General features: G+C 57.1%; 2 protein-coding genes across 4 annotated transcripts in view; both read right to left on the bottom strand.

Moving 5' to 3' along the window:
- Positions 1-32,108: 32,108 nt before the first annotated feature.
- On the bottom strand, positions 32,109-106,806 carry FBLN2 (fibulin 2). Of its 2 annotated transcripts, XM_067755619.1 has the most exons (18): positions 106,665-106,806; positions 80,692-82,010; positions 54,836-54,947; positions 53,218-53,347; positions 50,814-50,994; positions 49,811-50,020; positions 49,108-49,221; positions 48,519-48,620; positions 46,521-46,661; positions 42,406-42,540; positions 40,445-40,582; positions 39,804-39,947; positions 39,565-39,693; positions 39,059-39,184; positions 36,831-36,947; positions 36,046-36,174; positions 34,857-34,980; positions 32,109-32,934 (listed from the first exon to the last, which is right to left on the bottom strand). In XM_067755619.1, the coding sequence occupies exons 2-18, from the start codon at positions 81,953-81,955 to the stop codon at positions 32,577-32,579; spliced, it is 3,654 nt and encodes a 1,217-aa protein (XP_067611720.1). In that variant the 5' UTR covers positions 81,956-82,010; positions 106,665-106,806; the 3' UTR covers positions 32,109-32,576. The 2 variants fall into 2 exon arrangements, with proteins under 2 accessions (XP_067611720.1, XP_067611721.1); XM_067755620.1 differs by lacking the exon at positions 46,521-46,661.
- A 31,574-nt stretch (positions 106,807-138,380) lies between these two features.
- The window catches only part of HDAC11 (histone deacetylase 11), a 14,692-nt gene continuing 11,567 nt past the window's right edge, over positions 138,381-141,505 (bottom strand). For both annotated transcript variants that reach the window (XM_067755604.1, XM_067755605.1), the window contains 3 exons: positions 141,250-141,346; positions 140,241-140,419; positions 138,381-140,068 (listed from right to left, as the gene is read on the bottom strand). In XM_067755604.1, coding sequence (XP_067611705.1) covers positions 139,853-140,068; positions 140,241-140,419; positions 141,250-141,346 — 492 coding nt within the window. In that variant the 3' untranslated portion in view covers positions 138,381-139,852. The remainder of the gene's footprint in view (positions 140,069-140,240; positions 140,420-141,249; positions 141,347-141,505) is intronic.

The following is a 141,505-nucleotide window of genomic DNA, read 5'->3' on the forward strand; positions in this document are numbered from 1 at the left end:
CCTACTGGCTTGGAGTGTCCATGGTAGTGCTGAGGTGGAGACAGTGACCTCCCACACCTCATGACCACTGCTTAGTGGGAAGGAGGGAAGGGTGGATGCTGGGGTGGCCGCAGTGAGGACCTTGGCAAGTGTCCAGTCCTATGACAGATGGGTAAGGTACCACCAGCTCCATTAAGAGCACACCCCTGTCTGGGCCTCAGTCTCCCTTGCAATGATAAGAGGGGCTGCCTGCATGGCGTCTCTAGACCTCCACCCCACCCCAACTCCTGGCACTCAGGTCCTGATGAACTAGTCTGCATCTTAGGTGGGAGACTGGAGCCCACTGCCTGCCACTCGTGGGGTGGACTGGACTCCACAAGCAAATGCTCTGAGCAGAACCAGTTCAGGGCCTTGCTTCTCATTCTCCTCAGGGTAAATGATTTCCAGAGCTTATTAGGGTGGGTGAATGATTTCCTCACCCTGCCAAGCCCTTTCCAAGACTATAATTGCATTTCTAGTGACACATTCTCAACCGGAGCCCCCGCGAGGGCCGGGATGTGGCGAACTCCAGTTCACACGTTTTGAGGCCACCTGTCTGTCTGTGGCCCGCCTACCTCCTGTCTGCAGCTGCACTGAAGTTCCAGGCCTGGTTCCAGCACCGCACCATCCTGTGGAGCAGTCGCTAGCCACATGTCTGTTCCAATAAAAAATTCTGTCTTCTGTCGCACTAGCCCTAATTCAAGCTCTCTGCAGCCACGTGGCTAGTGGCTACCATATTGGACAGTGCAGACATGTAACAGCTCCATCACTGCAGAAGGCTCCACTGTCCAGCCTATCTCCAGTAGAGATTCGATGGGAGACCTCAGGCCAGTCCCTCCTCTCCTCTGACCTTCAATGCCTACCTGCCCTTCCCAGCTCCGAGCCTCAGCTTCCTTCTCTGTAAAATGGGGGTAACAGGGCTTATAGAAATAGAGCTTACAGAAATAGATGCATGAGATAAGGGCTAGGAAATACTGAATCCAGGTCCAGTAGTCACTGGAATATGGTCTGGAGTTTAGGCTCTCTCCAACTCCAAGGTTGGGGGCTTGGGGGAAGAAATGTGACAGGGGAGGGGCATCGGAGCAGACTTCACAAGGCAGATTTGGCTGGGGGTCCACACAAGAGTCATTCCTCCTCTCTGTTTAGCAACAAGGCCCTCATTTCTCAGTGGGGCTAAAACACATCGACCCAGAGAACAAAGTCTGATTGCTGCATGCTAATCATGACATTCTTATCATCATTTGCCTGTGATTGGCCAAGGGGTGACCATGTGACACCAGGAGAAGTCTGCTGGAGGCTTCTGGGAAAATGTTTCCTCCCTGATAAGGGACTAGCACATGAGGAGAAAGTCCCTGGGTACCCTGCTCTCTCACTTCCTGCTTCGGGTCTATGGTGCCTGGTTGGTGTCTTGGCAGCCACTTTGGGACCATGAGGCACAACCCTGAAGGGAAAGTGAACGTGCAGAGGAGTCCACTTGGAAGGATGGCAAGAACTAGGGCCCTGATGTCTGTGTTGAACCCCTGAACATACGCACTGCCTCCCTCACCTCCAGAGTCTCTGTAAGGTAAAAATAAATGTCCTTGATGGATAGCTTTCATGCAGTCAGAATCATCCTAACTGACTCTCATTCAAGAGTGAGTCAGAGTTTTCATGTCAGCAAGATGCACAGGTACATTCTGAGCAGAGGGGACGAGGTGTGTGAGGGTGTAGAGGTGTGGGAGGGGATGCCCCCTGCAGGGAAGTGAGAGAATCTCCCGGGGGGTGGGGGGCTATAGCTGATACTGGAGCTGACAAGGGTCGAGGGTCCAGTTCGCACCCAGGGACAAGTGCTGGAGTTTGGTCTCCACCTGCAGGAAGGTCGTGGGGGGCAGGGGAGGCGGAACATAGCAGCGTTTTTAAAGGAACAGTTGGTTTTGAGTTACAGGGTGAACTGTGGGTATGGACAGGCTGGCAGGGAGAGACTGGAGGCAGGGAGGCCAGGGAGGAGGCTGACTGAGAGCTGAGAGTGTGAGAGCCGGCGAGTGACAGGAGGAGGGACAGGGTGACGGGAGGTGAGACGATGGAGAGGGAGGAAGGGAGAAGCAGGCAGTCTTGAGGTGATGCAGGGGAAGGAGGCAGAGGCAGAGGAGAACCGAGGACAGAGCCCTTGAAACCTCGACACCTGAGAGAGGAAGGAAACCAGCCCAAAGGGAACAGAGAGGGGTCAGAGGAAAGGCAGGAGGAAAATGCAAAGAGGGTTTCCAGGAGCAGGCTGGGTGCCTGCCAAAGCCTAAGCCAGGTCACCGCCCTCCCCTGCTCCACACCCTCCCTTGGCTCACAGCCACCTGGGATGTTCCAGAGACACCCACCCCCCACTCCAACCTCATCTTCAACTACTCTCTCCCTCTTGAGCTTCAGCCACTCTGCCTCTGTGCTGGTCCTCAAACCAGCCAAACGTACCTCTGCCTCCGGGCCTTTGCACTTGCTGTGCTCACTAACAGAACACATTTCCTGGAGATCATTCCCTCCCCTCCTTGGGCGAGGTCTTCCCTGGCTACCCTATATTTATACGATCTGTTCCCTCCCGCCGTGCTCTCCACCCTCACCCTGTGCTGTCCTCCTCCTCCGCAGGCACGTGCAGGACACCAGACATGTGCACAGACTTTAAACGCCGCTGTGTCCATCAGCTCGAAGCAGGGGCGGGGATTAGGGTCTGAGATTCTCTTCACCACGGTTACCCCTGGGCTACAGTAAGTGGTCACTGAAAATCTGTAGGATGAATGAATGAATGAGGGTCAAATGTGAGAGGTCTGCAACAGTCCTTTTTGGCCATGAATCCAGAAAGTAGAAGATGGGGAACAGAGACCGGGGTGTAGAGGACTCATTCAGGAAGTGTGGAGAAAGGGAGAAAAGAAACAGCCTGCCAGGGAAGGAAGTGAGCCAGCAGAGAAAGAGGGCTTCAAGACACAGGAGAGGGGTAACTCACAGAGGCTGCCAGAGAATAATGAGAATCATGTCAGTGGCAGTGTTTCCTCCTTTACTTGGCTACTAGGAAGCTCAAGCCAAATTTTAAGGTCAGCTTCTAAAGCTGTGTAGAATTCTGTGGCCCGTATAGCTGCATTCTTACTTTCTTCCCAGACTTGATCTCTAGAAAGGTTTACATTTTGCCTTGTTGGAAGTTCTTGGTTGTCATTGCTTTTGTTTGTGGGGCTGCACTAGATAGAAAATCTAAATAACTGTGGCTTAAAACATGATGCTGATTTGTTTTTCTCTCTTATAACTAAAAACCAGGAGGTATATAGGCCAGGCCTAGGCAGCTACTCCGCACTATCCTCTACCTTCCTTCAGGTATGCCCCTTGTCCTCATGCTCACAAAATAGCTGTAGAGTTCCAGCCATTACATCCAAATCCCAAGCAGAAAGGAAAAGAATTGCCAGAGGATGAGCAGCCAAATGAGTTTCCCAGAAGTCCCTCCCAACAGCACCTGCTTAGAACCCACTGGCTAGGACTGTTTCCCATGACCACTCCTAGCTGCAAGGGAAGCAAGAGAAGTAGCTCTTTGCCTTGGCATAGTGCTGCTCTGAACAAAATCACATTCCTGTTATTGAGAAAAGGGGGATATGGTTATTGGTTAGGTAAATGGCAGTATCTATCATGCTAATCTATATTTTTCTCTTTCATTCTTTACAGAATTAAAATATATACAAAGGTTGGAATGGAGCATTAAAGCCCTACAGTTTTTAGGGTAGCTATAAGCTCTGTGTCTGTAGCTCTGTCTTCAGCTCCATGAAAAGGAACCAAGTTCCCCTTGCATGGAGGTGTCACTATCCCTTCACAGCAGAGGAAACAGCTCTTCTCCAGAACTCAAAGAACATCGAACCACAGAATCACTGGGCTTAAAGTTACTATTCCACAGAGGAGGAGACGTGGCCCAGAGACATTAAGTGACTTGCTCAGGATCACACAGCACAACCATGGCAAAGACTAGAGCCCAGATCTTTGAAGATACATTTCAGATTGAACCTGGTCTGGACAGATCTCAGCCCTGAAGGTTGTCCAAGGCAGGGTTTCTTACTCCCCGAGACGCTGAAATTCCACTATCCACAGTAGCCTTACACGTGGGTCCCAGTGAGGTGGGAGACCAGAGTCGCCTTTGAGTCCTGCAGCTGCTGTAAGGCCAGGGGAATGGGGAAAATAATTAATCAAAACTTTCAACCAAATGCAGGGTGAAACTGCTAAACAATGAACTTGAGAGTTGGAAAAAAATGTTTTCCACTACAAGTCCATTTCCTTGGGTCAAAAGCATTTCAGCAGGATGGGTTTCCAGTAGACCATGAAGACCTGAACATACCCAAAATATGTAATCCCTTAAGAAGCGCTGGAGAAACCCTGTGCCGGCGCCCTAACAAGCTGCCACCCGAATCACAATACAGTTTCAGCCCCCAGAGAGGAATCAAAGTCCCCGTTATTAAAATGCGTTATTTATGGCTTACAGAAAGTCTTCCAGACCCCTGACAGATCAGGAATGACCTCAGAAATTAACTCTTTGATATTATCAGGGTCAATTCATCTCTCTGAATTCTTCACCCTGTGTTCTTCTATTCTTTTCTTTTTCTGAAAGGCACATACGGAAGAGGAATTTCATTCAAGACACACAGGAGTGACGAAGTTGGCTGGGGCGCTGCATTAGTCCCCTCACTGACCAACCCTCTGATTCATCCGTCCTTTCTGTAAAGACAGAAATGACTTTTTGTTTCACTGAAGGTGGCTGTGAGGACCGGAGAGCCCAGGAGGTGGCTAGGGATGCAAAGCACGAGGCTGGAGAGCTCCCAGAGACCACCTGATCCCACGGAGGCTCAGAGAGGGCATGGAGCCTGGCAGACGTCACACAGCAAGCCTGTGGCCCAAGGTTGGGCTGGGGTGGCAGAAAACCAGAGTCTCAGGCCAGTGCCTCCCCCCTGAAGGGCCCTGGCAAAGTTCTGACTCTGCTTGGAGCCTGTTTTTCCATCTGTAAAATGGCTGTGGACATGAGTTCAGCGTCTTTCAAACTTTTTTAGTGGTTGAATTCCTATTTATTTTTCAACTGAAACCATTAAAGAATCCCCAAAACATAAAGCAACAACAAAAAACAAGATGAAAAATGCTGTCATTTTCCTCCTGGCCCATCGACCATGAAGGCCGAGGGACCCCAGAAACTCTGGGCCACACAGAAGCTTGTCTGAGCTTCAGGCATGAGTCGAGACTGAGGCTCTTCCCATGTGGAATCTGGTTCTGTGTGTGGGAAGCTGTTCCTCTGCCCCTGAGCTGAATTCCTCCTGCGCTGGTCCTCGGCAATAGCACAGCAACCGTCCCCAGCTCTAGCTTCATGTCCTGCCCCAGGGCCCCCAGTACAGAGATGGGCCCCTGCTGGGAGGCAAAAGAACTGGCCCACCCACCTTGCCTGATTCTGGGGGCTCCCAGCCCCCTACCAGCTCACCCTCCCAGAGGCCATTCTAAGCAGGGCAAAGAGGCTCGGAGAGGCAGGGCCTTGGGTCAGCTCCCGTGTCAGTTACCAGCTCACTGGGTGACTTTAGGCAAGGTCTCCCTCTCTGGGTCTCCCTCCCTGGTTTCTCTACAAGTACAATGCCAGAGGGTATACTGGGCAGGATTACTTCAGGTGCAAAGGGCAGCCAATGCAAACCGGCTTTTAAAAAAATGGAGAAAAAGGCACCCTTGTGTACTGTTGGTGGGAATGTAAACTGGTGCAGCCACTATGGAAAACAGTAAGGAAGTCCCTCAGAAAACTAGAATTAGAGCTACCATATAACCCAGCAATCCCACTCTTGGGTATTTATCCAAAGGACACGAAAACAGGATCTCAAAGGGATAGCTTCACTCCATGTTCACAGCAGCATTATCTACAACAGCCAATATATAGAAACAAGGTAAGTGTCCAACGAGGGATGAACGGATAAAGGAGATGCGGTTTATATATATACAATGGAATATTACTCAGTCATTAAAATGAAGAAAATCCTACCATTTGCAACACCATGGATGGACCTTAAAGGCATTATGTTAAGTGAAATAGGCCACACAGAGAAAGACAAATATTGTATGATCTCACTTATACGGGGAATCTTTAAAAAAAGAAGTCAAACTCATAGCATCACAGAGTAGACAAGTGGTTGTCTGGGGCTGGGCACGGGGGGATTAGGGAGAGCTTGGTTAAAGGGTACAAACCTTTGGCGATAAGATCGATAAGGACCTAAAGTATAACATAGCGCCTATGTCGACAGCCTGTGTCGTATAATTGAAATTTGCTAAGACGGTAGAATTTAAATGTTCTCACCTCACACACACAGAACACAAACATACACATGTGAGGTGACCATGTGTAAATCGACCAGATGGGAGGCACCATGTATACGTATAGCAAATAATCATGACGTACACTTTAAGTATCTTACAATTTTATTTGCCAGTTATACCTCAATAAAGCTGGAAAAATAAATGAAAAGTGAGAAATGGAGAAGTAGGGAACACTGGCACATGTGAATGAAAAGCTTAGTGGTGGATCAGGACTCAGGCAAGGCTGGACATCTGGCAAAAGGTGTCCCCAGGACTATCTCTTTGCCTATTTCAGCACTGTTTTGACCTGTGTGGCTCGTCCTCAGGCAGGATCTCTCCTGCGGTGGCGAGATGCCGGCCAGCAGCCCCAAGCCCCTAGAAGGTGGCCCCCTGAGGGAGCCAACCTCAGCACCGGCGCTGACTGGCCTGTCATGTGACCTCATGTGTCTCATGTCATGTGACTATCCCTGAGCCACATTCAGTGTGGTCAGGACATGCTCTTCTCTGAATGGCCAGGTGTGAGTCATAGCTCACGTCTTCAGAAGACCACATCCACAGAGGACCCTAGAGAGACGTGGGGTCCAGCTCGTGTAAGCACGAGACCCTGACCTCAACACCCAACGCACGAGAAAGCTCAGGTCGCTTTGGTGGAAGGAACTGGGTGGTCCAAGACCTGCTCACATGCTGCCTTCCCCTCCTCCCTGCATCCCAGCAGGGATGTTCAAAGACCCATCCAGCTCCCTAGAAGAGATGCTTCCATGGCCTCGGGGGCTAGGACTCGCGGTCTGTACCGCCAACAATAGCCTGAGATCAGGACAACCGCGCCAACCTGCGCCTCCCCGCTGACAGACCCCAAGGTCATCCTACCCCACCTCCCATGTGACAGCTAAATCCCTCCCCAGCAAACGGTCTCTCCACCCTCCTTCCCACCTCCAGGGTCAGAGCACCCACTCTCTCTCCTGACTCTCACCCCTCTAGGTGTTGTCGCCTGTTCAGTCTTCACTCCAGACTGTGAGCTTTGCAAGGGCAGAAATAGAGCCTGTTTCCACTGCTGTGACCAGCCTAATGCAAGGAAGACCAATAAATATCGGATGGATGGGTGGATGGATAGATGGATGGACGGATGAATGGATAGATGGATGGACAGATGGATGGATGGGTGGTGGCTGGACAGATGGATGGTCAGATAGACAGAAGGACAGATGGATGGATGAATGGATAGATGGATGGATGGATGGGTGGATAGATAGATGGATGGATGGATGGATAGATGGACAGATGGATGGGTGGTGGCTGGACAGATGGATGGTCAGATAGACAGAAGGACAGATGGATGGATGGATAGATGGATGGATGGATGGGTGGATGGACAGATGGATGGATAGACGGATGGATGGACAGATGGATGGATGGATGGATGGGTGGTGGCTGGACAGATGGATGGTCAGATAGAAGGACAGATGGATGGATGGACGGACGGACAGACAGATGGATGAAAGGAAAACATATCTCTGAAGATAGCCCATCTCTTCCCCAGAAGTTGGGACTGGGAAAAAGCACTCCTCAGACAGAGCTACCAGCCTCCCTCACTGTCACATACACAGAGGGCCCTGACCCTGTGCTCTGACCCACAGACTTGCCTGCTCCCCAGCCCCCACCCCCCTTCATTTCAGGAAAGTCCCTACGGACACCAGAGCAGGCAGTGACTGGGACCCTGGGTTCGCCTCTCTAAGCTGAGTGGCCCACCTCCTCCAACCGTTCCCCGTGAAGTGATGTCTCTGTTGCCTGGCTGCCCCACCAGACACCCCCAGCCTACACCTGTCCTTGTCCCAAGGATCTCAGCTGTAGCATTTAAGGGATTCTGAAGAGTACAAGGGTGAAGGCAGCAACCACCTTCCCCCTTCCAGGCTCTACGCCCTAAGTAATATGGCCTGGGGCACATCTGCTTGTCTATACCACACAGGGACTGAGCTCCTGACCACCAGGGACAGCGCTAAGCCATAGCTTCTGACTCTGGCCACATGCCACTTGCTTTGGGGACCCCAGTGCTGGAATTGACATTTATTGCTAATTAAATTCACTTCGCATCATTCCTGCCAACGTGACAAAACCATTCCAACTCCTGAATCCGTGTGTGGCCTGTCCATGGCTCTGGGCCATCTCCACCTGTGGCCCAGCCACAGGCAGGACATGATGGCATTTTCCCTGGAGGGACCACAGCTGACAGGGAGCTGGAGAGTGGGGAGGGCAGGGCAGTGTCCTCGTGGCGAGTGCAGGAGTTGGACCCTGATCCTCGACCTTCCCCTAAGTGTTTCCTTTTCCCTCCTCTGCTTTTCCTTTATCCCACACTTGCGGCTGCAGTGCCCCATCTGCCAGAAGCTTCCCAAAGACTCAACCCTACTTTTCCCCCCGAGAATCACTGACAAATGTGGGCAGATAGGGAAACTGAGGTCTTTGGAGATGATGCACCTTGCCCAAGGTCTCCCAGAGCTCTGGGAGCCAGACCAGATCCCACCTCTGCTAAGGCATCCCCACCACTTAACACACAGGGCTGTAGAAATGAAAACAAAGATAAACGAATGGCACCTCATCAAACTTACAAGCTTTCGTACAGCAAAGGAAACCACAAACAAAACAAAAACACAACCTACAGAATGGGAGAAAATATTTGCAAATGATGTGACCAACAGGGCTTAATTTCCAAAATATACAAACGGTTCATACAACTCAACAGCAAAAAAACAGACAACCCAATTAAAAAAAGTAGGCAAAGGACCTAAATAGACATTTCTCCAAAGAAGAAATGCAGATGGCCAACAGGCACATGAAAAGATGCTCAGCATCGCTAATTATTAGAGAAATGCAAATCAAACTGCAATGAGGTACCACCTCACACTGGTCAGAATGGCCTTCATTTAAAAGTCTACAAATAAATGCTGGAGAGAAGGGAACCCTCCTACACTGCTGGTGGGAATGTAGATTGGTGCAGCCATTATGGAGAACAGTACGGAGGTTCCTCAAAAAACTAAAAATAGAACTACCATATGATCTAGCAATCCCACTCCTGGGCATATATCCAGACAAAACTATAATCCAAAAAGAACCATGCACCCCTATGTTCACAGCAGCACTATTTACAATAGCCAAGATATGGAAACAACCTAAAGGTCCACCAACAGATGAATGGATAAAGATGTGGTACATACATACGGTGGAATACTACTCGGCCGTAAAAAAGAACAAAATAATGCCATTTGCAGCAATGTGGATGCAACTAGAGATTATCACACTAAGTGAATAAAGTCAGAAGGAGAAAGACAAATACCATATGGTATCACTTATATGTGGAATCTAAAATATGACACAAATGAACCTATTTATGAAATGGAAACAGAATCACGGACATAGAGAACAGACTGATGGTTGCCAAGGGGGAGGAGGTTGGAGGAGGGACGGAGTGGGAGCTTGGGGTTAGCAGATGAAAGCTATTATATATAGCATAGATAAACAACAAGGTCCTACTGTATAGCACAGGGAACTATATCCAATATCCTATGATAAACCGTAATGAAAAAGAATATTAAAAAAAAGAATGTATACATATGTATAACTGAATCTCTTTGCTGTACAGGAGAAGTTGACACAACATTGGAAATCAACTATACTTCAATAAAAATTGTTTAAATAAATAAAAGTAAAATAATGAATTAAAATTTAAAAATTAAACTAGAAAAAACAAACAAACAAAACAGGCAGGGTCACACAGTGGTTATACAAGGGGGTGAGTTTCTGCAGTGGAATCCTAGCTCCAGCCTCCATGACCTTGGCCAATGACCTCTCTGGGCTCAGTCCACCTGGTTGTAAAATAGGGATGTTTATTCTGTTAGGAATGGGGCCGCACAGCAGGAGGTGAGCGGTGGGTGAGTAAGCGAAGCTTCATCTGCCGCTCTCCACCGCTCGCGTTACCGCCTGAACCGTCCCCCTCCTCTGTCCGCAGAAAAATTGTCTTCAGTGAAACCGGTCCCTGATGCCAAAAAGGCTGGGGACCGCCGCTGTATTATAGGATTTACCACATACCGTCCAGGTGCTATGAGGATTAAATGAGGTACCCCATGCAGGTGCAAAGAACAGAGCCCCAGACATGGAAACGGCCAAGATGAAACTCTGCATATTTCCACTACTGGGTACCAGACATGGCACTGGGCACCTGACATACATCATCACCTTTCTTCCTCACAACGCACATTCTAGTTAGAAAGCATTATTCCCATTTTACAGCTGAGGAAACTGAGATTCGGAGAAGGAACCAGGCCTGCTGCCCTCCCTGCCCCTCAAACTGCCCCGTGTATTCTGTTGAACAAGAGGCCAGAGTGTCCACTCTCAGATCACTGCCCACCTGCCTCCCAGCTCATGGTCATTCTCATTCTCATTTCCAGGCACTGGGCTCTCGGGAGACTGCAGGGAAGGGCACAGGGGAGGCCCTGCTTCGTCTGTCGTGCAGAGACCTGGGCTGACCTTCAGCCAATCCACTGCCTTCCTTTGGTGCCCCCAGTACCCCTTATGCAAGTAAGCAAATACCTAAAAAAGACAAATTCCAAAAGTGAAAGTGCTATGATGAGAATAAATAGAAGAATGAAGAGATGAGGGTGGGCACGTATTTATTAGCTAGGACAGCCAAGAAAGACCTCTCAGTAAATACAATTTGAGTTGTTGAGGAAACAACTCAAATTGGCTGTCTGAGGGAAGGATTCCAGAAAGAGGAAACAGCAGGTGCGAAGGCCCCGAGGCAGGCGCGTGTTTGGCAAATTGGAAGAACACTGAGGTGGCCAGCCCGGCTAGAACGAACTAGAAGAGGCAGACCGTGTGAGGCTGACACGGAGGAATGAGGTCTGCCTCTCAGGAGGTATCAATTCTCCCAGAGCAGGGGAGATCGTGTGTGAAGGAGGAAACAAACAAGACACAATCACTTTTCATCCCAGGACATTTTGCATAAAAACTAACACACAGCTGCTGGGAATATGAAACGGGTATCAACAATCAAACATTAAAAATGCACATCCTGGGACTTCCCTGGTGGTCCAGTGGGTCAGACTCTACGCTCCCAATGCAGGCGGCCTGGGTTCGATCCCTGGTCAGGGAACTAGACCCCGCATGCGTGCTGCAACTAAGAGTCCACATGCCACAACTAATAGTTCACATGCCGCAATTAAAGATCCCATGCGCAGCAACGAAGCTCCCGCGTGCCACAACTGAGACCCGGTGCAGCCCAATAATTTTTTTAAACATTTATTTATTTTTAAAAAAATGCACATCCTTTGACCAGGCAATTTTAGCCGCAAGAGTGATCAGATGCATTTAATTACAGCGGGCACGAGGTGGTGGCGGGGGAAGGGTATGGAATCTAGTCAACACTTTGTGTCAGTGGAGGGTTAGGCTGGGTGGATCATTACACTGTATCCAGGCCTCAGCGTTACGTGGTGGCCATGTGAAATGACGCTGCGGAGTAATGATTCCCAGCACAGAAAGACGTGCACTATGTTCCATTAAAAGGAAAAATGGCGTGGTCCCTTTTATCTAAATACAGATACACACAGGCGTAGCAGAAGAGACTGGAAATGCCAACGGCCATCTCTAGGGGAGGAAACTGCAGGCAAGTTTTCTTGTTTTCCTTTTGTTTATCTGGGGGTTTTCCCTCAAAAGTTACTTCAATTCCCCTGAGTTAAAATGGGAACTTCAGGGCTTCCCTGGTGGCGCAGTGGTTGGGAGTCCGCCTGCCGATGCAGGTGACAAGGGTTCGTGCCCCGGTCCGGGAAGATCCCACGTGCCGCGGAGCGGCTGGGCCCGTGAGCCATGGCCGCTGAGCCTGCGCGTCCGGAGCCTGTGCTCCGCAACGGGAGAGGCCACAACAGTGAGAGGCCCGCGTACCGCAAAAAAAAAAAAAAAAAAAAAAAAAGGGAACTTCAAAGAGCTGCATGGCTTTGTGGTTCTATAGCTGGTGGGTGCTGGGCCGTGGCTCTGGGAGATGTGACACATATGGTTGCCACCTCCATGGGTAAGTCTGCCATCCTCAGCCCTGGCTGGTGATGTGCTGACCCCCAGCTGAGTTCTCAAACAGGACACTCTTGGGGGACCCGGGGGGCCTACATGACCCTGGGCCAGCGCAAGGGGAGGGGAGGTGTGGCGGCAGGGCTGGGCCTGCCGGGCAGGCAGGACACCAGTGGTCAGCATCCGTGGGGCGGTGGCCTTGGGTGCCCAGCCCTGTGTCAGAGCTGGCCCCACACAGCCTTCCTTCACGACCCCAGCAACCCAATCTGGGGGATACTGTGGTCCTCACTTTACAGATGGGGAAACGGGGGTTCAGAGGAAGGCACCGAAGTACCCTGGGTCTCACAGCCCAGCAGCACCAAAGCCAGGACCCAAACTCAAGCTGTGAGGACGTGTGATTGGATGAGAGGGTCAACCTACAGCCGGTGTCCACCTGCCCATTCAACATCTCTCAGCTACTGCCACAGCCTCACGATGGGAGACAGGCGCAGAGAGGTTAAGCAACTCACCAGAGGCCACACAGCCTGTAAGTGGCAGAACCTGGGGCTCCAACCCCCACTGCACACTTTGGCTTCCACAATGGGAACAGGCCAGAGGGAGCTGGCAAGACAGCCACCTCCTGTCCCTAAGGACTCGGTGGGGAAACTGAGGCAGTTGTGGGTGGGTCCTGGGAGCTGCTGATGACCCCCTTCTGGGGCATGCCAGCCTCCCTGCCTGACCCTCCAGAGCCTGAGGATCTGATCAAAGTATCCATTGGAGGTGCTCTCAGAGCCATGGGGTGCCAGGAGGAAGCCCAGAGCGGGCAGTGACTTGCCCAAGGTCACAAAGCACAACAGCAAGGTGGGCCCCCTCCCCGGGCACCACAGCCTGGAGTAAGGGGGTTGTCAAGGAGAAGGAAGGAGAGGAGCTGCGTCTTCCAGGCAGAGAGAGATTCCTCACGTCTGGCGATCACGTCATCGGCCGGGACGCCGGCCCCCGGAGTCTCCGTCCCCGTCCTTCATGACCTCATCTCTTGGCTGGGCCCCAGCACAGCGCCTGGTGCCTGGAATCAATACCCCTTGGCAGGGCCCGAGGCCCCCTTGTCTTCCTGCCGGCCTCTCCGGGGCAGCCCTACCCAGAAGCACATCAGCCTTCCGCCCACCTCCTGCTCCCAGGCAGGGAGTCAGGTCGGAGCTGCCACCGCTCACCGCAGGTTGGAGGTGACCCGGAGATCTTCAAGGGGCTCCAACTCATCCTCCTGCCCAGCAGCTCCCCCAGGCTGCACTGTCTGTTCAAATCCAGATCCCTCCCACACTTGCCGCCCCCTCAGGCAGCTCACACGGCCGCCTTGGGGCTCAGTTTCTTCATACGTGAAAGCCGGTGATGAATCCAGCTTACAGAGCGGCTTACAGTGCCTGGCAAACAGCAGGTGCTCAACAAATGCTCCCTTCAGCCTGGAGCTTAATAAAGCGTGTTCAGGGCCATTATCACTCTTGGCAGCAACCATGAGAAGGAGGCAGGGTGGGGACAAAGGACTCCACTTTACAGATGGGAAAGTGGAGGGTCAGGGAGGGACATATGGAAACAGGTTTGGAATCCAGCACTTTCTCACTTCAAACTGCAGCTCAAGGTTGCATTTAAGTGCCCGGGCTGGAAAGCCTCTGAAAGAACACGTCACCAGCCCCCTCCTCGTTCACAGGTGGGAAAACCAACCAAGGCCCAGCAAGGTCAAGGGAGCGCCGAAGGTCACACAGCAAGTCCCAGGTCCGGTCCTGTGCATTCTGGTCAGGGCACACCCCTCACCACACACCTCACTCCCACTAGCCCAGACTCCCCCCGAGGGCCACACCTGGCGGTGGGCAGGGGCCGCATGTTGGCCTTGAGAGGGCATGGCTGCCGCGAGAGGCAGATCGTGCTCCCCACCCCGAGACGTCCACGTCCCAACCCTGGGACCCCGAATGTGTTACCACACACAGCAAAAGAGACTTGCAGATGTGGTTAAGTCAAGGATGTTGAGATGGGGAGACGACCCAGGCTATCCAAGTAGGCCCCACATAACCACAAGGGTCCTTAAAAGGCAGAAAAGAGAGACAGGTCAGAGTCACAGGCACTTGCCTCAACAATTGATCCAGATAACCCGGAACCAGAGCACGGCATCCTCCTGCCCCAGGAACTGGCACAGAAACGACCTAATCCCTGCAAAGGCCAGAGCCTCTGCTGGCCCTGCTAAAAATCCCACATGTGAGGCCTGGAACCTCTGCAGTCACTTTGCCGTCCTGAGGGGGTGAAAAACCAGAGGCAGCAGGAGCAAGAGAATCACAGTGAGAGAAGCTGAGGCCTGAGCTGGAATAGTGGCTGTGGAGAAGGCAGAGGGGCCAGAAGGAGGAAGACTCAGGAGATGGGATGGGAAGCTGGAGCTCCATGCTGCTGGGGCAGGGGACAGCCTGCAGGAAAACAGCCGCCAGCGTCTCAGCTACATTCTGCCCACAGCAGCAAGGGGCACCCCGTGAAGACCTAGGTCAGAGTGTGACCCTCCACTGCTCAGACCGCCGGCTGCCGCCTCACGCCCAGTAAGAGCCAAAGTCCTTACAATGGTTGCAAGCCCCGCATGACCTGGCTCTGTGACCTCCCTGACCTTGCCTCCTGCCGCCTTCCCCTCTGCCCAGCCCACTCCACCCTGGCCCTGCTCTGTAACTCAAATGCACCAGGCACACACCTGCCTCAGGGCCTTTGCTTGGGCTGTGCCCTGTGCTCAGCACACCTTCTGCAGATGCTTACTTGGCTCACTCCCTCCTCTATCTCCAGTCTTTTTGCCCAAGTGTCACCCTCCCAGCAAGTCCTTCCTTGACCACCCAGATCTAAAACTGCAATCCCTGCCATCACCCCAACCCCCTTTCCTGCTTGGTTTTGCTCGCGTTTATTCACTTATATCTTTGGTTAACTGACGGCAGCTCCCCGGGGGCCGGGAGCTTCTCTGCTGAGTGCCCAGTGCCTAGAACAGAATCTTACTCGGAATAGCTGCAAAACATACCTGAATCAAAACCTGGAGGCCCCCAGGTAGAAGCTCTGGCTCTGACCCCACCCCCACCCCACCCAGTGCCTGGAGCCTGCTCTCGGGCGCCCCCCAGCGCCCGAGCCGGCCATGGCGCCAGACCTCCGGAGTCTGCACGGACAACTCTGCCTTAAAAAGAGCAGGCATTCCTGGGCGGCCCCCTCCTGCCGCCCCTGCCCCGGGCCTCCGGTGCACGAGGCACATGTGCAGACAGGCCGGCACGAGGGGATTCCAGGAGCCGAGGGAGCAGCCCGCCGTGGGGCACCACCAGCCCCCGTCCCCAAGCTCCCCGAATCTGCTACCTGGGCCCTGCTCCTCAGCACCTGGGCACGCACACACACAGGCACTCCATTTGGAAATGCTAGAATCTCAGAATTTTGAAAGCCTCTTTCAATTTAGCCCACGTTGTTTTCTTGGAAGTCTGGACATGGCAGACTGCACAATTCCAGACCCTCAGACCCCTCAAGAGTCAAAGCGGAAAGGCCCCACGAGATCACCCTATGGCAGAGTCAGCTGGTGGCCCCCAGCACCACCCTCCCCTCTTTCTCTGATTTTCAGCTGGGCTCCCACTATGAAGACCTCATTCCCAGCCTCTGCACATCTAGGACTGGTCATGTGACTCAGCTCTGACCAGCGGGATGTAAGAAACAGCATCCAGCATCAACTTCCATGAGCCTTTCTTAAAAGACATCTGATACCCACACTTTGCCCCCTTTTCTTCCTTTCTTCTTCCTCCTTTCTGCTGCTTAGAAGTCAGATGTGACAGCTGGAACTCTGGCAGCCATCTTGGACCCCAAGGACCAGATCTCCACCTCTGTTTGGTAGGGCCAGGAGCTAGAGGGAGGCTGGTCCTCACACGACCTGTACCACATACCCCTAGGTTTAGATATGAAAGAGAGAGAAATTTCTCTCTTGTTTAAGCCATTGCTCCTTGGCATTTTCATTTACAGTCCAACCCCCTTACTGCCTAGACGGGGCAAGTGGAATGGAGTTACGCACGGACCTGTGCAAGGCCAGATGATGAGTCAGGGCAGAGCCAGCACGCAACTGAGGCACCTGCCTTGTCTTGTTGTGAGGCTTGGGCCAGCTCCCCTGATTTCTGCTCCAGTGGGTCACAGGACCTTCTTCGCCCAAGGTCACCCAGGCCAGCCCGCTGCCTCATTCTCACCCACGGTGATCCCAAGGTCCCTAGAGGCAGCCCTGTGTGGAGGCACTGGAGGCCTGGGCTCTGCCAGGGCATCTCCATGAGCCCGGGCAAGGCCCTTCCCCTCTCTGGGCCACATCTGTTTTCCCTAGCCTCCCCCAGGACCCAGGATTCCTGGGTTCTGATTTGCCCTTAAATCTTAAGACCAGAGGCCCTCAGGAGTCCTCTGACCCAAACCCTGTCCCTCCCCTGGCATCCCTGGCACATGGTCACTCAGGTCCGGCGGAGACACCTCAGGGGACAGAAAGAACACTTCTTTCCCAACATCCTAGCTCGGCCCTGCCCTGCTGAGCTCTGACGGGGACACCTGAGGCACTCTCTGGGCTCACCTGGGGACGGGGACCAGGGTTCCCTGAGGCGGCTCCTCTCCAAGCTCATGGGTATTTGCTGACCTGCCACTTCTGAAGTCTGCATCCCAGGGAGATGTCCTGCAGGAGATTGGAGGGAGGGAACGCAAACTCATTGGGCTTCTCGAGGACTGGGTTTCTATCTCTGTGGGCAAGGGAGCTGCAGGAGCTGGCCCAGGCCTCGCACAGCATGGCACGGGACCCAGCCCATGCTGAGCCCTGCTGTGCACCGTACAGAGCGCCGCTTCATCACAATCCTCTAAGGCACACTCAAGGATTAACCCCATTTCACAGATAAGGAAACTGAGGCGCGGAGGAAACTGTCCACAGTCACTGCCCTGACAAATCCAGATGCAACCCAGGTGGATCCTATTCCAAGACCCACACTCGTCCTGACCCAGACTCAGCGGTGGGGTCTGGGCACTGGCCCACGGCCTCCCAGGGCCCCTCCCTCGGCCCACGTTGGGACAAGACTCCGACTTGCAGGAGAAATTATGAATAAGGCGAAAGAAAGTTGTCCTGGCCCCTGTGCATGCCTTAAGTATTTAAATTCTTTTTCATAATTATCTCAAATAGTAATTATTGTAGGAGCAGATGCGCTTATCGCAGACAAGAAACCACCTGCCTTCCCATTTTTGTCAAAAGTGGAAACACTGACATTATTTTCGCGATTCGCTTCAATAGCTGTTTTCACTGTAAATACCACCTTAACCACAAGAAAAATACCCTGGGAGACGCTGGAGGTATTCGAGGTTGCGGAGGAATTACTCCAAGAGGGCTGTGGTGTTTCACAAGGACGTGGAGAAAAAGGGGCTCGGAAGACTGCCCACAAAACACCACAGGGAGAGGTGCACCCACTGCGAGAAGAGTTCACCCCACGGGGGTCCACACGCCACTCTCCCAAACCCCCTCCTTCTCTTGTCCCAACTCTCGCCCCCGCCATCACCTCCAGCTGCCCCCCCCACCGACGGCCCACCCTCCAGAAACACCTCCTTCACCCCAAAGGACATCAAAATCAAGGGGCGCTCCCACAGGTTCCATCGGAAATGAGGGGCCCCAGCTCCAAGAGGAAGCTCTAAGAATTCAAAGGCGGGAAGGGACGAGGTTTCCAAGAATGTGGTGTTCCAAGATTTCCAGGTCTCTAGTCCTCCACAGTCTGGCACAGGGGAAGCTGGGGAGAAAAAGGAACCCAGGCGCCATGGCCTGAAAAGTGCCACTCTCGCAAGCGCCTTCCTGGAGTTCTACAGAGGCCCAGCACCGGCTTGTCAGGGAGAGAGGTGACCTCCCTGGGGGTGTGCAAGCAGGGCCCGGACAGCCACCATGGGGAGGAATGTCCAGAGCTGGGTGATAGGCTGGGGACAGGGGCCTTGAAGGCGGAGGCTCTCTGGAAGGGCAGGATAAGCTGTGGCCACATAGAGGGCGTCCTGGATTCCAGTCCTGTGTCAGCTGCAGGATGGCCGTGGCCGGACTTGGAGGGGCTCTCCGCCTCGTTCCTGGCGAGTAAAGTTGGGCAAACCACCCTCCCTTTTCATAAGCTTCAGCTTCTCATCTGAACTGCAGGTCTCTCGGCTCTGCGCCCCCCAGTCATGAATGCGCTTGCGGTGACTGAGTATCACCACGGAGCATTTACTGAGAGCCAGGCTCTGTGCTGGGTCCCTGGTGGGCATGACGCATTTTGTCAGGTTTCTTGCACAAGATTCCCCGCCACTGTTCTGCCATCGTTCCCATTTTACAGTTGGGAGACTGAGGCTCAAAGAGTGTAAGCAGGTGGCCCCAGGCCACACAGCTAACTGGCTGAGGCACACGCGATGGCAAACAGACACTGTTACTGGGACCTACGCAATCCTCGAGATGGAACTCTGTTCCCAGCTCACAGATGCAGATTCCAGTCTCCAGGGGGACCCACCTTACCTCAAGAGCCAGAGCCAGGACTGTAGCATGTGTCCCTGCTAGTTAGAAGGGAGGAGCTTGAGAAGACAGTAGCAGGATGGGTGCAGAGAAGCGGAGAGGGAGGGGTCCAGTATTCAGCCCTGGTTCCCGACGGGGGTCCCGCGAGCCCGCAAGGCGCTCAGATCCAGCCAAGCCTTCCCAGTCCTTCCCAGTGGTGTTCTCTGTTGCCCCCATGTGGCCAAAGGAATCGACACAGCCCCTTAGAGATGGCTTTGGGGTCTTGGAGCCAGCTTGAGCGAGGAAGGGGTGACTGGGCAGGAGGCAAGGGGGCCCCGGGGCACGGGGCACAGCCCTTCTTTGGAGTCTCACCCACCCCACTCCAGCCATACCGGCACATTCTTACTTCCCGGCTTTTGCCCTTGCACATCCCTCTGCCTGGGACCCTTCCGGCCTTTCACATGGCAGCCACCTTCCCATCATCCAGGTGTGTGGTCCTGTGACACCTCTGCTCTCCAACCCGGGCCCCCGTGTTCTATGTGCCCCAGACTCTGCTCTGTTGTCCCTCTTCATACTTTTCACCACCTGCCATCACATTCTAATTTAATTTGTTCACTGTCCCTTTCTCCAGCAAAATAATGTCAGCTCCAGTGTCTGGCATACAGTAGGTGCTCAATAATGACTTTTGGACAAACAGCTGCATGAGCATTCCTGTCAAATGGCCATCCCAACCTGCGAACCCCCATTATGGGGCAGCTGTGAGCAAAATGGGGACACTTCCTCACAGGTTTGGGCCCTATCTTCCCAAGGATGCCAACCCAGAGGCCTCCCAGGCCCTCCTGCCCCAGGACAACCCTGCAGAGAATTAGGGACAGCAGCTGGAACCCCTGAGGCTGTGCTTCTCCTGGCTGAGGCACTCCATCTGTTCACAGGAAGGAGTCTCCAGGAGCTGCTCTCCATCTCAGAGTCCACTGAAGGATCTGGAGCTGAGCACAGGAACCAAGAAGCTCAGAGAAGAGCAAAGCCTAACTGGACATCCCCTCCCTCATTACAAGCATAGACCTTTGGTAATGTGGCCTGACAGACACAGTCATTCACTCAACAAGCAAATCTTCATGTCGAAAGGTCTGCAGAAGTGAACCTGGCCTGGATATTGTTTGCAGGAGAGGCATACGGGCTCAGCCCCGCTTCGTCCCACCCTCCTCCATCTAGCCATGTGACCCTGGGCAAGTCCTTTATCCTCGCTGGCTTTAGCTCCTCTTAGGTACAGTGTGGGGCTAGTGAGATGGTCACGAAGTTCCCTAGGACCCAGGCAGCCCCCATGTCATTGCCAATGATCCTGTCCCCATGCTGAATCTGTGCCTTTCACAAGAACCTGCCCCTGGTGTGCTTTCCTGGTCCTACAGTGACTGCCCATGGTGCCCTGCTGCTCAGGGGATGGCAGCCTCAGCAGGGGGCTGTGCCCAGGCGAGGCGGACAGCCAGTGGAAGTGAGGGCTGCCATCCACCTGCCCAGCACCCTTCCAAGATGGCCCGACAGCAGCTTCCATTGCCCTCTTCCGGGTGAACGGGCTGGCCTGTCCCAGGCCCCCCCATACAAGCCCCTCTCCTGCTGTGTGACGGAACTAGAAGAGGCAGCCACCCACGTTTATTAAGCACCTACTGTGTGCCACGAGGCATCCTGGATGCGCCTCCTCAGCCCTACATGAGAGGTATCCGCATCCCGTTTACGGGGGGTGGGGGGAGACAGGTTTGGAGCACCCCACAATGTGCACACAGCACCCAGCTGGCCGGCGTCTCCCAGGCCACGGTCTGGACCCCACACAGACTTCACCTTCTACGGCTCAACCTCCTAGGGCCTCTGGTCCTTTTCTTCCCAGCAACAGAAAAGTCTGGGCCAAATGTCTCGTGGACGCCCCCAGCCATCAGGGTTCACACAAACTGCGTCTCTCAGCTTCCTGCCTCTGCACCTCCAACTGTGTCTCTGGGTTTCTGAGCCCATGAGTCAAACACGCTGTGATGAGCGATAATAATCCCCACTTCACAGAGATGGTGATGTGTAGCCATCTCTCAGCTGAGAAAACAAGGCACAGAGAAGTTAAGGGCTTGCCCACCGGCACTAGCTGCTTAGTGGCAGAGTGGGGATTTGAAGTCAAGACATCCGGCTTCAGGCTCTGTGCTAAAATTTAGAGCGCATGGAGCCCAGAATTCCGGTGCTGGGATTTGGAAAACGCAGTATTAGACACCGAAGAGACTGCAATTTCCTTCATGGAACGTCTTCGGGAACTCAGCCTTCAGCTCTCCAGGAAAAACATCGGTGCCCAGAGATCTCTGCGCACCCGTGCCCTTCGGAGAAGTGGCCCACGATGCCTTGAAGGAGCGGCTTCCACCACGGGCACCTGTCGATGGGCGCTCAAGCGGGAGCCGCGGCGGTGTCGGGGTCGGAGCCGCCGGCCCGCCTCCCCGGGCAGCGATAAGCAGCCAGACCAAGGGGTGAGGTGGGCGGTCCATCGCCTGGACCTGGGGAGCAGCCGGGAGACCCGCAGCGCCGCAGCGGCCCCTGGCGGCGTCTGGCGGTGCGGCTCCCACCTTCCTGCGGTACCCGGGGAGCCCAGCGTGGAGCCCAGCTGGGAGCCCAACGGGGCGCCAGGTGGCAGGGGAGCGGGGATGGGGCGCGGGGCGGCGGGAGGGAGCGACTCCGCACGGCCGGGCCCTGCCACCTGTGCGAAGGGCGGCCCTTCCAGGGGGCCCGGGCTTCCTACCCCTCCAGACCGGGCAGCAACAGGACGGGGAAGAGAGCGGCCACACCCCAGCCCGGGGTCAGGAACCTTCCGGCCGCGATTGGCCGGGAGGCAGAGCAGGGCTTCCTGCCGCGCCGGCGCCCTGACCTCTCAGGACGCGTCTTTGGTGGAACCTAGCGGGGACCCCCACCCCCCAGCATAACTGCATACTGCCCCGTAGGCCTGGGCACTGAGAGGGGGCCCAGCATCGATCTTGTCAAAGCAGAGCTGTGAGCTGATGGAAATGCCAGGGCTGGGGGTGCAGAGAAGAGCGGGGGACTTGCCTAAACACAGGGTTGGGTCCAGATGCCTTGGTTCCCTGGGCCCCTGATCCTCCACCCTGTCCGGTGACTTCTGCCCTTCCATCAAGTGTCTCACAAACTGATGGAGTGAATGGCAGGCTGGAGGGTGAGGAGGATGGCCGGCCCTGCCCCTCAACAAGCACAGACCTCAGGCAGCATTCTTCCCCGAAACCAGGCAGCGGGGCCCCCAGAAGGCAGCCTTCCCTGGATCTAACAAAGGGAGGTGGATGCTCCCTCCGCTGGAGCCTCAGCCTCTGTTTCCATGGCAACCTCTCTTCCAGGACAAAGCGAAGACTCAGAATTACCCACATCACATTAGCAGGCAGTACCAGAGGGAGGGCCCAGGCCTTAGGGTACAGAGGAGAAACTGAGGCCGAGAGAGGGGCAGCGCCATGCTCCGAGACCACCCCCAGAGCCCCAAGTCGCCCCCATCGTAGCACTCATCACACCACTGGGTCGGTCTAGCAGGGACCCCAGACGGTAATCACACAACTAAATGTACAATATATTATCAGTGCATGTGCTTTAAAGGTAAATAAAAAAGGCTAAGAAGACAGGGAATGCTAGGCAGTGGGTCGGGGGGTTATTGTACATGTGGGGTCAGGGAAGACCTCTGTGGGGAGGTGACAATTGAGGAAAGACCCGCACGAAGGGAGGACAGGAGTCTTAGGAGTACCTGGGAACCAAGCGTTCCAGTCAGAGGAAAGAGCAGTGCAAAGGCCATGATGCACTAGGCGGGACGAGGAACAGCGAGGAGGTGCCGATGGACATGGAAGGGAGCGAAGGATGTGAGGTCAGGTCGCAGGGTACGCAGGAGGCGGAACTAGGACGGTCTCAACAGGCTACGGTAAGGAACTGACATTTATCCTGGGTGTGATGGCAAGCCATGGGGCAGGGAGGGACTGAGAAGAGGCCAGTTACTTAACATAACTGCTCAGGCAGTGAGGAGAAAGGATTGTGCAGACGGGAGGGCTGTGGCTCAGGGATGGGGCTGAAGCCACTGCCAGGACCCAGGTGAGAGACGCTGGCGGCTGGAGCCGGGCTGCTGACAGGACAGGAAGAGGAGCTGGCTGGGTTCTGAAGTGCTCTGAGGGTTAGGGGAGGCGGAGAGGCCGGGGAAGAGGTCGCGTTCTGGAATGTTCTGAGGGTCCAGCGGGCAGGGCTCACTGATGGTTTGCATGTGGGGACTGACAGGAGTCCAGCCACTCCAGATTTCTAACTGAGCAACTGGGTGACCTGAGACGCCACCGTCGTGCACCCCCTGATCCAACTCTGGCTCACCTGCCCCTTCCCCGCAACCCTGTCCACTGTGATTTCTGGAACTCAGTTTGCAGCCAGCAAGCCCCCTAACACCACCTCTCCCTTGACTCCTTGAACATCTGAGCCACGGCCAGTGCCTGAGGACCCCTGCTGAGGAGGCTCCCTCTTCAACCCCGACGCCTGGACAGATGGACGGGAAGGCGTTCGGCGAAGACCACGTGGATGGGGGAGGGGAGCTCCCCAAAAGAACATGGGGTTGGGGTGGCCGGTCCAACACGTAGGGAAGAGCCCCCCAGACAGACACAAACAGCCGGTGTCCCCGCGTTAACCAATGTGGACGCACACTGTCCGCGGGGCCCGAGGGGTGGCTACTAAGAATTAAGCCCATTGACAGTTGAGGAAACTGAAGTCCTGACCAATGTCCTAGCCAGTGTCTCAGCAGGACCAGGCTGGGCTCAGCTCAGGCCCCCTTGCTCAGATGCTACCCCCCACCACGGGAGTTCCCATCCCGCATCAGTGACGGGGGACCTGTGTTCACTCTGGGTCCAATCTGTGAGGGCAGCCGGGATCTCAGAATGCCTCTGCCCCTCTTGCCACCTCCTGGCAAGCTCCCGGCCCACAGGCCTGGCCAGACCCCCTGCAGGGATGGCCCAGCGTCAGCCCAAGGGCGTCAGCCCGGTGACCAGCTCTCAGGGTGGGGGCAGCGAAGCATAAATCCTGACGTGGCTGACAGTGTCCCGGGGCAGGCGCAGAGACCCACTGTCCCCTTCCTGTCCCCGCCCTTCCTGGCGTGTTTCACAGGGTCAGAGTGGCTGGGGTAGGGAGGACAAGCACATAAACCTTGGCCCCAGCTGGGCCGGACCAGCCTTGAGCTTCCGACCTGATAAATGGACAGAGGAGAGGATAAGGTGTGGCCCAGCACTGACCTTTTAGGGCCGAGACTGAAAGAACCACAGAGGGCTGAGCCCATGGGGGACCCTCGGGGGGACTCCCCCAAGGAGCACGCGGCGGGTGTGCAGCTCCCAGACCCCAGCCTGGGACCCCGCCCAACGCTGCCGCCACCACCAGTCAGCCCTGCTCCTACTGCAGCTCTGGGCCCAACCTAGACAGTTGAACCAACTCTGATTACCACCTGAGTAGCCGGAGAGGACCCAGCCTTTCTCTGGAGCAGCTCATAGGTGGGTGCGGGGGTGTGCAAACATGTGTGTTTATTCATTCAATAAACATTTATTAGTGCCTACTTTATGCTCTGCCTGGTGCTAAGTGCTGGGGAAACGGAGATCATGTTTATCTGGGTAAATCCTGAGAAGGGCTGCCCCCAGGGCTGTGTGAAGTCAGTGGTGAGCACAGCGGGACGCACCAACTCTATGTGGAGTGGTCAGAGCAGAGGTCTGCAGGATGAGTGAATCTGCAAGGCACTCCCAGCACAGGGAACAGAATGGGTGGAGGCCTGGAGGTGTGAAGGCGTTCAAGGGAGCCGGGAAGGGCTAGTGCTGGGGTGGCTGGAGCACCGGGATGGACTGGGAGTGATACCAGGCCGTGGAACTTGGACTTGAAGCTGGGAAGGATAAGGAGTCGGGATGGGAATTGCACAGGAGAGGGGCCAACGCTGAGACCCCCCTTCTATCTCGGCCTCAGGCATCTTCCTCTCCTGAAATGAAAGGCAAGGACACCGAGGTTCAGAAACACCAGGAATCCTGCCCCTCGTCATCCATGGCTGCACTCCCTGTGTGGCCTGCGCAAAACACTCAACCTCTCTGGGCCTCAGTTTCTGCATCTGTAAAACGGGGGTGATCACGGGAGGGAGGATGAGTTTGGTGACACAAGAAGGCGACACGGAGCCCACCTGTCTCCCTCAGACGAGGCAGGGCAGACCCCCCCACCAATACCACCTGCCACCCCTGGAAACACCTGAGCAAAATCCCCTGTGAGGGCCAGAATGACCAGGCTGAACACGGGGCTGTAGGTCAGGCCGCTGCCAGAACCCAAACACCAGAGACAGACCCCCTACACACACACACACACGCGCGCGCACACACAGCACCCCCCACATCAGATGCACTCCACTGGTTCCTCCACACTCAAGCTCACCCACCCACAGACACAACCACTGACGCCCCATAGGCCCCCGATGCGAGGGAGAGTCTGTGCACACCTGCTGCCCCTTTTGCACCCAAGCGTGCAGATGCAGACGATAAATCATATGGTCAGCACCTTACAGGGGGCACTCGCTGGTGTCATCATTCCTCCTGGGAGGGGATCGCAAACACTGTGTGTGCGCTTGTGCATGTCTGCGTGTGCATGTGTGTTTGTGTGTGCATATTTGTGTGCACGTGTGTGTGCCAGAGGCACCTTTGACAGTCTGGAGGACACTGTAGGTTTTTAACTGCCAATTAGATTGAAATTATAGTTATCAAAATACTAAAAAGAAGTCTATACTACGGCACAATGTGGGCCTGCTTCCTAACACCATGCTTCCTAACGCGATCCAGAGGCAGGTGGTAATTTCAAAGTACTGACGAGCCGCTGTTTTGAGACTCCTGAGATGTGACGGCAACACAGCTAACGCTACTGCGGTTTGTTGCCTGTGCTCATAATGAAAGGAAACGCTTCATTTCCATGAGAGGTTAGTGACAAACAAAAGATGTCATATTTTGCGCATCTATATTCACGGACCCCCCGATTTCTGCTCCAGGACAGGGCCAGCACTCTGCCCAGCCCAGCCCGCCCAGGCGAGCACAGCTTCTCCCTGGTCTGCGCCTGCGCGGCCGCCCGCAGTTCCGCGCGCTACCGCCAGGTGTCGCCGCGGACCCCACCCACCACCACCACCACCTCCACCTCCACCTTCGCGCCCAGAGGAGCCCGCGCAAACCCAGACCTCGCCTCCAGCCTAGCCCACCTCCTGCGACTCATCTCTGCCCTCGAAACCCCACTCTGCACCTCGAACTTCCGCTGTTCCCCCAGAGCCTCACACCTCCATGCCCTTCTTCGTGCTGGTTCCTCTGCCTGTAATGCCTGCCCTGCTACTCCAGACCTGGGCCGTGAAAGCCCACTGGAGACAACACTTCCTCCAGGGAGCCTTCCCTGATGCCAGTGTAATAGCTCCTCTGAGTGTCCACAGCCCCCGTGGCTTCCTCATCATTGCAGTGACTGTCCAAATGGTTGTACCTGTTTCTGTCCAAACCCCACCAGACTGTGAGTTTCCAGAGGCTGGTTAGGGCAACTCAGTGATTTTTTCTTTTTCTGAGCAGTTTTAGGTTCACAGCAATATTGTGTGGGAAGTGCAGAGTTCCCACACACCCCCTACTTGCACACGTGTACAGTCTGCCTAACCATCGGCATTCCCCATCACAGTGCTGCATTTGTTACAACTGACGAGCCCTGCTGCACTGTTAGTAACAAAAGTCCATCATTTATATGAGGGTTCACTCTTGGTGGTTCACATCTTATGGGTTCAGAAAACGTATAAGGACATCTGTCCACCATTGTAATACCATAAAGAATAGTTTCACTGCCTTAAACAGACTCTGGTCTCCGCCTATTCATCCCTCCCTCCCCCCCAAACTCCTGGCGACTACTCATCTTTTTACTGTCTCCATACTTCTGGCTTTTCTAGAATGTCATAAAAGTTGGAATCGTACAGTTTTCAGCGTTTTCAGATTGGCTTCTTTCACTTAGTAATAGGCATTTATGGTTCCTCCTGTATTTTCATGACGTGTTAGCTCATTTCTTCTTAGTGCTGAATCATATCCCATTGTCTGGAGGTACCGCAGTTTATTCATCCATTCACCTACTGAAGGACATCTTGGTTGCTTCCTAGTTTGGGCGAATATGAATAAAGCTGCTATAAACATCCATGTTCTCGCTTTTGGGTGCACATAAGTTTCAGCTCATTTGGGTAAATAACAACGATGGCAACTGCTGAATTGTATGTTAAAGGGTATTTTTAATTTTGTAAGAAACGCCAAGTATCTTCCAGAGTAGCCGTACAGTTTTGTGTTCTCGCCAGCAGTGAGTGAGATGAGAGGGCCTGCTGATGCACATCCTCACCAGAATTTGGTGTTGTCAGCATTCAAGATTTTGGCCATTCTAATCGGTGTGCGGTGATACTTCCTTGTTTTAATCTATAGTTCCCTAATGACATATGATGTGGAGCATCTTTGCACCTGCTTGTTTGCCATCTGTAGATCTTCTCTGGTGAAGTGTGTGTTCAGATCTTTTGCCCATTTTAAAATTAGGTTATTCATTTTCTTATTGTTGAATTTTGAGTTCTTTGTGTTTTTTAGATAACTGCCCTTTGTCATCTGTGCCTTTTGCAAGTGTTTTGTCCCTTGTCCTCCCATTCCCTTGAGCCATGAGCTTTTGCAGTCAGGCAGATCTGGGTTTGAGTCTCTGTATGACCTTGGGCAAGTCACATGCTCTCTCTGAGCCTCAGTTTCCACTTCTGTAGAATGGGAACAGAAGCCCTCCCTCACAGGTCACAGCAGGATGAAAAGCAATCTTAGCGATGCAGAGCCCCAAGCACAGCGGCTGAACCCCTGTGGTGTCTCCCGGTAGATGCTGGCGGAGCCCAGGCATATCAGTTCTCTGCGTGGCACCATTTACCCCCAGTTCCACCATTAAAGCACCTGGCCGTCAATGGTGGTCCCATCCATGGCAGGGCAGGCCAGGCCAGGTCAGTAAATTCACTTGCCAGGAAGATTCTTATGGGTGGGAATTCTTGGTCCCACAGATAGGGCAGAGGAGCAGAGCCTGGGAGACCTCAGCACCGGGGCCACGGACACACCTGCTGTTCAAGGGAGGGGTGATCACGCTGCCAAAGTCAGGGCGCCACTCACACCCATGTCCCCTCGAGGACCACTCCTCGCTCCGCATCTGGTGCCCTCCCCATCTGGCCTCCCCCAGACCTCCAGCCTCTGCTCCCACTACAGCCTTCCCTCCAGCCACACTGGGCCATGGTCAGGGTCTCTCGTGCGCCGCCATGAGGTACCACGGCCCTCCCTGCCACCAGAAACACCTTCCCCCATCCCACTTGTCCAAATCCATCCCTCTCCATTGGTCATTGGTAGAGCTCCTGGGCTGGGCTGCAGCCACGAGGGGGCGCCGTTGCCCGGCTCATGTGCCTGGAACGTCCAGCCTGTTGGAAAGAACCTCCTCCACCCCACTGGCTTGCAGAAAAGCAGGAGGGGACAACGCCTGCCTCACAAAATCATGGAACGTGGACAAGACAGAAACTCCAGGGCCCCATCCCACGTCCAGCGGACCTTCTGGGCCCAGCTTGCACACCTCCCGTGACGGGACGCTCACCATCTCCAGCCAGGCTGTCACCGCTTTGCCATATGGTCTGTTTCGCAGGGGCCATGAGGTTCTAAGGGGCCACGGGGGCTACCGAATCGACACATTTTAAAAGAGTAGCTTTACCTTGGGAAACCACAGGAAGGAAGAGGCCTGGGGTTTCCAGAAAAGCTGAAAACCTACACGTTTGGGTGAAAATTCTCCATGTTTACATGTTGGCTCAAGACTTTTCTAAACACTGTGCCAGCCATGCAATGGAGCCCATGGGCCCTCAGCTCTCCAGGAGGGACCCTGATGTTGGGGGAGCTCAGTGACTTGGATGAAGCAGGCCTGGGCACCCACGTACAATGCTCAGAACCACCACTACCCCCTCCCCGCACACAGGCCAACGGCCCTGCCCGCTCCTCCTCTTGGCACATGTCAGCAAGTGAGACCACCCATGGGACACAGGGCATGACTGGTGCTGCCTTTCTGGAAGGCAGGCCGGGAGGCATCACAGGGTGTACTGTAGGGGGGCATCCCAAGGAGGGCTCTGCAGCAACAGACCAGACCCACAGTGACAACGATACAAGTTTAAAGCGGTGCAAAGCAATTAAGAGACTGAATGACACCTAAAACAAGACCATTACAGAACGAAAAATACTACCAAAAAAAAAAAAAAAAGCCCCCTACAGGGCTTGCCCTCATGCCCACTATCTACCCTCCAGACTGCAGCCAGAGGGATGTTTATAAACTGCAAAGGTGGCCCCCAGTGCTTCAACAGACCCCCACTGCCCTGAGAATTAATTAGGGTCACATCTGCGTCTGCTGTGACTCCGGCCACCCGCCCCCCACCCTCTAACCACGCCCCTCACTCCTCAAGTCTCCAGCACACCAGCCTTCTTCCCCAGCTCAGAAGCTTTGCACATGCCATTCCCTTTGCCCGGCACACCCTTCCTCACTTGTTACTGCATTCTGTTGGACTTTGCCTGTTGCATTTGACAGAAAACAATCAAGCCAGCTTACATGAAAGGGAAGATAAAGGCAGAAAATTCAAAGGTCGGGTGGCCTCAGGCCTGGTAGGTTTCAGAGCTCAGGCTCTGCGGTTGTGCTGCCCCCTCAGGGGCTCCACCCAGACTTCAGTCTCGGCTTTCACCTGCTGTCACGTGGCGGTGGCCGCTCCAGGCCCGACAGCCCCTTAGGTTCAAGGGCAGGGGGTCAAGAAAACCACCTCCATCTCAGTACCCCCGCAAAGACCTCGGGTACATCCGAGGCCCATCCTGGAACCAATCGGTGTCGGGAAACACGGGTGTCATCGGCTCAGGCATCACACACGAACTCCACTGTGCAGGAGGGAAAATTCCCAAACAGACTGAATCTGTTATCAGCCTGGCAGCCAGTAGAGGAGGCGAGGGCAGCTCCTGCGGGGGCACCTGCTGCCTGGTGGTGGTGAGGGAAGGTGGCTGACAGCAGTCTCTTCAGGCCCAACAGCGCTGGCTCTTACTGAAAGGGCCGGTCTCCTCTGCACCTCCAGAGGGTCTCCTCCATCTTGAGGACCCCAGGTTTCCACACCAGCCCTTAACGTCCCACGGCAGACCTTGGCCGAGCAGTCAAACGCCCCTGGATCTCTGTGACTCTCACACGCAGGTCTTCAGCCTGCCACACGGCTCGGTCTGCCCTTCCACTGCAGGAGCCAGGCGCCTCTTTGGGAGCTGCCGCCGAGGGCCCCTGCCTCTCACCCTTAGCCAATACCTGCTCGTTAACAGCTCCAACTTTCTCACTGTCCCTCTGCAGGGCAATACAGCTTATTCTGCTGTTGTATTTTTCAAATGCTTGCACCGTCGCATCTGTTGCAGCATCCCCTCCACCAGGACATGCCCCCAGGTCACCACTGGTAAAAGCATTAGCAATTGTACTGCTCCCTTGTGTCAGGGAATAGGTGTGCCCCAGCTACCAACCAGCTCCAATAAAAACTCTGGACACCAAAGGCTCAGAGGAGCTTCCCTGGTGGGCAATGCTCATACATGAAGGCTGGGAGGAGGTTATGCCACCTGGGACTCCATGGGGAGGGCATAACCAGAAACTGTGTTAGGACGCCTCCTGGACCCTTACAGATACTGTAAGAGTGTGGGCACGAGAGACAGTGTGCCAGTTGGGACCACCAAATCACATTTCTTCAAACCAAGGATCACACGTTACACCCCACAGTGTCAACAGCAGGCAGAGAGACCTCCTCCTTGGAATGATGTTTAGGCAGAGAGTTAGAACGGCATCTGAGACCCCAGTCGTCTGACATGGGGCGGGGAAGATAAAGACGCGAAGGGCTGGCTTTCAAGCTTTCCTGAGTATACGTTCACCTTCAACACCAGGGAGCCAAGGCAGGTCCCCACTAGAAAGACTCCTCTGCTTTTTAGGTGATCTGGGACAGGGGGTGGGGGTAGAATTCTGTTGTGACCGCACAATTCTTCACACAGGGGGAGGATGCTGGCATGACACCGTCTCAACTTTCTCTTTTTGTATCTGATGCAGCTGTCCCGGGAGCAAGGCTGCCACTGTGCACGCAGGAAGCAGGGCTGATTCCTAAGCAAGAAACCATAACTAGAGTTTTAAACCTTGGTGTCAGAATTCCTAAGGGCCTGATGGGGTGGACGATGCCTTCACCCCATCTGGCAAACTCAGGGCTGCAGCTGTGTGTCGCCCGCTGGTTGAGATGGCCCCCTGGTTAACTCTACCTATAGGAACGGAGTGCGCCGGGGTACGGGGGGGAGGTGCTCGCTGGACGGGCATTGCTGCCTTTCATCTAGACCAGCACGATGGCCAAACCTAATGTCCACGTCCATTCCCAACGTGGAAGAATTGGGGTACAAATGGAGAGAATCGGAATCACAGCTGAGGGGAAAGGATGAATGGGTTACGCAACAACTACGTTTGTCCAGGACATTAGTATCTCATGAGGCTTAGAGAAACAGGCAACGCCATCTCTCAGCTCCATTATACCAGACGGCTGAAAGGGTGAAGCCGAGCTCACTCCTGCCTTTGGAACCTGACGAAGTGAAATGGACGCTGCAAACCTGAAGAGCCTTGTCCTGGAAGACATGTAGTCACACGAGAGACGATTCGCTGGATGAACTGCTAATGACTGGAGGGCACTCCAGTCTCATTTTGCAGGTTACTCCTACCTCCTGTGATATGTCCCCATAGCCCTGGCACCACTGGTGAAGCCAGAATACCGACAATGGCCAAATACACTGGGACACGGAGTTACAGCCTCCGCAGGATGGAACACCAATGGAGAACGGCCGGCCCGAGAGAGAACTGGATTTAGCTAACCATTAGCTCATTTCCACGCTAAACAGTCTCACGCACATTAGGCATTAGGTGCGAAGAGCAGTCGGTCAGGAGGTGACAAAAGTAACACTAAACGTAGATGTCCAGCTTCTGGACAGCGTCCAAAGTGACAAGCCAGGTGCGGCCCACATGTGGAGAAGGAGAGGAGGGAAGAGGGAAACGCAGGCGGAGGAGAAGAAGTAGGATCAGAAGCGAGCACGCTCCCACTGCCGTCCTTTCAGCAACCCAAGGTGAGGCCCGAGGCGGGGGCCCAAGACACGCAGGCACCGCTGGCACACGCAAACGCTGCACAAAAGGAAGCGGGTTTTCTGTTTTCACTTTTTTACTTCATAACCCTTTTGTACTGTTTGAATATATTTATATATTTGCAATATACACGTACTACTTTTATAATTAAACAAGAACACTTAAAAACGATTTTAAAAAAAAGTGAAGAGCTAATCACAGTGGAACATGAAACAGAATATCATCATTGGGGACAGGTCACCCAACGTGGTCGCTGATTCCAGTCTTGGTCATGTCCAGCCTCGGATCCTCCGACCCCATCCACGGGGCACCAGCAGTGGCCTGCGCAAAGCTCCCTCCAGGGGCACAGGAGAGGCCGAAACGCGAGGAACAGGTCAGCAAAATTAAGTTAATTTACAGGGTCAGAGTAAACTGGCCACAGCGCCCGCCCCCCACGCGGCCGGCAGGGAGCACGGAAAGAGGCGTGCGGCCGGGGCGCCGGGCCAGGGAGGACCGGGGGCTCCACGCGCTCGTCCGCGGCCGCGCCTCACAGGGCAAAGGTGGTGAAGAAGATGTGCATCTTGGCCAGGAAGGTGGTGACGGAGCCCTGCCGCCATAGCTTCATCTCCACGTCCAGGGCGAAGTCCCGCGGCTCGCGCACGGACCGCTGCAGGAAGACGACGCCCGTGTAGGCGTTGAGGCGGCGCGTGCCGAAGTAGCCCTCCTCGTTGCCCTTGGTGATGGTCAGCGCGATGGTGTCGCCGGCGAAGGCGGGCACCGGGCTGATGCGGAAGATGTGCGCCGGCACCAGCAGCCCGGTCTGGAAGTTGAGCCGGTAGTACGTGATGCGCGCCGGCGCGTTCTGGCACTCCATGAAGTCGTGGCACAGCGCGCGCTCGCACTTCCTGCGGGGCGCACGGCGGGGGCGTCAGCGGCGGGCTCGCTCCCACCCCTACACTCACCCAGCCCGACCGGGCGCAGGCCTGGGCGCCGGTCCCCAGCCCAGCTCCGCCCTCGGCAGCCTCGCAGCCTCTGTCGGATCACCTGACCTCCCTGGACCTCAGCTTCCTCGTCTAGGACGGGTTAATGGCCTTGCGATTTCACTGGTGGGAAGGGGTGAGGTTATAAACATGCGGGCTCTCAGCACAGCGCCAGGTAGCTCATTCTTACCTCCCTGCCTGCATTCTTTCCCTCGCACACTGCCTACGTGCATGGATTCCCTGGCCTCGGTGTTTTTACTGTTGTGATCTTTTCTCAGATTCCCTTTTCTTCCATGATTGACTCTCCTTCGTAGCCATTTCCTCTTCTGACTTGGGATGGCCTGCCCTTTCCCCTCTCCGAGGATCAGAGAGCTCTGAGTCACACCTGCTCCAGAGGACGCCGGGAACTCGGCCACGCTACAGGACCATGATGACAGAACCTGCACCAAACCCCACGGGGCCCAAGGCTTCGATTTCTAAGCTCAGCAACAATCTGGTCTCTTCTGGGTGCAATGAGACACTGTCACCTCCATCACCAAATCCCTGTCTCAAAGCTCAGTGCTTCCACCAGGGCTCAGCAGGTCTAGTGGATGTTCTGAGCAGAGCTCCCCAACTGGGGGGCCACAGTGCCCAGCCACGCAGGGTTGGGATATGACGTCACCAACGCATGGCACTAATGCAGGACCAGGCCATGCCATACACTCTGTAAACTCATGACGTGTTTTCACTCATGCCGTGCTGACACCCACCCTGGGGCTGGCACTACCATCACCCACGTTGCAGGCGGAGCAGCTGAGACCCAGGGGAGGGAGGTCACCTGCCCAGGGTCACCCAGACACAGTCACCCAAGCGTCCCAACACACCTGCACGTAGACACTCCCCAGCACTGTGTGTATTAGCAAGCATGTCACGGGGTCAGCAGGACAGCCGGCAAGTAAATCACGAGCGCATACATGCTCAGAAGCGCCACCCCAGGCGGGCCGCACGCACAGATGCAAAAGACGGCGACCAAGCAGAGAAAGCACGCTTCGAACAACCGAGCACATCCACATGACAGCACCGCGCAGAGAAAACAAGATGGGCGCTCCAGCAAGTCCTCTATGGAAATGTATGTTCAGTAAGGAAAGGACAGGAAATACGGCGAAACACCAGGAGGCATCACTAGGGAGTGTGGTCACCAGCCTGCGAGATGGCCCCGGTGTGTCCCCTCCCGTCACTCACACTTTGAATGTTGCCTCCCAGGGTACCCCATGCAGTGCTGGACTGTGTGGCCAGGGGCAGAAGTGACGATATGTCACTTTTAGGATTAGGACCTTCACTTGCCTTCTTCATGACCCGTGCTGGGAGAGCTCCGGCCCCATGGGGAGGCCACATGGTGAGGCGCTGAGGCCTCCTGCCCAGAGCCATGAGTGGGCAGCGGGATCCTGCAGCCCCAGTCAAGCCTTCAGAGGACCCAGCCCTACGCGACCCTTAGCCAGGACCACCCAGCTAAGCAGCTCCTTGGCTCGTGACCCTCCAAAACTGTGTGAGATGATAACTACTTGTCATGTTAAGATGCGAAGTGCTGGAAAGAACTTGTTACACGGCAAAAGATAACGTGTGTGTGTGTGTGTGTGTGTGTGTGTGTGTGTGTTTGAAAGAGAAGATTTTTTTGTGTGAGTTTTCCTCCTTTCACGCTCTATGCTCCAAGCTTTCTGCAAGGTGCTCTCTTGTACCATTTATAGTCATCAGACCACAGACGTGGCAGTGGGGCCTGTGAAGAGCAGGAGGTGGTGAAGGCATGCGCCGGTCACCTGGCCTCCGCCCCGGGCAGTGGGGATTGGCCGAGGCCGGGTGGGGGCACTCACGTTTCAGAGACCCGGACGTAGTTTGGGGGACACTCGAAACGCAGGCAGCGGAAGCCACCCTGGATGTTATGGCAGGTCTCAGCCTCAGAGCAGTTGTGGGTGCCCAGTGCACACTCGTCCAGGTCTGGGGGGAGCAGAGGAGGGCGATGGGAGGGATGCCCAGAGCTGGAGACCCTCGTCCGAGCCACCCCAGCCCGCCCCAGGGGCCTGGGTCTCAGAGCAGCTCGGCCTGTGGGCGTACAGCTCACATGCCACCCGAGCGTCTCTTCCACTCTGTACAGTAGCCAAGGGCCTGGGAGCCTCTGTGCTGCCAGCACAGGCCATTCCCCAGCCCCCGCGCCAGGAAGGCCAGGGAGGAGGGGTCGGGGGAGATGTCCTGAACGCGAACAGGTTTCCGGCCTGAAGCGCCTTCAAGGGCCAGAATCATGGCAGTGTCTGAGCCGGCCAAGAAGCCCGTGCTGTGCTCCCACCATCAAGCAGAACAGGGCCTCAGGTTCAAAACTGAAATTACGCTCTAGGCTCATAGAGCCATCGTTCCCGCACAGCTGTTTACGGCAGGTAAGACCCTCACCTTTTACAGAGTCCAGACTGAATTTTTTTTTTTTTTTTTTTTTTTTTGCGCTACGCGGGCCTCTCACCATTGTGGCCTCTCCCATTGTGGAGCACGGGCTCCGGACGCGCAGGCTCAGCGGCCATGGCTCACGGGCCCAGCCGCTCCGCGGCATGTGGGATCTTCCCGGACCGGGGCACGAACCCGTGTCCCCTGCATCAGCAGGCGGGCTCTCAACCACTGCGCCACCAGGGAAGCCCCAGACAGATTATTTTTTAAATTAAAAAGCAGATAGCTCTGCAGCCACGAAGGCTTGGCCAGCTTCTGGGACCCCTGAGGCTTCTCTTGAATAGGCTGGGTAGGTCTCCTGTCTTTAGAACCATCCCACAGGACCCCCGTCCCGCTCGCAGGGCAGGGCCCAGAGCAGAGTCCAAGCCTCTAAGCTGGGTCAAGCAGCAGAAAGACTGCCACCTGCCTCGTCCCAGGCGTAGACCTCGGTGAACACGGCCACCAGTGGCATCGGCCATTCTCTGCCTATGCACTTGGTGTCAGAGCTCTGGGAGCACAGCCAGCTGCGTGAGGCTTCTGGGCCTGCTTGGAGGCTGCCTGAGGCCCCGGTGGGACGGACCCCGCACTCACCTTTGCAGGACCTCCCGTTGGCCGTCATGGTGTAGCCGCGCTCTGGGCACACGCACTGGTAGCTTCCTGGCACGTTGACGCAGCGGAAGGTGCAGAGGATGCCGGCGCCCTGAGCGCACTCGTCAATGTCTGCCAGAGAGAGTTTCAGCCCCTCGTGAACCCTGGGTCATCCTGCCACAGCAGTGGAGCCTAGGGGCCCATTTTACAGATGAGGACGACAGGGCTGAGAGAGGAAGAGAGCTGCCTGAGGCCACAGAGCTCACAGGACCCGCATTCCGGGGCTTGCCTCGCGGGGCCGCCCCATACTTGCTACTGCCAGCTGAGGGCCAGTCAGGTACCAGACAGGGTGTGGAGAAGGTACAGCTGACCCCTGAACAACACAGGTTTGAACCGCACAGGTCCACTTACACGAAGACTTTTTCCAATAAATACTACAGTACTACGCCATCTGTCCTCGGTTCAACCACAGATGCGGAACCGCAGATACAAAGGGCCGACTGTAAAGTTATATGAGGATTTCTGACTATCGGGGAGGGGAGGCCCTAAACCCTGTGTCATTCAAGGATCAACTGTAATTAACTTAATCCTTCATCCCACTGACGTCAGATGTGGGAAGCATTTGTCCAAGGTGGCACAGCCAGGAAACGCCCGGCTGGGACTCAAACTCTGATACGACGCTAAGGCCTCCGTGTGCCCTGTGTCCCCGGCCCGGTGGGGACTCGAGGAGCCTGGCACACGGGAAGTGGTGTCTCTCAGGAAGGGGGCCCTGGGCAGAGGAGAGGTACCTGTGCAGGTATGCCCGTCCTCGGCCAGCTGGTAGCCCTGGCGGCAGTAGCACTGGTAGGAGCCATAGATGTTGGCGCACTCCTGGCTGCAGCGCTGGGCCTCACACTCATTCACGTCTGCAGACAGACCAGCCGGAGGTCACTGAGGTGTCCTTCCCGCCCAGAGGGCCAAGGTCGGCTCACCTGGAGCCTTACCTTGAGAGACCATCAGTTCCAGCCTCCCCTTCGGGCCGATGGGGAACCAGAGGCCCAGAAAAAGGCAAGGAGCCTGCCTGAGACATGCAGTGAGGCAGGGGCAGTAATGTATTATAGCTTGCTGGTGCAGTCCCGGCCTACTGCCTAGAGGAAGCAGCCACAGGTGGGGCTCAGATCCCCGCACGGGGAGCTAGATGCTGCCCTACTGAGGGTCCACAGCACTGGGTAGAGATGGCTCTGGGAGATGTCACCTAGGTGCTAACAAGGACCTGCCCTTGACCCCCAGGGCCGGCCTGCATGGGGGTGGGGGAGCGGTGAGAGCCGGCCTGCGAGGCAGCGGGTGAGCTGTGTGAGTGGAGGACGGGTGAGATGGGGCATCTGCTGGACTCTGAGTTCCTTGTGGGCAGGGACTTGTCTCTCATTCATCCAACCAAGACCTGCCGGGCTCCGACAAGCGCCAGGCCTGGGCTGAGCGTGGGGACAGGGCCACGAGCAAGACGGACAACCACCCCCGTCATAGAGCTGATGTTCACGTGTGTGCTGGGGAAGAAGCGGGGGGATTAAAGGGGCGGAACACCTAGTAAGGCAGAAGGTGGCGCGCGCCATGGGAAGAGAGCAGAGAAGGGGCAGGGGTGCGTCTGGGAGGGCTGCAGTGTTAGGGTCGTGCGGGCATCTGGGGAAGCGTTCCAGGCAGAAGGCGCACTGAGAGCACAGGCCCCGAGGTGAGGGTGCGCCCTGTGCACGCACAGAAGAGCGAGGAGGCCGGTGTGGTCAGAGCAGAGTGCGGGGGACGGGGTCAGCTCACACATGGCCTTGAGGCCACTGTCTGACGCATGATCCTCGGGACCTCACAACATACACAGCTTTCACACAAAATGATGGAAGCCGTGAATGAATGAATGAGTGGCTTCTCTCCTCTACCAGGCTCTGAGCTCCCGGGGGCCAGGGGCCACGCTGGTTCCACCTCTGAGTCTCTACCGTCCAGCCACAGATGGAGCTGGAGAGAAGTGGCCTGAAGTAGGGGCGGCGGGGGAGGCAGAAGGGCCAAGAAGTGAACGAATGAACTACAATTAGGGTGGGAACGATGCTCCACCCCCACGGCTGTCTGCACCCAGCCTGGCCCGGGGGAGGGCTCACAGGTGGCTGTAACCCCCGTGAGTGAAAGGGAGTGACAGGGTCTGTTTTGGGAGCCCATCCAAGTGCCGTCTGACACAGCCAGGCCTGGGGTCGCTCCCCTGTCCCTGGGCTGGTCCCGTCCCACAAGAGGCCAGCTCTTTGGCCAGGCCAGGCAATCAGAGAGAGGTGCATGGCCTTCCCAGGGGTCTCAGCAGACTCACCTCCCCAGGAGGGAAATGAGGAACGCGCCTCCAGGGGAGTGCTGGGAAAGGCGGCACCAGCAAACGGGGCCAGAGACCCCACGCCCCCTTACTCACGGGACCCCTCCCCACTTCACTGAGCAGCCTGGGACCCCTGCACCCCTCCACACCAACCCCCCCAGACCTGGCCCAACCACACCATGAACACAGGTGGGAACAGCGTGACGGTCCCTCACGCGTCCCCTCCGTCAGCCCCAGGCGCACCCCACATGGGTGAGTTCACGTGCTCGGTTTAACACACAGTGTGTTTAAGTTTAGATCCACCAGCGACATGTACAAACCAGCAGACTTCGCATAAATATCTAGATTTCTGGGATCTGGAAAACCAAGATGGGGTGACTCTGGAGGACACTGCCAGGTGCTGTGTGGCCGCCGGGCCGTCCGCGTGGCCACGGGCCTACCTCTCATCTCACTCACTCTGCCCCCCGCCTGAAGCCCAGGGCACCGCGGTCATGACCAGGGTCAGCACCTACCAAGGGGCAGAGGCTGGGCCGCCCCCCCTGCCTGCCGGGAGCTCCCGCCCAGGGGTGCACACAACACACACACCCAGCCCTTGGGTCTGAGATGGCAGTGGGGGGCCCTGGCAGGAAACAGCGTGCAGCTAAGGCCTGGGGCCCTGCACGGGGCGCCACGGGTCAGAGGCTGGGTCGGCCGTACCTTCGCAACGCTTGCCGTCGGCCGCCAGCCGGAAGCCGGAGGCGCAGGAGCAGCGGTAGGAGCCAAGCGTGTTCTCGCACGCGTGCTGGCACAGGCGGGTGGGCGAGCTCCAGCACTCGTTCACGTCTGCGGGGCGGGCGGCAGGTGCAGGGCCTCAGGGAGGGCGGAGGGGGCCTGGACGCCAGCCGCCTCCAGCCCCGGGGAGGAGAGGGACCCAGGAGCCCAGAAGGAACGCGGGGGAAGAGGGAGCAGGGGAAGACGGCAGAGGAGGTGTTGGACAGAGACCAGAGGCAGACATGGAGAGACAGACGGCACAGCAAAGGGCAAGAAAAGAGCGCGATGGGGACCGAGAGCAGAGCCGCAGCTGGACAGGACGGCAGGAAGGCTGTCCAGCCCAGAGAGGGCCGGCCATGTGGTCAGGGCAAGGCTGGCCAGGGGGAGGGCCTGGGGCAGGCGGGCACCTCTCAGGGCAGCCGGACGGGGTCCCGGCCACCAGTCCCACCTACCGACGCAGGCGCGGCCGAAGGCGTCCCGCTGGAAGCCAGGCTTGCAGTCACAGCGGTAGGAGCCGGGGAGGTTGTGGCATACCTGCCCCTCGCCGCAGCGGTGCACGCCTGCCTCACACTCGTTCACGTCTGCAGGGGGAGGCAAGCAGGGCACCCTGAGGCCCGGACTCTCCCCCTGCACCAGCCGCCCCGGCCCAGGGCACCCGGGAAGCCAGAAGCTAGGGGGAGGCGGGCCTTACCCACACACTTGGTCCCGTCCTGGCTGGCGTGGTAGCCACGCCCGCAGATCACAGGGTTCCTCTGGCACGTGTAGGAGCCCACCGTGTTGATGCAGCTGAAGCCTGGCCGACACGGCTCAGACAGTGACGTGCACTCATTGATGTCTGCGGAGGGGGGTGCGGGTGACAGGGCGCCTGCTGGAGCCCCTCCTGGAGCCCCAGCATCTGAGTCCAGGGCTGCACTGGGAGGCGGCCAGTCCCGGGCCCCAGACCAGTCCAGGTCGGGCTGGCAGGTCAGACTATCCAGTCCCTGAGTCCCAGGACCCGTGGGCTTTCCCTCCCAGAACCCAAGCGCTGTTGGGTAGGTTAAAAAAACGTGATACACCTTCATCCAGTCCAATCCCACAGATGGGTAAACTGAGGCCACAAGAGAAGTAACTCAGCCGCGAGCAGACAGTTCAGGATAATAAGAGCTTCCATTCTGCAAGTGCCTCGCGGGGCCCAGGCACTGACACATCCATTCACAGAGGGACACTGAGGCCGGGAGGGGGCAAGTGCAGCAAGCCAGGCCTCCCTCTTCCGTAAAGCCCTCAGAGCCTATCCCCCCAGCGACCTCTCCTAAAGACCCCCAGGGCCAGGCAGCCCCTCCAGGCCCCACTCACCCACGCAGTTGCCCTCGGGGTCCTGCAGGAAGCCCTCCATGCAGCGCTGCCGCGCCTGGCAGTAGAAGGAGCCCTTGGTGTTATGGCACACGGAGCCCGCCTGGCAGTTGTGTGTGCCCAGCTCACACTCGTCCACGTCTGCCACACAGACCAGGCCGGGGGTCAGGGGCCGGCGGGCCGGCGGGCCGGCGGGCCCCTGCCCGCACATCCCCACAGTGACCTTGACGGTTACAAAGGTCTTCTGCGTCACAGGGAGCTGCCGTGGCCCATGCCAGCAGTAACAACAACGTCACCCCCTCACTGAACTCTGCCGTGCTACCAGGCGTTGTCCCAAGGGCTCTGAGACGTACTTATTTACTCAGTGCTTACATGTACCCAGAAGCAGCTATGACGAGCCCCCTCCTTCACAGGGGAACCTGAGGCACAGGCAGGGCTCCATAGCTGGGGCACTGCTTCTGGGCAGCCAGGCCTGGAGCCTCCAACGATGGAACCGCCAGACCCGGACAGCACCGCTGTCCCCGCCTGCGGTGTGGCACCAGCAGGTCACAGGTGGCCCTCCCCGCTGTGTAGCACCCAGTTTACAAAGTGCAGGCCCCATGCTTCCCCTGTGCTTCCCGCACAGCAGGCATGCCGGGCTCTTTCCAGACGAGGAAACCGAGGCACGGAGCAGAAAGGGGACACAGAGGGCTAGTGGCACAGCCGAGACCGCCTCGGCCTCCCGACGGCCTGACCAACCTTGTGGGTCTGTCCGTGTGTTGTTCATCCATCCACCCCCTCCAGTTTCCAAGGTTTCCACCACTTTCCCGAAGGAGCCCAGCCTCTAGGCAACCCCGTGCTGGGTTCTGGAACCCCCTCCAAGGACCCCCGGGAGGCTGAGAACACAGCCCCTGCCCAGCCACTCTGGTCTAAGAAGGAGGCCCTGGGATGAGAGGGGCGGGGGTGCTGGGGCGTCCAGGGAGACGGCCCCCCTCCCCACGTGTCAGGGTTCTCTAAAGGGGGCTCACCGTGGATCTGTGTGAGCCCTGTGGGCATGTGTGGGTGTGCACAGGTGTGCGCCGAGGGGCCTGGGCTCATCTCCTGCCAGCTCACCCCACCCCTGCTCCGCGCCCAGCTCAGGGCCCGGCATGGAGTGCGTTCAGCACCTGCCTGAGCTCCCGCCAACCTCAGAGCCGCTTCCCACCGCCATTTTCCGGGCTTGCAACAATGGAGCACTGCTCTGGGTCTCACCTCCTGGGTGACTTTCTTCTAGACGTTTTCAGTTAAAATAAAACGCTTCCCGTCACGGGTGAAACAAACTCCCAACTGCTCGCCTATCTGGGCCTGCCTTCCACCGGCAGCGTGCTCTCACCCGAGACGCCCTTTCTGCCCTTTGTGCCACGACTCCTCCCCTCCCTAAAGGCATGACACCTGCTGCTCCCTCTGCCTGGAACACCCTTCCCAGGGGCCTCTCATCCTGCAGGTCTGTGCCCAGACATCACCGCCACAAGGGGCTGGCCTCTTTGGACCCCACCTAAAGCAACACCCAGCCCCGCGTGCCTGTGGGCCCGCCAGTCCCCCCATCAGGAGGCCAGAGACAAGAACACACCCCCACCGGTACCCCTGCCACCCAGAACCCTGTCAGGCCCACAAACGACACTGGGGAAGCATCTGCTGAAACGGTTCAATGGAACCTCTCTCTCTTCTGAGGCTGCTAGAATTTTCTGGTAAAAAGGACAGAAGTGACCCTTCTGTGGGAACTGAGGCATAGGGAGGGGAATAACTGACCCAGACACACTTACCTCGGGGCCACCCCCCGCCCCAGCCTCTGCCCCTAAACCATCGCAGGAAACCCCAGGGCTGGGAACTTGCCAGAAGGGAGAAGGCTCTGGGCGGGCCAGGTGGGCTGCAGGCGGGCTGGGGGCGGATCAGAAGGTGGGGCGGGGGTGGGGAGGTGGGCGGGGCCTCCAGCCAGCTCGCCTCACCTGTGCACTCGCCATCCTTGAGCATGTAGCCGGACTCACAGGTGAGAGCCTTGTAGCAGCGGAAGGAGCCCACTGTGTTCATGCAGTGCTCGCCCCGGCTGCACGTGTGCAGGTCCGTCACGCACTCGTTGATGTCTGCGGGGAGGGTGAGGCCGTCAGAGGCTGCGGGGCGCTCCCGGTACGGCGCACGCGCTGCCGGCCAGCCGGCCCTGCCCTCAAGGTACTCACTTCCCAGAGAGCAGCACGGTCTGTGCAACCACCCGTTCAACAAAGATTTATGGAGCGTGTGCCATGGCCCCAGGGGTACGTGGTGAACGAGACAGACAGAAAGTCTGCCATGGCGCGGGACACTCAGAGCGGGGGGACCAGCGGACAGACAAACCTAAGAGGGAGGGTGGTCCTGAGTCTTGTGCAAGAGAGAGTGGAGACCAGGAGTGGGAGGTGCAGGGGGCGGAGGCACGAAGGATGCTCAGGGCAGAGGACACTTGAGCAAAGCATTTGAGGAGGTGCCAGGATGAGCCGAGCACGTATCTTAGGCAGAGGGGACAGGCCGCCAGGCAGGCCCAGGCTCTGGCCCAGAGGGGTGTGACTGGGGCGGGAGAGGAGAGTGTTAGGAGATGCGGGGGAGGTGGGAGCCATCGAGGGCTCCAGCAGAGGAGGGAAGTGGGCTGACTTATTGGTAACAGGGTCCCCTGGCTGAGTGCAAATACCCCAGGGGTGAGGGTCTGTTAGACTAGGAGATGATGGGGCTTAGGCTGCCGCCCACGGAGGCGAGGAGAAGCAGTCGGGTCCTGGAAGTGCTGTGAAGGTCAAACCGACAGGATCTACGGTGGATGCGACGAAGGAGAGAGAAAAAGAGGAGCCCATTGGTCTTGGCAAAGCTTTCTGGACGAGCAGCTCTGCAGATGGGGGCCCCGCACCCGGGCTGGGGCCAGCTGGGAGGAGCAGGCTCACAGCGGAAGGCTGGGAGCCCTTGACGTCACACTGGGCTTGAGGATCAAGCGGCAGCCAGAGGCCTGCCTCGGAGCTCATGGAAGGGGTCTGAGGCGAGACATTGACGTGGGAGTGGTCACTGCTGAGGTCACCCGGGGGCCGAGTACTGATGCCTGGGCTGCGCAGGGGGGGAGGGGAGAAGCCAACAAAGGAGGGAAAGAAGTAGCATCAGGGAGGGCAGAGGAGACCCAGAGAGGTGGCCAAGTCAGACGTCCCTGCAGGTGGGCAGAGGACACCCCGTGTCTCTGCCACGCTCCACCTGGCAGGGGAGGTACAGCAGTCGTGCGGATTCGTTCATTCACTGGACACACCTTAACGAGCAGCTATTCTGTGCTAAGCCCAGGTGGCCTAGAGGTGTGTCACAGCCTCTGCCCCCAAGGAACTGCCAGTCGGCAGGCAGGGAGAGAGGACAGGTCAGGCGGAGACGCTGGGGAGGTAAGCCGCACAGCCCCGGGCTCAGGCCAGAGCACTGCCCGCTGTGGGCGCTGCGCTCTCAGAGCTGCTCTCAGGGACAGTCATGTCTGAGCTGAGCCTACCAGGACGACAAGGACCACGTGGAGAGGAGGGGTACAGGGCTGTGGGGCAAGAGACTGTCCCAAACTCACAGGTGAGCCAACTGGTGTACAGGCCTGGCCAAGGCTGGTTGGGTGGGGAAGAGGAGGAGGAAAAGGGAGAGTTCTGGCCCGTGGTTTCCAAGGAAGGGTTGGCTGGGCCAGACAGAGACTTCTGATTTATAAGCTGGATTGACAGCGAGAGACACATTCTCAGGAGCCCAGAAACATCACGGGCCAGGAGCCCGCCCTAGCCTGGGAGGAATCATGGTGAGAGGTGACAGCAGACACCACTGACTGTATGGCTCACTTAGGGATCGGGCGGCTTACAGGAACTGCCCTCGATCCCCCAGAGATACTGCTTCACAGATAAGGAACTAGGTCTCACAGAGGGGATGTGACTGAAGTCTCCCAGCCTGCACGGGACAACAGCAAGAACAGAACCCAGAGCGCCCAGCCCTTTCCCCACTGCTGCAGAGTGGGCCCCAGAGACGGGGCTCCCATCGTCTCAAAGCCAAGCCCACCTGAAACACTATTCCCAGGGCCCAAGATGTTCCTCAAAGGACAGGGCACAAAAGGCCAACAGCAAAGCACAGGGAATTCCCCACAGAGGTCACCTGTCTGTTAGAAGTACTGTGGACTTGGCACCGCCCAATACTGTCCCACTTCAGCTTACATACCTCCAGTGATGGGGGGCTCACTACCTCTGTAGGCTGCCTCAGTATAACACATTTGTTGAATCACAATTATGGCATCAAACACTAGCAAGTTCTTTACATGGATTTATGTAACCGCCACAGTGACCCTCTGAGGTAGACATTAGTCCTCTCTTTTCACAGGTGAGGAAACTGAGGCTCAGAGAGATCAAATGACTGGTCTCAGGTCCTGCAACTAGAAAGCGGCAGAGCCAGGATTTGAACCCAGCCAGTCTGGCTGCAGAGGCCACACTCTTAACCCGGGCACCCGTCTCCCACGTCACCAGCCAGGGTTAACAGAACATGCCTGGAGCTCACAAACGCACCGCAGAAGACACGTCTGTGGATGAGCAAGTGATGGAAAGAACGAGTGCTCACAGGTGAGATGAACACGTAAGTGGAACACAAGGACGAAGAGGAGACTGGGGTCCGTGCCAGATGATAAGGAAGGAAAGGCTGAAAGAATGACCATAAACTTTGCTGAATGGAATGCACCTCTGCTCTTTCATCCCAGAACCCGTTTTCCAGCTGCCCGGCGACCCCTTTCAGGACAAGGTCTTCTCTCCAGGCCGCCAGGGAACCCTGCACACCCGCGTCCTGGGAGGGTGCTCACAGGGTGGACCGCCTTTTCCCAGACACACACAGACACGAGCCGGACGGGAGGAGCTGCCCCGCCACTGACAAGCAGGCTCCAGAGGGCACATGTTGGGCCGGGGGCTGGAGGCCAGGGGCACACATGTCTGCAGCGGCCACTCCGCTGCCCGGCGGCGGAGGGTGAGGAAGAGGACATGTCCAGATGGGCATGGTCCCCAAGCACAAGGACGACACACGGGGGTCTGGGCACGTGCAGTGCAGTTCCCAACTCCACATGTTTGCTGCAGCCGTTCCTTCCTCCCTCACGCCCCTCCCAACTCCCAAATCCCCATCGTCTTTGGAGACACATGCACACGCCACCTTCTCCAGGGAGTGTGTCCAGACGCTGCCAGCTGGAATGGCCTCTCCCTTGGCCTCTCGTGTCCCTGCCACAGCATTTCCCAGTCTGCCCCAAGCCCCTGCTACCCTGGGTCTATCTCTGTTCAGGTCCATGATGTTTCCTAAACGAAAACACCAGACCCCCAGCCATGGGAGAACAGCAAGTCCTTGCTGCCCACAGAGCAGGCCTAGAGCCCCAGCCCTGGCCCACAAGGGCACCGAGAGGCAGGAGGGCAGGCGCAAGACTGAGCACCAGCCCATCCGTGCACAGGCCGGGACCTGGGTACCAGCCCATGCCAGGTCTCCGAGCCCCGAGGTTAGAGGTGAGGAAACAGGCTCAGAGACGCAAGCACTACTGCTCCGGGTCACACAGCAAATGGACGCCTACCTGGGGTATTTGCCTCTGAAGGGGCTCTGGCCGCATCTAAGGACAATCTCAGCAGCTGAGGTCCCATGCACACCATGCCCTGGGCTCTGGCTACGCGATACACGTGTCACATAACCTCCAAACGGGGAGCAGTGCCCTCAGTGCTCCCTTTTCAGATGATAAAACGGAGGCTTGGGAGGAAGTTCAAGCCCACAGAGATACTAGGGGGTCCTGCTTCGAACCCAGGCCTCCCTATCCTGCTGCCCACATGTCTCAATGACCTCATTTCAATGACCAGCCAGGTCACACCTCAGACAAAGTTCTGACTCAGGCACGTCCCTGGGGAAAGCAGCTTCCCGGTGGCGTCGGTGGAGAAGCAGGACACAAGGGGCACGACATGGAGCATGGGGTGGCGGGCCGTGCTGAGAGCTCATATGCAAAGGGCAGGCCCTTTAGCATGTGGCTGCAGTGTGGCGGGCTTGGCGTGGAGCGGGGCAGGGAGCCGTGACGGTGGCGGCAAGCGGGGCTCTGGCTTACCCACGCACTTCCTGTGTGCATTGAGGATAAAGCCCTCCGCACAGAGCACTGTGTGGTTGACACAGTAGAAGGATCCCAGGGTGTTCACACAGAACTGTCGCCAGCTACAATCGTGAGTGCCCAGCAGGCACTCGTCTTGGTCTAGTGACGGCCGCGGGAGGAAAAACAGAAGGGCCGTTAGAGAAGCGTGGCCCCCAGTGACATGGAGCCTCCAGTGACAGATGGGGAAACTGAGACCCAGACGGGCAGGGACCTGCCCAGGACCTCCCAGCCCATCAGTGGTCCCTCTGGGCTTTGGGCCCAAGTCTGAGTTTGTCCAGTTGAAAGATGTCAGAGCAGGAGCCCTAGCAGAGACAGATGGCAAAGTGAAGCTCAGAGAGGGTAGACAGCCTGTCCGGGGTCACACAGCGGGTGGGACCAGAGGCCATCTCCCACCCATGCTCTGGAGACCCTCTACCTCCACGGGCAGCCACAGGAGCCACACAATGGCAGGAGTTGCAAACCTAAGTGCTTAGGGGGCCAGGCTGGAGACATAAACAGGAGAAGGGGCCAAGGGGGCTCTAGGGCACTGCGGAGCCTGTGCTCTGTCGAAAGGGAGACCAAGGCTGTGGGCTCCTTGTGGACAGATGTTACAAAGTTTCAAGAAAATCCTGAAATTTGGACATTAAAAAAAAATTCTTGAGCTGCCACTGCTGGTAACTTGTTTGATTATTTTAAACAGATGATAAAATGTCATCTGCAGGACTCCCCTGCGGGGCAGGCGACACCCACAAAACGCCCTCTGCATCCTCTGGCCTGGACCCCACAGCCTCTACCACTGGGGGCGCTGCAGAGAGAAAGGGAGGCCTGGAGGGATAGGGACACGGGCCCATGGCCTGAAGGAGTCCCAACCCAGAAGAGATACAGTCCTCATGTCTTCAGGCCCTGGGAGATGAGAAGCAAAGCCAGATCTGCCCCCAACATCTGAGAGGAAGGCCTGTCAGTCACCACCATGCTGTGTGCTCTGGGCAAGTGTCCTGTCCTCTCTGGGCATGAGGATGGTTTTCATCCACACCAGAACAGTCCTGGGCAATCGGCTAGAGGTGGGTTTCGGCTTCTGACAGGGATGTGGATCTCTTCCCAGGCAGACTTAACCCTGTTACCCATGGACCCAAACCAGGTTCATGTCTCCTGAACTTGAACCTGAAACTAAAGCATTTCCTAGACCATCTGCACGCTGTCTGACTGCCCTGTCTCCACACACGAGGAGGTGCGCAAGGTGTCATTCACTGTGGGAACCACCCCAGCAGGTGTCGGATCCGATGCCCCCCAGTTCACAGGGGGAGGTCCCAGCCCGCAGAGACCCCATCGGGACAAGACCCAGACTGAGCGGGTTCGTAAGTAAGGGAGGCCTGTGCTTTTAAACCCTCTTCGGCCCTTCTGTGAAGGCAGAGTCACCAACATCCACCATCCCTCCTTGGTTTCAGAACTGAGAATGTGCCCTCAGCTGGGGCTGCCTCTCCCCAGCCTTGTTCCCCATGGAGGCCAGCCGGAGCGATGTCCTGCCGCAGGACGACAGGGCAGGCACTGCCCTCTGTCGGTTCCACCCGTGGCTGGGACGGGAGCAAGGCGGTCACAAACCCAGTCAGGCCACTCAGATGGGGTGACCCTCGAGGACAGAGCTAGTCAGAGCGTGACCCAGGAGTCTCGGGCCTCCCCGGCTCCAAGACCTACTAGGTCAGACCCCTGGGGCCATGTGGACTTCTCAGGATCCTGTGTTGCACGCTGAAGTTTGCGGAGGCCTGCTCCAGGGAGTGGCGGGGCCGCGGCCAGCCCGTGTGCCCACCTGGGCTGCACGCACACCTGGCACGTGATGTGGGCGGACGCAGCTGTTTCAGCTGGTCGTCATGGCAGCCACACCTGCTCCCCGCTCACCAGCACAGCGAGGTTTGGCCCTGGAACACCTCCCCCGCTCCGGGCCCACTCAGGTGTGCGGGGCCCACGGCAGGGGGGACTCACCTTCACAGGACACGCCGTCCGCCATGATGGCATAGCCGGGGAAGCAGGAGCACATGGCGGTGTCCCCGACCACGCTGCACACCTGCTTGCAGGGCCCGTTGTCTGCGAGGAAACCGCACGGAAGTCAGAGACCACGCGGCTCCGGCCTACAGGGCACCCCACTCCTGCCCCTTTCACGAGGTCACCCCTTCAACCCGCTCACACACCGGCTGGTGTCTGGGACCTGCCCCAACACACCCCTCCCTCAAGTAACAGGGATGCGGGTGAGGAGGAGGCAGGAGGACGGAGGGGAGGACGGGAAGGTCGCAGAGAACGCCCGCACGTATCTGAACGCGGGCTCCATAATGCCTGGGCGAGCAAGGATGGTACTCTCTGCTTTACAGAAAGCGAGGCTGAAAGCGGCTGATGGGCCATGCTGGGGTCACCCACGCCTGCCCCAGGCTGCGCCCCCCATTCTCACCTCTCACAGCTCCTCACCCAACCTCTGACGGCGAGGCCAACCGACCCCCCGAGCCCGAGAAGCAGCACACCTCGGTGGGGCCACCCCGCACACGCCCAGCCCCGAGGGCTCCCCGCCTGCCCAGCTTACCTTTGCAGGTGTTGGGCTGCGGCACGGGCAGCGCGATGGTGTTGGGGACCACCTGGGAGGATTCGGGCCTCAGCGCTGACTCCTCGGCGGCCTCCGGCTTGGGGCGGTCACCGTCTGTCACGGACAGAGCAGACAGGAGGGGGGTCTCGCGTCTTCAGGCAGCCTCGGGCCCTAACAGGCGCCATGCCGGGCTCTCGAGGTCGGGGGGCGGCTCATTTTACCCACCCCCATCCACCCCACGGGAGAGGAAACTGAGGTTCAGGGAAGGACGCACCTCAGGCCAGATCCGTCTCACAGCTAATCGGGTCAGGGAGGGTGGAGGAGGACCCGTCTGTGGCCTCAAATGAATCTACCCCGGGAAGCTGGCAGGGAGAGTCCTCCCAGACCAGGTGCCGGAGCCTGACCACCGCGGGCCCGGTACTGGGGACGCGGCTAGGTAGGCGGGGGCCTCGGTGGCCCAGGTCCTGGCCCTGCACTTGAATCCAGGGTGGGCCGCTGGGGCTGCCCTGCAGACGGAGTCCCAGGAGGGAGCCCGTCTGCCTGGCCTCACAAACCCATCGCTGGGGACCCTCGGCGCCGGCGGGTTCCACAGTGTGGGGTGGCGGGAGGCGAAGTCCCCCACGGTCCCCACCCGAGGAACACCACGCTCTGCGGTCAAGATCAGCCCCGCCCCCGCACCTGCCCCGACCGTCCGGGCCCTCACCTGGGCGGCAGGTGCGGCCATCGTCCTGCAGCGAGAAGCCAGGAAAGCAGGCACAGTGGTAGGAGCCCACGGTGTTGATACACAGGTGTTGGCACAGCTCCCCCGGGAGGAGCAGGCACTCATCCTGGTCGTCACCGGGCAGGCTGTTGGGCAGCTCAGTCTCTGTGCCCAGCGACAGGGCCTCCCGGCTTGTCAACTCCGCCTCTGAAACTGGGGCAGGGGTCCATGCTCATGATGAGACCCAGGCTGGCCCCAGCAAGTGGCTGGGATCACAGGCCCTCAGGAAACCAGATCAGGTCTTCACCAGAACCTTCTGTGTGCTCAGCTGAGACAGCACGATGCAGGACGGATGGGTGGGTGGATGGGTGGATGGATGGGTAAGTGGATGGGTGGGTAGACAGAAGGAAGAATAGATGGGTGGATGGTGGGTGGATGGAGGGTGGATAGAGAGGTGGATAGAGGGGTGGGTGGACGGAGGGGTGGATAGAGGGGCGTGCGTGGGTAGGCGGACGGATGGACGGGACGGAGGGGTGGGGGGGTGGATGGAGGGTTGGGTGTGGAGGTGGATGGAGGGGTGGACGGATGTGTGAATAGATGGATGAGAGGATGGGGGAATGAGTGGTGCAGTGATGGACCAGAGGATGGGAGGGGGATGTGTGAAATGGATGGGTGGATGGGGAGGAAGAAGTATGGATGTGTAGGTGAACAAAGAAACAGGAGGGTGGGTGGGTGGAGAGTGGAGGGAGGTGGGTGGTACTAGCTGGGCAGAGCAGATGATAAGTAGAAAACTGAATGAGACCACCATCTCGAAAATAACAGGAGCCCATCATGGGAGGCCACAGAAGAACTCTGTCCAGAGCGGAACTCGTGCCTTGAACCACAGATGAAGGTGACCAAGGTCCCCACAGAAGGCCGGAGGACCCCCAGCCTTGCCTAGAAGCCCCAGCAGTTCTCCCCCGTCGGCCAGCTGGCCCATATGCCTGGCCTGGGGAGCAGCACGCACCTCTCCGTGGTACAGCCTCAGGCTCCGGAGGCCGGCGGACCTCGGGCACGATGAGGGGGTCTTCGCCCTCACAGCAGGAGAGCATGACGTGGTTGCAGGGGTAGCCGAGGTTGGGGTTGGACTCACACGACTGGCCCTCGGCCCGCACGCGGAGCCCCAGGCCGCAGCAGTCACAGCATTGCTGGAGAGAGAAGAGCCGTCACTGCCCAGCCCGGCCGCTCAGGGCCTTCCGCATGGCCTGTGAGCCTGTGGGACTCACGCTGGAGCCCCAGGCTCTGGGGAGGGGCTGACAAATGGGAGCAAATTCACCCTCGTCTCCACATTGTGCCCGGGATGTGCTCTCCGGGGGCAAAGGTGTCATCTGTCCCCATTTCCCATGTCTGGCTCAGCTAGTGCAAGTTTTTTGCAATAATTCATAAATGGCCTCTTATGAAAAGAACTACAAGTTAACACACAGCCACACCAATTAACTGCTCCCATATTTACCAGCAGACTGCAAATCTATTCAGGCCACCTAAAAGGCAGCACTTCCCTTGAAGTTACAGATAAGAGACACTGGGTGAAGCTTTCAGGAGAGCTTTTAACCAGGGCTGACTCAACTTGAAAGTACATCTTTTTTGCTCTCCCCCTTCCTCCTTTTTGGAACAGATGTGATGGCTGGAGCTCTAGCAGCTATTTGGGGTCATGAGGTGACCTTAAAGATGGAAACTACAAGCTAAAGATGATCGAGCAGAAATACAGAAGCCTGGGTGCCTGAAGATATTACACAGATTCACCCCTGTCCCAGACTGCATGCCTCCAAAAATAAAGTCTTTGATTCGTTTAAACTACTGTGGTAGACTGATTACAATAACAGCCCCAGTTGTTCACTCTTCACTGTGTCCTCTGTCTCTGCAGTCCTGTCGAAAGACAGGGTGCATTTCCCAACCTCTTGACTGTGCCTCATGACTTGCTTCGGCCAACAGGAGGAGACAGAAGTGACAGTGCGCCTCTTCTGAGCCCAGGCCTCAAAGGGCCTTGCACACATCTATTCCCCATGTTGGAACCCTGCTCAGCCACTACCTAAACAAGCCCAGGCTAGCCTGCTGGAGGTTCAGACCACATGGAACAGGGAAGTGTCATCCCAGCTACAGCCATCCTAGATCTAGTGCCAGCAGAACCATTAGCTGGTGGCAGCCAAGGTCAGCTGGGCGTGGCCCCGGTCAGCACAACTACCCTGACTCGTGACCTGAGCCGGTCATCAGCCACTAGGTTTGGGATGGTCTGTTACACAGCAGTAGCTCACTGATACTCCAGACCGCATCTCCCAGTGGTGAACATTCCACTTAGTGAACATATCCACATACTTGGTAAACAGTTTGCACTACCTCTGATCCTCACAAACACCCCGAAAGACATGAACTATTATCCCCATTTTATAGATGGAGAAGCTGACGATGAGGAAAAAGGACTGGTCCAGGGTCAAACATATAAACACAAATGGAATTCTAAACTCGCCAGTCACCAAGGTCCTTTCGCTAATATCAGTTATTTTTTAGGAAAAATTGACCCCAATGAGACAAAATTCGATGTCAAAAGACTCTGCCAGATGGTGCCCTCCTCCAGAGGTCCCTCAACCGTCATCCAGGCTTGTGGTTTCTTCAACTCCGTCCCTTTCTCTCCCCCAAACACAACATCCTTCTGTGATACTTCCTGAAACTGTTCCAAGTTTGCCCTCATCCTCTACAGCACAGACAGCCAGCTGTTAGCCCCCAAAGTCCGTTTTCCCTCCTTCCACATTTGCAGTGGGCACACGACCTCTCCAGAATAAGGACTAAATTTCCCAGCCTTCCTTGCAGCTAGGCAGCCGCCAGACTAAGTTCTAGCCAATGTGATGTAAGTGGACGTACCGTCTGTCCTCTAGAGAGGGGCTTTCTTACACCCACGTTCGCAGCAGCAATATTCACAGTAGCCAAGAGGAAGAATCAACCCACGTGCCCATTGACAGATGATGGATAAACAAAATGTGGTCTCTCCAGACACAGAATATTACTCAGCCTTACAAGGAAGGAAGTTCTGCCACATGCAACAACATGGATGAACCTTGGGGACATCACACTCAGTTGAAATGCCAGTTACAAAAAGACCAAAGAAAAAGAAAGCCCCGTGAGGGAAGGGAGTTTTGTGTTATTCACTTCTGCGTTCTTAATGCCTAAAACAGGGCCACCACAGACTGGTGTTCAAACAGTATTTCCCGAATGAATTGGTCCGTATGATAACTGGTGATGTTTTCTATGCAGATGCAGAGCTCCCCTGCCCCCAGGCGTGAGCATCCTCCCCTCAGAGGAGCCCCACAGGGCGGCCCACCCCCTCGGCCCTCAAGGACCTTCAGGCTCAGGCCACACACGCCCCAGGGCAGGCTTGCCTTGTACAGGGAGACACCGCAGGTGTCGCTGTCCTCATCCCCGCACGCCGCGCCCTCCTTGGCCCCCAAGACACCGGCCATGCAGCTCTTCTCCTTCAAGTAGGACACACAGCAGTGCTTCTGGGCCGTCCTGCAACAGAGGTGTGCCTCAGCCCCACCAAGTGCCCCATCCTCCCAGGGAACCCGCCAGGAGGGACCGCAGGCCCTGTTTCACACAGGAGGCTGCAGCTCAGGGAAGAGAAGACCCCGCCACGGCCCACCGCGGGTGGGGCCCCTGCTGGCGCCAGGGCATCGGCAAGGCCAGCACATCCTCACCAAGTGACATGGGTTTTGTTCTCAGCTTAACTAAGACGACTCAGGCCTGGGTCCCACTGGGCTCTGTGTCCCTGACCAGATGAGGGAGGGGGTCCGTACTCCAAGCCCCCCAACAGGGCTGAGAAGGAAAGGGAGACCCAATCTCAGGAAGGGCTGGGCGGTCGGCCTGGGACCGCCAGGGTCCCTGGTCAGGCCTCCAATAACTGTAGGGCTGCCCCGGGCAGAGACAGCTGATGGGCCAGCACACAAAACAGGGAGATGAAAAGGTGGGCTTCAGTCCCACCTGAGGAGGGGTTCGGCCTCACCTGAGGAAGGGCGTGTCCCAGCAAGGGCCATCTGGTGATGGACCTGGCTGGCTAGGAAGCAGTGAGTCTCCCACCACAAGAGGGATACAAGCACGCACTACTTCAAGCCTCCTGAATGCTGCATGCTCTAACTCCTAGGCAGCCCAAACTGGTGGGATGACCAAAGGGAAAGGAAAGGGACAAGGCTAGAATTTAAATGTTTCTAACGGAGGCATTGTGGGCGGGACAATAGGAAACATGGAGTCTAATCCTGGCCAAGCTCCCAACGAGCTGTGTGGCTTTGAGTGAATCACATCACCTCTCTGAACCTTATCTTCCTTATCTGGAAAGAGGAGTAGGCTGGACAAGATGGCATCCCTGGAATAAAGAAGGGGTGAATGGCTGAGCAGGATGTCACCCAGGCCTGGCACAAGGAGGGCGTGGGTATAACTGCTTCCTTTGCTGAGAACACTGTCATCAGAAGAAGCAGTCAGCGCACACAGCAGAGCACAGGGAGAGGCCAGCCTTCCTGAGACCCCAGGGTAGCAAAGTGGGGAAAGAAAGAGGGCTGACGGGCTTCCCTGGTGGCGCAGTGGTTGAGAGTCCGCCTGCCGATGCAGGGGACACGGGTTCGTGCCCCGATACAGAAGGATCCCACATGCCGCGGAGCGGCTGGGCCCGGCTCAAGGCTGAGGTAGGAAATTCCAGTGGGCTGAGCACCACCCAGCAGCAACGCAGCACCTGGTAAGAGAAGCAGCTGGCCGTCCCCAGGTGACAGCGGTCCCAACGTGTGCTCTTCCGACCGTGCTCACGGGGCCGGCGACAAGTCTGCACTGTTAGTTCACTCCTGGGGCAAGTCTCGGGCTCCCCACACCCGGAGAGAGCCCGGCCAGCCAGCCAGGCAGCCACATCCAGCCACCTGCGGGCACCTGGACGCAGGTGGAGTGGTGCTCACCTGGCAGTGCGGGGCCCGGGGTGGGGAGGAGGACACAGGGACATGGAGCCGGCGCCCACCCTACCTGCACACATCACTCTCAGCACCGCTCTCGGGGATGTCCAGGCACTCATCGTTGTCAATGGCCCACTGCTGCCCTGCCGCACAGCACGTCTCGATCAGGTCCTTCGTGGACACTGTGGGTGGTAACACAGGCAGAGTCACCGGCTGGAGGAGGTGCCCGGTTCCCAGGGGTCTAGGCCCAGCGGGTGTAGTCCATGCTGCTGCTGCTGGGCCAGATCCCCATGCATTACTGGGCTGGGAACTCACTCACCCGCTGCCTGGGCCTGTTGCCACCAGCAGCTCACAAGCACAGGCTTCTCTGCAGAGCTGCCTGGGAGGGTAAGTCCACCCAGGGGGAGAGGGCCGGGAGGAGGATGGCCAATCACTGAGTAGTGGGGCTTCAAGGGCCAAGCCCGTCTCCAAGGAGACAGCCCTGTGCGGCCACGCCCGCTCCAGAGCTCTCCGTGGGGCCAGGACCATCACCAGCTCCTTCCCTGCCCCCCGCCCTGGGCAGTTTCTCCAAATGAACCACGTGCACAAGAACCCCCAGCTCAGGCTCTGCTTCCAAGGGACCAGATAAGACACCAAGACAGGACAAGACATAAGAAATGGCAACAGCATCGAGGAAAGCTCCTGGGGAAAATATCTGTGACCGGGGAGGGCAGGAGTCGGGGGTTGGGAGAATGTCTTAAAACTCAAAGGCACAGACCACAGGCTAAAAAACGGATGAATTTTCCTACCTCAAAATTAAAATTCTCTGTATAACAAAGAACTCTGTGGAGAAATATAACAGACTGCTGACAGGTTAAGAGATGTTTTTGGAACGTTCTAAAACTGACAAAGAATTGCTATTGAGAAATACAGTAACCTTCCGAAAATTAACATGAAAAAACCAAGCCCAAAGTAAAACACCTGTGAAACCGGAAAAATGAGAAAGAGTGATAAATGCCAGACACAGGTGCGAACCCTCATGCCCTGGGGTGTGGGAGTGGCGACTAGAGCAGCCAGTCTGGAGGGAGACCCAGCACCTCTTACACAATTAAACACAGGCATCATCCAGGACCCAGTCGTTCTGCTCCGGGGTGTGTATTGCAGGGAAGTTGTTTCCCGGACCCATATGTAACCAGTACAAGCTCACTTCAGTGTGATTTATGGAAGTGGGTGGGAGGGAGCCTGGACTGTCCATCACTGGAGGAGTATGAATAGAACATGGGGACGTCCTCCACGGAGGACTCCACAGATGTCAGAAATGGCAGACGAGAAGGACACACCACATCATGAAGCTGGACACACGTACACACAGCAACACAGAGCAGCAAAGGACAGAGCACTGAGGGGAAACAGGAAAAAGCCAAGTGAGATCCATTACGTGAATTGAAAAGATTGTGTGCAAAATTACAGTACACATTTGCATAAACACATAAAAGCAAAAAAAAAAAAAAAAAAAGAAACCCACACGGATTGAAGAGAACGGTTGCCTAGAGTAAGCGGAGGGAGAAATGTCAATGGGGAAAGAAGATAAAAGGGAATAAATACATCAATTAAAAAAAAGAGAGTCTTGCTAAGATGATAAGGAACCAGGAAATAAGGAATGCAATTAATGCAGCCATTCGCCTCCGAGGTCTGAAAATAAACGACATTCAAAGATGAAGCCCATCTCGGACACCTACATACGTGCTGAGGACACCAGGGTGTCACAGAATAACTCTGAACCTGGGTCCACACCTTAGTACTACCATGTATAGCCATTTCTCCTCCCTAGAGACTCAGTGTCCTGCTCTGTTATGAGGACCTACAGCTGCACAGCCGCTGAAGCCTACAAGGATCTCTAAATGTCCTTGAGCAGTTCACATAAGCTGGCAGGGCGGAGGAAGAAATGCACCAAGAAATGTCAGCTATTGCAAGATTCTAGGAACAGAAAGAGCTCACTAAGAATCATCCTCTCCACCGGCTTAGTGGGCGTTTCAAGTCATTGAGCTCTTCTGAGTTTCAATTTTCCTTCTAAAAACTGGGGAAATAAGCTTCAGTATCAACCTGAAGGCTGTTCTGAGGCACCAGGAGGAAAAAAAAAATTCTTGATAACCAGTGTCTACCAGAAACAAGTAGCAACATCACGGCCAGTGGTGAAACATTAGACACACACCACACTGAAGTCAGAAATATGACAAAAGTACCTACTGACACTACTGTTTAACAGTGTCCTAGAGAGGCTAGCAGATGCAATAAAGCAAGAAAAAAAGCAGCAGCAGGAGTATTAGAAAAGAAGAGACGACAGTCATTATTTGCAGATGTTACGAGTTCATCTTTCTAGAAAATCCAAAGGAATCAATATTAACACCGTACTTAAATGAATACTAATTTATTATTATCATATGGTGGCAAAAAACAAAATCAACATACACAAATTAGTGGCTGTCCTATACACCAGCAACAATTAAATAGAAAAGGTAAGACAAAAAAATCCCACTGAAAAAAGAAATAAACCTGGAAATCAATCTATGTAAACACACTAAATCTGCATGAAGAAAAAAAAAACGTCTCATAGATATATAACAGTTTACTTCGTTAGAAATATATACCATGTGTCTAGATGGAAAGATTCAATACCGTAAAGATGTCAATTTTCCTTTATTTAACCTACAGCTTAGGTGGAATCCCAGAGTCCCAAAATAATTAGTCATGAAATTTGTCAAGTTGATTCTAAAATTCATCCCAACTAGGAAATGTCTAAAAATACCTGAGAAAATTTCCAAAAAGAAAAGAAGAGAGCACCCTTTAAAGTTGTAATAATTAAAAAGATAAGGAGATCAACGGAACAGAATAAAATTCAGAAACAGGATGATGTGCATATGGGAATTTAGTATACAATGAGAGTGGCATTCACACTCAATGGGGAAAGGATTGACTATCTGATGATGGGCTCTACCACACATCACACACAAAAATAAATTCCAAATCTATAAAGTCAATACTAGAAGAAAACCAAGGAAAATAATTTTAGGATAAAGAGAGACTTCTTCAGAAATAAAATCCACCAAAGAATGATGCTGTACTCTTGTCTCACACCATATACAAATATCAACTCAAAATGAATTACTGAAACCATACAACTCCTAGAAGAAATCATAGGGGGAAAGATTCTTAACACTGGTCTTCACAACAAATTTTTGGTAACGATACCAAAAACACAAGCAATGAAAGCAAAAATCAACAGGTGGGACTACCTCAAACTTAAAAGCTTCTGTACGGCAAAAGAAACAATAAAATTAAACGACAATTTACGGAATGGGAGAAAATATTTTCAAACCATGTATCTGATAAGGGGGTTAACATACAAAACATATAAGGAACTCATAAAACTCAATAGCAAAAAAATATATATATATACATATATATATATATATATATATATATAAATGGGCAAAGGACCAAAAGAGACATTTTCCCAAATACATAAATGGCCAACAGGTATGTGAAAAGGTGCTCAACATCACTAATCATCAGAGAAATGTAAATCAAAACCACAAAGAGATATCACCTCACACCTGTTAGAATGGCTACTATCAAAAAGACAAGAGATAGTAAGCGTTGGTGAAGATGTAGGAAAAAGGGAACCCTTGTGCACTGTTGATGGGAATGTAAATTGGTGCAGCCACTATAGAAAACGTTACGGAGGCTCCTCAAAAAAATTAAAACTAGAACTATCATACGATCCAGCAATCCCACTTCTGGGTATTTATCTGAAGAAAATGAAAATACTGTCTTAAAAAGATATCTGCCTCCCCATGTTCATCAAATTATTCACAATAGCCAAGACACGGAAACAACCTAAGTATCCATCAATGGATGAACGGATAAGGAAAATGTGGTGCGCACACACACACACACACACACACACACACAACGGAATGTTACTCAGCCATAAAAAGGAAGGAAATCTTGCCATTTGCAACAACATGGATGGACCTTAAGGGCATTATGCTGAGTGAAATAACTCAGACAGAGAAAGACAAATTCTGTAACATCACTTATATGTGAAATCTAAAAACGCCAAACTCATAGAAACAGCGTAGAATGTTTGCCAAGGACCGGGGGAGAGCAGGTTGGAGGAACGGACAGATGTTGGTCAAAGGGCACACACTTCCAGTCACAAGACAAGTAAGTTCCGGGACCTAACGCACCGCACAGTGCTTATAGCTAACGACTTGAGAGTTCCAACGAGAGTAGGTCTTAAATGCTCTCGCCACAAACAAGAACAAGAGAAAATGGTAACTGCGTGGGGTGACAGGTGTGTGAACTAACTTTATTGTAATAATCATTTCACTACACATGTGTATATCAAAGCATCACATTGTACACCTTAAACTTACACAATACTATAGGTCAATTACATCGCAATAAAGCTGGGGGAAAAAAAGAAATAAAATCCACAAGCAAAAAGGAAAACCTTAATACAACCGACTGGATAAAAGTCTAAAATACCTGTATGGCAAAAGACAGCCCCAGTCTGATCACATCACTCACTTTCCAGTCTCCACACAGCATTTATCACTATGTGAAACCCTCGTGTTTATCTAAGAGCTTACTTTTTCATTTGTCTGTTTCTTCCCCTACAACGTCAGAGTTGCGACTTGAGTCTCTGTGGCCCCTGAGAGTGACGCCACCATTCCACGCTTAATCCTCTCTCATCACACTCCGTGCACATGGGGGTCTCACCTTGTTTGAATACCTCTGGTGGTGGGGATCTCGCTCCATTCAGGCAGCTTGTCCCTTGCTGCATAGCTCAGCTCAGAACGTCCTTTCTTTTACTGGACTGAACTTTTTCTCCCTAAGCCTTCTCTAAGACTGCCTTACAGAGATTAGGAGATTCCAACAGGCCCCTGGGTCTCAGCTAGATGACACGAGATGGGTGTCCTGTCAGGGGAACAGTAACGGCTGGAACGCACTGGTGCTCGCCACGAGCCAGGCGTGAGTCCAGGCACTTTCATCCCCACAGGTATTACGGTGAGTATCGCTGCTAGGCTCGCTCTAGACCAGGCGGGGAGTGAGAAGTCCCGAGCCTTAATTTCTCCTCTCCGGCCTCAGCTTCCTGTCTGCATGGGCAGCTTGATGCAGCCGATCCTGGAAGCCCTCTCTGAGATCTAAGCACCAGCCTGAGGAGGCTCTACTTCCCTGTGGACTGAATGGGGCTCCCTTCCTGCCCCTCCCGAGCAGATGCGGGTTTCAGCCTGCGCTTGGCGGCCTGCCCTCCATTCTCTCCTGGCCTTTCCCATCCTGGTTTCCCCTCTTTCCAAACAAAGGAACTCAGGGGCGTGACCCCTTATGCTGGGGAGGCCACCCACTTGGAGCGGGAGTGGGAATCAACACAGGGGCCAAGGGCGGCACTGCCCAGTACCGTCCAAGGCGTGCGAGAGGGGGCCGGGCAAAGCCCACAAGGTGTGTACCCCTGCTGCTCGTCCAGAGGCCCACCCCGAGGCCCCCTCCCTGACCACCCCCTCCGAGGCCCCAGCCTCTGTCTCTCTCTAACCCCTCAGAGTTTGAGCCCCAGGGCTTCTTCTCCCATCCACGCCCCAGCCTGGCTGACCTCACCTGGCCGCCCTCCTTCATGTCCGTCTCCTGCAAACACACAGCTGGCTAAGCGACCACCACCGGGCATCCCCGGCAATCCCACAGCCTGAATCTGTTCAGCAGCCGATTTTGCCTGGACCACCTCTCCCCTGGTCTTCCCTGTGCCAACCTCAGGACCCTCCTGGGCCCGTTCCTTCCTCCTCACCTCCCTCCTCCCATCCGTCACCTGCAGGGCCACCTCCAAAGTCACCCCTGTCACCACCTTGCCCCTCACTCTGCCACCATCTCTTGGGCCCGAGAGGTACCCTGCTCCCCTGTGTCCTCCTCTGGTCCATCTTCCAGATGGCGTCAGAATGACCACTGACAAGTACGAATCACACTGTGTCCCTCCACGGCCTACAGCCCCCCAGAGTCCCCCCTTTTTTTACCAAGACCTACCTGGTATGGCCCTGCGACCTCCCCACCGCGTCTCCTTTCTCACTCACTCTCTCCACTTGAACCCCTCAGGCTCTTCCTGCCCCAGGGCCTTTGCACGCACTGTACTTTCTGCCTGGAATCCTCTGCCCTTTCCCTGAGCCCTGCCCGACCCCCACTCTCTACAGGGCTACCCTTGTTTGGGGCTCTCATCTCCTCAGGCAGGATCTCCCTGACTTTTGAATCTAAACTAACCTGCACCCCAACCCTCACTGCAGCACCCTACTTAGTTTTGCTCATAATGCCCTGGCCTTCGCCAGCTCAGAGTCATCGCGGGGATCCCTGTGGCCCACGGACCCCACTGTAAGGCCACTGCCCTGCAGGATAAAGCACCCCTGCCTGGAGCGACAATCGGGGCCCTCACAGCACAGCCCAGACTCACGTCTCAGCACTTATTCCACCAGCTAGCAGGCTTCTCTGTGCACCGTATCTTTGCACATGCCGCGCCAAGCTGGGAACGCCCTTCCTCTACCCTGCCTAACTACCCAGCCTTAACAAGCCAGCCTGCACACCACTCCCTGCCTCTCCATCCTCTGTGGTCCCGCCAGCATCCACCTCCGTCCCAGGCAGAACAAACAGCCCCTCCTCCAGCCTCATTCACAGCAGCACTTGGTACATATACAACGTCACTGCCAGGGACATGCCAGCCTCAGACAGCAGAGGGACAGGGTCTCAGGGGCCAAGAACGGTTCGCAGTCATTTCAGGGTCCCCAGTGCCCAGCACAGACCTAGTGCTTGATAAACCCTGGGGCTGGGTGGAGCACACCCCAGGCCCGTGGTGTATACCATCTCATGCAAAGCTCACATGGACAACGTGAAATCGGTCAATTACCTTGATCTCCCAGATGTATAAATAGCGATCTAAGGGTTTAAGATACACAGCCCAATGGCACAGACTTAGGAAGAGGAGGGAGAAGAACTTTACACGCACACACATCACCTCCACATAGCAGTTTCTACCGAGTCTCAGAGGTGAGCCTGGGCGTGTCTGACCCATCACCGTGAGCACTGGTGTTCAGCCAGGGCACCCCTCCCTGCCTGGGGGACGTAGCCAGTCACTCATCCTCAAGTCTCTGTGTCCTTGCCGCTGAAATGGGCAAATCACCCCTCCCCCCGCATTTCACAAAGTGGGGAGGGGAGACGCCAGTGTCTGGCAAAGGACAGGAGCTCAGTAGGCAGTACCTCCCCACCCCTGGCACAAAAAGGTGTTTGGTGACTACTCTTCAGTTAATTACTTAATTACAGAGGGACAGGCTGATAAAAGGATGGACAGGACGGTAATCCCTCCAGAAGAGGCAGGAGCGGCGTCCAGCAACCCCTCCCTGCTCTGCTCTGGGTTTTCATGGACTCCCCCATTTCTGTTCACTTTGCCTGCGCTCGGCCCAGAGGGAGCATGGCCTTCCTTGCCTGCCGGTTAGGCACGAGCACCGTGGCCAGAGAGGTGAAGGCCACCTCCCACTGTGACAGCTGCAGGCTGGCTGGCAGGCTCTCACCAGCCTCGTGGCTGACCCGGGCCGGGATCAGCCTGGCTCCCAGATGCATCCCCACGGGCTGCCCCTCAGAGTCAGGACACCAGGCCCCACCAGCCAGACAGCACGACCTTGACTCTGGCAGGAGTCCCACCTCTGACACCCCTGAGGAGCGGAGGGAGGATAAATCCACTTTGGAAGATGATCTACCATCATCCAGGAAAGCGGAGACACGCAAACCCGATGACGTGGTGATTTCACCCCCAGGTCCACGCCCAGGAGAAACGGGCACCCATGGTCTCCACCTGGGGACCCACAAGCAGTAGCTCCAAACTGGAAATAACCGGAGCGCCCAAGGACAGGAAAAGGTGGCCACTAGGACATGACCAGGCCGTGCAAATGGGCGCGCGGTGACCACACGGCGAATCACGGGGACACGGCCCCAGGGGAGAAGCAGTCACAGAAGGACACTGTGCACTGCCTTTCATGTGAAGTTCAAACCCAGAGAAAAGCAAAACACCTGTTGAGGTGGTAAGAACTCGTGCTCACGGAAGCCAGGACAGTGGTAACCAGGGAGGAGGTCAGGGCAGCCATGGCTTCTGTCCCCAGGGCTGGTGCCTTGGTGGGTGCCCTTCCTTAACTGTTGAGACAGTCCCTTACGCTCTTCTAGCCACAAATACTCCATGACAAAAATATTACCGGAAAATGTAGTAGGATTAGAAAATTCTAAGACTAAAGAGGCAAACAGCCTTTTAAAAATGTGACCCAGGGCTTCCCTGGTGGCACAGTGGTTGAGAGTCTGCCTGCCGATGCAGGGGACCCGGGTTCGTGCCCCGGTCCGGGAAGATCCCACATGCCACGGAGCCGCTGGGCCCGTGAGCCATGGCCACTGAGCCTGTGCGTCCGGAGCCTGTGCTCCGCAGCGGGAGAGGCCACAACAGTGAGAAGCCTGCGTACCGCACAAAAAAAAAAAAAAAAGTGATACAAGCCAGACACAAAAGGACAACTATTATATGATTCTACTTATACAAGGGCCCTAGAATAGGCCAATTCACAGAGACAGAAAGCAAAATAGAGGTTACCAGGGCCAGGGACGGGGGATGGGGAGTTAGTGTTTAAAGGGGACAGAGCTTCACTTTTGGGAAGATGAGAAAGTTCTGGAGATGATGGTGGTGACGGCTGCACAACAGCGTGAATGTTCTTAACGCCACGAATCAGTACACTTAAAAATAGTTAAAATGGCCAAATCTATGTTATGTGTATTTTACCACAATAAAGAGAAAATAATGCATTGAAGTGTAAGCACAAAAAAGTGACCCAGCGCTTCCCCTTCTAGAAATCTAATGGCTGACAGACGTGCCGTGGGCACAAACACGTAAGTCACGGACCCTGGCTGCGTCCGAATTTGTGACAGCAAAGATCCAGAAACAACCAAGCCCCATCGACAGGGCAGTGATGAAACGATTGGTGTTACATCCGCCCAATCTCACGCAAGTGTTAAAAAGAACGTGTTAGATCTCCACTCACTTCTGTGGAACAGTTTCCAAATATACCACAAAGAATGAAGAAGACAGGCTCAATGCTGAACAGTATGTATAGTAAGTCACCGTTGGTCTTTTTTAAAGTAACACGTGGACACACGCGGAGGATTTCTGGAAGGAGGTCCCAGAAACGGGTAGCAGCGGCTGTCTCAGGGAGGGACCGGGCCCTGGGGAGGGAGGGAGCAAGCTGACATCCACTGTTTACCTCTTTTGTATCTTTTATGTGTTTTCCTTCCCGTGGGCAGGTATCACCTATTCAAGAAACATGCTGTCATAAAAAGATCCTGAGATTCCAGGGAATCTAACCTCCTTTGATCACAGGCAGTGGGTGCCCAGAACAATCCGACCTGGAGGTCATGACCCCTCTAGACAGTCCCCTCTCCCGGACATCAGAGCCCGAAAGAATGGTGGCTTCGGAAATGCTGCAAAAAACACTACACCTGTGGGGTGATGAGCGGCCACCTCCACCAGCACCCTGTTTGGACAGGATGTTTGCGGGGCCTGAACAAACACCCCAGGGAATGCTGCAGCTCTGATGTTCTGTACTGCAGTGGGGGGGGGGGGGGGCGGCAGGGTTGTCACCCGCAGGCCCTGGTGGTGCCGGGAGTCCTTTTACAATGACTAGAAGATGGACAAACAAGAAGGATCCTGAGCGTTGCCTTCCTGCCCCAGGACCCCAGACACAACGGCTGAGAGCCAGCAGGAGCTGCTGGGCTGAGCCCACCTGCTGGGCCCACCCAACCTAGCCCCTTAGAGATGCCTTCATCCATCACCCGGGGCAGGACAGCCCCCAGCCCCCCCTGCCCTTTGCAGCACCTCCCCCAGCCTAGTTTCCTCGTAGGGGTGTTGACTGGCTCCCTCCCCCCGCCCAGGTCAGCACCCCGCCCACCTGCTCACCACCCCAGCCCGGCCTGGGAGGCGCTGGGCCACCCTGGCTGACTAGCTGGACCTCTGGCCTGGCCGAGCCGCCTGGCGGGCCCCAACCTGCAGCCACGGCACCTTCCCTCCAGCTCTAGGAAGAGGGTCCTATCCCCACGACGGTTTTACAGGTGAGCAGGCAGCAGCCCAGATCACATGCCCCAGCCAGGGGCAGCCACATGACCAGATATCAAAAATGACTGGAGGACTCCAGTAAATCGAGGCAGTGTGCAAAGACATCTTGACAACAGAACAGAACAGAGAGGCCAGAAAAGACCTACTCATCTGCCCTCGGTTCCTGACTAAGATTACAGTGCGGTGGGGGAAGAAGGTCTTTACCACACCCAGCATGGGGGCAATTGAACATCCACCTGAAAAAAGAATGGGTTCTGACTCCTACTCACACCGTCCAGAGAAACAAACCTAAATGTGATCTAATGCGAAAGGTGAAACAAGTTAAAATGTCTAGACTGTAACACAGGAAAATATCTTCATGACTCTGGGGTAGACAAAGATTTCTTGAAAAGGACACAAAATACAATAACAGAAAAGTAAAGATCAGTAAATTGTATTTCCTTAAACCTCGGAATCTGCGTTCCTCAGAAGACAGCATGTGCAAGGTGCTCATCAGGAAACGTCCTCACAAGAGTGGAAAGAAACGTCAGAGAGCGAGACAAGGCACTTGTGATCCAACAAAAGACGCATCCTCAGAATCTATCAAGAACTCCTAGAAATCGGCAGGACAAAGGAACCTGATTTAGAAACGGGCAAAGAACGACAGAATCCCAACAGTAACATGAGAGCGTGTTCAACGTAGTAAGTTATGAGGGAATGAAAATTAAAACCACAGTGAGATCCCACTGCACAGCCATCAGGTTGGCGACAGTGAAAAAGAGACCACATCCAGTGTCGGCAAAGACTTCCACTCATGGCTGGCGGGGACGGAAACTGGTGAGGCTTCGGAAAACCGTTTGGCAGCGTCAGCTAAAGCTGCCAAACCCTCCAATACAGCAATTCCACTCCTGGTAAATACCCGACAAATTCACACAGCATGTCCACAGCCCCTGTATTAATCACAGCCCCACACTGGAAACAGACCAAACCTCCAGCCACACTAGGACAGATCAATAAACCATGATTTATTCCTACAATGGAAAAATGAAGAGCAACTTTTTTAAGTGAATTACTGCTACACGCAAAAGTCTGGATGAGTCTCAAACACAGGATCTTGAGCTAAGGAAGTTAAACGCAAGCAAAATCACACCATATGGTTCCCACTACACAAAATAAATTCAAGAATAGGCAGGAGTCACTGATGGTGATAAAAGTCAGCCTCGTGGTTTCCGTGAGGGGTGGGGGGCGGTGGGGGGAGGGAGAGTAGAATTGGCTGAGAAGGGACACCAGGAAAATTCTGGAGTGCTTGAGATGTTTTGTATCTTGACTTGAGTGGAGCTGCCTGGAACCCACTGAGCTATTTTAGGAAGAAGCGTGTGCTGTACATACATAATACTTTATAAAACTACATAATCAGATATAAAAAAAAAATTAAGGGAGGACTGTTATATTAATCTAGATTGAAAGATATTCAAGAGTATCTATAGTATACTTTAATAAATACTTTCCAATAGAAGGAAATTCAAGAGAAAAAACAACCAAATAGGAACCAAAAAAGATCTCACCACCCCTGATAAAATATTACTTTACTAAACGGGCTACACGTTACACTTTGCGGGCAAGTGGAGAATACAAACATGGCACAAGGGAACTGGCAACTGTGGCAGGTGTAGGATCACAGTATGCAGTAATACAGGAGATGTCTTTATTTCTCCGTTGCGACACACCGTGTCAAGGCTGAAATGTTTCCATCACGCACACGTGCGCACATGCCCGCGCACACGCTGTATCTCAAACCACAGAGAAAGAAGAGCAAGCACTGGACCGTTACGGGGCTGAGACTTCTTCCCTGAGCCCCCTGCCCTTAGAGGGTCTGTCCCAGCTGCCAGGTGGCGGCTGGGGTCCCAGGTGGGACTCTGGGATGCTGATGCGCTGCGGCTGGTGAAGCCGCAGTTACGAGAGGACTCGACGGCGGGCTTTGCTCATGTGGAGGAGCCCTGAGGCCCCACGGTGCTTGGCTTCAGGCTGGTCCCCGGGAAGCTTTGGGAGGTGGGGTGGTGAGGGTTGGATCACCCATGCACAGGCCCTACCCTCCCTCCATGGCCTCCCAGGGAGCAGGGGGTGTGCGTCTGTCATGGGCATTTTAATGGGCTACGTCTGTTGGTACTTTCACAATCAATGAGAAAAGCCGCTTGTACACAAACAGGCTGCCCTGATGCGGAGCAGCGCCAAGACTTGCGACAAGCTCAGCTCTGTTCAAGAGGACTATGTGGCCCCGGCATCTGGGTTAGAGGATGCACCCCAGAAAGAGTCACCGGCCACATGGAACCCGCAGGCAAATGCTGAAAAACTGAATGGGACCAGCCTCATTTTCTTAGAAAATAACTTCCCCAGCACAAGGACAGAATAAAGAGATTCAAGTACTTGGACACAGGAGTGGACAGCTCACATCCTAAGAATGAACGAGTCACCGGGAGATCAGTCTAGAATCACACCATTGCAAGCATCCTTCTAGCACAGAGCGTGTGACCGAGGCTGGATGCCCATCAGGCGGGCCTTCACCTAAAAGGAGAGCTGTCCCTCCCTCCGCCAGGCTCACTCCGCCGCCAGTCATGTCCACCCCCTGCTGTGCTCCCCAGGCCTCCGCAGACCCCCAGCCCCACCCAGCACAGCCTTCCAATGTAACTCACACTTCACACAAACCAAACGTGTGGCCTTCCAGAACTTCACCAAGACACTTGGGACGCATTCTGTTCCTCCTCAAAAAGAACTGCGAATTTCCTCCCTTTCATTATTAGTTGAAGAAACCGCGGCCACCCCCGACTATGCTACGGCTCAAACCAGAGTCTGATGGCATTTCGCTTCTTGGGATAGTGCTTTGTTTCATACGTGAATCTTGTAAATGACTTAATTCTATTTAACTGTTCTTTCCAGATAGTTTAATTTAATTACCAGTGCATCGTACATGCACACAGTTTAATAAGAGATGATGTTTAACTTTAAGGCAATTTTGGTTTTCCCGGGCCAGTATTTACTATAAGAGAAATGTAAACATAACCTTATTTCCCACCTTAATGAAAGTGATTGGTTAAAAAAATACAAAAGTTGAAAATATCACATAAAAAACTGGACATCGGGCTTCCCTGGTGGCGCAGTGGTTGAGAGTCCTCCTGCCAATGCAGGGGACATGGGTTCGTGCCCCGGTCTGGGAGGATCCCACATGCTGCGGAGCGGCTGGGCCCATGAGCCATGGCCGCTGAGCCTGCGCGTCCGGTACCTGTGCTCCGCAACGGAAGAGGCCACAACAGTGAGAGGCCCACGTACCGCAAAAAAAAAAAAAAAGAAACTGGACGTGTTTTTTTTCTCCTCTTAGAGGCAAACAGGAAGCAGGTCACCAGTGTGGCTTCCTGCGAAGCCCCAGGTGGTATCACTGGGCCGGGCGGTGGCAACATGGAAATCCTGCCTGGGGAAGAGGCAGTGGGCTCACTGGGGTCAGGCATCAGATGAGGCGGGGGGTTGGGTGGGAGGGCTGTACTGGCCAGGGGTCTGGGGGCGGCAAGTCTGTGACCTCAGGCTCCTAGCGTTCCCAAGTGGGATGCCATGCGGCCAGGTTGGGGCTCTTCTAGCCCAAATTCCCAGGGACCCCACGCAGCAACTTTCCGTTTCTCTTAAGCCACATACCTGGGCCACAGCCCCAACTAGACCTTGACCAGACCTCTTCCCCTCCCCACCCCAAATATCTCCATCCTTTGTCCCACTCCCCCTGCAGCCTGCAGAGTGGCTGGTGAATATTCAAAGTGAAGCAATGAGCCCCAATCAAGGGGCCCAGGAGACCCCCCCACACTGAAGACCCTAAACTGGGTGTAGGTGGAAGCAGAGCTAGGAAGCCAGAACCTGCTCTGCTTCCCACTGGCTGAGCCATCTCGGGCAACACCCTCGGCCTCTCTGTTCCTGCATCCGGGCTTCAGGGGCCATGCAATGGCAGACAAGGAATAGCGAGACCTTCCCAGGTGATCACCCACCACCCCCCCGCTGCCCACCTGCCAAGTGAGGCCAACCCAGAGGGGAAAAACAGAAGCCTGGCCGATCATTTTCCGCCTCCGGCCCGGACCTCTTCCTAAGGCACCTCCCCTCCCCTGGGGGTCAGCGAGTGGCTCCGACACTTCCAGGATGGGACTGACCATAAGCCACCCATCTCAGGAAGCACGCTGCCGCACCTGGGCCTGGGAGGTGGAGTCCTGTAGATCCCGGTGCCTCCGCAGCCACCAAACCTGCCGTCCCAGATTCACCTTCCACCCCGCCCACTGCTGATGGAGCCTGGCGCCCACTCAGGCATGGCCACCTCTATGTAAGGCCACAGCTCCCCTCCGGGCCTGGGGAGACAGCTCCCACTGCTGCTGTGCCCTCACCCTGCAGTCCCCTCTGTGACTCTCTCCAGGGGCTTTCAGCCTGTGCCACCTGTTTCCTGGGCTTCGACTCTGCTGGGCAGGGAGGTCTGGGGGGGGAGCACACTGGCCTGGGAGTCGGAACTTCGGGGACCCCACCCTCGGAGCTCGCTGTGAGTCTCTGCCAACCCCCTGCCTGCCTCTGGGCCTCTGCGACCCAGACGTATAACGAGAAGCAGCTGGCGCTCCATGAGTCTAAACTGGCAGCAAACCGGTGCCCACTTCATGCTTTACTGAGGCTTTGATATACGTGAATTAGTTGCCAACATTTACAGACGGGGAGATTTTATATAAAATTCCAGATCCTAGGCTTCTTTCGAAAAACTTAAAGTGATGGGCCACGCTGGGCCCCCAACTCCAGGGCGACAACTGGAGCCAGGGAGCGGCTGCAGCTGCATCCTCATCCCCACGACCAGCGGCTCCCCTCCACCAACTGCCTCACCGGGGGCACCTGGCTTTGCTCCCTCATCGCGTCCGTCCCAGGCCTGCGCGTCACAGCAGGCACCCCCACCCCGGGCAGGAGTGTGCTGGGCGGGGAGGTCTCCACCCTTCTGGTGCCCACTGCATTCCCAGCACCCGATACAGTCTGGCCCAGAGCACGGGGCCCATGAACTGTCATGAATGAGAACTCAAGTGGGGCAGGGAGTGGGGGGCTGGAAGGGAGACAAGACAGCTTGTCTCCTTCTCGCCCCGCCCACCCCGTCAGCTTCTGGGAGCACTGGGCCCAGGCAGGCAGGCTCCCCCCAGCCAGACTGGCTCGTTCTGCTCCCCCTTCCCTCCACCATATGGACCCCAGAGAACCCCAGAATCTCAGCCTCTGGGGCTGGGGGCCTGCCAGCCCTGCCCTGGGCCCTGTTTTGCGCTTCCTGGGCTGGGGACACAGGGCAGCCCTGGAGCCTCGATCTGCTGACAACAGGAAAATACCTACTCGTGCCAGGCAGCTGGGCAAACCCTGGGAGGTGCTGGGGCAAAGGCCGAGAGTCAGTGGTCGACAAACATCTGCTTCGCTGCCCTCAGTTACCTCCCTGTGCCTCAGTCACCTCAGCTCTGAAATGGGCATAATGACCGTCCCCCCGCACATGGGTGTCACGAGGCTTTGACGCACCGATCGATTCACGTCCGGGGATGCCCACAGCCACGTGATAAACGCTGCCCCTGCGAGGGTGAAGGAGGAGACCCTCCCCATTTCTGGGACGTCAGCCCCGCAGCTAGGCTGTGCCGCTGAAGGCGAGACCTCAGGAGGGGGCTGACTCCGTGGGCAGACGCTGGAACAAAGGCGCAGGGCAGGGACGGAATAGTGGAGGGGCAGCACCCCCTGCACACCTGGAGGCAGACGGAGTGACCGGCGGGGTGGGAGCAGGGGTGGGAGCAGCCAGCGAGCAGCTGAACACCCTCAACCCCACCACACGAGACCTGGCCCCTTTGCCTTTTCAACAGCGGGACAACTCCTGGCCACCAGAAAAGACCCACATCTGTTCACTTAAGCGAAAACAAATCCATGCCCCACCACCCAGAGTGCAGGGCCCTCGGGCAGGGAAAGGAAGGGGCTCACAGTCACAGCAGCTGCTCTGAGCCAGCTGACGTCCTCTCCCTACCCCTGTCAGTAATCCTGGGGGGACAGAGATTACTCTTCCATCTTGCAGACGCTGAGGCTCAGAGAGCGTGAGTCCATCACCTGAGGTCACACAGCCAGGGCAGCAGAGGCAGAGTTCACACCCACGGATTCACCCTCTGAGGACCAAGCTGGTTCATCCCCAGCACTTCTCGGCCCCAAGCCCGCTTTCCCTGTATGGAGACCCCGGAGTACACAAGGAGGGCCCAGCAGAGCCCCAGTCCACGCAAAGCTGACCTCGGCTAGACGGAAGTTCCTCCTAAAAGCTCCATTTGCTGCAGGACAAGGGACCCCGAGGCCACACAGCCCCTGGCCCGGCGCGGACGAGGTGCTGTCAGGCAGACGACGTTGACCCTCCCCCAGGGAAGGTCACAGCCCAGACTTCTGACCTCCAGTTCATGGAGGCACCCGGGATTCCGGAAGGCTCAGGGTGCAGGAGGCTGGGGTGGGGCAGCTTGGCTCAGCCTCAGGAGAGCCGCTCGGCATGTGAATGGGAAGCAAGCCGGAGCTCAGAGGCCGCCGCCCTCCTGGCACAGCCCCCAGGGCTGAAACCTCAGCGACCAGGACACCAGTGTAAGTGGAGCCCTGCTACGCGGCAGACCCCAGCACCTGAGGCCCGACACCAGCTTTCTCCCAGTGAGAACACGCTCTAGGAGGGAGCCCTCGGTAAGCCCACTCTACAGATGAGAAAACTGAGGCCCGGGGCAGTGAAGTGATTTGCCTAAATGTCTCACAGAGAGTGAGGGGCAGAGCAGCCTCACCCTGGGGGAGCCTTGGACCAGGCCAGAGACGCCTGAAGCACCGAAGGACCTGGATCCAGAGCTGGGCCCACACTTACTCGCTGCTGGCCTGTGGGCCCATGTTCCCCTGGGAAGGGGAAGGGACTCGTGGTAAGGTCGTGTGGGGACTGAGATGAGGCACGAGGAGCACCGGCCGGGGCCGGGGGTAGCTTCACTGTCTGACCCCCCCATCCTCCTCCCTGCCTTTCCCACGTCCCCGGCGATGCCCATCAAGAGGAGTCCTCGGGGCTTCCCTGGTGGCGCAGTGGTTGAGAGTCCGCCTGCCGATGCAGGGGACACGGGTTCGTGCCCCAGTCCAGGAAGATCCCACATGCCGCGGAGCGGCTGGGCCCGTGAGCCATGGCCGCTGAGCCTGCGCGTCCGGAGCCTGTGCTCCGCAACGGGAGGGGCCACGACAGTGAGAGGCCCGCGTACCGCAAAAAAAAAAAAAAAAAAAAAAAAGAGGAGCCCTCGACCCCGGGCTGGCCTCCTGACAGGCAGGCAGCCCAACGTGGAGAAAGCAGTGGCTGAGCCAGTTCTAAGCCTGGGCCCAAGAGTTCCTGTGCGCGTCTCATCTTTCACTCTGAGCCCTGTTTCTGCGATGGGAACGAGTTCGTGGAGCAGAGGCAGCCGCCCTGGCAGAGGCTGTCCCAGACCAGCCACTCCCAGCAGCCACTCCCAGCCTGGGGCAGCAAGCCCGGCTGACCTGTGGACTTGGGATCAACAAGAAACGCCTACTGTGCGCCCCAGACGTTCTGCAGTCGCCTGCGACTCGCACTACTGAGGCAAGAGACTATTCGTTCCATGACCGAGGTGTGTCCCCGGCAGGAAGGACAGGAGCGGGTTTGGCGAGAGGGCAGAAAGACCACCCCCCACGCCCACGTGCTGCTGGCGGGGGTGTGGCCAGACTTGCTGGGGAGCCCACAGCCAAGGCGGGGGCAGGGGCGTGGGGGGGAGCAGGGCACACTCACAAACTAACGCCCCTGCAAGACAGCTCCCACCAGCCAAGGTGGGAACATCTGGCTGCCCCTGCTCAGTTTTCTCCCTAGCGCTTCTCACCATGCAACACAGATTTTACGTAATGAACGACTGTGTGCCCCCTGCCCCTGCCCCGATCCCACGGAACACAAGCCTCGTGAGGGGTACCAACTTCAACCATCTTGATCACGGCTGTATCCCTGGCACCCACCACTGTGCGGCAGGCACTCAATAAATACTTGTTGAATAAATAACCTGGGGAAACAGGCATTCCCATACACGGCAGGTGTGAGCAAAATCTGGTACACCATCAATGGAGGTGAGCTGGCAAGTACGGCGTCTTACGTAGGCCTCCTGTGGCCTCTGCAGTGGAGCCCGTGGCAGCCAGCACCTCCCCAGAGGAAAGTGGGCAGACGACCATCAAAAGACTGGTACGGCAGGTGCACGGCAACGCTCTTCCTAACGGTCCAGGCTGGAAACAACCCCACAGCCCTTGGCAGGAGAAGGAGCCACCAAACTGGGGTCTGACCATACCATGGGGCAGCTCTCAGCCACGAAGAGGACCAACCACGGAGCCCAGAGCACGTGGACCTAGAAATGCTGTGCTGAGCACAAGAAGCCACACACGAGAGCAGACTGCGTGGCCCCATGTACGAAAGTCCGAGAGCCAGTCACAGTCAGGGAAGCGGTTCCCGGGACGGGCACGGAGGAGGGGACCTGGGTTGTCTCGGGATGTTTCATGATCTGAGTGCCGAGCACACGGGGTGTTCCTTTGTGAAATGTATTACTGATTTGCATGCATCTAATAGGTTCTCCTGGTTACACTTGGATAAATGGCTTAGAGAGAGAAAATAAAGGAACGCATGTGCACACAGACCCAGAGATTCCACACCGGGTGCAGCAGGAAGCCATTCACTGCCAGCAATGGACACAACGCAGCATCCGTCTGCCAGGACAGTCAGTAACAGCTGGGACGTGCACACGGCGGAGCCCTGGCTGGTAAAGGGAGCTCCCCACGTGCCGACAGCGAGAGTCCCAAGGGGGGCTGTTCACGGAGGAAAGCACAGGACAGAAAGGTGTGCACAATATGCTATACGTGAGAAAAACAGTGCACACACCTGCACGCTTGCCGTCGTAGGACCTGTGGTTCCCAAGTGTGGTCCTATAGGCCCTGAGGGTCTCTGGGACCTAATCGGGGACCCACGGGGTCAACATTATTTTCAGAACAACACTGCAACACTGGTTGCCTCCTTCACACCCTTTCTCCTATGAGCATACAGTGGAGTCTTCCACACACTACGTGACTTAGTAATGATGTCATCACTTTGATGGCCAATGGAATGCGTACTTGTGTATTCTGTTTTCTAGAATTTTCTAAAGTAAACTCATGAAAAGATGCTCAACATCATTAGCCGCCAGGGAAGTGCAAATTAAACCTTCAGTGAGATACCACTTCACACTTCACACGCTAGGACGGCTACATTCAAAACGAGAGACGACAAGTGTTGGTGAAGACGTAGGGAAGCTGGAGCCCTTGTGCGCCGTGGCTGGGGATGTAACATGGTGCAGCCGCTGAGGATTACAGTTCGGTGTTTCATCTTATGGTCACACACAGAGTTCCCAGATGACCCAGCAATTCTGCTCCTGGGTACATTCCCAAAAGAAATGAAAACATACGTCCACACAAAAGTATGTCATGAATATTAACAGCAGCAGTGCTCGCAATAGCTCAAAGGTGCAAACACAGTGTCTGCCACCTGGTGAATGAATAAACAAAATGGGGCCCATCCACACACTGGAATGTCCGCCATGGAAAGGAATGAAGCACTTATTCGTGCTGCAACGTGCAGGGGGCTTTGAAAGCGTTATGCTTGGCGACGGAGGACCGTCCACAAAGGCCACATATTGTACGATTCCATGTCCAGAAATGTCCAGAAAACGCAAATCCATAGTGACAGGGAGTAGACTGGAGGCTGCTGGGGGCTGGGAGGAGGGAGTGGGAGGTGGCTGCTACCGGCATAGCAGTAGGGTGACAAGAATGACCTAGAATTAGATTCTGACGATGTTCTCACGACCCTGACAAAAACTACTGAACTGCACACTTTAAATGGGAGGGCTTTATGGTACATGAACAATATCTCAATAAAGCTGTCTAGGAAGGAAGGAAGGAAACACAGTTTTTAAAAATTAAAGAACCCCACCACAGGCCGAGCCTTGGCCCCAGACCCTCTCTATGGGGAGCGGCTGTGAAATGCAGCTGTAAGCTCTGGGGCAGCCAAAGCCAGGGGGCCCAGCTACAAGCCACTCAGACCCCCTCCTGCCCCACGTCCTCCATGGGAGCCACGAGCCCAGCCCCTCCCCTGGGAGCCTAGGGCCCCCTGCCCAGCTCTACTATGACCCCAGAAAAGCCTCCTCCCCTCTCAGGGTGCCATTTTCTCTTCCATAAAGCAGACCAAACAGTCTCTCTCAAGGTCGCCACAGGGTGAAACTCAGTGCCTGACAGATGCCCCCAGCAGAGGACCCCGCTCTCCTCGGTTTTATCACCTTTAGAGCCCCCCCACCTCCCCGCAAGTCTGACAGTCAGGCAGCCCCTTCTCAGCTCCCCCAGTGTATGGCCCAGGGTACATGGGCCTGGTGTGCCCGCAGCTGCCGATTTTCAACAAAAGCCAGAAAGCTGGAATTTATGGGAAGTCTTCCAGCTTCTAAATGTTTGCAACAAAATTCTAGTGCTTACAAAGATGCTCTGCAGAAAGAAGCTGACCGGTGACAGGGGCGTGCACCATTAGCAGAGCAGCAGACAGAGGCGGGACCAATCCCGGCTACGCGGGGTCGGTGAGGAAACCGGGGCTCAGAGGCATCGCGGCCCAGGCCCCAGGTCACACAACGAGCACGTGTGAGCTTCGGCCCGGGACTCACCACGGGTGAGCAGGGGCTGCGGGAAGCCCAGGCCCCTCGTTTGCGGGCCCTGCTGCCCTCGGCAGAGCCTACGCTGCCCTGGAAGAGTCAGACATCCCAGGTCAAGGCCCGTGGGCTGGGGGTGAGGAGGGGAAGGGCCGGCTGGCCCGCAAGCTCTCCTCGCAGGGCGCCCCCTCCCCAGGCCGCTTTGGGAGCCAGGAGCTCCTGTGGCTGATTCTGGCACACAGAACATGAGCTCAGGTGTCCAGACTCCCAGCCTGGCTCCCTCTGGTCCCCAGGGACCACTCAGACCCCCCCCCCCACACACACACACACACACAAGCTTAAGTCTCCCACAGCTGAGCCTGGAGAGGAGAGGGAAGGGTCTGTAGGAATCCTCTGGGGAATAGGGCGAGGCTGGGCGGGTCTCCCTCTGCCCCCTGGAGCCACAACCCAGTGATTCTGGGGGACCCTGGAGACCCCCCAGACACTGAAGGCCCAGGGCTGGCTCCTGGGGCTGCAGGGTGAGGTGGGGAGAGCCTTCTCCTGTGCTCTCCTCCCTTCACCCAGAGGAAGTGCTGCATGACACAAATAAGATCCTGCCAGTTCCTGCCTAACACCTGCAGTGGCTCCCCACTGCCCTTGGGGAAGGGCCCAGATCTTCATCCTGAGGGTAAACACCATCGCCCTGGGCCTGGCCCCTGACCACTCCCCAGCCTCTTCTCACACCAGCTACACAGCCTCCTTTCAACCCAACTTCTTCCCTCCAGCTGCAGGGCCTTTGCACGTGCTATGCCCTCTGCCTGACGCACTCTCTTCTCTCTGCTCCCCACCTCTCACCCAGTCAGCAGCTCCTTGTGCTCAAACAGCACTTCCCCGGAAGACCTCCCTGATCCCCAGGGGAGTCCGATCCCCCAGACAGGCTCACAGAGCACAACCACCCCATTCCTCGGTCCTCGTCCTATGACTACCACGTTTTCTTCCCCACTAAACCATAATGTCCCGAGGGCAGGGGCAACACGGTCCATCTGGCGTCTGTCACAGCCCCTGCACACACCGGGCACCAGACATGACTATCAGGGGTGAAGACATGAAGAAACGGCAGGGGCACCTGGATCCACCGCTTCCTGCATGTGTGTCCGTGGGCAAGGGGCCCTATTCCTCTGCTGTGCACCAAGGGGGCGGCTGTGATGATTAAAGGAGCCAGTGATCTCAGAGGGCTTACGATGGTGCAGGCACAGGTCATAAGCCGATATGGTGTCTGCAATCAATATACAGTTATTTGAATTTTAAAGCTTCTCTATTAACTGGAACGTCAAACCGTTCAAGTACCGCTGCCCCACGGGATCCGGTGATGTGAGGCCCCGAGGAAGGGGCTCCTTTCCTGCCACGGGGTCCTGGGGCCTGCAGGTTTTGCTGGAGCCCTTTTCCAGGAGAGGGGCTGGAACCTGCATCTTCTGAGGGCGACCCTGACCCGGGTTCCCACCCTTGTGGCCCAGGAGGGCGGGGGGTGGTCCCCAGCTCCCTCCATCGTGCCAGCCCTGTGGTAGAAGGCGCCCTCACAAGCCCCCTGAGGGACGACAGACGTCAGAGCCCTTCTCCCCGGCAGGGAGCCGGGCATGTGGCTTCCATTAGGCTCCATCTGGACATGCTCAGAGGCAGCCTGGATCCCTGGCACAGCTCCGGCTCAAAGACAGGACCCCCGCTGCAGCCGGGCCTGGGGCAATGGCTGGAAACCTCCTCCTCCAGGCCCCAGGGCTGCCATGGCAACATGGCCGGGGGTCATTTCCGCCCCACGGCGCGCCTCTCAGCCAGCCCCACGGGCAAGCAGGACAGAGCTACCACCTCCCCAGTCCTCCCCACTGAGGGCCCCTTCATCCCTTGGGAACCCCCAGGGCTCCCCCTACAACAGCAGTCAGAAGGCTCTAAGGCCCTCACTGCCCCAAGGACGCTCGTCGGGTCCCTGACCCCCACCCAGCAGACATCCCCTGGCCACCCTCCCCACTCCGTGTGCATGGCTGTGACCACGGACAATCTTTGTGGGCTCATCCATTACCGCCCTCCACCCCCATCAGACCCCAAAGGGGAGAGGCTGTGCCCACCCGGTTCACTGGACGGCCCCTGGTGCAGAGAGGGTGCTCTGCACCTATCTGCTGCAGAAACTAAGTGGGTGGATCGAGGAACAGATGGTGAATAGTGACGGCTAACATTTCTAATTACTCGGCAGTGCTAGGCCCCATGCCGAGTTTGAATGAGTTAGCTCATTTAATCCTCAAAACACCCCCAGGAAGCAGGGCCTTCTCTGCCGCTTCCAGATGGAGAAAATGAGGCACAAGGCGGAGAGCCGCTCGCCTGAATCACAGAGCACATGCGCTGGTGGGTGTCAGGTGGACACTGGGTGAGCAGAAGCAGGGAAGATGGACGGGGGTGGTGGACGGCAGCCAGCCTCTGCTTACACGGCCTGGGCCAACTCCTGGGTCCCATTTAAATTCACCCTGCCGGCCCACCTCTCCCAACTTCCTACATCTCCCTTACCCCGAGCTCCAAGAAGCACAGCCTGTCCCTGCCCTGCTCTGGGCTTTGCATGGGCGGGGCCTCTGATGGGATGAGAGGCACTCAGTCAGGGGCCCCACCCCCAGGCGGCCTTCACCAACAGCCACACCCCAAAATCCATTTGAGAAAGCCTGGGGCAGAGGAAAGAACCCGGGGCTCCTGAGAACGAAGCATCTCTCCAGGGTTCCAAGACCCACACCACAGAGAGGCCTCTGGTAGCAAGGGGGCGGGTGATGGGGCCGGGGCCGGGGCCGGGGCGTGTCTATTTTGGAAACCCTGGAGGCTGCACGCACCATCCCCGGCGCCAGGCCTGCAAGCCCGCCCGGGCACACGTGGACTTCATTACAGCCCCGCCCCCCCCACGCCCCGCCCCCTGCAGGCTCGGGGGCTGGGCGGGGAGGAGCCCCCGGAAGCCCCCCGCCCTGGTCCCCGCCGCCACCTCTCACCGGGTCAGCTGAAAATGAGAAGGAGCCCAGCTCCCAGCTTGTGGGCGGATGGAGTCACAGACGGGGCCCGGGCACCTAGTAGGTGCTCAGCAAGGGCGAGTTCTGTGCCCGCCACCGAGAGCAGGATGGAAGGAGCCGCCAGGGCGGGGGCCTGGGGGCTGGGGGAGCCTGCAGTCTCGGCCTTAGCACACAGCGGACGCCCAGCAAGGGCCATAGCTCTGGACACACGGGCCCCCTCCCCCAGGAAACCATCCCAGATGCCACCCGGGCAGCCCCCACTCACAGCCTGTGGACCACACTGGCCAGTTCCTGCCTCCCAGCGGCCCATTAGGGCCTGTCCACAGTTGCTACCTAATAAGGGTCTACAGAGTGAATGACACAGGACTGAACAAGACATGGACTCGCAGCTGTGGAGAGAGATATCTAGACACCCAGACAACTCCTAGGGCTCCCTCAGAGGTGGGGGCAGGGAGCTGCAGAGTGGGGATGGAGGAAGGGTCATGCAAGACACAAAGACCCAGTGAAGGATTCCTGGAAGCGGTGCTGCCTGAGCTCACTGGGAAGAGTGTGAGCAAAGGGGTGGGACACAGGGGGATGACAGTGTAGGGTGCTCATGGGGTGGAAGAGAACTAGCACGAGGGGGGATGACTGGCAAAGGGGTGGCCAGAGAGCCCCCCCATTCCCTCATTAATTCACCCAATGTTTACAGAGCACCAACTGTGTGCACAGCAGAGAAGATGGCAGATGGGGTCCCTCCACTCATGGCTCTAACATTCCACCGGGGGAGACAAAATTAAACAAGTAACGATGTGCTACAATGCCAGGTATTACTGGGAGGAATTAAAGCAGTGTAAGAGGAAGGTGGGGTGCTCTTTGACTGGGGTGGTCAGGGCAGGCCTCTCTAGGCAGGTAACCCTGAACAGAGAGCAAATGGCAGGAAGAAGCAAACTTCATGGACACCTGGAAGAGCACTCCAGGAAGAGGCAGTGGCAAGTGCAAAGGCCCTGGGGCTGGAAAGTACTGGAAGGGGCCAGGAGGCCCGTGCAGCTAAGCGCAGCGGAGGGAGAGGGTTGCTAGGCACTGAGTGTTTATGCTCCCACCTCCAAACTCATGCGTTAAAACCCTAATCCTCAGTGGGATGGTATCTGGAGACGGAGCTTTGGGGAGAAAACTAGGTCTTGAGGGTGGAAGCCTCATGATGGGATTAGTGCCCTTCTAAGAAGAGATGCTGGAGAGCTCGCTCCACCTCTGATGTAACCCAGATGAGATGTGGCCTCATCTGCTCTACCAGGAAGCAGGCTCTCATCAGACAACCGACCTTAGACTTCCCGACTCCAGGGCTATGGGAAATAAACGTCTGCTGTTCAGCCACCCAGTCTATGTATTTTTGTTACAACAGCCGAAGGGACAAGAAAAGGGTGAAGAGAAGTCCCGGGAGGCCCCAGGGTCAGGCTGTGCAGGGCCTGAGGCCCCTGACAGGACTTCAGTATCTACTCTGAGTAGGTGGGAGCCACAGCAGGTACTGAGCAGAGGAGGGACAGAAACCACTTGTATGTTAGCAGGACCCCTGGCAGGAAGGGGTGACAGACCCAGTACTGGGCTCTTGTAAGGAGCCCCAACAAGAGCCTGCATCCATTCTGCTGCCACCACAGAGGCCAAGAGCCCAGCATCCATGACCAGAGGCTACTGTCGGGGAGGTGTGAGCAGGCAGCTGTATCAGGGTTGTGAGCTCCCACTTCCTGCCAGGGCACCTGTGGACCCCTCTGCAGGGGCCCCCCAGCCCTGATAAGGTACATGTAAGAGGCCTTCGGCCACAGCCCTATCAGGTAGCCCAGCACCTACCGTGACAGGGACCCCACCCATCCACCCACCATGCTACCCCCAGAAGCTGAGCCAGGAGGAAGCCCCATCTCAGAGCCTCCAGCCCGGAGCTCAGGGGATGGCGCTGGCTGTCCCTGGCCTGGCCCCGCAGACCCAGCTTCCCCTGCTCCAGGCAGCTGTGCACAGACCTGGGCCAGGCTACAGAGCCCCGAGGCTGCCCGTCCCTGGGATGAGTGTCCCTGGAGAAACCAGGAAACAGGCTTACCTTCAGGGTCACGTCTGGGGACAGAATGGACAGAGTTGGGGTCTGTGTCTTCCTCTGGCCGAGAACGGGGCACAACCGGTGGCTGCTTGGGCACTTCCTGGGTGGGTGGGACGCGGGCCGCGTCCTGGTGCGGTGTGGTCAGGATGGCGTGGGTGCTGGGCTCTGCCGGGCCCTCGGGAGCGCTCTGCGTGGCCTGTGATGCAGGGACACTGGCCGTGCTTGACGCTGGAATGGGCCCAGCTCCCTCCTGCCCAGCGCTGCGGGGGGTGGCCTGGGCGTCCGGGATGAGGTTCTCTTCGGGCCGTGCCCTGGCCTCTGCCGCCTCCTCTTCGATAGGGAGACCAGGGGCTGGACCTGCTGTGGGCCGTCCATCCAGGCCCCTGGGGCCACCTGCTGCCGGCTGCTCCCTGACTGTCAATTCCTCTCTGTCCTCCTGTCTGTCCTCCGTCACTCTCCTGGCCTTGGCCTGCACAGGGGCTGGGGGACCCAGGGCGGCAGCTGCCGTGGGCCTGGGGAGGGCAGCCGGCCAGCGGGTGGCCTGGATGGCTGAAGGTGGCTGACCCCCAGCTCCCAGAGCAGCCGGGCCCCCAGCGCCCGCCTGGAGCTCGCCCTCCAGGGCCGCCGTGGCCTCCGCCTCGGCCACCTCCTGGTCGTAGCTGTAGGGGTCTTCATAGTGTCGCTCAGGGTCACCCTCCTCGGCATCAGAGAAGTTTCCAGGGGCGGCATCTCCGTGGCAATCGGGGAGCCGGTAGCAGATGAGCTCGCCGCCGGCGTCGGGACAGTGGCAGGCCCGGCAGGGCGACAGGTGGACCGTGTGGCCGGCGGCGTACTTGCGGCCGGAGTGGACGCAGCCCACCTGGCCGCACTGCGGGCAGCTGTCGGCCGCCACCAAGGCCTCGATGCAGTTGGGCGGCAGCTCCGGGCAGGGCATGAACTGGCAGCTGATCTTGCCACCGCCCGGCGGGCAGGAGCACTCGGTGCTGCCGAAGTCCACGAAGTAGGACTGGCCGGCGGGCACGCGGCCGCGCACGAAGCCGCCCTGCAGGCAGTCGTAGTACTGGTAGCCCTCACAGGCGCAGCCCTGCTGCATGCACGTGGCGCAGCAGGCACCCGGCTCCAGCGCCTCCTCGATGCAGTTCTCCAGCGGGGGGCACTCGACGCCCGTGCAGTCCTGCCCCGGGACCGCCGTGCTGGGGCTTGGGCCCAGGGCCAGGGCCACGGCCACGGCCAGCCAGGCTCCCACGGGGTCCGCGAGGGATGCCATGCCCTGCAGCCGGCCACGCGTCACCTCCAGATCAACCGTTCTGTCTCACGAGGCCCTGGGGGATCGGAAAGGACAAGGATCAGCACCACGTGGCGGCCACAGGGGGACAGGTGTGCACAGCCGGCACACACACCGGCACGTGCGCACGGCTGGGCAGCCTCCCCACCTTCACTCACACGCATGCATTCGTCCTCACATCCCTACGCACACGCTCCCACTCGCACCTGCTCAGATGCACAGACAGGCACTGCCATCGCTCAGGTGTTGACAGAGTTGCCAGCGTGGCCCTGCCCAGGGCCGCTGACCCCCACTCTCACCTGCCACCTGACACGTGTCCCCGGGTAGGACCCTCAGCCGACGGTCCCGCACACACTCACACTGTCACGTGCATTCTCCAGGCACATGGCTGGCACGCCTGGGGCATCGGGGTCTCACGCCCTCTGTGGCAGGCACGCAGAGGCCGGGTTACAGCCCTCCAGGCACAGTTACATGCGCTGTCTCACCCACAGCCTCACCTATGTGCCGGGACACCACGAGTGGTCTCACACACACAGTCACCCAAACAGTTTATCTCCCCCCGAAACCCAGCTTGATCCCCAGCCATGCACCCAGAGTCCCGTGGCTGCCAGCCAGAGGGCATAGCCAAGTGGACACTGGGCAGGAACCAGGCCCTCCCAGGCCTCGGCACACAGCCAAGCCCCCTGCCGTGGCCCTCGGACCCCAGGGCCCAGGAACACCCCCTAACAGATCCCCTTGCACTGCAAGTTATGCTGCAGGGGAGCCTCCTGCCAACCTCCTCAGATGCCTCAGCAAACAATACCACCGTTCCCAGAATTATCCTGGACACCCGCTGTCCCCCGCACGTGCGCACGCGCGCGCGCGCACACACACACACACACACACACACACACACACACACACCAAGTCCCGCCCATCCACTGAGCTGCGTGAACAGCCCTCCGCCCTCTGCCCACTTCCCTCCACCACCGCAGCCTCGCCCTGGCTCGAGCTGTACCCTCATCTGCCCTGGAACACGCCTGCCACCTCCCTCCCCGCCATCCACTCCTGCCCTTTCTCTGCAAAGCCGCTGTGATCTGGAAGGAGCTGACCCCAATGTGCATGCCTTCCTGGCTTCCCAACCAGGAAGCAACAGTCTGGGTTCCCTGTGCGAGCCACCCTAACCCTCCCTCCAGGGGCCCTGGCATGACCCTCCCGCAGCCCCTCCTTGTCACCCTCTACAAGCCACTCAAATGTCACCTTCTCACTGTCCTCGCTCCTCCCCCCACCTCCATCCTCGCAAAAGTCGCCGGTCCCACAGCCCTGGGACCCGCGTGACTCGGGGCCAGGCCTGCACCCCTGGGCTGCATGCTCCTCAGTCACAGACAAGGGCTCCCTCTCCACCCATTCCCGGCCCCGAAGCTGCACTATCATTTGCAGTCACTGCAACAATTGTCTGATTTAGAAAAAAAGACAATAAAGTGAGATCTCTACTATTTTAAGTTTGTAAATTTCAAACCTAAAAAATAAAACAACAGGAACTTCTTAAAAGTCTTTAACAGAGAGGAGAAAGAAGCAGCCATCGTGCTGCCCGCCTCCTGGCTGAGCTGGGGAGAGTGTGACGGCAGTGCAAGGACCCTGTCGGGCAGGGCAGTGACGGAGCAACTCAGTGGCCACGCAGCAGGAGAGGAGGTCGGCCTCCGAGGCCAGTCAGCCAGGATTGAGGGCACAGGCCCTCCAAGCCGGCACCCTCCAGAACTGGGGCTTACCAGCAAGTGAGGCAGGCCCCATGGACATTCTGCCAGCGCTGGCACTCTGGTGCGCGGAGCAATTCCAGAGGCTACTGAACGCCAGCCAGTCATGAGGACAATGAAGACATAAATGAATGAAAGCCAGGAAACGGGACAGGAAGAGGCCAGGGTGTGGGAGAGCCTATTTTGGCCAGGGTGGTCAAGCAAGTCTTCTCTAAGGAAGTGGCATTTGAGCTGAGGCCTGAGCAAATCGGTGAACACAGCCCCATGAATGTCTGGAGGCAAAGCATGTCAGGTGGCAGGAACAGCAAGTGCAAAGGGCCTGAGGCAGGACTGCACAAGGGAGGTGGGGAGCAGCAGGGGCCACTACAGCGGAACCAGTGGGCAAGAGCCAGGGTGGTAATGCCCAGATAAGCCCTGGAGCCTGGAATGACCTGATGGGACACTCTACTTAAAGGGTTCGTCTGCTGCCGCGCTGAGAATGGGAAGGTGGGTGAGAGATGGGCAGCGGGAGAGGACGTGGCGGGATGTGCTGACGGCCTGGGTGGGGTTGAGGAAGGGAGTCCAGGATGAGCAGAAGTTTGGGCCTGAACACCTGGAAGGACAAAGCTGGGGCTTCTTGAGGCAGGGAAAGCCGTGGAGGAGGGCCACAGGCCTGCATGGGAGATGGGCAGCCTGGTTTGGGCCTTGTCGAGTTTGAGAAGCCCAGAGATGGTCCGGGTGAGGATGGTAAGGGCGCCTCCAGGGACAAGAGCCTGTGCTGGGCGCGGAAAGAGGCGAGAGGGGGGGTCTCTGGACAAGAGCTGACACGCATGTCCCCCCAGGCTGAACGGCCGCCTCAGGAGGGTGGAGGGCCCCGTAGGACAGAGGCCCAAGATCCCCATGACAAACCACGGAAATGGGAGGGACGAAGGCCCTCCCTCCAGTCTGCCCTCAACAGTGTCATTTAAGAAAGAAGCCTCCTCCCCCCCGTGCCCCCCACTCCTCCTCATCACACACTCACAGGAACCCTGCATCCAGGAGGCAGTATTCCCGCCACAGCCCACACACGGCTCCCAGTGGGGCCTGGCCCTTGGACCCCCTACAGTCACAAACGGCCCACAACCATGTGAATCCAGGCCCGGAGGAAAGACAGAGAACATCGGCCCCCCGCTTGGTGTTTTCATTTGCTGTGCAACCCTGAGCAAGGCCCTTGCCCCCTCTAAGCCTCTCAGCTCTGCATCTGTACACAGTGGAGAGGCTCTACCACACCTCAGGTCATAGTTGGGGCCCACGGGCACTACCAAGCCCACGAATGCACTGTGTGTCCCACGCAGTGAGCTTTTTTAAAATTTTTATTTATTTTAATTAATTTATTTTTGTCTGCGCTGGGTCTCTGTTGCTGTGAGCGGGCTTTCTCTAATTGCGGTGAGCGGGGGCTACTATTCGTTGCGGTACGCGGGCTTCTCATTGCCGTGGCTTCTCTTGTTGCGGAGCACGGGCTCTAGCCGCGCAGGCTTCAGTAGTTGTGGCGCACGGGCTCAGTAGTTGTGGCGCACGGGCTTAGTTGCTCCGCGACGTGTGGGATCTTCCCAGACCAGGGCTCGAACCCGTGTCCCCTGCATTGGCAGGCGGATTCTCAACCACTGCGCCACCAGGGAAGTCCGCCACGCAGTGAGCTTTTACTTTTCAGTTAGTAACCAGCATTTACAGATTGGAAACGCTCACGTGAAAATTCCAGCTTCTTACTTCTCTGGAAAATTCCTGAGCCCCAGCCACCCTGAGGTGTCACACAGCGTGTGGCCTCCCGGTTCCCCACGAAGCCTACGCCATGGACTCTCTGCTCATTCACACGTGGCTGGACGTGCTTGAGCTCTGGGTCCCCCCAGGCTCACCTCTGAACTGGGAGCCCCATGGTCATTCCCACTGTGGTCTCCAGCTGGGAAAATGGAAATCTGGGTCCCTGCATGCTGCTCAGAATCCCCGTCAGTCTGCAGCGGGTGCGCCCACCTTCGAGAGGGATGGGGCCGGCTGGGATGTGTCTGCAGGAGGTGGCCCAGTGGCGAGGGGCTGGGTCCCTTGGGGTGGCTACCCTGGGGAAGAGCAGCCTCAGGGGCGCCTGGCACATCTCCCCAGCTGCTCAGGACGGGTTATGGCCCCTCAGGTGTGTACGGAGGATGGAGGGCAAGAGACCTCAGCTCCACGTGGGGAAAGCTTTCTCCAGGTCAGAGTCAGACCAGGCTGCAGGTGCGGAGGGAGCTCCCCGTCCCTGGAGATAAGCTAGCGGGGCTGGGAACACGCATACGAGTGAGAAGTAGGAGGGCACAATCTCTACATTGCTGGTTCTCAGATTCAAACATGCCCCTCCCGGGGGGCTCCAGCTGCTGTTTCCCACGGCCCCTGCAGGAAGTGGCCCCCTGAACGTGTGGCTTCTGCAAATCGGCCCCCCTCCAATATGAAAAGAGGAATCATGACGGGAGGGGCTGAAAAAGGGGACCTGACCTCCCTGAAGTGGGGAGCCCCGGCAGGCAGACTGTGGTGACAAAGACCCCTGAGGCTGGGCCTGAGGCTGGGTCACGGGGCGCACACTCCAAGGTAGGGGCTCATCGGGGACCCGGCAGACGCAGAGAAAGACCCCCAGGATCTCCTGACACCCACAGATGAACGAAGCTGGGTAATGCACACACGTTAACAAGACTATGATTGTTACAGTGCCAGCTGGCCTCCGTGAGCCCTGGAGCGGACACCAGGAGAGGGGCACGTACACAGCAGGCCACACGTGCGTGCAGGGTGAGTGCCGAGCTCTCCTGCCCCATGCATTTCCCTGAGAACTCTGCACCATGTGGCCACTGGGTATTCGTCCAGCTGGTGGAGGGGACACAGGACGCGGGTACAGGCCACTAGGCCGGTGACCGGCCTGCAGACCCACTCCCTGACCTGCCCTTCTCCACCTGGCTCTGCACCGGCAGGGACAGGGGCGCTGCCCTCCTCAGACTGCGTTCCCGGGCTCCCGCAGTGCCCAGGGGCCACCACTGACAGGGGATCAGAGGGCAGGAGAGGGGTTGGGGTATTGGTTCCCCACCTCCCTTGCTCCTTCCCTCCAGAGTAGGGGTTTGGTGATGACTCCTCCCCCTCCCCCATGGCCACAGCTCCCGCTGGAGCCCCACTAGCCTGCAGGAGGGCTCAGGTGAGGGCACGAACACATCCAGCCAACCCACAAGCCCATCCCCCCTTTGCTGCAACTGGTGGCAGGGGGCTGTAACCATGAACCAGTGAGACTCAGAATGGTGACCACTCCCACAGGGGACGCAGAGGGACGCCGACACCCCCCCCACAGGAGCTGGCAAGCTTCCACCTTGGTCTCTGGAGTCCTGAGCCACCAGGAAAACGGGTGAGGACCCTGCCCGGGAGACCCTGCAAGCCCAGTGTGCACTCCTGCTGGTCACACACTGGCATGTGAATGAGGCCATTTCAGACACCCCCATCAGACCGGAGACTAGTATAAATACCACCAGGGTCCCCAATGACACACCTGCCTAAACCCCTGAGCAAATACACCGCTACCACCAGGTACCGGGCCGCTGGTCACGCGGCAGCTGGACCCGCAAGCACTGGGACCCAAGTAAGCAGCCCCAGCAGAGAGTCCGGGGGGACCTTCTAAAGGACAAGGGCCCCGAGTCCTCGGCACACAGCAAACGTGGGCAGGGGAGATGCTGTGCTGGGTTCACACTGGCCTGAGACGTGACAGCCACCGCGTGCGGGATTCCCGCTCGGACCTGGAGCGAACAGACAGCTGAGAGACACCGGGCTCCCCGGGCTCCGAGATGGGCCACGGGCCAGGGGACGCGAAGGGACAGCATCATTCCGTGAGCTCCGACAGCTGCAGACGGTGGTGCTTCTGAAAGACTGACACTCTGAGTACCACCAAGCCTGCGATGTGCCCTCACACACTCAGCACGAAACAAAGGCCACGCAGCCAACTGTGCCCAGCAGTGAAAGCCGGTGACGGGCGTCTGGGCATCCTCTCCGGGCTTCACGCTCCACAACCAAGAGACGGAGACAGCAAGCCTTAGACGGGAAGGAAGATGGGAGCCCCCAACACCACACCGAGGTGCATCCAGCTGTGCGGAGCTGAAGCAGGCTTAAGGCAGGAGCGGGCAGGTGGCGGAGGCCCTGGCTGGCCAGACCCCTGCTAGGGCGGGGGCAGCGGGCTTCTCACGTAGGCCGGGGTCAGCGTCTCACAACCAGGATGTGGGGGGACGGGGCAGGGGCACACTCCCGGGAGTGTCCAGGGAGACAGGAGGCTGAGGGCTCTGTGCAAGACACACCCACCGTCCCGTATCCTCCCTCCCTCCCCCACCCCAGGGCGCCCGGGCAAGGGGGGCTGGCGATCAGAGCTGACCGCACCTCTGCCGCCCTCACTGCTCCCGCCCGCAAACACAGATACACGTCCCTACAGTAAGTGACCCCGTCCTGACGATGAACCTCAGTGGCCACCCAGAGAAGGGCCCAGAAGCAAACTCTCCGAGTGGGCAAGGCCACCCTGGTGCCCCCCTCGTGGCCCTGGGGCACTGACTGATCACCAGTGCCACCACTACCGAAAGCGGGGTCTGGCCTCACGTGACACCGAATCACAAGGTGAAGGAAATTCTTCCTTTCCTGGTTCTCTGAGCCTTCTGATTCTGACAAGAACAGGCTTGCCAGAGCTAGCAAATAAAAATACAAGACATGCAGTTCCAGAGGAATTCCAGATAAACAGTGCATCATGATTTAGCATTAAGTATGTCCTGTGCAATATCTGGGAGATACTTATTCACCACTTCTCTGAAATTCCAATTTAACTGGGCATCCTACATCTTTACCGGGCAGCCCCAGACAAGAACAAAGTCTCAGGTTGGTGCTGGTGTGGTTTCAAAACACTAAAAATGTTTGCAGGGGATCTATCTTTTAAACAAGAAGCAGCTACAGCCAAACACAGATTCTCAAGCAGCTGGGGATGACAGAAGGGATATAGACACTCAGGACCCTGTAGACACACCAGTTACAAGCACGTGAGTCATCAGGACCACCTGGCCCGCCGGCCACCACCTCTGAGGGCAGTGCCGCTCCCAGCTTCTCCCAGAAGCCTGCCCAGACGGCTGCCCGCTGCCCCCAAGTCCAGCCAGAGGGTGGTCACCAGCCAGCCGCCTGGCCGTCTGTCTATGGAGTGTGTTTGGGGGCCCACACGGCACTTTTGAAATTAGTTGCTGTTATTAAAACATTGCGATGTTATTAATTTATAATTGATTTAATGTCATAACACTTAAAATCAGAACATTTTACACCTAAGTTGGATTCCCAACTTCTCTAGGAAAATCAGAAGCTGGGCCTGGTGGCGGGGTATCACTGGTCCACGCTCACTCTCCAGCGGCATCACTGGGCTCCCCCGTTCCCCTCTATCCTCTGGAACCCTCCTGGGCCTCTCCTGTCTACACACGAAGGAGGGAGGCCCAGGGGAGGTAGGAGTTCCTGCTCCCCCTGGCCCAAAGCCACTGCCTGAATGGCCTGGTTTCCTGGGTTAGGACCTGTCTCTCCTGTAAGTGGCAGACACTGGGAATTGTGCCCCCTCCAAGGAGCCCGCTCCTACCCAGGTGGGCTCAAAGGTCAATCGTACCAGAATCCAGCGGCATCCCCACAGCCGCACAACCACGGGAGGGACGCTCGAGTTAATTACACACTGTCTGAAGCCGGGACCTCCCAGAAGCAGAGCCTGAGATGGGGTTCTGAGCATGTGGTTTATTGGGAGAACCCCTGGGAGAAGGGAACGGGAAACAGGATGGCAAAGATGTGGTCTCAGCTGAAGTCCGACACCAGCCTGCAACGTGTTGGGGGGGGGGCTTTGCAATGTGACTGGCACCCCAGGGCTCATCCCACTCAGGGACACCAGTGGGTCATTGGCCAAGGCTGGCAGTGGGATGAAGCGGGGGGATCACCTCCTGGGCCCATGCGGGGAACCAACACCTGTTGGCCAAGGGCGTCTGAAGAAGTGCGCAGGTGTGAGCCACTAGCAGCAGCTGGGGGACGAGTGCACCAGGAGGAGGAACCAGGCCGGGCACCAGCGGGGGCACAGGCTCTGCCACACACACATACACACACCCCTGCAACAGCAGGTCAGAGAGTCTGCTCCTAGAAACGATCCCCAAACCTAGCTTTAATTTCTAATCTGGGCTGAGATCACCCCAGGCTCAGAAAGGTAAGAAAGTAATGTACTAAAAATAGTATCTGCACACCGATGTTCATAGCAGCATTACTCACAGTGGCCCAAAGGCAGAGGGAACCCAAGTGTCCATCAACAGATGAGTGGATAAACAAAATGTGGTCTCTCTACACAATGGAATATTACTCAGCCTTAAAAATGACGTTCTGGGACTTCTCTGGTGGTGCAGTGGTTAAGAATCCGCCTGCCAATGCAGGGGACACGGGTTCGAGCCCTGGTCCGGGAAGATTCCACATGCCGTGGAGCAACAAAGCCCGTGCGCCACAACTACTGAGCCTGTGCTCCAGAGCCCGCGAGCCACAACTGCTGAGGCCGTATGCCACAACTACTGAAGGGCGCACGCCTAGAGCCCGTGCTCCGCAACAAGAGAAGCCACCGCAATGAGAAGCCTGCACACCGCAACAAAGAGTAGCCCCCGCTCGCCGCAACTAGAGAAAGCCCGCGCACAGCAACAAAGACCCAACGCAGTCAAAAATAAATTAAAATTTCTAAAAAATGGCTAAGAGGGTCAGTTTTGTATGTATTTTACTACAGTAAGAAGTAATAAAACGTGCACTGTGGAGCCAAGAGTGAGTAATCAAAGAGCAGAGAGCGGAAAGGAAAAACAGTGCTGCACTGAAGACCCAACAGGAAACAAGAGCTGCCCCTGAGACCTCCCCATCGTGGTCAGCTTCCTGGCACCCAAGGCCAAAAGGGAAATTAGAGGATGACCTGGTGCTCCTTGTATGATAAGAGGAAGTCATCTAATTCACTGGGGAAAATAATAAACGTGTTCTTGGCACAGAAACTTAGGAGGGATTTTAGCTGTTGATCAGGTTCATATTAACTATCACTTCCTCGGCACCGACATGATGCCAAGCGCTGGCCTGAGAGCTTCTAGGGATGTTGATTTCATTTAACCATGCTCTGCAGATAAGGAAACTCAGGCCCAGACAGGATACACGACCTGCCCCCGGTCACACCATCAGTAAAAGGTGGTGCGCAGACATGAAGCCAGGTCTGCCCGGCCAGGGGAGCACAGCCAGAGGCCTTCAGTTTGTCGATATTCATCACACACCTGCTACCTGCCAGTCCCCACAGCAGGTACTGCGATGTGGTGGTGAACAAGACCCACAGAGGCCCTCCCGCCGTGTGGCCAACATCCTGGTGAAGAGAAGAGACAAAGAACAAGTAAGTAAGAAGATAGTAAGGAGGTTGTGAGGGACAGGGCCTGGGGCCCGCCCCTGGCAGGAGCGGGCAGAGAAGCCCTCACTGCGGAGGTGACGCTTCGGCTGAGACTTGCCTGGCGCAGATGCGGCGGCCGTGCAAGGAACTGGGAAAGGCATCCCAGGCAGAGGTAATAGCATGGGCAAAGGCCCTGAGGCAGGAACCAGCTGGACCCACTGCGGCCGGCATTGCAAGGAACAAAGAAGGGAGCGGGAGGAGGTGAGGTGGGCAGCAAGAGGGAAAGGGGCGCGGGGCATGAAAATTAAGGAAGGAGACAAGGTCAGAAGAGGACACCAGTCAGTCAGTCACCCACGCCCAGGGCCCCAGAGAATGTAGCAAAGTGTCTTGATGGTGTGGACACTGTTCCAACGGGGCGGGGGCAGTGCACCAATGGGCCACAGCGCGCTGGGAAGTCCTCAGGAAGGCGGAGGAAGATTCCAGCCCCAGGAAGCGCAGAGCTGGGTAACACCTTAACATCACGGAGGGAGTATGGCACCTGCGGTGGGGTGGGGGGGGGAGATGGGGAAAAGACCGCGGAGGGGGGAGGGTGCTGGGGTTAGGGCAATGGGGGGCGGGTGTACGCTGACTTCCATATACTTTTTGTATGTTTTTATATGTATTTTTTCACAAGAGCAGAGACTTTTAAAAGAAAAGAGCCTATTATAATAGTCCAGAAAAAGGAAACAGAGCAGAGGCCAGAGACTTCTTGGCAGAAGAAATGGATAGGAGGGGAGGTATATGAAAAACAATCACAAATCACCGCGAGAAAAGTGATCGAGCCTGGCTTCCACCGTTAAATACTTATTTTCCTTCATTTCCTCATGGGCAAAAATCTCAATAATTGATGCGATCGTTTGCAAAACGACAAGTCTGGCCTGGGGAGAGCGGGCAAGGCTGAGGGCACAGGGGGCTGGCCTGAGACCCCCGAGGGGGGGCTGGGGGGCTGGGTCCAGAGCACAGGGACACCGGGTCTCAGGCCAACCCTGGGTGCAAAGCGCTGACAGCAGTCAGGCCCAGGTGGAATGCACAGAGGGTGCTGGCGGCCCGTGTCCTCACGCTCATGGGCCCCTGGGGACCCTCCATGGGTGAGCATAAAAACACTGGGAAAATCGTCCTTCCAGTACAACAGCGAGGTTTTGTTCCCTTCCCTTCCCCCTCTTAGCTAATAAAGAAAAAATAAGTAAAATGAATAAAAAGCTCCTTAAACCCTGAGTGAGAAGCGACCCTGCATATGTAATCACTAATCTCATTATCAACATAAACAGGTGAAAAATTACACAGATGAATGTCCGTGACTTATAATCAACCTTTGAGAAAAGAAAATGTTGCTTTTGGCACAGGAGGGAGCGATATTTTCCTTCCCCACAAGTCATGACTCTGGAGAGAAGAAACACTCTTTGGGCAGAGTGATGAGAAACCATCCTGCCCGTGGCCAAGGCTGAGCTCACTGCTCTCCCCTCCTGCGTCCCCAATACCCTCCACCCGGCCCCAGACAGGCATCCAGCTTGCCCGTGGTCCTGCCTGCTGACGACTTCTCGTCTGATGTCCTCCCACCCTGCTCGAAATCCTGATGGTTCTCTACCACCTCTGGCCCTTGGGTAATCCACCCATGTCCACCAAAAGAGGAAAGTGTGAACAAAGCTTAGTAGTGGACATGGGGTGGTTTCTCATCACCCATCGCACATTCACCCTCCTTCCAAGAAGGGCCCCTGGATTTCATTCTGGGGTCCACACCACTCAACTGTCAGGCCAATCGGTGTTTCTCATTCCTCTCGCAACAGTGCCTAACTCAGGGATGGACACGAGGCCAACCTGAGCCCGTGAGACCCAATTCAAGTGAGACATCAGGCAAATGGCCTCTTGTTCCCACTGTATCAGACAAGAGATGATTTAACCTTGAGGGTCCCTGAAGCCATCCTGTTGTCAGCCAGAGACTGTCTGAGGCTGGAGTCAACTCAAAAAATAAAAAGGGAAAAGAAAAAGCCAAGATAACAGAGTCACAATGACAGCTGCTGAGTACCTAGATCCAGCCATACCTGAAGCTAACTGAAAAGCTGAACTTTGCAATGACAAAGTTGCTCAAGCAACTTTTTGCTCAAGCAACCATTTTGCTCAAGCTAACTTGGAACAGGTTTTCTGTCACTTGCAACTTGCAACCAAGAGTCTTAACAGATATATGGGCTTATATATAAAAAAAAAGTGTTGCCTATCATTTTAGGGGTCTTACAGACTCCCTGGGACTCACTCATGGACCCCGGGTTGAATACCCTTGGACCAAGGATAAAGTGAAAACTCCTCAGGGTGGCATTCTAAGTCCTTCACCATCTAGCTCCCACCTATCTTTCCCTCTCACCTTTTCTTTCCATTTCCCTCCGTCGCCCTCCATACACCCAATTCCCGCTAACCTCGAAGACTCTGGTTCCCAACTCCTGATCTTGGTTTGTATCATTATCCCAAACCAGGGTGCCCTCCCTCCTGAATCTCTCCACACCCAAACCCTACCCCCTACCTTAAGGCCAAGCCCCAAGGGCAGGTGGATGGATGGATGGATGGATGGATGGATGCAAAGATGGGTGCATGGATGAGTGGACAGATGAGTGGGTGGGTATCACGTGGAAGACAGATAGAGGAGAAAGTGCTAGCGGATGGTTAGTGAACTGGTAGGTGGATGGATCGTTGATGAAGAGATGGTTGGGTGTCAGATGGATGGTGGTCCCATCATGGATAAATGGTGAGTGAATGGATGGCAGATGGAGGACAGATGGATGGGAAGGTGGAAAAGTGGCTGGATGAGTAACCAGCCTGTGGATAAATGTCTAATAGATGGGCAGGTGGGTGGGTGGAAAGATGGGTGACGAGATGGAGGAGGCGTGGATGGGAAGGTGGGTTAATGGTGGGTGCATCCGCACGGGGACAAAGGGCTGAAGGACGGCTGGCCGACTGGGCGGGTAATGGACAAGCGGATGCACGGGTGGCGGGTGGGCCAGTGGATGGTGAGCGCAGCGAGGCCAGCTCTCCTGATGTGCCATCAGTGCTCTTCCCAGCCTCCCTGGAAAACCCAGAGCAAGGGCAACGGCTCTCCTGCAGGCCAGCATCTCAGACGATCCTTGCGCCGCGGTGAGCAGCGGGAAAAGCACAGGCCCAGGGAGAGTCAGACTGGCCTGCGCTCACAGCCCAGCGGAGCCGCCATGTGCTGTCTGACCACGGAGCAGAGGCTCCGGCTCTCTGAGCCTCACCTTGCCCGTCTGTTCAACGAGAAGCATCACGTTCCCCTCACAGGGTGCTGTAGGATGAACTTTAAAAGTACCTACAGAGGCCAACCCAAGACAGGGTACAGTCAGAGAGGACAATAATTCCCACCCTGTTAAAAACTTGTTCCAACATCTAGAAAAAGGAAGGGGGGTCCTCCTGCCATTTTATGCGACTAGGAAAGTCCTGATACCAAAAGCAGACGTGGTACTCCAAGAGGAAGGCAGAGGCCAGTCTCACTATGAATCTAGCTGCCAAGCCCTAAGTCACACAGCAGGAAATCGACCCCAGCAGCATATTACAGGGATCTAATACATTGTGTCCAAACAGGGTTTACCTCAGGAGTGCAAACGCAGTGCAACACCAGCAAGTCAATGCCATGCACTAGACCGACCGACGTGGTCAGTTCAGCAGATGCTGGCCAACAAATGTCAACGCTCTGTGACTAAGAGCTCGGGGAAGAGCAAGCTTCTCCTGGTGAAGGGGATCATCTACTAGGCCCCTGCGGGAGGGGCCCCTCCTCCGCACCAGGCACCGAGAGTGGGTTCACCCATCACCCCTCTCACAGAATAAACTGGTCTTTGGGGGATTTAATTCTTCCCCTGAAAGGAAGACAAAGGTGGGGGATAAACTTTGGGGTCCAATCCTCCTCCAGGGCCTCACAAACCCTGGCACGGCCCCTTCTCACTCCTCCAGATCCTGGATTTGAGTCCAGGGCTCCGTCTACACTAAGAAACCACTCCAGGAGGTGAGGGAGTCCCCAGAGCGGGGCCCGGACCCCGTCCTCACCCGACCTCTGAGCTCACGCAGACTGTCTCCTGCGTTCTCTTTTCCTTCTCCTTTGGATACAAGATGTGTTTTCAAGGGAAGCTGAAAGACCAAGGGTCCCTGCGTGAGAGGTGCGTGTACATGCGGGTCCGTGTGAGCGCCGGGGGACCGGGGGTCGGGGTGGGGGGGGGAGTTTGGGTGTGTAAGTGCATCTGTGTGTATGTGAAATCTAAGTCTGTGTGAGTGTGGGCAGGTGTGTGCACGTGAGGCGTGTTTAGGCATGTATGTGTGTGTGAGTGTGTGTGAGAGTGAGCCTGCGTGTGCATGCACGTGCATGCTGGGCCGCCCTTACCTGGTGGGTCCTGTCCCTTCTCCAGCCCCAGCAGGGGCAGGGGGTCCCTAGTCCCCGAAGCCCCTGACCTTGACCTTCTGCCCAGATCACGCTGCTTCCTAGAACCCAGGACTTGCTTCCTGCTGCCGCCGGGTTCACAGCTGCACTGGAGCCCGTCAGCGCCTAAGGCATCACGGGTCCTGTCCAGCCTCAGCGCAGGCAGCCCTGCCAACACCCCCTCAGCGAGGCTCACGCAGCGCCCTGCGAGGCGCACTCTGCTACCACCTCCTCTCTAACCAGACGGGATGCTCACTGGGGCTGAGGCTGGCAGGTTCCCTCCCACGCTAGGAGCTGACATCTCACATGGATGAGACTGAGGCAGGGACCCTGCTCTCCTGCTCAGCCCTGACCCGGGGTCTGGCCCACATGGGCACTCAGATGCTTTTGGTGGGTGGCAGGGTGGGGTTGGGTGGATTGAGTAATTTGTACGGCCCCAGCACAGGGCTGACACAGGACACGAGATGAGTTATAAACGTGAGTGTCACCAACACTCAACCCCATAGGGCCTTCAAAGACGGAGAAAAACTTGCCTAAGGCCCCCTGGCAAGTCAGGGGCTGAGCTGGGAGCCTCACAGCGTGACCACCACTGTCCACCCTTCAGACAGAAGCCCCATCTCACGTGTCCTCTGAGCCTCACAGAGTGCTCAGCCAGGGAAGCTCTGCAACTCTCTCGCGCCTTTGCCAGGCCAGCGCCCCTATTCATTCGCATGGCCCTGAAATTTAGGAATTTCTCAAGGCTGCCAGCAGCGCAGCTGGTGCGCAGCCAACCGCGGGGTCTAGCCCAGGCTGTGGCATGACCGTAGGGCCCCCAACGCCATCAGCCACCCCAGCCGGAGCAGAGATGGGCAGCAAGTGGGATCAAGCCCTGGGCCCCAGAGATCAGGGTTCGAATGTGAACCCAGCTCCCCCCAGACTGCCGGGCGGCTCAGAGCACATGACCCCGGAACAGACACACTCCCATCTGCTCATGGGCCCAATCACAATGGCCTCCCAGCAACACGGGGAGGACTCAAGGAGGGGACGTAAAGACCCCAGCACCTCACCGGGCAAACAACAGGCATTCAATACACAGTCAGTATAAAAAATAAATGACCTGCCCTAGGTCCTCTAAATCTTTCACTGCTCCTCAAGTCTGCCCATTCCTTTGTTCCCTCTGCCAGGCACACCCTTCTGTCCCTGAGCAAACTCCTGTTCATCCCTAAAAACCCAGCTCAGTATTCCCTCTTCAGAGAAACCTTTCCTCAGAGTTCATGGCTTCCTTTTTTACCTCCCTGCGTTCTGTACATGGAGTTCCCGACCACTTGGACTTAAGTATGGCTGGGCTGGAGACCAGGACCCCGCAGTGCCAACCCCAACCTCCAACTCCCCATTCTAACAGGAACTACCCCAGGTGGTGAAGAGCTGCCTCTACTCACACTGGGACATCCTCACGTTCCCTCGGGATGGGTCCACCACGTGAAATGGGGACGGGGAAGGAAATGTGGGGGCCGTTTATGGAGAGCAGGCTGGCGATGCTGTGCGGCTCTCTGCCCCCTCCTCCTGGTAAGAGAACCCCAACTTTCCCACTCTTCAGGCTACGTGGCCCACAGAATGGCCAATCAGAGGCTCCTTCCTCCTTCACAATGACTGGTGAGGAATGGTCCTGTAACCCAGTTGCGCGGGCCCACGGTGAAGCCCCTGGGCCGAAGGGAGGGAGCCTGGAGCTGCTGGGCCACCCGACTGCCACATGGCAGAGCCCGCCTGAGAATAACCAACATGGAGGATGGAGACAGAGCCCTCACAGCATCTCTAGAGCCCACAGATACAGCCAAGCCTGAAGCCAGCCATTGTACATTTTAGTCCCATGACATTTTTGCTAAAGTCGTACTTTCTATCACCTGCAACCAGAACACTCCTGACAGCTGTGACGAGGAAGCAAGAGTAGCAACTGTGCTGTATGTGTCACTGACCAGATTCCTAGAACATCTGAGTCTCTGGAGTTACTGAACTTTGTTCCTGCAGTGGACACCTCCTGGGGTGGCAGCCGGCTTCATTCAATGCTCATCCTTAGGGACCAGCTGGAGCTGCAGTCACTGTCAGGACTAAGTGACCCCACCCCTAGCCACAGCCGACTGACTGGCCCAGAGTGGAGGTTTGCCCAAGCTGGGTCAATCAGAGCTCTCCCCCAACAAACTGGGCCCATCAGAGTTCTTCACCCTCAGCTCAGCCAATCAGAGCTCCCCCACCCCAAACTGGGCCAATCAGAGCTCTTCCCCAGGATTTTGAACTGGAACTAGAAGAAAACACAGACCAACTCTGGTGGCAAGAAACTGTGAGTTGAGGGTGGGCACATTTAAGTCATTTTGAGAGAATCATCCAGACTCACAGAGAAAAGCAGAGACAAAAAAGATGGGGTGTGAGGCAGCCTTGGTGGCACGGAGTCCCCAGCCCTGCACTGACCATGCAGGGACCCCCTCAGACACAGATAAGCCTACATGAGGGAGACCCTCTCCCACAGCGATGGGAAGGCCTCTCCTGACGCCAGGAGCAGGGAGAGCACTATGGGGGTCTGAGCCCAGGTCGTGGTGGGCTACCTGGCCATGTGCTCAGGCTCCACCAACCCTGTGGGACCCCCCGGGGTCTGAGGCCAAGGAAGGGTCACTCCTCCCACCCCACGCATGGGAAGCCACAGCCACGCCGAGGGGGTGTATCTGGGTCAGGCATGTCCTTCCTTGGGGACAGGCATATGATGTCACCACAACCTTTCCATCCCCAGCAATCCCTTAAACGATTCTCGCTCACTTCTGAGAGTGTAAGGTCAGGCACTCAGAAAACACATTAGGGGACTCGTGGTGCAGTGGTTGGGAGTCCGCCTGCCAATGCAGGGGACACGCGTTCGAGCCCTGGTCCGGGAAGTCCCCACCTGCCGCAGAGCAACTGAGCCCATGTGCCACAGCTACTGAGCCTGCGCTCTAGAGACCATGAGCCACAACTACTGAGCCCGTGTGCCACAACTACTGAGCCCGTGCGCCTAGAGCCCGTGCTCCACAACAAGAGAAGCCACTGCAATGAGAAGCCCGCGCACCGCAACGAAGAGCAGCCCCCGCTTGCCGCAACTAGAGAAAGTCCACGCGCAGCAACAAACACCCAACACAGCCAAAAATAAATAAATAAATAAATAGAATTTTAAAAAAGAAAACACGTTAGGTGGGGGGGTGGTACAAGGACTGGGGCAAACTTTCCTCCACGCCAGGTCCCGTGGCTAAGTAGGGCCTGACCGGCCGTTACTGTGGTGTCAGTGGTGTGACCCAAAAGAAGTAACATTAATGACTGCTCAGCTGGGTGCAGAACTTTACAGTTTACAAGGCACCCTCCCATCTGGCCAGGCCTAGTTCCCCACCTCCTCCCAGGACTGGGCCCAGCCTCACCTTGCCAGGCGCCATCGCCCCCTTTTTCCGGCACTGGAGCCCTGGCCCTGAGCTCCAGCCTGTCCCCCACTAGCATGGACACCAGGCCACAGGACGGCCCAGGCTAAGCTGCCTTCACCCTCCAGGGCTCTGCCCAGGCAGCCAGAAGGGCACAGAGCTGGGGTGTAGGGGACACCACAGCCCCCACGTGGGAATGGGGACCAGCCGCTACCTGAGAACCAGGAACTTGGTCTCAGAGAAGACATCTCCGTTGGAGGGACAGCAGCCTCCTCTCACGGCCCCGCCCAGGAGGAAACGTGCCAAGGGGGGGCCCAGAAAGCAGGAAGGGATCCCCAGAAGATGCAAGGTGTGTAATGACCAGCTAGAGGGTCCTCTCCCAGTCGGGCTAGAGATGACCTCTCGGGGTGAGGTGAGACCTCAGGGAGAAGGCAGAAGCACCAGCGGCCCCGCGATGCGTAATCATCCCCCTTTATCCTCTTACGCAGTCAGGATGGCAGAGAACTCTGTGTGGAGCGAACACCTCCCTGACCCTTGCCAACCTTCCTTCGTAGCACAGAGGAGGTAGGCGCACCGGGCGTACGGCCGGCAGAGGCAGGGAATAGCAGGGGCTGGGATTCAGTCCTGCACTAGGGCTGTCATCTTTGTTCTCACAGGTATTGCTGATTTAGAGCGAGTGATCCTGATTCTATCTACAGTTGTGGAAAACGGCCTCCTTTCAGTATAAGTGTAAGTAAAACAGGGGAGGAACTATTTAAAATCTATTAACTATAATGTAAAGGCACAGGAGGTGGGGGCAATCCAGCACAAAACGTGATGGCATTGTGCTAATGGTTGCTTGAGCACAAGCGGAAGCCAACATGCCCTGGTTTTTTTTTTTTTTTTTTTTGCCAAGAAAGGGCACAAGACCCCCTATGCAGTGCCCGTGTTCGGACAACACTTGAATTCATCTGCTCTCAGGATATGCAGGGGGTCAGATGAGGGCGCTCGGCCAGCACTGAACCCCTGGGAGGATGGCTAATCTCTCAGCTCCCGAGGCCTCGGAAAGTTGACGTGGAAACCAGAATGAAACATGGCGGTCTTGAAAGAGAACATGTGTGTGCGTGTGTGTGTTTACAGGCGCCTGTGTGTGTTTCAGGTCAAGGAGGGTACCGTGTGGCTGTGCACGTGTGTCAAGACCACTGTGGGGAGACTCTAAGAACAGCATTTTCTGGAGCGCCAAAAGCTCACTTGGTGATCGCAGACACAAGAGATGAGAGACCCAGGCTGAGGCAGGATGAACTCTGGGAGGCTCAACAATGGGTGAGCCCGGAGCACAAGGCCCAGGGCCAGCCCTGATGCAGACGATGGCATATCAGTGATCACGGAGAAGGGGGGCGTGACCCTCGACAGAACCAAGCTAACACGCGTTAACTAAGCACTGCATATGTGCCAAGAGCCGCGCTGGGGGCTTTCCACAGGACCCTCCCAGGCGGGCACCGCCACCAGGCCCATGCTACAGATGGAGAAACCAAGGCCCCCGTCATCTGGGCCCAGGCAGGCACTTCCGTGGCCTGGCGAGGTCCTCGCCCCACCATCACCCAGCCCCTCAGAACCTCTTCCCACACTTCAGGCCATTCCTGGGCACCAAATGACAGCAGAACCAGGAGGGCTGTCCCCAGTGCGCAGACGAGGAAACTGAGGCCCTGGGAGGTGGGATGGCCTGAGGCCAGCAGGGTCTGCTTGAAGACAAAAGCCTCCAGTGGCCGCAGGCGGCCATCCACTCCCAGGCCCCCACCCTCTTGGCCACGCGGAGGCTCTCGACGCTCCCCCCACCCCCCGGCCGCACCCGCGCCCCCAGCAGACAGGCAGGCAGGCGCACCACTTCTTCACCAACACTGACCCGGGCGGGGTGGCCGTGGCTGCCCACATTATAACCCCCACACACCGAAAAGCCAGGCTCCCCACCCTTGAGGAAGGAAATAACCTTTCCCCAAACCAGCACTTTCTCTGCAATAATCTCCGTATATGAGAAGACAGAGGTGTTTTTGCAACGTTTCCAAATTCCAACAACACTGAGGACAATGGGGCAAAATGACGCATGGCTTGACCCCAGAGGGGCCCCAGGAAGGGACCGGCCCAAAGGAGAGGAATTAGTGGTGCGTACGTGCCACAGTACCCCATAAGCCAGGGCGGCCAGCCCGGGGCAGGACCTCGAGGTGGACAGACCTAGCTCCCGCCCAGCCCCTCCTCCTCACTTGCTGTGCGGCTGCAGTCAGGCCCACCCCCTCCGAGCCTGTTTCCCTGCCGTCACCGCTCAAGCCTCCTGCCTGCCAGCTTGCCCCTCCACTCCCCCCCACACACCTGGGCTGCCAGAGGGCCCCTCCAGCACTCTGGCCATGCCCCTCCCCTGCTCAGAAACACCCCGAGGCTGCCCATCTGCCACCCTCAGGGCAGGACATGAGGTCCTCCATGTCTGGTCCGGTGCACGGGGCCAGCCTTCCTTCCCCCCTCCTCCAACCCACCTTCCACTGTCCACCCCTCAACCTTCACATCACAGCGCCAGTATCACCCCCTCCAGGGAGCCCTCCCTCACCATGCCTAGGCTCCCAGAGCCTCTGTGCTCTCCTCCAGGACAGCCGTGACTGAAGCATTTCAGAATTGCCTACATGGGTCTCTGGGGCCCTCGGGAGGGCCAGGGAGGGACCATGGGCCGGCCCACACCAGAGGCTATTGTGAGTGCTGTGTGCAAGGAGAGGGACCAAGGCCCCTGATGTGGAAGGAACCCCGAGTCCAGCCAGCCTCTCCCAGCTGCTCCCACACAACCCCTTGCCCAGGGTTGCCCACCCTCGAGGAGGGAGGCTGCAACTCCACTCCCACTGCCCCACAAGGCCCGGATGGAGGCCCCAGGCTGCTGCTACCCTCCAGGCTGCTCCCCTCCCAGCAGCTGGGGTGGGGAGTGGAGGGAGCCTGAAAATCCCAGGAAGACCTCACCCCTCCCCGAACTGAAACCTCACCACACCCAAGATAAAACTGAAAGCCCTCCTGCACCCCCAGATCTGACCACCCTCCTTGCTCACAGGGGTCCTGTCCTCCAGCTGCTCCAGGTCATTTGCACGTGCTGTGCCCTCTGCCTGAGTGTCCGTACTCCACGGGCCTCCTCCGATGCCCTACCTAAAGCAGCCCCACCCCCACCCTGGTCTCAGCCAGCTCCGTCTGCTTTTTAGCCCAGGCGCACACGGCCAGCTCAGACAGAAAGCAAGCTCTGTGGGGGCAGTGGAGGTCGTATTTGTACTGCTTTATCCCAAGAACAGTGACCAGCACCCTGGTAGGTATCACTTACTTCCTCCTTCCAACGACCCTAAGAGAGGGGTTATGACACCCATTTGACAGATGAGGAAACTGAGGCTCAGAAAAGGTCACTGGCCCGAAGGAAGCATGGCCTGTGAGTGGCAGAGGTGGGATCTGAGCCTGGCAGGTGTCCAAAGCGGGGACTTCCCTGTGTCCAGCTGCCACCTGCACAGACCCCCGGGGGACTGGACCTGTCGCTAGGCTCCGGTCCAGCTGGGAGGCGGGCTGTGGAAACAGGCTGAGAATGGGACGCTAACTGCTGTGGTGCCCACCCCAGGAAAAGCCAGCAGTCAAGTCGGCAGAAGGAAACACCCACAGGAAAAGGGGGAAGACAAAAAGGGGGCATTTTTTCTTTTGTCCGATTGCCAAACTGTGCAAAAGAGTGACTTTGTTCCCATCTAATTTTAATCACAGTGGAAACCTTTGTATACCACGCCAGAAAGAAGTCAGTGTGTTCGACAACAAGGTCAGAAAAGGGAACTTAAAACCCATCCTTAAACGCTGCACTTAAAACTCACAAATGAACAGTCACCCACCAACTGCCCAACTGCTTTTGAATTTAATGTAATATTGGAACAGGCAATACAGTGGTACGGCTCAAAATCCAGAAAATATAAGAAGGCACACAACGGGAGTGTCCCCTCACCTGGCACCCTTGTCCCCCACCTGCACACGCCCTGCAGGTAACCACAGGTAACCACTGCAACCCCCCAGGGCTTCCTCTCAGTGTTTGCCTATGAGCCTATAAGCAAACGTGGATTTACGTCTTATTTGACACAAGAGGCAGCGTATCTTACACACCATTCAGCACCTCGTTTTCCTCTCAACAGATCTTGAAGATCAGAGCCGCCTCATTTTTTACAGCTGCATAATATCCCATTGTATGGCTGCACCAACATCTATTTGACCAGCACATATCACCCTGGATCTCAAGTGTCTGTCCACAGCCCTGCTTCCCCACCTACCTGTGGCTTCTCAAGGCTGAGACCTGCCCTCCGGCACAGGGCCCGGGACAGGGCCTCCGCACTCCTGCCAACATCCTCACTACAGAGGCCTACAACCTCTAGATCCTGCAGCTGGGGAGGGTGTCTTAAAATGGGAATCACATCTCATTGCTCCCCGGAGAGAAACTTCTCCGAAGCTTTCAAATGTCCTGCCCCACCCCTCTCCTCCTCCCCCCTCCCCTCGCCCACCCGCTCCTGCCTCCTCCCTTCCTGTCCCTCGCACACACCAAGCCAGGCCCCACCGAAAGTCCTTTCTTTGCACCAGCTGTACCCTCTGCCCACACCCTCCCATCTCAGCTCAGAGATCCCCTTCTCAGAGGGCCCCGCTCTCCCGCCTGGACTGGGTTGCCCACTGCGAGCTAGAACTCCATCCCAGGGCAGGGCCTTCAGCTGGTGGGGAGGCAGGTGCTCAGAGCTCAAGAAGCCAGAGAGGGGATACACCACCTACCTCCTAGGCAACAGACCCCCAGCTCCCATCCCCAACACCCACTTCAGTACTGTGAGCCCCAGAAAGTGGTCAGACAGCACCCACTTTACAGAAGGGAAGACTGAGGCTCACTGACGGGAGGGAGAGACCCCCTGCACCACCTGTGTGGCCAGGCCCAGCACCTTCCTCCCCAGCAGGAACGAAAACCTCCAGGAGGTACACGGATGAGGCCAGGGGCTGCCCACCATCCCCAAGTCCCATGTGCCGCCGACAGGGCTGGTCCTCGTTCACTCAGTCAACAAACTTCCAGGAGGACACACATCACAGGGACATTCAGATCCCATGAATTCAGCCGCATAACGTGGTAAACAGAGACAGCAGAGAGTCACAGGAACCAGGACGTAAAATAGTTCAGCAGCTGCCCCACCCCACGCCACCCAGCAAGAGGCCACCAAGGAGCGCGCGCGCGGGAGCTGGGCCTGTCCCTCGGCCCGCGTCCCTCCCTGCAGAGCGCCTCCTCCACCAAGGCCAGCCAGGGAGTGAAGGAAAAAATGCTCCCACCCCCAGCCCCACGTGCAAGGCAAACACAGAATTCTGACGCCCAACAGGACACACCATGGTCCCCCTGAGGCCCTGCAGGGACTTGGGGTCTTCACCACACTGGTCTTGGGGTCACAGTCACCCGAGAGCAGAGCAGGAAAGTGTGCTGGGCTTTCAGGCCAATCAAATGGAACCGTGGTGGTCCTCTAGGTCATGTGAGACTGTCACCTTAGGCCCTGAATTGAGCTCCACCCTGAACCCTGCTGAGAAGGCAGCTTCACTGCCCTCAGTCCTTCCACAAGCGGTTCATTAAGCACCTACTGCCTGTCAGGTGTGAACGTGGTTTGGGGAATTTGCCCAGGGTCAATGAGACCAAGTCCCTCCCCTCGTGGATTCACTGAAAGGCTGGCAAAGAGCTTGGTTTCAGAGTCAGAAAAACCTAGGCTGAAATCCCAGCTGTGCCCTTTGTTTGCTGGGAGACCCTTCCTGGGCCTCAGTCTCCCCAACTTTCAAAAGGGGCAAGACTGCGACCTTGCAGGATCATGGCTGGGATCTGGGGAGAAAAGCGAAGGACGCGGCCTGGCTCTGAGATTCCTGCCTCCCTCCCACAGGGACCCCAGCGCCCACCCCCAGAGCCCCGCAGACAGTGCCGGCCACCATCACAAAGAGGTCCCGCGCTCCAGGTCCCCTCATGGCTCCCACCACTAAGGCCATACGAGGCTCACCAGCCATGGGCGAGGGGACTACCCTAGGTCCACTCCGGGGTGGGCACTGCTGCAAAAACGGCCCAGTTTACACAGCAGGCACTGCCGACACAGAGGTCTACGCAGGCCGGGTGGGAACTGTGGCCAGATGGTCTCCTGCCCCAGCCCAGGGGCAGCAGAAAAGCAGCACTAGCGAAGGGCACCTCGCAGAGATGTGGGTCCTGAGCTGCAGACCCTGTGATTTTTCAGAAGACGGAAATCCGTACTTTTATGTGAAAGCTGCCAATTTGTAAATGCTGACAGCTAATTAACTTTTTAAAAATAATAACAACAGGGTAAGAGCCAAACAAAACATGCACAGCCAGCTGCGGTAGGGGCTGGCAAGTTTGCGCCTGCAGGAGGTAACAGCCTTTCACTTCATCCCTCGCCGGCCCAACCCTCTTAACACGGGCGGGCGGGCGCTGGACGCCAAGAGGCGAGGGTGGGGGCAGTAGTTCCCGGGCCCTCCCTTCCTCCTGGCGGGGATCGTCGCCCCCATTTGCACGTGGGGAAGGTGAGGCTCAGAGCCCCAGTGATTCGGCCACAAACTCGTGCCAGGACCAGGCATCAGGGCTTTCTCAGGCAGCGCCCTGTACCGGCACCCTTACTCAAGGGGCTCTGGATGACGAACACCACCCCAATTTTCCTTCCATTTCTGGCCCGTCACGGCGACACCTGCTGGCTTGGACCCGCCCAAGTGGTGGTCACAAACCGAGGTGGGGTGAGACCTTGTGACAGCAAAGGGAGGGAGGGCACCCCTGCAGGGAGAGTGGGAAGGGGGAGAGGATGCAGGGGGGCAGGGGGTGATGAGGAATGGGGAGGTCCCCGGAGTCGGGGCCACCCCTGCCTACTGAGCCCCCTGCCTGTGCTCCCCACACCCTAAGGGAGCCTCAGCCCAGAGCTTCCCCCAGCCCGACTCGGGGACCATCCGGCTCAGGACGGCACGGAGGGCTGTGCTCGCCCAGGGGAGAGGGCCGGGGTCCGCTGGACTCTTAAGTTGTTGGCGTGTACGACTGTGTGTGCAAGAGTCACGGTGGGGGGGGAGGGGGTCTGTCTGCCGCCCCAGGGATGTGAGAGACACGTGTGTGACACATGTGAGACATATGTGTGTGTGACAGACACGCGCGTGTGTTAACGAGGCACGCGCGTGTGTTAACGAGGCACACGCGTTTCACAGACGGCGGGCTGACAGAGGCGTGCGTGTCTGGGAGACGCCCGTGTGCCAGGCACGTGTGTGTGAAGCCTGCGTGCGCAAGAGCGACGTGTGACAGATGAGTGTGAGGGGCCGGGCGTGCGTGAGAGCGAAAGGGTCTGGAGGGGGGATGCGGGACGGAGACGCGGGGCCGCCCCGCGGAGCCTGAGGAACTTCTGCCGCCTGCGATGGGCGGACGCGAGGGGGAGGAGAGCGCGCGGCGGCGGCGGTGCCCGACCGAGGGCCCAGTTCCCTCCCGGGACGATGACCCGGGTTCGGGACTTGCGGGGCGGGGTGGGGGAGCGCGGAAGAGGGAGGGGGTGGCGGGACCCGGGCGGGTGGGGGCCCTCCGCCACCTCGCGAGCCGCCGGGCGCCGGCCAGGGTGTCGCATCCGCCCGCCGGGGCGCCGTCCCCACGGCCGGCCCGGGGGCGTGGAGCCCGCAGCGCGTGCCGAGGTCCGCGTGCACTCACCGCGCTGCGCTCCGCTCGTCCCGCGGCGGGCGCGTCTGTCCACTAGTCCGTCTGCCCCGCCGTCGGCGCGTCTAGAGCTCGGGAGTCCGGCGGCGGCGCGGGGCGGCGCGAGGCGGGGCGGGGCGGGTCGAGGGGCGGGCTGAGCCGCCGCCGGGCCCCCTGCCCGCCCTGCCCCCTCCACCTCCGGGGCGGGGTCTCCGCCGCGGCCGGGGAGGGGGCCGAGCCGGCGCCGACGCTCCTCGCCCAGCCGCGCACCCGGGGCCGGACTTGGCCGCGCCGCGCGTGCGCCCCGAGCCCCGTTCCCCCGTGGCGCGCCCCCCTCGCCGCACCCCCTCGTCGCCGCGTCTGAACGCGGAGTCCCAGCCCCCGCCCTGCTGCCCGCAGCGTTCTTTGGCCCGGAACCTCAGCCAGCCTGGGCCTCAGTGTCCCCGCCGGGAAGATGGGCCCGGCCACCTCGGGCAAGTTGGGAGGGCCTGCGAGGCTTAGAAGTAACACTGGCTGGAGGGAGGCCCAGCTTGGCCGCCTCCCATCCCCTGCTGCCTGCCCTGGGCGCCCCCACACCCCTTCCCCCCCCACCCCGGCCTGCTGGCACCGGGTCCCAGCCTCCAGCCTAGGTTTGTCCTTTCCCTAACCTCCACATCTGCCTGTGGCCACTGTGTGACCTCAACCAAGGCCCTTGACCTCTCTGAGCCCAGCCTCCTCATCTCTTGGGCAGATTAACCCTGGGCTGCTGGTGGGGAGCCATGGAGAACCCCATGTCGTGCCCTCAGCACAGGGCCCAACAGGCAGTGAACAGTCCAGGCTCTCAGCTCAAAACGTTAAGTACCGTAACTCTCCCCCCCAGAGCAGAGGCAGGATGGGTCATCGTCGGCTCCCCACTCACCAGGTTTGGCAGCCTTGGAGCCTGTGCCTGGTAAGAGGACCTACAGGGAACAGGCTACCTCCCAGATGCTTTCTGCAGGCCAAGGGCTCAAAACCCCATCCCAAAACCCACACAAGCAAAATCAGGCACTGGCAGATCAGGGCAAACATTTGGCACCAGAGCAGACCCGGTGAAAGGGGGACTGGCCCCAAACCCACTGGGCCCTGCAGGCCCGGACTCTGGCGCAGGGACCCACACCCTGGTCCCTTCCCAGAGAGAGTCGGGATCCCAGAAGTCTGTCCTTCCATCTCTGTCTCTCTCTGCCACCTTCCGTCTCTCTCTTCTTAATGTAGTAAAATTCACATAGTGTAAAATTCACCTTTGAAAGTGTACAATTCAGCGGCGTTTAGAGCATTCACAACTTTTTCTCTTGTTATCTCTTAGCCACTCCATCTCGATCTCTCTTTGCTGCTGTGAATCGACGTCTCTCTGTAGCTCTCCGTGTCCCCTTCAGATGGCCCATGTCTCCGTGTCTCACTGGATCGTCTCACTCTTCACCCACCCTGCCTCTCCTGCTCTGGGTCTCCATCTCAGTTTTGACAGCAGTCTGTCTCTCTGTCTTACTCTGTCCTTGGTCTCTGCATTTCCCTCCGACTCTGTCCTTAGTCTCTGTGTCTCTCGCAGTCCTGGGGCCACGTTCTCCAGGACCTGAGGCCTAGCCCAGGACCTCTGGGAGCTCCTTCCATCCCTGCCAGGAGACAGATGGCCCAGCGGCTGCCACCTCACATCAGAGCAGCAGCCGTGGACCGAGAGAGTGTGCCCCACCCCCATGCCGGGGGCCTCCGGAGCCCAGGACTGGGGTGAGGCAGCAAAGAGCAAAAGCAACGAGAGGGGAAGCCACCTGCCTGGGGTCACACAGCTGGGAGGCGGTAAAGCCAGAAAGTGCCCAGGGGCTCAGACAGGGCTGGCCGCGGAGGAGCCACAAATGAGACGGAGGGGCAAAGCCTGCACTGAGAGCCTGGGGCCAGGCTACCCCGGCTTTCTGTGTAACCATGCCAGGCCCTTCCTCTCTGGGCCATTTTCCCCACTGGAGCTTGTTCTCCCTTGGGGCCTCTGCACTTGCTGTTCCCTCTGCCTGGAATGCCCTTCCCCCAGGTCCCCATGGCTGGCTCACCCTTGATTAGATACAGGTGCAATGTCACCACCCCAGAGAGCCCTCCCTAAGACCCCAGCAGAGATAGCAACTGCCCCTCCCTCGGTCACTCTTTCCCCTCTCTACACCTCAGAGTACTTGTCACTAGCGGCCTTTCTAAAATTCATTTATAAGTGACTGTAGGTAAGATAGCCTGGTAAAAACTCCACCACCACCCACCAGCTGTGTGACCTTGGGCAAGTTGCTTGACGTCCCTGGGTCTTGATTGCCTCAACTGTAAAATGAGCTGAATGATATCAGGGCCAATCTGGTGGGATTGTTGGGAAGATTAACTGAACTGAAATCCAAGAGTACTTTGAACAGGGCTTGGCCCCAGGGGCGAGCTCAGTAGCATCTGATGATTGAGTGAGTGGTAGATTGAATCCTTCCTTCCGTCATTACTTGTGGAAGGCACCAGGCTTTGCCTCGCGTGAGCCTGGGCGACTCTCTGCCCTCCAACGCGCTCCCTTCCTGCCCCAGGTGTCCGAGCGGAGGTTTGGCCTCCCCTCAGCCCGCCCCCAAGGCCTGGCCAGCTTTCCAGGAGAGAAAGTGAGATACTTCCCTGTTATCTGAGCTGGAGATGCACTAAGGCAGCCGCCCCCTCGGAGCCCTGCCAGGGCTGTTATCGCAGACGGAGTGCACATCACCCACCAGGAATTTGGGGCCCGGGGCTCAGGCGAGACACGGTTGGAGGGAGTTCCAGGCCGATAAGGCCAAGACAGAATGCTCAGAGTGGGCAGCCGAGTTACATCGGTGACATCTCGGCAGCCTCCCGGGCATCGAGGCGCCAGGGCTGGCGGGTGCGGGGCCCACCTGCACCCCCGGGCAGCCCAGGTGGCGCGGAGGAGGCCCGCCGGGCTTCCTGGGTCTGCATCCTCGCTGGGTAGCCAGGAGGAGGTTACTGTGCCTCTTCTGGCATCTGAGAAATGAGAGTGTCAATAATAATAGCCCACACAGCAGTAGCGTAGGGTTTACACGCGTGGGCCCTGTAGCCACGTGGTTGGTTTAAAGCCACGTGCCCCTGTGTGACGTTCACAGTGGCTTTAGCCCTCTGCCCTCAGTGGCCTCGTCCACAAAATATTTCCTGTCTCCTGTGATTGCTTTGGAGATGCTTAGAGCAGGTCTGGCAGGTGATGAGCCCTCAGTTAAATGCTTGCTGCTCCTAACGGCACACGACCTAGACCAGCTCGAGCCAGCATGGCGCCCCCGTCTCCCTGCACACCTGGGTGCCGGCAGCATGGGGGCAGCTGGCTCCTTGGATGCTGGGCCTGACCCCCCTGCCAGGACCTGGCCTGCTGCTGCTTCTGGGGGCCAAGGGACCCCCCTTTGTCCAGGGGTGAGCTCTGCACTGGGCCGGCTCCGTCATCGCTCTGGCCTCACATTCAGCATCCGATGTAGCCACCATGACTGGGCAGGACGGAAAGGGAGTGTCTGGGCCCAGCCAGACTCGAGAATATTCCGTAACTACAGGATACATATTCAGAGCGGATGGGCAGTGATTTTCGCACAGAGGCGCTCCTCACCCAGGGGTGGCACTGCCTGTCAGACTTCTGCCCAACAAGCCCCAGGGCAGCGCCACCCAGACCTCAGCTGTAGGACAAATCCGTCCTCTAGAATCACCCGGGGGCGTCTACACCCAGAACGGGGGGAGCTGAGTCTCTGGAGGATGCAGCTGGGCATCAGTATTTTTTAAGCCCCAGGTGCCCGGAGATGCTGCCAAGTGTAGAAAGCACAGCCTCCCTCTACCCTTCTTCCAACTGTGTCCCTCCCACCTGGAGCCCACGATGCCTCATGCCAGGCCCTGGCATCCCCTGCTCAGACGGCCCTGAGTCCCAGGGTCTGTGTTGGCCCTGCCCCCAGGTGTGGGCCGCGGTAGACACCCCCCAGGCCCAAGGGGTGGCCGAGGGCAGCGGCTGGCAGGTGGCGTGAACGGAGCTCAGATCTGTGGGCACACAGGCAGTCCTGGGAACGCAATTCAGGTCCTCTCTGGTCTGGACTCCACCCACCTCTCAAGCCCCTTCGCCCACCCCACGCATGCTCCTGTCCGTAGCCCCGGCCTCCTACTCTTCAACCCCATGGACAGCTGATCGTGCCCTGAAAACTTCCCCACCTCCTGGCCTTCCCATCCCCTGTGGAAGCTGGGCCACCCGGGGCAGACGTGACCAGCCGTCCCCCACTCTCCACGTAAGAAACAAAACTATAGAAACTTGACACAGACCCACGGCTGCCTGACTAAAGACTACAGTCCCAGCCTCTCCGGCATCCAGGTAGGAAAGTGAACATTTGAGGCCACTGAATGGGAGCAAAAGTGGTGTGGCCCCTCCCTCCCTTTCTCCTTCCTGCTGGAGGCGGCGGCCTGGGGTGGGCATGGAGCTGCAGCACCGCCTCGACTACCAGGTGGAAGTCACACTTGGGTGGAAGGCATACCTGAGCATCATGGAGCCACTGCACCTGGCCCAGACCTTCACCTAAGAGAGAAATGAGCTCTCAAATGCGGTAAGCTGTGAGTCTGTAAGGCCTGAAGCCAGCCCACCCCTTTCAGTTCCAGGGGCCACTAAATTCCCTTTGGGGCTTCAGCCAATCTCAATTTGGCTTTTATTGCTTGCACCCAAGAGCCTTGGCTAATAGCCCGAGTTTCACTGTGGCGACATTACCTACCGGCATTTCCCAGGCCCATTTTGGACACCGGGTTAGTTGGCCATCAGGATCCCTTTGGATCCCTGAGCCATCAGGGATCCGTTTTTTATGATCCCCAAGGATGCTTTACCTTAAATAAATGAAAAGTAAACTCGTATCTGTTCATCATACACTTTAATAGGCACCCTACACTGATTAATTCATTCGATCCTCAAAACAGTCCCAGTGGGACTAGATATTATCACCCCCATCTCACAGACAAAGAAACTGAGGCTCGGTGGCATAACTAGGGCCCCAGCCCAGAGCAGTCTGACTCGAGTTCACACACTCTCCCTGCCCTTCCCGAGGCAGGAGGGAAGCACCCTGCAGTCAGGCAGTGGGTTCCCCATCCCCAGGGTATGAACAGGGACCAGGCGCCCCCTTGGCAGCGTGGCTGGAGGGGCTGATGCACGTGGAGGGGGGTATACAGAGAGAGGAGGTGGGGGAAGCCGTTACAATTTTTCTCTCACTCACACTTTCCCAAGCTGTCTGCTTATTCCAGGAAAGCTGCCCAGCCTAACGCCTCCCATCTGGGAATGGTCAGCCCCTACCTCCTGTGGCCTCGCTCGTTCGTGACTCACCCCCGCCCATCCCTCCGCCTGGTGTGATGAAATTTCTGGCACTTCTGAAAAGTTCTGGCCACCCTAGACAAGACTTGGCCCAGCCTTGCAATCAGGCCAGCTCGCCTGGCAGGGGGGAGAGCAAGGAGGCCAGGGGCACTCCGTTCAGGGGCTGGGACCTCCCTAGCGGGCTGGAGAACTAGGCTGAAGGGTCTCAGAGCCGTTTCCCTACTGGAGCAGCCCAGAGCCGGGAGGCCTGGTCCCAGCAGGTTTCTTGCTCACTCCAAGCCTCAGTTTTCCCATCTGTGAAATGGGAGAGGCTGACTCTGATTTTTAATAAACAAGTTAGGAAACACACATAAAAAAACATTCAACACCAAAAAACCCGCCTTCACAAGAGAACCTCTTCCAACCCCTTTTGTTTTATACATATAAGTTGCTGCATGAATGAATGTATGTATGCATACCCACGATCAAATTCTAATGAACACTTTTTCTGCTACATTTTTATGTGATCTATTGTGGCCATTTTCTACAACAAAACATATATCTACACAATCACTGTCAAGAGCTGCCCCGTATTCCACTATCTGCTATAAGCACGGTTGATCTGATCCTCCACTGATCATTTCCAATTTTTTTATCATGAAAAATGATTTGAAGAATATCCTTAAATCTGTGTTTTGGGACATTTGTCCACCTCACAGAAGTCGCAAGGGCGAAGGGCATGTACATTTGCAAATGCTTGTGATACGTCTGCCGGGGGAAGATGTTGTCCCGTTGTTTGAAGCCGATTGCCTTTGTAAATGTTTACCCGCCATTTGTGTGTCTTCTGAGAGCTCCATGTACATGTCCTTCATTCACTTTCATTCTTGAGGCGTTCATCTTAATAATTTTTAAGACTTCTCTGTATAGTAGTAGTACTGGCCCTTTGTCCGCCAAGTACATACAGCAGACACCTCTGTTTTAACTTTGTTTCTGTATATATATATTTTTTTACATGTAGAACTTGTAAAGTTTGATGTAGAAAAACTTTCCAGTATTTTCCTTTGTGCTTAGAAAGGCTTTCTCCATTCTAAGAGGGACGTAGTAAGCTACCTATGTTTTCTTCCAGCACTATTTTTGTTCATTCATTCATCCATCCTTCATTCATTGTTACCCTTTAATCTAACTCTGAGTCCTCTGGTTACCCGGGTCCACAGAGCTGGTAGCTGGACCCTTAGCACAATGCCTTGTTGAGGGACAGGAATTTCCGGTAATTCCTGGAAGCCTCCCCTTCTAGGAATGTGGGGAGGGGAAACACATCTCTAAATAATGAACCTTGGCCTCCAAGGCTCCAAATGACCTCCAGTTACCTGACAGGGCTCCACCCAACCAGTCCTTGGGTGCCAACGAGCTTAGGGTAATGATGCTCGTGGCGGCCAGGGGAACGCATCACTCAGATCTCCTGCTCCAAGCAGAGCGGGTGACCGCCCACCCCCTCCATCTGAGCTGCCCCCCAGCCAGCAACGGAGCACAGTGGCTACAAATGCAGGATCACTCCAGCAAGACCCAGTATCCCCCCAGCAGAAAAGTGGCTGAGGGCCCCCGCGTCCTGGATGAAGCTTTTTGGAATAATAGTAAAGACAGTAACTAAAATAGTCATGGTGTCATATACTTTAGGAAGCTCTGGTACGACCGTGTCTCTTGCATCCCTCTCCACCACACCGCTGAGACTCAGAGCCGGGCTTGGGTCCAAATCCAGGCTCTCTCTGTCCCACCAGGCAGCTTGTGTGAGCCCCGTGCCCACTCCCAGCCCAGAGTCCCAAGCCCTTCAGTCTAGGCCTCCCAGTCCAGAGCCATGGCCCAGCAGGCTCTGTGTTTCCTGATCCAACTCTGAGACCCCTGGGCCCCACTTGGCCATAGGGTTGCCGGGGGACAGGGCCCAGAACACCCTTCCCTGAGTGGAGGAGCCTGGAACCTCCTGCCCCAGGTGAACCTGGAAGAAGGAGCCAGAAACTGGGCTATTAGGTGTGGAGAGAAAAGTCTTCCTCACACAGAGAGGCGACTCCTTCCTGGGCTCCGGCCCTGCCCTCCGGTAACCGCAGAGCTCCCTGCTCCTCCTCAGTCAGGGCCCAGGGCGACTATGTTCCACACCGACAAAAGCCCAGCACCCTGTGGTCATCTCAGCCTGTCCCTCTCCCAAGGTTGGGCCAGAGGCTGAGCTCAGGACCCCAGGGCTCTCTGTGCAGCCTAGAGAGAAGTTTCACCTTCCACGTTCCAACCTTTAGACCTCAGGCGATGTGACCCAGGCTGGAAGTAGTTATTTGGGGTGACTATTGAACTGCCCATACACACGGACCGCAGTGCCCCTCGGCTGCCGGCTGAGCACACAAAGCTGAGGACTCCTTTGTGTTTTTTTGTTTTTTTGTTTGTTTGTTTTGCGGTACACGGGCCTCTCACCTCTCACGGCTGTGGCCTCTTCCGTTGCAGAGCACAGGCTCTGGATGTGCAGGCTCAGCGGCCATGGCTCACGGGCCCAGCCGCTCCGCGGCATGTGGGATCTTCCCGGACCGGGGCACAAACCCGTGTCCCCTGCATCGGCAGGCGGACTCTCAACCACTGCGCCACCAGGGAAGCCCTGAGGACTCCTTTGAAGGAAGGGCTGTGGAAGGACAGGATTTGACGAGGCCCAGTGGGCTCTCGGAAGCATTCGGTGTTTATTCTGAGAGCTGTGGGAGCTGCTGGAGGATTAGTGGGAACTGCTGAGGAGGCTGGTACTAGAGTCCAGGTGGGAGATGATGGAGTTCAGATGAGGGTGGTGACATGAGGACGTGGTAGGATTGGAGAGATACTGAGGAGAGAGACCACACAGGCTGGTGTGATGCTGGGAGCCGGGGAGAGAGAGGGGCAGGGGTGACTCCTGGGTTTCTGGCTCAGGAGGTGTCACTGATGAGCTGGGGAGGGGTGCCGGTCTGGACTTCCTGCTGCAAGTCACAGAACACTTGACTCAAAGAGGCTTAAGCCAAAAAAGGGAGGACTTCAAGCATAGCTGGATCCAGGTACTCAAATGTCTCCAGAAGCAAGTTTCTCCCCGCTTGTCTCTGAGCTCTCCTCCCCTCTCCTCCATTTTCCACCAGAAGCACCTCTCCTGGGGACCAAAATTCCCAGCAGCTCTGGCCCACAAGCCTTCAAGTCCAGACAAAATGAAGCAATACTCCACTGGTAGTAAGGTTCTCTCCAGTTGGGGGGGTTTAAGTCAGATGCTCAGGCCTGGACCAATCACTGCAGCCAGAGGAATGGGCTGTGCTGATTGGCTCAACCCAAGTCATATGCTCTCCCAAAAGCCTGGCTGGGGGGGTGAACCTCTAATGGGAAACTGGGGTCCGTTGCCAGATGCTGGAGAGGAATCCATGAATGACCCCGACAGGGCGGATAAATTTGCATTCTTGGATTTGAAGTTGATTTTTTTCTACATTCAACTCAGATACTGTCAGCTAATAGCACACATTCTTAAAGTATGTTCTCTGTAAAAGCCCCAATAGACACAAGGGGACTTCATCAAGCTCATCAGTGATTGGCTCTCAGCCGAGGAAGCCCTGAGCCAGTCCAGCCAATGAGAGCCCAGAGATTCCCGGATCTCACACAGTCATTGACTCCTGCTGGGCTGGGTACCAGAGGCCGGGCACCACCGTGGAAGCAACGTGGGCCTGATAGGAATTCTGTCGCCTGTGGCTGGTGACTAATAATAAAACAAGCAGGTTACACCCATTGCAAAAATGTTAAGCCAGCTGGAGAGAATGTGACATGAGCCCAGTGGCTGATTTCCATTTTGTGAAAATGCCAGAAGGGGAGATTGTGAAAGACAGGGCCTTCCAGATCCAGAAGTCCCCTCCCAGGCTCCTCCCCAGTTGCAGCATCTCCCCAGTTTTCCTGAAAAGGGTGACTACCTCTGGGTACATCCCTAAACTGTTATGTCGTTTGGGCTGTATTTGAACTTGACCTAAACAAACACCGTGTGAATGTTCCTATTTGCATCGATGAGCGCACCCATGCCAGTCTGCAGCTGGTCTGCGTTTCCTTTCAGTGCTGTGTAATATTCCACTGCCCCTAACACACTGGGTGAATCTCCTGTCTATCGACATTTAGGCTGCTGTCTGAGTTTCCCTATTACAAGTGATGCTAATCTGATGGCTCTCACACCAGTCTTCCCGTGACATTTGTACTAGTCCTCTAGGGCCAGGGTCCAGGAGAGGCAGCGCTGGGTCACGGGTGCATGCATTTTCAAGTTCACCAGCTCAAGCCAAACTGCTGTTTCCGAGTGTTTGAACCAACCTGCACTCCCGCCAGCTGCTGGGAATTTTGGTCCCCAGGAGAGGTGCTGTACCTCCACTCCAACCCTGTTAATGTTAGCCCACGTAGTAGGTGTGAAATGGTATCTCAGTGTGGTTTCAATTTACATGTTCCTCGTTACTAATGAGGATGAGCACCTTGCCAGCCATCTGCATTTCCTCTTCAGTGAAATGTCTGCTCGTGTCTTTTGCCCCCGAAGATATTGTTTTCTTCTTGGCAATCACTGATTCCTAAAGCACAGTCTGGCCATGTAACTCCCTGCCTTTAAGCCCTTCTGTGGCTTCCCAGGGGCCATGGAGCAAAGCCCACGCCCGGAGGCCAGGCCGGCAAGGCCCTACAGTGGTTGGGCTGTGATCTGCGTCTACCCTCCATAGGAGCAGAGTGTTTCTGACTCTCCTCTCACAGTGTCCCTTCCCCTCCATGCCTACGGGGCTTCTTCCACTTGCTTGCCCACACCCTGCTCTCTGCAACCTCCCAGCTCCTGCTCATGCTGTGGCACCTGCCAGAAACACCCTTCCTTTCCCCACTGGCCCCACATCCTTGCCTGCCTGCTTCTTTCTCAGCCTTCAGGTCTTAGCTGAAACATCACTTCCTCCAGGGAGCCCTCCTGGCTTCGCCCCCCCCAACCCAGACTGTGGGGCCACAGTGCCTGTGTGCTGTGTCTCCGGGCACTGCTCCCGTGCCATAATTGTCAGCAGCCTCATCAGCCTTTGCCACTGGACAGCAAACTCCCTGACGGTCAAGAGCATGACTGTTTTGCTCACACTTATGTTCCTCATAAGTGGGAATGCGGCTGCACAGAGCCAGATCAACAAAACTCTCTGTGGAAGACAGGGATGGACAGGGGCAGCATGGGCTTGTTTAAGAAAAGTGGCAGCCCCGACACAGACCCTGGGAGGGACCCAGGGACCACTAGGAACCGACATTAGGGTGGAGGAGGGGGGAGCAGTGGACTGGGAGTCCGGGAGCTGGTGGGTTCCAGTCCGGCCGGACTAAGCCCTCTCTGTTTCCCCGTCTCACAGAGGGGAGCCCTGGCCTTGTTTCCATCAGAGATCATGCCCTGGGTGGCCGGTCTGAGGTCTGACCCACCATTTCAGGCCAAGGGAGTGGGCAGATGTGGGACCGAACCAAGGGGCCGTGTTCTGGACTCTTTCAACAGCTTGGCTGCCGCTGAACAAAGCCACATGCCAACATGTGGGAGAAAGGGGCGGCGGGCAGGCAGCATCCCAGCATCCCTCAGCCTCCAGGCCCTGCCATCTGAGTCTCGCGCGCCCCCGAGTGCCAGTCAAAGCATGTTCCTCCCCTGGCTCGTGCAAGGCTCACACCAGCCCTCCGGGCAGGCGTCGCCGCCAGTCCCGTTTAACAGATGAGGAACCTGAGAGGCTTGGAGGTCATGGACACGGGCCCTCAGACTCTGCCAGGAGGGGCAGAGGCTGGACCGAGAGTCGCTGCACTGCCCGGAGGCTCCCTGCCCGGGGTCACAGCATGGTGCCGTCCAGTGCTCTCAGCAGCCAGGGCAGGGGCGTCCTCCCCCCAACCTCCCCTGACCCTGCCCTGAGAAGATGGCGTGCAGCACAGCCTCCCCTCGGCAGATCAGAGGACAGGCAGGGGCGGCTGTCATCACCCGGCCTGCTGCACGGCTTCAAGGGAGGAGCGCATCTCAGTCCCACTCACCACTTGGTGTCAGGAAATCTGTGGAGCATCCGCCCACGTCCCCTCCACCCGCCGCCTGCCAGCAGAACGCCTCCCGCAGAGAGCCTGGCTCAAGTCCCATCCCGCCTCCTGCACGCCGTGTGACATGGGGCAAGGGACTCCCTCTCCGGGCCTCTGTTCTGTCGTCTGTGAAGTGTGGTAGAGGCTCGTGGGGGAGCAGAAGGACATGGTGCGTCCCACGCCCACTGGGTTTGCAGAAGGAAGAGGACGGAAGTCTCCAGTGTGGGCAGGGAAGAACAGCAGCTTCTTGTCCGCCGCTGGTGGGAGCTTCACACAGTACGATCATCTCAGAAAACTGTTTGGTAGAATTGGCTAAAGCTGAACACTTGAACTTGGATAACCCGGAAACTCTCCTCCAGAGGAGGTGAGCGGGCGTCCTCCAGCGGCCCGACAAGAAGATCCCCAGCAGCACTGCCCGTAGTTCCCCAAACTGGAAGTCACTCGAGTGCCCACCACAGAGGGGACGGACAAGCGAGTCAGGGGGTGCCCACACACCTGCAGATGGTATCGCAGTGAAAACGAACAATTCCCGGTCACGCGCGACAACACGGACATTGCTCACTAACTCAGCCCAAGAAGTCGCTTGGGAGCGGGTACCCTCGGGGTGGCTGGGACTGGGAGGGAGCACACGGGGGACTTTCGGGGGTCTGCTCAGGTTCTGATTCTTGATCTGGGGGCCAGTTGCATGAGTCTGTGTGATTTGTGAAAATCCAGCACACACTTATGCCGGGGGCATAAGAAGTTACCCAAAGACAGGACTGCGGTGAGCTGCGATGTCCCCCCAGGTCTGTTTATGTGTGTTTTGATTAGGTCTCCAGAGGGTATCAGAGTGGTCCAGTGGCAGACAACGTCCGTGCCCTGCCCGCCGCCCTTCAGCCCATGTGGGAGGTCGCCGCAGCCCCCGTGGTCAGCCCTGCTCCCACAGGGCTTCTGGTCGCAGGGGTGCACCTGGCCCACGTGTGCAGGGCCACCCGAGTGCCACGGAGTTAACCTCGGCCAGCGAGGGGCAGGATGGCTGGGCAAACACCTGGTTTTCTCGGCCCCCGCCAGGGCAGTTCTGAGGGGTGTACTGCACAGGCCCTCCAGGGTCCCCAACTGGCTTGGGCTCCAGTTGCCCCCGTGGTGACTCACTAATGAACACGCCCCCTGCTGGTGACTTTCCTCCTCTTGCCTCCACCCTCACTGTGCTTTCTGGGGTCACTACTTGTACCCGAATCCTTGTTCCTTGTGTCCTTAGATGTCAGAGCAACAGGGAGTGATGGGGGGATTATCCCTATCTGGGGATCTAGAGGAGGGAAGGCAGCCTCAGATCTAATCAGGACACCCTGTGGGGTCGGGGCTGAGTCACCGCCTTATCGGAGCCTGTCAGTAGCCCAGGGTGTTGCGAGAGACTTTTGCTTTTCCAGGAACTAGTGGCCAGGACCCAAACCTAAGGACAAAGATGCCCCCCGAAGCCCACACTCTATGAGAGTTTCAGATTATGGTTTTCGTACATATTTTCTTTTTTAGGGGGGCGCTGCACCACACGGCTTGTGGGATCTTCGTACCCCGACCAGGGATCGCACCCAGGCCCTCGGCAGTGAGACCACTGAGTCCTAACCACTGGACCCCCAGGGAAGTCCCAAAGCCCACGTTCTAAAGAGAGTCAGAAGCCTGCAGCTCCGGCCATCCCCCCAGGAACCCCTCACGCCCCACACACGCATCTGAATCTGTAGCCGACCAGGAGGATGTGGGGTGCTGGGAGGGCATTCAACAAGCATCAGGGCTGTGCACTGTTCTTACAGGACATAAGCCGAACTTCCCCTCCCCCAGAAGCCAAATCTCTGGGAGATCAGGTGGGTCTGCAAGGACACAGGCCCCTCACTCTCAGTTTGGATGTCACGTCCTGCAGAGGCCCAGTGGCTCTGTATCCTGCACCTCCGTGTGGGCAGGAGACAGCGGGCGGGGCAGAGGGCGGCTGCAGGGACTGTCCGCTGCTGCCCAATGGTCAGCACAATAAAGGGGCCTGGCGTGGGCTGTCTTGTCTGTTTCCCACCCTAGAGGGACGCCTGGTAATGGGAGGACTACAGCAGCAGGGGGCCCTGCTGGGGCAGGAACCGAGCAGATGGGAAAGAGTCCAGCTGGGCCCAGGTGCCCCAGGTCAGGGCTCTCCGCAGAGGGGGGGCCTCTCCCTAACCACTTTTGGAAGAATCACATGTGCCGTGAATGTGATGGTTGCGATGGAGGCCACACTGGGGACACTGACAGCCGCTCAGTGCAGCCCAGGAGGTTACAGAGACCAGCAGAGAGAGGACAGCAGACTTGGACGCCGGCCTCCTCCCTGCAATCCCCCACCTCCGCAGGCTGCATGCAGAGGAGGGCGGGGAGCAGGGGAAGGCCGGCCGCACCCTCCCACCATGTCCCGGGCCACAGACCACATCCAACCCGGGAGGGGAAAAAGGGGAGGAGATTTGCAGTGGCCGGAACCCGACTTTCCCTAGCTGAGCCCTCTGAGATCTGCCGGAGGTAGAGATCATGGAACAGCCGGCCAGCAGAGCTGGGGGCAGCACGGACGGAAGGAAAAGAACCTTCTGCTTTGTCCCCCCAGGAATGCAGGCTGCTCAGTGAACCGGTGGCAGTGAATTAGGAAGCTGGGCCTTGTGAAGGAAGAGACGGGGGCTTCACGGGGCACCAGGCTGCGGCCCAGCTGCAGGAGCCCCCCACCCACCAAGTCAGGCCCCCACCTGCCACGCAGACTACGGGGGTCTCCGCCCGCTTGATGACTTTGCCAGCGGCCAGCAGCCTCACACATCAGGAGCCACCCCCTCCCCAGAACCCCCCAGGCTGTACAGATGAGCTCAGGTCTACGCAGACCCAGGAAGCTGCACCCGCAATGACCACCTGGCCCTCGGTCTTGGGGCCCCGTCCAGCTTAGATGGCTGAGCTGGTGAGAGCATAGCGGGGCAGGGGGAGCTAAGAAATAGAAGACTCCCCCAAGTACAAGGAAGGACAAGCACAGGCCAGTCTCATCCAGAGACACAGATGCAAAAATCCTGAACAAAAATGAACAGACCAAATCCAGCTGCCTGTGCAGAGGGAAGGCATCACGTGCAAGCACAGCCCATTCAGGAGCCTGGCCTCACCTGTAGGGCAGGTGGGCCGGGTACTGGAGACGCAAAAGGCCATTCCATCGTCTCAATGGGCACGGGGAAAAGTGCTTAATGAAGTCAACGTCTTCGCACAGACTGGGGTGGCGAGTAACCCGATAAAGTGTGTAAATATATCAATTCCACTCCTGCAGAAGATTGAAGGCAGGGCTGGACGAGCCCATGCCTAGTGTCCAGTCTCATCTCAACACCGATGGCTCTTCCAGACAACAGCGTCCCTCAGCACCTCCCGGGCCGGACCCATCACTCTGCTGATGTCGTACAACAGCACTGGGTCCCCACCTGGTGGACTAAATACCCCGTGGGCCGTGCAGAGCCCTTGCCTTGGGGCAGAGCTAGCTGCCCTGGGGCTTTGGGAACAGGCAGCACCGGCCCTGGCGCCACCACGCCAGCCTCCCTGGCCTGCCTTTCCCCTCCCCACGGGAACATCACGGCCACCGTCTTTAAATTGTAGTCATTTATACATAGCACATAACTGTAGTAAAATACACATAATGTAGAATTTACCATCTAAACTGTTGTTGAGAGCACAGTTCAGTGGCCTTAAGTACATTCACACTGTTGTGCAGCCATCGCCACCATCATCTCCAGAACTCTCTCATCTTCCCAAACTGAAACTCTGTCCCCATTAAACACTAACTCCCCCTCCCCCATCCCTGGCCCCCACACACATACACCCGCCCATCCTCCTTTCTGTCTCTATGGATTTGACTGTTCTAGGGGCCTCATATAAGTGGAATCATACACTATTTGTCGTTTTGTGTCTGGCTTATTTCACTGAGCAATGTCCTCAAGGTTCATCCATGTTGCAGCAGGTGTCAGAATTTCTTCCTTTTATGCCCAAATAATATTCCATTACATATACAGACCACATTTTGTTTATCCATTCATATGAATAAATGAATCAACCCTGGGGTGTCCAAGCCAGTCCACCTTTGGCTATTGTGAAGACTACTGCTGTGAACATGGATGTGCAGATATCTGTTCAAGACCCCACTTTTTTTTTTTTTTTTTTTTTGCACTACGTGGGCCTCTCACTGTTGTGGCCTCTCCCGTTGCGGAGCACAGGCTCCAGACGTGCAGGCTCAGCGGCCATGGCTCACGGCGCAGCCGCTCCGCGGCACGTGGGATCTTCCCGGACCGGGGCACGAACCCGTGTCCCCTGTATCGGCAGGCGGACTCTCAACCACTGCGCCACGAGGGAAGCCCAAGACCCCACTTTTAATCATGAAATGGAAATATTTTATGCCTGGACAAAAACATGCACCCACCAAGTGAAAGCATTTCTCTCAGAGTTTGCATTTTTTTCCCCACTGTTTTTAGATTTTAAACCCAAGTAAAAGCTCTATGTGGTCACATAGAAAGAACAATAGTAAGTCAAGTTCTGCTTTTCCATCTTTATAATCCCTGTGCAGTCACCGATTATTTCCAATCACTGCCTAAACACGAGTAGTTGGCACCACAGGCAGTAGAGACACCAAATGCACCGTAAGTGGCCTCGGTACTCTGAACCGTCACCAACTTACCCCCCAAACACATGCCTAGAGCTGAATCCACAGGTGCCAGGGCGACTGGATCACGGGGACTTCAATGAAATTCCACATACAACATAATGCTTATGAAAAGATACATCATCAAAATTCGCACATCCGAAGCACGCATCTATGTTATTCAAACAACCGTATCCACAGCAATGGTTGGGCACAGTGAAGTATTTTATCCTTGACCTCTTTTTAGACGTTTTGGCGCGTGGTGATGATACAAAGCAGACTGCCTTTATTATTGATTCAAATCATGTACAGGCAAGGCCCCCATGTTCGTTATCAGGGGCATGGGGGGCTGTTCCCCCTGGTCCACACAGCCCCGGGAAGTCGCCAGCTGTGGGAAAGGGGACTGCTCCACCGGCCTTGCCCTGGGGCCACCACGCGGGCCCTGTGGCTGGAGCCTTTGTCTTGTTTGCTGGGCCCACCCGGTGGGCATCAGATCAACAGGGTCTTCGCCCTGACTGTGTCCCACCTGGAGTGACCAGCAGGCCTCTGATCTGAGTAGTGGCAGGGCTGGCCCGGGGGGGAATCTCTGAGGATGCGGACATTTCCGGCTCTGCCCTGTTACCCCAGAAAGACACTTGTCAGGCTCTCTCTGGCTCTCATTTTCCCAGCCCAGATGGCCGCGAGCCCACCGCTGCAGAGACGTGACCCAGCAGCCAAGCCCCATACCAGCAGGGAGGCCGTGCCCAGCAGGCAGCCTGGATCAACCCATGGCTACTCTGCCAGACTGATGACCCTCATCCCACGTGCAGACGGGGGCCGGCCAGAATCCCTCCTACGCACAAAAGGCCTTTGTTCTTCTGCCCTTGCCCCTGGCCCCCCATCTCAGCCTTCCCTGAGGCCAGGGAGGAAGGAGGTTTCCTGCCTAGCATCTACCACCGCCAGACCCTGTGCAGGCCAGCCCTTGTGTTGCAGCTGCGGAAAATGCTAGAAAGGTCAAACGTGGGCTTTGGTGTCACACCCAAGGGGGCCACTCCTGATGGCCAAACACCAGCTACACAAGTCTGAGCCCCACTTCCTGGACAAAGAGATGTTCTAACTCCCGAAGCAGATCTTAGGGCAGTGGGAGTCCCCGTTGTCCCCATGTGTCCCCTGCTCCTTGCTGTGTCCCCCACCCCCCAGCCTGCCTGGACCCTGGGCCCTGGCGTCTGTGGAGCCCTGTGTCTGGGCCCTGGTGTCACCGTGGCCCTGATCACGCTGAGCAAGCAAGCTCTCCCTCTCTGTCTGCATTCTTACCCGGTGTAACACCTACAGGTGTATAACCCAGTGGGCCGCAAATAGTTTCCTCTCTGGATCCTTTACTAGGGTTGCCAGGTTTAGTACATAAATAAAAATACAGAATGCCCAGTTCAATTTGAATTTCAGATAAATGACAAGCAATTTTTTTAGTGTAAGTGTGTCTCAAATATTGGACATACTTGCATTTTATCTGGCAACCCTCTCCTTTACACTCTTAACAATTATTGAAAACCTCAAAGAGCTTATGTTTATGGGATTATAAACATTGATATTTACTGTATTAGAAACTAAAATGGAAAAATTGCTAAAATATTTATTTTTAACAAACAAGAAATAACGTATTTTTATGAAAAAGAGCTCCAGGGCTTCCCTGGTGGCGCAGTGGTTGAGAATCTGCCTGCCAATGCAGGGGACACGGGTTCGAGCCCCGGTCTGGGAAGATCCCACATGCCGCAGAGCAACTAGGCCTGTGAGCCACAACTACTGAGCCTGCGTGTCTGGAGCCTGTGCTCCGCGACGAGAGGCCGCGACAGTGAGAGGCCCGCGCACCGCGATGAAGAGTGGCCCCCACTCGCTGCAACTAGAGAAAGCCCTCACACAGAAACGAAGACCCAACACAGCCAAAAATAAATTAATTAATTAATTTTAAAAAAAGAAAAAGAAAAAGAGCTCCATTTTGGGCTTCCCTGGTGGTGCAGTAGTTGGGGATCCGCCTGCCGACGCAGGGGGCTTAGGTTCGTGCCCTGGTCCGGGAAAATCCCACATGCCGCGGAGCGGCTGGGCCCGTGAGCCATGGCCGCTGAGCCTGCGCTTCCGGAGCCTGTGCTACCACAAAAAAAAAAAAAAAAGCTCCATTTTGCAAAACAAAAGAAATTAATAAGAAAAGTGGCATTGTTTTGCACTTTTGCAAATCTCTTTAATGTTTGGCTTAATTGAAGATAGCTGGATTCTGCATTCAGTTTACTGTGACATGTGATTCTGGTTGGACGTCGTGAGGAATACCTGACCTCACACAGATAATGTAGTAAGCAAAGGAAGGAGTATTCTAATAGCCTTTTCAGATTGCTGTGAATAATTGTCTTTGCTTTCACACCAAAACTCAACAAATGGTAATTTCTTAAACTTCAGTTGCTACATGGAATCTGAAAACATATGAATGAACTTTTCATACTTGGTTACACAAAAATCCATTTGTCTGCCTTGCACTTTGAATGGGTCTTTTATTTACACAGGATTTTGTATTAATAACAACCTGCATTAGTCATTTGAGAAATACAGGTTTCCTGGTCTTCCTAATGTTTACATATTTCATTAACTAGCTACTAAACTTCACATTTGTTGATAACACTGCCTATCTCATCAGAAAAGCCTTAAAGTTTTGGCTTCTAGTGCACATGGAAGTTTTCCCATATTCTAAGTTTCTAGCTCAAATTTTATCACTGGCAACAATTACTGTCAGCTGCTCCCCTTGAAGTGACAGCTCTCTTCACTTTCAAGAATATGTCTGTCAGATGCCCAAGTCTGAATAACCCGTGCTTTTCTTTCAGTTTTCCTTTCCATAAAAAGGCAAGTGGTTGAGCTAGCACCTCAAATAGTCATACACGTGCTTTTTCCTGAGACAACCATCATACTTGGGGATGCTTTCTGTGTGCTTCCCATGTCTTCACACAGAATAGGAAAAAGACGCTTGCTCGAGAGCAATACAGTTAGTTACGTCCTCGCTTTAGCAAGGACACAGCGCAAGGGCACGGTGGTGAAGAGTCCAAAGACCACTACTGCAGCTGTGCTGTGGCCCTGATCCATGCTGGACCCGCCATTTTTTGCATCATCAGTGCAAGTATCAGCAAGAGAAAAGGGCAAATAATATCTTAGGATTATTAGGAAGGTAGTTTTGACCTTGCGGATCTTCTAAGAGAGTCGTGGGGATGGCCAGGGCTGTGCGGACCACACTTTGAGAACCTCTGCGTTAGCATGGACTCTTAGCCCCTCCACCGGTGCCTGGCACTTAGGCAGTGCTCCCTAACATACCACAGAGGAGGCTGATGTCTCCTTAAGACGCAGGATTGACCATCACGGCTTCTCCTCACTGCCCAGAGGGACCCATGGCCACGACTCTGCTGCATAGACATTCAGACATTTTTCTATGGGTTTCCATACATGTATAACACACACCCCTAGGAAATAAGTAATATTAATTCAACACATACTTCCTGAGCACTGACTCTGTGCCCGTCACTGCTCCAGGCACTGGGGACGCAGCAATCGACAAGTCAGATTCTCCGCTCTCATGGACCTAACGGCTTAGTGGAAGAGACCACTGGACAAGACAGTGTGTCCGACGGTGACTCAGGCAGCAGGAGAAATGCAGGAAGAGCTGGCACCTGCTGGAGGGTGAATATTTAGCAGGGAGTCAGGCTCCTCTGAGAAGGTAACATGTAAGCAAAAAACCAAATAAAATGATGGAGTAAGCTGCGTGCATATTCAGGGAAAGAATGCACGTGCAAAGGCCCTGAGGCGGGAATATGCCGGCTTCCTGTATTAGCCAACAGTACACGGGTTCAGTCAACACCCCTGAGATATTTACAAAGTAGACTGCCAGGCACTGTTCTAGACCCTCACGGAGCCAGACACAGAGAGAGGAGAGAGACAGTAAAAAAGAATAAATGAACAAATAAATAGGTAACATGTCCGAAAGCGGTAGGTAAAAAAAAATCCATCAGGGAAGGACAAGGACAGACTGGTTGCTGTTTTTAAAACAGAAGCTAGGGACGGCCTCCCCGAGGACGTGACATGAGGAAGAAGAGGAGAGCCTTGCTGGCTTCGTTCCCATTTCACAGACAGGGAAACTGACCTGCCAGAGGCACAACCACCCAAGGGCACACAGCTGTACAAGAAGGAGGCAGGAGGGGACCCAGGGGTCCCAGAGCAGAGCCCCCTCTTGCTGCCTCAAGCCAGCGGGGCCCAGAGCTCAGGGTGGGGCTGCAGGGGGGCTGGGCAGCTCTCACTAACAGGCTCACACTGCCCCGATCACTTCACGAGCACCCAGTGAGAAAGCGCAATTATTACCCACATTATATAGGCAAGGAAACCGAGGCTCAGAGAAGACATCTCACACTTGGGGCTACGGGCACACTGACTCTAAAACCATGATTTTTTTTTTTTTTTTTTACAATTTTCAATACAAAACACTTCATTATTTAATACTGACGTATTCCTATATGCCATTCCAGGTCCGGCCACAGTGAAACAGGGGCCAGCCCTTTGGGCCTTGTTACGGCCCAATAACATTCCGCTGTGTGGATAGACCACATTTACTGTACACGTTCATCCACGGATGGACATTTGAGCTGCTTCCACTTTGGGGCACACATTTATTTGCACGAAACTGTAAACCATAGTGCCCGTCTACACCCACGTGAAGGCAGAACACTTCCCCACATTGTCATAAATAAAACAGTCCGGGGCTGAGGATTCAAAGTGAGAAATTTCACACCACAATAGACAAAGCACTTTGCTATTCTTTAGGATTTGCTTCATGACTTTTTACTACCTCAAATTTCCAGCAGAAGTAGACAGCACGGTAACAACCATGGCAGGTGCCCACCGCGAGGCTCCCTGAGTTTCCGACCCCAGGACGAGTCTGCCCTCACCCCGAGACCACCACAGCCCAGGGTCCTGCGGGGTTGTCAGGAAGGGGTGCTGGCACTGGGCCTGCTAGGGGATCGTCCAACTGGTGGCCACCCAGGTGTCCCTGGTCACACTGCCAGCTTCCCCCAATTGAAGATTTTGGCCTGGGCTCAGGCAGCGTTATCTCTGGGTGGATACCTTCCCTGTGGAGCCGTCTGGGCAGGATGGAATGCTCAGAGGGCGGGGCCTCCCTGAGGGGGCCCCAGCACTGTCCCCACCTGGGCAACTGGCCACCGTCCCCTGCCTCATCTTTCCCTGCCCCTAACCTCGTAATCCCCTCCATCCATCCAAGGACAGCCTGGCTGGAGCTGGAGTTGGGGAAACAGAGGCCCAGAAGGGTCAGGGAAATCTCCCCACATCTCTGGGGGCACACTCCTCAGAGAGCTCCTCCCTGGGGTGCCGCAGAGGGAGGGCCGCTCTGTCTCAGCCTGGCGCTGCCCGGGGTGGGGAGGGGAGATGGGGGTCAGGTGGGACGGGGCTTCCGCAGCGCCCCAGGGCGTGGGGTGAAGACGCACCTGCAGGAGGGAGCCAGCCTCAGCCTGAGCCTGTGGGTACCTGTGGGGGCAGCTGGGCATCCCTTTGGTCACACACGGTGACCACCGTGGTCTCACTCTGGGGCCTCACTTCCCTCTGGTGGTGCTTAAGTCTTCACAGGGTTTTCTAAACGGTCCAGCCCTGGTGCAGGACCCCAGGCAGGACCCCAGCACACTGGGGTCAGGGCGTCAGAGAAAGGTCACCCCCAGCCCACCCCAAGGCCTGGAGTCATGGGTGAGGGGGGAAACACACTCAAGGTCAAGTTCAGTGGGGGCACTGTGATCCAGCTTCCCCACCTAGGAGGCTGCCCTTCCAAGACCAGCCTTGGGGAAGGGAAGCACCAGCTCTGAGGACGACCAGGGCGGCTGTGTCTAGTGATGCTAGGACACCCGGGCATGGGAAGCCGTGCGCCCCACCAAGCCTGAGCACGCCTGCTGTGTCTGCTGAAGGGCCACCTTCTTGCAACACACTCAAAGGCATTCTGAGGTCTACAGCTGCTCTGCGGGGCCACACAGGCTGGGTCCGCTGGGTCCTGCCAGCCCACCCAGGGATGGAGATCTGACCCCAGGAGTCCTGGCCCCAGGCCTGGAAGCCTGGTCCCAGCTCCCTGGCTCCGCACGCCATCTGCCAAGCCCTGCTAGACGTCCTCCCCTCACTCTCAGCAGCTCCCCTTCCCCGCCTCCCCAGGCCACGTGTCCAGCTGCCACAGGGAGCTCCCCGAGTCAGCTCTGTTCCAAGCATCCTTTGGGGAGATAGTTGCTCACAGCCTGCAGGCTTCCCCGGCTCCCCTTTCCAGCCCTCAGTGGGGAGCACCGCTGTTTGCTCTAGACCCTGGCCAGAAGCCCCTGGCGCTGAACCTGGCGGGCAGTGCCCACTCTCCGTCCCAGGCCCAAGAGAGCTTGGCAGACCCCTACCCTCCCGTTCCTGGGATGGACCCAAGTTCCCACGGGCAGAGAATCTGTCTCTGGGTGGGCGTCGTCCGGGAGAGGCAGCCGAGGGCTGGCCTGGAGGTTCCCAGGGCCATGGGAACCAGAGCCGGTGCCCACACTACCCACATCTGCATCCTCAGCTCCCCGGACAGAGAAGGGGGGATGGAGGTGGCCAGAGGCACAGAGCACCAAGTGCTTGCGGGCTGTTGGTACACATGAGGGCCAAGTTGCACACGTTGGGGGCATTACTTCCCCGCTTTGTGGAAGAGGAGTGGGGACTCAGAGAGGAGAAGGGCACTGGCCAAGGTCACACGGCCGGGAAGCAGCCCAGGCAGGATTAGCACCAGGGCCCTGTCTCCTCAATGCTCCTCAGGCCGGCCTCTCCCTGCCTGGGGCCCGGGCCTTCCTGACCAGGGAGGGAGGGGACAGCAGCCTCTCTTCCATCAGCAGGTAGGGCTGTGGGCCCTGTCCTGACCACGACCCTGGGGCCTGAGTGCCCACTTAGTAGCTGTCTCCCTGCTGGGTCATGTTCATCAGGTCCTATAACTGGGCTCCTGCCTCCATTTTCCTGCTGCCCCAAAGGCTGGGCCCTGCTGCCCCTGCTGGTTCCAGCAGGCAGTAACAAGAACCCACCTGGGCCCAGCCCGTCCCCAGGATCCACCTGGCCCGGGACAAGCTCCCCAGGCCAATGTTATAAATCTCCCCCCAGCTTCCCGAGGGCCCCTGTCCCATTCTGGGCAACGTGGTCCTTCCACAGCCCAGGAGCTGCCGCTCAGCCCAGACCCAGATGGGTCAGGGTGGGAGGAGGGGGTGGCGAAGGAGTGCAGGCAGGGACTCTGGGGGAGGTGCCCCACCCCTGGAGGCGCACCTGGGCATCTTCTCCCTAAAAGGGCAATGGCCATTTCTGCCTCTCACATGCCATCAGGAGGTGGCTCCCGGGGCCCCGCCCCGCCCGCTGCGCCCCGTCCGCCGTCCCCCAGGCCTGGAGTGGGAAGGGCACGTGGAGACCCACAGCTCCATCCCCTAGTTTTCGGGTGGAAGCAGGGAATGGAGGGCCAGAGAGCACCAGGCCTACCGCTGGCTACCCAGGGCATGACGCGGTCAGCCAGGGGCTGTCCCAGGCCAAGGAGCCGGGGAAGCCAAGGGGCAGGGGGGCCGCCAGGGGCTAATGACTGCCGTCTCCTCCAAACAACAGCGCGGGACGGCGGCCAGGCGGGTGGGGACAGCTTGTTCTCACAGCCGGGCCCAAGGGATGTGGCTGACCACATCTCAGCTACGCTGGACCTCACATCTGCTCAGCAGCGGCCCTGTCCCCACCGCAGCCTCGGTTTTTAATTCTGCGCAAAGGGGGCCGGGACATGGCAATATCCGGGGCCATAAGTCCACCGTTTCTACGGCCAAAGGAGCTGTCCCCTGCCTCTCGGGGCAGCTCCCAGGCTAAAAGAAGGAAGAAGGAAGACAGAAGGGGAAGGAGAGCAGGAGGGGGGAAGGGGCTTCCACCTACCCCGTGTCTATTGGCTCACAGCTTCCCTACGCACCGGGTCCACTGAGGCTCGAGGCCAGACAGACCTACTTCACTGTAAGAGTAGAACCCACAAGAACGATGACTTACAATCATAATAATCATGGCAACGCGATTCTGGAGTATTCATTCTGTGCCAGGCATTATTCTAAGTGCTTTGCGTGGGCCGACAGCAAGGCTGAGAGGTAGGCACTGATGTTATCCCCATTTTACGGATGAAATTGAGACCAAGGACGTTAAGTCACTCACCCAAGGTCAGAGGAAAGTGCCAACCAGCACCATCCACTTCACCCCTGTGGATGGAGAGGGTGAAGCTGCGCTCCTCCCATGCCCGCCAGCGTCTCACCCCGAGCCCCCCAGCTTGGCTGCCAGCAGCTCCTTGGAAGCTCCAGGTGGAAAAACAACTGTGGTGTTGGCCCGGGGCTGCCGGAAGGGCCCAGGGCTCCCTCCTCCATGCCCCACAGATGCCAAGCTGCCCTGACGGAGAGACCTGGGAAGGGCCTGGGCAGGGGCTGGGGATGGGCAAGTGATGGGGCACTTGCTCAGGATTCAGAGCGGGGGTTGGGCTCCCCCCACAGACGTGGGATGGGGAGGTGGTCTCTAGGCTTGCCTGGCAAAGACTGCTCCTGGCCTGTCCCCACGCCCAGCCTGCAGGGCGCAGACCACCCTGACGGGCACCAGCCAGTCCCCCTCGCCGCCGGAACACAGATGGAGTGTTTACGGACCACCTACTGCATGCCAGCTGGCCCTGTTCCGGGGATGGTGCTGGGGGGCAGACCCCACCCCTGAGCGCTTACTGTCCGGCAGGGAGCACAGAGAGCGGAAGCAGAAAGGGCCCGACTGCTTCCCACACCCTGCGAAGTTCCATCTGACGGATAAGGAAACTGAGGCTCCACACAGTGAAGCGACTTGCCACCACGCCCTGTGCCAGCCCGTGCGCTGAGCGCCCTCTAGGTGCCAGGGTGCTCCCATGCCCACCTGACCCCCCCGACGACCCGGCAGGTGGGTGTCAGTTTTCCGTCTCTTGAGAAGTGGCAACTGCGGCTCCGAAGCAGGGAGCGCTTGCCTGGAGTCATCTAGCTGGAAAAGGCCACGCCAAGACACCACCCCAGGTGGTCCGACACCAGAGCCCCCAGCCTTCCCCAAACCTTTCCTGGAAGCTCCCAGCATTTCGAGTCGTAAGCTCTCCTGAGCCGGGCAGAGTGGAGTCAGGGCGCTGGCCTCTGGGCAGACCCTCCTGTGCAGGGGACAGCTGGGGGCTGGACCTCGGCCAACACCATCCTTTCACAATGATACATTATTTATCTAGCTTAAGCCACACACACATGTGCCCTCTCCAGATAATTTTGGTCTATCCTTTTAAGCAACAACACAGTTATACTTAACCATTCAAGAGGAAGTGAAGCCCACACAATGTCTCCTCTGTGCTCCTAAAGAAAAACAACCGCGCCGACCATGTTCAGGCCACAGCACAGCAGAGCAAGAAACTAGGTGCTTGTGGAGAGAGGGGTGGTTACTCACGCCTACACAAAAGGCCCCAAACTGATACTTTGTTGATGCTGTTCTTGTGTCTGCTTTTAATGGTTGTTCTGTTTCCTCTCTTACTGTTGGACTGTTACTTCCAGAAGCACCTAGGGTTTGCTTGGAAAGCGGCTAACAAGCTTGATGCATCTTGCTGGTCAAAGACTCTTAACGACAAAGGGATTCATCACGAGAACAAATGCCACCAAGTCCTGCTCGAGCTCCGGATGCTCTGGGGACTGCAGGACTGAACTCGGGGACGTGACACTGCAAGGCTGCCATCCTGGACAACAGTTCTGTGCCAAGTAGAGCAAGGTTCCACTTCCTTGAGACACTTTACTGCCACCTGCTGGAAAACCATCCTGATAAATACACACATCTACCCCGATTACTGTGCGAACAGGACACTTCAGAGTTGTGCAGTGCGCAACTTGCACAGCTGTCCATGGCAGCCCTATCTTGACGCCACCAGGATTCCCTCTTTCTCCATCATGTTTTATCTTTTTCTCCCTCCATTTCACTCTCTTGTACCTTAGACAAGCTTTATCTTTGTGATTGAAGTAGGGCTGCTCTGTAACTCGTTAGACAAGGTCCCTTCCCTTCCTGCCCCCAAATTTAAAAATCTAGGTAAAGACTCTGGTCCAGCTTGAGTCACACTGCATCACTGAACCATCCCCATGGTCAGGGGAAGGGGACGGGTATCAGTCAGGACCGTCAAGGTTGTGCTGTGCAACACGCCGTGGAAACCCTCAGTTCATTTCTCGCTCACACTGAATGTCTGCCCCCATCTGCCTGGGGGCTCTGCTCACCGGGGGCTTTCAGAAACCCAGACTAACAGGTGCCACGGCTCAGAATGTGCTCCCGCCATTGCTGCAGCCAAGGGGAGGCACTCGGAGAATCGCCCCCTGGCTGGGGAAGCTTCCCCCCGGGAGACACACAAGCACTGAGCTCACACTTCTTGAAGCAAGTCTGTGGACACATCCGAGTTCCGAGGGCGGGGAGGTGCAGCCCTCTAGGGTGATTGACCTTGAATCACATTCTACTCTTGGGGCAGCGGGGGCTGGGCTGAGGGGGGCAGGGGACCGTGCCTGTTACAGGCTGGGACTGAGGGGTGGGAATTCCTCCAGGAAGGGAGGAGGGTGCCAGCGGCTCTAAACAATTGTTCAGAGCAGCAGCTAAGCGTGAGCCAGGCCAGGCGGGAGGGCCGTGTGTGAGCGAGGCCGCCGAGCGGCCACACCAGCCTCCGGACGCGGCCGCAGCAGGAGCCCTGACGGACCCACAGGGACCAGCACCCTGGGAAGAAGAGCACGAGGGGCCCGGCCTGGACTCCACATGGATGTTTTAGATGAGGAGCCTCTGTATTCGTTTCTCCTCTGGTTCTAGGGATGGCTGTGGGTGGGCGGAGGTGCCAGGTGAGTCAGGAATGATTATCGACATCCCTCAGAGCTGTAGACCCCGTTCAACAGAGGCTACTGGCGCTTGGATTGGTTAAGGAACTTTCTTGGGTTCATGGAGCTGATTGGGAAACTGGTGCTGACTAGGTACCCACCACATGCCAGGCTAGTGTGTCCCCCTCCAGGAGCTCCTGTCTCTGCTGCACGGGCGAGGAAGCACAGAGGCCAGGGGCACATAACACAGCCAGGCACCCCCCTCCAAGGCCTTAGCCCCCCACGGCATCTCAGGACTCCTGGGGAAGGAGCCGCAGCCTTTAAAAGGATGATGGGTCCTCACGTGATCGAGGATCTCGGGGAACCAGATGGGCGTTTGCCGGCCTGTGTTCTCGGCACATTCCTGAGCTCCGAAAGGAGAAATAAAAGTGTTGCCTTGTCTGCAAGCTGAAGAGACAGCAATATTGTGGTGTAACTAGGACCAGATGGGCTCCAGGAATTTCCAAAGGCCTTTTAACATATTAGACAAAATAGCCTCCCAGCCACACACCATAACTGCGTCTGGCCGCCTGGGTATCGGTTACCGCGACGACTGGCGGGCTGCAAGCACTGGCTCGGGGGTCCCAGCAGGGAGGAGTCTCTGGCCGGGCCCTGCCCACTCCTCCTGGCCCCGCGGGAGCGCCCCTCGGATGTGACCCTTCCCTGGACCTCCAAGGCTTGCCAGGGAACCTGCCAAGAATCTCACGCTCAGAGCCAGAAAGGGCTGGGAAGTCCTAGCAGCCACCTAGCTGGATCCCCGACCACCCCTCGCTAGCACACCCCCTGGGAGGGGAGGTCATGGCCGTGGGGCACCCAAAGGTGGGGTACCTGCAGCATGCTGGGCCCAGCCTCTGGGGTGGGCAGGGGCCGTATCCGGGTGGAGACCCACCCTCCCTGCGCCCCTTTCCTCCTCCACAGACACAGCTGTGTTGAGAACAAAGCGGTTGAACACACGCTCGTGCGTGAACCGTGCCGTGAACCCAGAAGCTGCATCGTGTCCCGGCTCTGAGAACACCCGTCTCGTTCCCACCTGAATGACATCATTAGCTAACGTTAACTAAGCACCTGCTGATGCCAGGGCACCGCATGGGGGGAAGATCGGGGCTCAGGGAGGCGACTGCCTTCCTCAGGGCCGCACAGGTGGCGGAAAAGCCAGGATCCGACCACCATGTACACCGCCTCCCGATGGGTGAGCTCCCACATGCAGCGAGGTCCCCGTCTCTTCGGGTCTCCATTTCTGTCTGTGCAGCGAGAGGGTGGGGAGCAAGCCAGAAGGATGCATCCCACACTCACGCTTTGGACACTAATTCTGCCCTCAAATGACCCAGAGAGTATAGGCCAGCACACTTCCGTCACCTCACACAGGCCTCTGCAGAGGGAGGGCCAGCTTCTGAGCGGGGACACACCTGCCCAGGGTCACTCGCAGGCCAGTGGCAGAGCAGGTTCAAACCAAGGCTGGCCAACCCCAAAGTCCACGTCCTTTCTCCAGAGGCCCCCCGCCGTCCCGGCAGAGCTCAGGACTCCCACTTGCCCTGTCAACCGTGCCTTGACCCTGGTGGCAACAAGGGGTGCAGAGGAAAACGCCCGGGGTGGTGGCGGAAGCGATGCTTGGCCCGCCATGGGAGGAAGCCAGGAGGCGGGCTCTGGTACCAGTTGGCCGCCAGGGGTGTCAGGCTCCTTAATAGCCCTCCCTGGGCCTCACTTTCCCCATTGATAAATTGATGGTGGTGACCACCAGCAGCGAGCCAGGATCCCAGCGGGCCCTCCACGAGGACAGCCTGCCCTCTCCTGCAGTGCGTTCTACCCACCGTCCAGCTGCCATGCACGAGGTGGCCTCTGGGTGCCATGTGCACGAGAGGTGAACAGGCGGCCCCGGGGCAGGACGCGGAAGCCGCCTGAGCAGACAGCCACTTAAAACCGTCACATGTACCTCAGCCTGGCCCTGACACCACACTGCAGGACCCAGGAGGGATGCCTTCCCTTTGGGGTCCGCTGTCTCATCTGGACATCAGGGTCTGACACCTGCCTCTCCCGGGCGTGAACCAGGGAACAGCTGAGAGGTCCAGGTGGGCAGGGGGACACCATGCCCCCCAAGATACTCTCATTCCAAACCTTTGCCAGAAGGTCTGGTTGTGGGAAAAGGGCACTCGTTCTAGTCAGGTGGCCTTGGGTCCCTTCCCTGGCCTTTCCATTGCCTGACTGTGTGACCTTGGACAAGTCACTTGACGTCTCTGAGTCTCGATCTCATCATCTGTGAAATGGTAATGATGACGATGATGGGTAACTTGTACTAAGTGTATGCTCCGTGCTGGGACTGCGCTAAGCACTTTAGAAATATTAACTCGTTTAATTCTCATGACAGTCATCCCCATTTGGGGTATCATCCCACTTTACAGATGAGTATATTAAGGCACAGGAGGTAGAGTCACCCAGCTAGCAACGGCAGGAGGTAGGACTCAAGGCCAGTCCAGTGAGGCATGGATTAACCACTGCCCCCCACAGCCTGGCTAACAATCACGGGACGACATCGCTCCCAGGGTGGCACCGAGCTTCCCCGTGTTGGCCCTGGGCTACGAGCGGAGCATCCCCAGCCAGTGTTGGCTGAGCTAAATGAAACCAACCCAAGGGCAGGCGGCCCTGGAGGAGTTCCTGGCCCTAAACCCCAAGCATTTGGCCGAGGAGCCAGGGAGGTGTCCTACGTCTCCTTCAGCTCTGCCCAGGAGTCCTGCTAGGCTGGGGGGCCCTGCCAACGCCCCCGCCTTTGTTTATGCCCCACGCATCAGGCTGGGTACATTCGTTCCTGCCTCTGCCCCCACCAGCCTCAGGAGGGGGTAGGTGGGGGGACACTGCTGCCCCAGTGCTGCCTGACAGCCTGCCACCGGCCCCCGGCAGAGAACAGGGCTAGGGCTCCGCGAGGGCACCCCCTTCCCCTAGGCCTAGCAGGCTCCCGCCAGTGCCAGGCACGGTGCGGGGTCTGGGGGGGGAGGAGAGGGATGGCAGCGATCACACAGCACTCACGTGGTGCCAGGTTCTGAGCTGCCTCCGGGGTCACCCGACACCCCTGCTCAGCCCTGCAGGCTCAGGATGTGACCCGCCAGGAGGGCTGAGGAAGGAGGCTCTGAGAGGCTGTCACTTGCCCAAGGCCCCACACCCAGGCCCAGGCCCTGCAGGGCTCCCCACGTGGCGGGCTTGGGGTCCCAGGTCTGCCCACTCCCCAGCATGCTCCCCAGCACATGGTGGGGGGAAGCGGCCTCATCTGAGCTCAGACATTCAGGAGGCTCTGGAGCTGTCTGTTGCAAAAATCCCATGCCCGCCAGGACCGGGCTGGCCCACGCGGGCTCCTTTTTGGAGGTTCTCCCCGGAGCACGTGTCTGACCCCAGAGCTCCCGGCCTGGCCCCAGTCTCACCCTGGGCTGCCCCACCCACCCGGACAGCCAGGGCTTGGAGTGTGCCCCCTGGGTTTTGATAACTTGGAGAATAATTTGCAAAGAGGACAAAGTGCACAGACCTTAAGAACAGATCCTGAACACCTCACCAGAACTGGCCTTGGCTCTTCTCTCTGCCCTTCAGGAGAATCACCCTCATTGCTAACACCCCCTGGGCACTCATGGCGTCCTAGGTGTTTATTCCTGGGCCCACCCTCCAGGTGACTACGGTGTCCTGAAAGGCCCAGAATACAGAGGAGGAAAGAGCTGCGGGTTCTGGAACCAAGGCCTCGGCTGGAACCCTGCTCCTCCGCCTGCTAGCTGTGTGCTCTGAGCAAGGAACCAAGCCCCCGTGCCTCGCTGTCTGCCTCTGGAAAACAGAGAGGACGGGGCCGTGCCAACCTTCATCGCCCTCACACCTAGCACAGGGCCCACCACCCCGATGTCTTCATCTCCTGCCCTTGCCCCGGCACTGACCCTTGTGGAAGCGCCCATTCCCCACCCAGGCTGTGCCACTAACCCTGGGGGTGCCCTGGTCACCCTGCCAGGCTGAGGACAAGGTCCTGCTCCCCAGCGGCCCCCACCCAGCCCATCTGCACCTGTGCTCCCAGCCCAGGCCTGGAAGACCCCCCCCCACACACACACACACCACCCCACCAGGGCCCCCAGCTGCCTCCTACACTGGGCAGAGCCCAGCCCAGCCTGCCCTCCCATCCCCACCCTTCCCCGCCCCTGAACCCCTCTGTCTAGAGAGCACCCTTCACCCTTGCCTAACCTGACACAGCTCAGAACACATACTTTGGAAACGGGCAGAGCTGAGGTCAAACTTGGCTCTACCATTCACGAGACATGTGGCCTGAAGCAAACTCCTCGCCGACTCTCAGCGACCTCATCTGTAGAATGGGAATAATGACCTTCTCCATGGGACTCTGTGCATGGGCTAAAACACTAGCGTTTATCAGGCAGCTCCCCACGCCAGGCCTCTTGCCGTGTGAACTTTCAATCTTTATTTCCTTTAATCCTTAGGAGGTATGGATTCTTCACCTCAAGAACACACAGCAAGGCTTCCCTGGTGGCGCAGTGGTTAAGAATCCGTCTGCCAATGCAGGGGACACGGGTTCGAGCCCTGGTCTGGGAAGATCCCACATGCCACGGAGCAACTAACCTGGTGCGCCACAACTACTGAGCCTGCGCTCTAGAGTTCACGAGCCACAACTACTGAAGCCTGCATGCCTAGAGCTCGTGCTCCGCAACAAGAGAAGCCACCGCAATGACAAGCCCGTGCACCGCAACGAAGAGTAGCCCCTGCTCGCTGCAAGTAGAGAAAGCCCACGCGCAACAACGAAGACTCAAGGCAGCCAAAAATAAAATTAATTAATTTTAAAAAAACACACGGCAGCCAGGTCGGATCAAAAGAGCCTTTATGGTTCTCTGGAGCAGAGGCTCCGTGGTGACAAGCCTGTCGCCGCCTGCCCCCCAAGGCTGCAGGCCGTGTCGGAGGTGAAGTGGTGTTAGGTGCCTCGAGTCCGATGCAGGGACCAAGGGCAGGGACGGGGTGGGGTGGGGTGGGGCGGGGCGGGTGCGGCGTCCAAGCCTAAGGAGTTCAGCGTGTTTGACACTTGGTGATCTTGGAACCCTTCCTGCCCCGCCCCCTCCAGCAGAGGGAGCGGCGAGAGGGGTGTGAGGGAGAAGGTAGGAGAATTCAGGAGACCCCCAGATGGCAATGAGCACAAGTCCCGTGGGGGGGTTGATCAGGGACGGCCCTCTTTCCCTCCCCGCCCGCTTTGACCACTAAGCACACACCCAGGCAATGGAGCAGCGGACGCTCCCCCCGACCCCCCGCTTCCTGTGGGGTCCTGAGCATCCCCTTCAGAGTAGAGCTGACGACAAGGTCAGGGCCCCCCTGGGCAGTGCACATCAGGGCCTGGCATTTTGGATGAGCCCAGTGGAGGCTGCAGCCCCCGCCGGGGCCCCGCCCCAGCCCCCTACGCGTACAACCTGCAGGCCAGGATGGAGACCCTCTGCTCCCCTCCAGCAACGCCAGCCTGGCCTCGCCAGCGCCTCAGTCCCCACCTGGGCCTCGGGGCCTGTGGGACCCAGCTTGGCCACCTGTCCCTCCCCGATTACCTGGTCCAGGCCTCACCTTCCTCTGTCCCTCAAGCCTCCAGAGCTAAGGCCTGTCCCTGAGCCAACAGTTCTTTCCCCCAAACCCGGCGCTCTCCCTGGACGGGCAAGATGCTGCTGAAGCAGGGGTTTGGGGCTCCTCAGCCCTCCCCTCCCCTCCCCACCAGGGAGGGGCTCTCGGACAGCAGGTCCAGACCTCGCTTTATTGAAGGAGAAGCCAGATGGGAAAACCCACCTGCATCCCCTTCCCTGCCGCCCCCTCACATCCAGGACCAGGGCCCCTGCCTGCTGGCTGGGAATCCAGGGACCCCAGACGCCTGGCTCCAGCCCCCTCTCAGGTCTCCCACCCCTGAAGGGAGGAGGAGAGGGTGCAGAAGAGGAGGGAGGGGGCCCAACTGTGGAAGAGATGGAAGCTTCCTTGGTCTGAAACGGTCGCACTGTTTTGAAAACCAGAACACCCCACCCCTGGGGGCCCTCCCTGCGCCTGGGAGCTTCAACTGCCCTCCTCCCTCCTGGGAGAACTGCCGCCTGGTCAGGCCGTGACCGTGACCATGTGGGTCTTTCTGGGACTCAGGCCCTGCCCTCTGCCCCCACCCACAGAACGGCCCGGAGACCGCGACACCCAGTGCGGAGAGTGCAGCTGCGCGCGAGGTCCCCCCCCTCATTTGGAAAAGGAGAAGCACTGAGGGGCAGGTGGGCGGGCGGGTGGGCGGGTGGGCGGCAGGCAGGGAGCCACTCAGAGGGCAGTGTCGTCAGGGCACCTCCAGGGGCAGCAGGGGTGTGTCTGAGTTCTGTGCTGAGACGTTGGCTGGCTGGGGCCCGATGAGCCCCTGGCCATACAAATTAAGGATGGAGTCGGCAATGATGCGGGCTGTACGCTTCTGGTACCCGCCCGAGGTCACCATGAGGATGGGCACCTGGTGGCCTCGGACCAGCCGGAACACCAGCTCATCCCGCTTCACGACACCCTGGTGTGGGGGATGGGGAAGGCTGGAAAGTCCTGCTGCAGGTCTAACCCTGCTCCAGACTGCTGCTGCTTTTGCCCTTCCCCTCTGGCTTCAAGAGAAGCACCACTGCTGCCCACCTGCCCTGCCGCTGCTGTGTCCCTGGACCCTCCCCTGCCCCAGGATCAGGAGGTACCTGCGGACTGATGGACAGCCCCCCGAGGCGGTCCCCCTCAAGGACGTCAGTGCCTGCGTTGTACACCACCACGTCGGGCTGATGCTCCTGGAGGGCTTTCTCCAGGTTCCTCTCCACCTTCCTCAGGTACTCATCATCCTCCGTGCCCCACTCCAGCTCCACCTTCCGCCTGATGGCCTCTGCGAGGGAGACAGCAGTAGCCCCAATGTGCAGGGGTGGGAAACTGAGGCTGGGGAGGGCGAGGACGGCCCATTTCCCCATCTGACTCCCCAGTGCTCGACCTCTTATTCACCCAAAACTAGGCTAAAAAAAGAGCACACAAGCGGCAAGGGGGACCCAAAGGAAAGAAGGGGGATCACAGATGAAACACTGCCCTGGGGATTCAGGGACCCATGTCAGGTGTCTGAGCCACTGTCTCCGTAAGTCCTTGCCTGGACACCCCATGTGCCCTTAGGTCCAAATCCAGAACATCTGACATTCAGCTCAGAAACGGGTCCCCGGGGCGGCAAAGCGGCCGATGTACGCACAGCGGCCCCGCCGGCTCTTACTGCGCAAATGTCCCTTCCCCACAGGGTGGGCAGGCCCCTGTGTTTCCAAAGCTCAGCTGGGAGCCTCTGCCTTTTAACTAATCCACCTGCATTTACTTAGTAACTATGACATTTGAGCTAATGTCTGCCGTCTCGTTTTATGTTCATGTGTCCTCCTCCTTCTTCCTCTCCGCCCTCCGCTGTTCTGGCCAGACAGCTGCACACCTAGCGGAGGGGGCTACTTTAGTCTTCCGGTGGCTACCCCAGAAGAAGGACTCACAGTGCTTATTGGGCAGGTTTATGTGGTCTTGGGTGGGTCAAGTGGCCGTTTTAGGTCTCCGTTTCCTCGTCAGTCTCCCCTCGCAGGGATGCCGAGGATAAATAAATGAAGGGGCCTCTGCAGGTCCCAGCATGTAGGAGAGGCCCCAGAGAGAGCCCCACCCAAGCAAGAGGCCGTGCGGCTGAGGGGCAGGGCAGCTTACGCTTGGCAAAGCGGTCCCCGGGGTAGATGTGGCGGTTGTAGACGTCCATGATGTACACGCGCTTGTCGCCCATGAAGTCCCGCTCGTGCCCGTTGCCCTGTGGGGAACACACGGAAGCCACTCACAGGCAGGTGCCCCGGGAAAGGCACCCCCAACCACACCCCAGGAAACACCCCACGTGCCTGGGTGCGGGCGTGCCTGGGTGTGGGCGGCAGAGGCCCAGCCTGGGGCTTGGGGGATGTTCCTGGGGGAGCGG

The sequence above is a fragment of the Pseudorca crassidens genome, chromosome 10 (genome assembly GCF_039906515.1).
Source record: "Pseudorca crassidens isolate mPseCra1 chromosome 10, mPseCra1.hap1, whole genome shotgun sequence".
NCBI lineage: Eukaryota > Metazoa > Chordata > Mammalia > Artiodactyla > Delphinidae > Pseudorca > Pseudorca crassidens.

Excerpts from the sequence above, each read along its gene's own strand:
- FBLN2 (XM_067755619.1), bottom strand. The coding sequence starts at position 81,955 with ATGGCATCCCTCGCGGACCCCGTGGGAGCCTGGCTGGCCGTGGCCGTG. Across the intron at positions 49,222-49,810 it reads TGGCCGCACCTGCCGCCCAG|ACGGTGACCGCCCCAAGCCG; the intron begins GTGAGGGCCCGG and ends TGTCCGTGACAG. Across the intron at positions 40,583-42,405 it reads CAAGGATGGCGAGTGCACAG|ACGTGGACGAGTGTGAGCTG; the intron begins GTGAGGCGAGCT and ends TCTGTGTGGCAG.